This window comes from Dicentrarchus labrax, unplaced genomic scaffold (assembly GCF_905237075.1).
Source record: "Dicentrarchus labrax unplaced genomic scaffold, dlabrax2021, whole genome shotgun sequence".
NCBI classification, from domain to species: Eukaryota; Metazoa; Chordata; class Actinopteri; family Moronidae; genus Dicentrarchus; species Dicentrarchus labrax.
In genome coordinates this window covers 238,739-378,758 of record NW_026136717.1, presented here as the reverse complement: position 1 = coordinate 378,758, position 140,020 = coordinate 238,739, and the positions used below count along the sequence as shown (strand labels likewise).

The window sequence follows — 140,020 nt, the reverse complement described above, 5'->3', positions numbered from 1 at the left end:
CAATGTAATCAATGGGATCCCTAACAATACATTCATATTGGATCTTTCTCACAGGCTAATTTACAAAACAACTTTACAATTATGGCTCTACATTTGTAGGTGTCACATAAATGTGTAATTATATTCATGAAACCTCTTTGGTGTGTGTTGGGAAGCGTGTTTTCCAGACTTAAAAAGTTAGTTTGCATCAGAGCGCGAAAAAGTGGGTAAAAAGTCTACAACAGACAAACACACATTTCTTAAAATGTGTTCTCAGTGCTGCTGTCATAAATCATCATATGGGGACAGTTAGATTAAACTGGTTAAACTTTGCCCTTCTTACTTTGACCTAAAACGCTACCAATGTTCAGAGTGACTTTTTCAAATGTTGCAATTTCATCACATCACAATCTTTGTTAAAATATAATCTGAATGAACATTTCTTTCCATTTTACAGCTTTATTTCTGTTTCCAGTAATCCAGGATGCTGCATTCAGTGATGCTGTCCAATGATGTACCGTCCTTCAGAAACATTGTTTTAGTTTTCCATGAAGCTGTTATCTGTGTTCTTCTGCAGTCATTTGGAGGTAATTTACACACTAAACACTTAAAACAACCTCAGTACAGTCCAATGCAGCCCAATGAGGCCAGTTGGTGGTGATGTTAATGTGTGCTTGCTGTGTGGAACCAAAAACACAATCTAAAATATGTTATCTCTGGTGCTTGAAGAGAATTGCATTAGTGCATATATGTTGATCTGTTTGATTTTTTCTTTTTACTACTTAGATGAGGAATTTATATGTGCTGTTATTTGTTGTTGTTTTTTTGTTTTATTCAGTCCTCGCAGCAAACTCACAGTTGATTTGTCAACCAATCACAGCCCTGGCTGGTGATGATGTCATTCTACCATGTCACCTTGAACCTCCTATCAGTGTTTCTGATGAGACAGTGGAGTGGACCAGACCTGATTTAGACCCAAAGTACATCCACTTTCACCAGGATGGACGACTGATGTTTGACCATCAAAATCCATCTTATTATCTCCGCACGAGACTGTTTATGGATGGACTGATGACAGGAAACGTCTCCATGAAAATCTTCAAAGTGAAAGTTTCTGATACAGGAAGATACCAATGTGCCCTTCCCTCATTTCAGAAGGAAGCTTCCATCCAGCTCATTGTTGGTAAGTTAGACTGGGTTTTATAAAGGCAGAACATTGACTGAATTAACATATATTTTAATAAAATAATTAAAGGTAAGAAGTGATGTATTTTCTTTGATTTGGAATTCCCCCTTTCTTCGCATCAGGTGTCGTCTCCACTCCCATCATAGAGGATGTCTCCAATAAAAGTAGAAAAGTAGTTCTACAGTGTGAGTCTAAAGGCTGGTATCCAGAGCCTGAGGTGGTCTGGCTGGACGGTGAGGGAAACCTCCTCTCTGCTGGACCTACAGAGACAGTCAGAGGTCCTGATGACCTCTATACTGTCAGCAGCAGAGTGACTGTGGAGAAGAGACACAGCAACAACTTCACCTGTAGAGTCCAACAGAAGGACATCAACCAGACCAGAGAGACACACATCTATGTTCCAGGTTATAAAGAGCTCTAAATATATTAAACATATTGTCACTGTTTGGTTGGTCTGTGTAGCTGAATTAAATTTGTCTGTTCTGTGTTGTATCGTTTCAGCTGATTTCGTTGTGGGTCAGTCGTTCTTATATGTGATCTGTGGCACCATCCTAATCTTCATCGTCATCATTATTATTGGTGTTGCTGCCCTGTTGTACATCATTATCAGACTGAAAAATCACTGTAAGTCACATCTTCATTTCCCAATTTTTTGTCAAGTTACATTCAGAGTTTTAGTTGTTTATAGTTTATTGGCTGTAGTCATACGTAGCAATGAACACATTGCATTATATCACGATGTTCATTATTTGATATCAAAACATACTGTGAAATAATGAAGGCAAAATGTAAATCAGAATAGGAAATACAAAGTTTTAGCGAGGTGTTGCAGAGGTTTAGGCACTCTAGCACATACATAGGATGAACAAAGGGATTATATCTCATATAAACACAATTAAAACACTAAGGTAGTTTTAATTGATCTTAATGGAAAGTAAATGTTTCATGTTCTTCAGTAGTTCCCTCATTTTCACAAACTGTCTGTTCTATGGAAACAACTACATGCACTTTTAACAGATGTCTCTGCTGCCACACCAGTACAAAATGGAACTGAAGGTCGTTGGGGTGCGCAGTTTTTGGAACTGGAACCACACAGGAAGTTTTCCACAGGACCTGAACTCTCTCAAGACTGAGGCTGATGCCATTCTGGCCTGTGGCCTTTCTTGCCTTGATCTGAATGAATGTAAATTAATGATTAATCCTTCAATAAAAGCCTGATTGTATGCATGATCCATAATGATACTATATAATACACACACAATCAGTGCTGGGCTAGTTTCTTAAATCAAAGTAATGTGAATATTTAAGTAGAGGGTGACAACAAGAGTAATATATAATAGCTGACTGTAGGATGTTGCAATAGACCAATCAGAATCTAGTGTTATATGTGTGTTATAACATTTTAGGTGAGCAAATATATCTTTTACATCACAGATATAAAATGGCCTGCCAGATTGAGTGACAGGAGTCCTGTTCTGTGTGGGACAAATTTCATACGCTATGCAGATATAATGATAATATGAAAGTACCACAGAGAAAAATGAAATGCAGCCATATCAAAGATTGCAATATCTGTGGAAAATTGCAATAAAATTTCATTTAAGTCCTTCACATGCTAAAGGCCTGTAACCTGAATAGTGGCTGTGTGCTACTGAATCAACAAGCTAAGGGGCAGAAAAAAAGGGTTATTTTTTAAGTTAGAAATTTTAAAATTGACCTCACAGCATTGGTTATGTGTCCCACACTGTCCCACACAAACATACTCAGCACATACAAAACTATCTACAATCAAACCATAATCTTCACAGTCAGTATGGCACAGATAAGAGTGTATCAGCTTAACAACATTAACAGAACTGAACATGTAGCCTGTTTATGGTGAGGCACTAACATGTATGTTAAACTGTAGGACAGCAATCTTAGCGGTGTTGCTATGCCTATCAATTAATTCAGTATTTAACACTGACCTCTGATTATACTGCAACTATACTCATATTCATGAAGTGTAGGAAAAAGTCTTCACAGTTTCACAGGGCAAAAGAGTTTTGGTTAAAGAAAAGAGGAAGTCGGCTGTGGTACCTGCTGTCACGAGGTGAGTGTCACTCAACAGTTGTATCTGTTGTTCGTAAATGTTTGAAACATTGTCTCTATTGAGAATATAACCCACTACTGGCATCTTTGCTCTCTTTTACTCCTTTCTTCTCAACACATTTTCATCTCTTGTCCCTCTTCCTGTTCAACTGCTTTCTTCAGAGGTTTTCACATTTCATTCCGATTCTCTCCTTCATTCTTTTCACTTTTTCACTCTGGTGACACAAATGAACACGAAACACATGCAAGACAACAATCCCCCATGACAATGATGGTGTTGACCTATAATAGATGCCAATATTTCCCAGTAATAAAACTGGAACTGGCAGTCCATGAAGCCACACCCCCTGTAAGTTAATGACATCATTTTCTAGCTGTAGCCTATATCAAGTATAAGGACTTACTCAGTTCAACCATTTCATCTCAGATAGACAGCATTGGGCTCATGTCTGTGTTCTTCATACTGATGGTAGGATTTTATTCTTCTTTGTTAAACTTGTGAATTGTTGAGTTTGTGACTTTTTATGATGATAAACTTGATAAAAGCCACATTCTTTTAAAAGAGTGTGTGAATAGTGTGCACGTAAAAATGTATTCTGAATGACTAGAGTCTAAAATGTTTTACGTTTCACACAGTTGCAAACTTTGATTTCAGAATGTGAAGTGAAGCTAAAACAAGATTTTATTGTGACAACATTAATATTTTATTTAGATTTATCTGATTTCTTTAATGTATTTTATATTATATCAGTTTGTTTTTTTGTAATTTACAAAAAAAAAAGGTGAGATCAGTCTGGTGAAGAGAGCAGAGGAACTGAAACTGAAAATTTGTACCCCAGTATGTACCTTTTATGTATAGAACTTTCAACAAAAATTTTAAAGCAAAAATTGTAATAACATTTTATTATAGTTAATTTTCTGTGAAATTATTGATCCTGAGGAGATTGTACCTCAGACAGGAAGGAGGGTATGGGCGAGGTATATTTTGTGTTTGGCTTTTTGTTGGCTTTTGTCCACACATGCCTTCTTATTATATTTTTTATTGTGTCCTGTAGTCATTTGTCCTGGCAGGAAAGTTTGAAACGGATTCAGACAGCTTCTCTTAATGCTGCTTTCAACTAACACCAGCATTTCAACTGTGGTTTTGTCACAAGTGATGCAGCTGTTCAGTTTCACTACATCTTTTTACTCTGCATATTGTTCGGCTGACAAAACATCATGTGATGCTCTTAACATGTGATTTACTCTATTGCTAGTACATCATTAAGTGAATCATTTAAGAAAATACATTAAGTTAAATACATTTTATGAAAGGCTGTTGAAGTTCCTTTACTTAAAGTAAGTAAATGATTATTCTACAATATTATACTATTACTACTTTACTGTCATCACCATCACATCAAAAAGTCATATCTTAATCCAGAACTCAAATGCTTTTATGTAAGATAAGATAAAATAAGATGTACCTTTATTAATCCCCCATAGGAGAAATTCAATATATATATATATATGTATATATATATATATATATATATAGACTATAGTGACAAAAAAGAGTACAGTGTACATACAATCTTATCACAAATAATAATATTACAAAATATAATAGAAATCTAAAACTATAACTGACAAATATATACACTATATGCAATGGGCAAGTACAAAGGTGTGCAATTTAAATATATTTTAAGCAGCTTGACTAAAAAAACTTAACTGTACATGTGCAGAGAAAGTTATAATCCACAGCCTTTGCTGGTGATTTCTACAGTGATCTTCACAGGACTAATTCTAATAAAGCTTAATCTTTCTTTCCCATTGTCAGAAATCCAGGATGCTGCAGCACAGTGTTTTGCCTTTCTGTCTCACAGTTGTCGTCCTTCTCCTAGTGCAGTCATGTGAAGGTAATTTCTGAGCTGTCAGTTTAGTTTGAACTATGGCCTAATTGATCTGTGTCTTGGCTAATGATGAGTCAATATAAGAGTTTGTTGGAAATTGAGCTTCATTACTTTGTATCTCGTTTCTCTCTCTCTGACTTTTGTGGCTATGGTTAGACATAATGCCACATGATGACATAGTAAAATAAAGAAATAGAAAGAGAAACATGAAGACATCCCCATTTGAAACTAACAGCATTAAAACGACACACAGCTCTTCTCGGCTTGAATATGCAATAACGTCTACATTTAATGCAACATTTCTGAACAAAAGTTTAACAGTTTTAACACAGGCTTAAATTAATCATGAATAAATCAATCATTACTGTCTAACTGTAATTTGCTTTTTCTTAGGTTCCCTTTCAGCAAAGTCAAGGTTGATTGCAGATAAAGGCATCGTAGCCCTGGCTGGTGATGATGTCATTCTATCATGTTCCCTTGTACCTGCCAACAGTGCCAGCTCTCAGACAGTGGTGTGGACCAGACCGGATTTAGACCCAAAGTACATCCATGTTCAGAAAGATGGACAGCCGGTCTGTTCGTCACAAAATCTACTTTATTTTAACCGAACAGCTCTGTTTGAGGAAGAGCTGAAACATGGAAACGTCTCCCTGAAACTCTCCAGAGTGAAAATCTCTGATGGAGGAAAATACTTTTGCTTTGTTCAATCAGTAGTGTGGGCGGTTTCAATCAAACTCACTGTTGGTAAGTCCGCTGTGAGCTGTTTTTAAGACTAATATTATTATTATTCATATTTAAATACTTTATTAGTATCATATGTCTTACTATATGGCATAAACAGGATGATGAATTACACATTTCATCCAAAGGCAATGCAACTTTGTATTAAAAGTAAGGAGCCACGATGAAACATGAAGTCAGAGTAAAATCAACTCTGACTGGAAAAAAAAACAGGTATAGGTATAGTCATGATAACGGTACTATAGTCTTCTTCCTGCCTTTGCTGGTCCATCACTGTGTTTCTTGGCACATTGCAATGTGCAATCATTGTTTTGTCGTGTCACCAGATAAAGCAAACATAAAGCAAACAGAGACCTACTGATAAAAACATTGCTTTACAGCACTAAGAGGTTAAAAAAAACAACAACAAAAAACTCAATAGGTTGCATTTAAATTCCATGTAACAGTTTATGGTGATGATTGCAAATGTTTGATGAAATACATTCAACATGTTTGCAAGGGTTTAAAATATATTGGTGGAAAAAGTCTCTTCTGATATAGTTTAAAATGATCCAAAAAAGAGGATGCTCTTATTTTCTGAACATGATGGATACTCACTCACCCAGGCACACATACACTCATTCTCCATCCGATGATGTTGATATGCAGAGTAGGTATCCCCCATTATTCAATTTAACAGTGTAGTAGTTGTACCTAACTCTTACCACATTTTATCATTGTTGAGTGACCTTTGTGTGTGTGTGTCCAGTCAGCTATTAGTAGTTTCAATCAATATGCAAACATAAATGTAGTTGAACTTACCAGCAAGCCACCACTTAATACCTTTAACTACATAATTCAATACTCCAAAACGCTGTCTTTCTCTCTTCCCATCAGGTGCTGCTTCCACTCCCATCATAGAGGTTGTCTCCAGTAACAGTGAAAATGTAGTTCTACAGTGTGAGTCTAAAGGCTGGTATCCAGAGCCTGAGGTGGTCTGGCTGGACGGTGAGGGAAACCTCCTCTCTGCTGGACCTACAGAGACAGTCAGAGGTCCTGATGACCTCTATACTGTCAGCAGCAGAGTGACTGTGGAGAAGAGACACAGCAACAACTTCACCTGTAGAGTCCAACAGAAGGACATCAACCAGACCAGAGAGACACACATCTATGTTCCAGGTTATAAGGAGTTACATTATTGTCTCTTTGTTAGTTGTTGAGGTATTATGATTAAAAATGTCCTTCTGTTGTATCATTTCAGCACTGGTTCAGTCCTCTTCTTATTGGATTTGGATCATCCCTGGTGTTTTGTTATTGGTGCTATTGGTCATTACTATCTCACTGATAAAATGTAAGTCACATAATAATTTTCCTTTTCTTATTTCAAGTTACTCAGTGCTTTATTTGCCGTGGTGATACATTAACACTTAACTTCCAAAGGATCAATAGATCATATATGTTGATGAGTTAATATTAAATAATACTTGTAAAACAGTGTAAAACAGAATGGGATGTGTGGTACAGGCAGTACAAATGTGACACTACCACAAGTGTGAGCGGAAGAGTATATATTGGAATAAATTGTTGTTAGCATGTATAACCAAATTTGATTAGACTATTCAATGCAATTGTTAGTATTCTCACTGCAGTGCGGGAAAAACTACACGAACACAACAAATTTGAACAGATCTCTTTTTCTGTTGGCACACAGGCGTCAGGAGAAACCGGGAAGATGAAAGGCAGAGAATAATTCAACCACCAATGCTGATGCATTTACTGCAGCAGGGGCGATAGAAATATAAAGGCACCAGCAACCAGTTGTTGAAAAACCAGGGTTGACAAGGATGCAAGGGTGACACCCAAAACATTTCTGTATGTTTATGAATGGACTTGTGACTTGTGAACAACGCTCCATGTCCCAACCAAATATTCCTCCAGCCATGAGTCCTAAGAAAAGCAACCCAATGCTCTGGGCACTCTGCTTACAGAGCAGAGTATTTGACCCAGCAGGCAGGCTGTGGGACATATTGGGAATTCAACATTAAACATTTCTGACATGAGGGATATCGCTTTCGTCCATAGTGTTTTGACAGCTGGACAATCCTAAAGTTGATGGAGTAATGTGCCTTGTTAACCACAATTATGCCAAGATGAACCTTGGTGCTTGTCATCCATCTTTGATATTCTAACAATGGTGATACATGCTCTATTCAGAATCTTGTATTGTATAATCCTATATCTCACGCATTTAGATGAGCTCAGAGCTGACTTTCAAATTACATTCCACGGGGAGATGGTTAAGGAAATGTTGAGATCATGCTACTGAGCTGAACAGACATTGACACTGAACATTTTTGAGTTAATTTTTTTACACAATTTTATTGCTGAAGATCTGACCAGCTGTTAGAATACTAGGAGACTGCCACACTTTGTCACTTAAAGTGCGTCCTCCCTCTGATAAGGCCATATGGGGCAAGATCGGAGAGCAAAGCTTGCCATGTTAAGTCTCCTATGGAGCTGACTAGCAATAGAGCATGAAAAACTATGGAAATATCCAATAAGGGTGGGGGTCTTGGACTATACCATAGTGATGCCAAGGATATGTTTCCTATTACCAGATATAGTTGACTTTTCCAACCACTCCCAGCTACCTACCGGAAAGTCAGATTTGTAAACCCAAAACAGTGGATATTTTTCATATATGTGAGATAATACTAAAATATTATTGATTGCTATCTGATTGAGTTAAATTCCAGTGCTCATTAACACTGCATTGAGTTATTAAAGCTGCAGCAGGAAAAACCTACTAAGCCTCAACCCTCTAGGGCTTTCTCTCCATGGCATGAGCCTCGTCAAGACTCTGGTCCCTCACGCTGAGACTTGTCTCCTTGACTCTTCTGTGAGAGTATCTCTCTTGCTTTCATTTTTTAAATTAGTATTTTTTAATCATGACCTTGTTTTGCTGATATTGTATGGACCAATGTAAAGTGTCTTTACATTTTGTAAATGTATCATTGACAAGAATATATATATTCATAATGGATGACATTCTATTGAATGAACAAATAAAACACAGGCATTAAAAAACGAATTAATTTTTTATATCAGTAGGCACAGTAAAATCAATTTATTGTTGGAATTGGTTTTCATCACATATTTCTAAACACAGACACAAATAAAGCAGGACATTGGAAAATGACTGCTGAAACATTTATGGCAGTACATTTAAAAGCTTGTGTTTTTACAGTGTCATCACACAGACTGGTCAGATGATTAGTTCACTACATCGATACTGATTGAAAATGTCAGCTGCTGATGATCACATATTCTTGACACACACGAACATAATGCATCAATCCAAAATCCCCACTCTGGAAAAAAATACACCCCAGAATACATCACATGCAGTGGCATCAGGAGTAACAGTGGTTTATTAAACCCAATGTCAGCATTCAACATAATATTCTTGTGGTTTCACACTTCTTGGTTTGGTCTTGTTCAGACATAATAGGCCTCATGCAGACACATTCCTCATTTCAACTTTATGACCTGGCCACCTGTTCAGGAGTATGTGTGCGTTCACGAGCAATCTTTAGCATAATCAACTATTGCTAACTCAATGTATTGCTATATGTGTGACTATAATCTCCCTCATTAGTAAAAAACACATTAAGTCCTGCTGACATCTGAGTCTCCCGGTGAAAACAAAACAAATTTAGCAGTGTCAGGGGTAGGGAACATGTATAGATTAATAATATAACTGTCAAGGTCATGACTGGTCAAATCAGGAGGACAGTCATGGAAATGGACTGTATAATCAGTTACATTACACTATCAGCTGTTATAAGAGATGATGTTCACCTGGACAGCGACCTGCATAGAAGCCCTTCGCCAGCTGTCAGAGTGTGCCGCAGTGTGGTCACCGGAGGTTGGTCAATGCACTGGGTTTTTTTTTTCACAGATTTTGGACACGGCATAAGTTAAGTGACCACACTGAAATTTTCATGTAAACTAAATCCTAGTTGTCATACGATGCTTACTTCCTGTTCCCAGTAGGTGGCGTCGTGACTTTGACTGTATATTGGACTGTTCTCATACAATTGGGGCAGATTTGACCATGTATACACACAACTTCCTGTGTTATGGCGAAACATCAAACTTGCTATATGTACGATTCAGAAGCATATATTTATTTATTAATCACAATAAATGAATGGGTTGTAATGTAACTTAAAATAATGAGATCTTCCCCAACTTTATTGGTTGCCTGTGCACTGATATATGTGCTTCTGTGTAGGAATGTGGGTTGTATGTGACATTCATGCACAGATCACAGTCACTTCCTTGGAGTAAAATAATAAATACATTTGTGCTAAAATCATTCCTTTTATAAGTTTTCATGCAATGAAATATCATTCAGTGTTATAGTCAGAGCCCTTTGAGATGCAATATATTTAACCACACTGTAATAAAATATTTATGACAGACCAACTTGTTCCAATGCCTTTTATTGTTGCATAAAGAAATATCAGTTCACTCTGCAGAATATATGTAAGGTTGTGCTTAAAGCATTCTTTTCATAACACAATCTGCTCTCATTAAAGACACAAGAGACAGTCCAGCTCCAGTTTATGTTGCTTGTCGCTTCGTTCCTTAAACAGTGTTACAGCGTTAAAGCTATGAAAGTAAATAAAGAAACATCAGCTCGATGTGAGACTGATGGTACAAAGACAGATGTCTTCGTGGCTCTGTGTCAGCACAGGAATCCTCAGATTTTTTTGGCACAGACAAATGGTCTTTTATAGGAGCACTGACAGTCATCCCAGCACTTTTGACCTGGAAATCCGTAAAAAAAGTAAAAAAAAGGGAGTCAATGGACACAAAACCTCATTCTCATGTGTCCACTTTATCTTGACGGATATAGTTAGGTGAAACAACATAGTGGACCGATAATCAGATATGAATCACAAATACACCAGTACTTCCTAAAAATCATCAGGGTTTGTGGGACTGACACATAGTTTATCCAATGTTTGACACTGAAAGTTCATTCAGTCTCACCACACAATCCTGTAGTAGCAGTTGATCTTAATCTTCCTCACTAGATGGAGTTTGCAGAGTTATCAAAGAAATGTTGGTGTTTAAATTTCCTGAATGACATCCTTAAGTTGTTCTTACGTACAGTAGTCAGAAAAATCGAAATTTGAACACCTACAATTCCATGACAACTGTCTATACATAATGCTCTCCATGCAAACAGTATGTTGTGATTTACCTCCATAATTCATTTGCAAACAGTGCTGCTTGCCTCCCCAGTTATCAAACCCTCCGCAGTGCCGATAGTTGAAAGATGAACCATCACTCCACAACCAAACACCCTCCTAGACGACACATCAAAATATTCAATCAATGAACTAATTTAAGAACTGGCAGACCTTGTGTAATGATAAATGTACCTCTTGTGCATCAGATCCTCCAATCCATGTTTCTCGATATGCATGAGTGATTGACACTATCATCCTTTGGAGTTCATGATACTCCTCAGCGCTGTGCACTGAGGCAAGGTTTGCCCCCATGGACTGACAGTTTTTCTACAGATACCAAAGAAAGCAGATGACCAGTGAGAGAGGAGACACTAAATCAGGAAATAAAACAATAAGAACTTGTGTAGAAGCATTCTGCGCTGAATCTAATCACCCTGATTACCTCAGCTCTAGCCCAAGTCATGGCAGTTGGAATATAGTGGAAACAGCTGCCTTTGTAACCAGTCCAACCACTGGGACAGGAAGTGAGCCTTTGGACCACGGGGCTCTTTCCTGAAGATACATTTTACAAAAAAGGGGCATATTTCTGGGATTCATCAGTGTGCTAACATACTCATAATGAAAATGCTAACATGTTGGTGTTCGGCAGAATATGTCTATCATTGTCACCATCTTACTTTGGTTTGTTAGCATGCTGACATTTTCTAGCTAGCACTGAACCCAAGTACAGCTGAGACTGATGGAAGTCATGGACAAAGTATTGGACAAATTTAAAATCATAAAAGTAGAAAGAAAGTTATGATTTCTGTGCCATTTATGGAAGATCTACTTGTCCAACTTTTAGGTCCGTGTCATGCCGGTCCATGCACAAATTATTTTTCACTTTTGTTAACACTGCGTGATCGGTCAATTGTAAACCCTGTGTCTATTGTAAAATAAGCAGGAATTGTTGCACATGCACAAACAAATCGTGTTTAAAGTGAATAGTGACCCTGACTTAACATACTCAAACATCTCCATAGAAACCATGGTGGACCTTGGTGGAGGTTTGCACTCTCTGTGTACCCTCTTTTAAAAATCTAAGACTAAAACAATGAACTCACCCTCTTGAATTACAGGTGCAATCACATTTCCAGCCTCTGCTTCTGGACGAGCTGGACAGTTTGAAACACATTTTTATAGCCGTTTGTTAGTGACACATTTGCTGTTGTTCAAATGAATTCCTATAATTACCAGACAAAAACAATGATATTGGACAATTCTGCAAAACAGATTCTGTTTCTTTCTTTAATATCTGAACGTGGAAACTGCGGTGTGATTAATAATGAGCTTAATGATAAACTCAAGTAAGAACCTTTCAAAACAAGGTTAAAAAGGGCATTACAAAATCACACAGTGAACAAGTAAGGTCCAAGAGCAAATTATAATACAATGACAACCAAAAAGACAAACAAAAAACAGCGAGTTAAGAGACAGTAAATAAAAGACAGGTTAGGGAGAGATCCTGGTTATGACGGTTATTAATATAAGGTAATAAAAAGTATTTTCACAGACCACACCATTAATACTCACCAGCAGCTTCACTCAGCGCCATCATGGAACAAACTAGCACGGTCACAGCCAGCATCTTCAAGGCAGAGATGATGCAGATGTTGAAGATGATTACCTTTAATAAAAAGACACAGACATTTTTTAATATCACTACTGAACAGAATTTAAATGGAAAGAGATGAGCCTGAGAGGCTCCAGTCAATTAGAGGAAGATGAGAAAATAGCATACATACAAAACCTACAGGAGGATTTTCTTCTTCTCTTCTTCTTTTTCACTAGTCTGAAAGTCCAGCTCTTATATAGAGTGAGTTAAACAAATACTTTGTTTTAAACAAATACATGAACCCTTTCCAAGTTATTGGTGAATTATAAAACATATGGCTAGCCCTCTATAAAAGCTTATCAAATTATGGTCGGTACATCAAATTGCACAATTTAATGTTTGCTTTAAAGGTGTATCCCTCTTGGCAGCAAAAGAGTGAAGGATGTCAGCCTGCCACCTGTTAGTCTGAAAGGACCAGACAGTAATGAGGATTGATGGATGGATGGAGTAGCCAAAACATATTAGATATTAAATGATTACATTCAGCTTAATTTGAAAGATTTTTCTGACAGTGTTTTTTGCATTTGCAAGAGAAAATGAATTCTATATTAAAATTATATAACAGAAGAATTAAGCATTCTGAACTGTATCTTATGCAGTGGATAAGTCAGTCCCCAACAGGGTCTCATTCATATGTTCTCCAGGTCCTATGTTCCCTAGCTCTAAATTCACTTAATATAACACATGACACACTTTACACAATAGTGTTTTAAGCTGCAGGTGGGTCATATATTTATATATATTTTATCGAGCCAGGTTGACATACATAGAACATTTACCCTACAGGTAAAAAACAGAGGACTACTATATAAAACCATTTGAAAGGTCTCCTTAAAGATTCATATAAGGAGGGCACTGATCTGGGGAACATACAACCCTGGGAACATAGACTGTCAGCTAGCTCTACATTACAGGTATTAAAGCAAAACAACAAGAGTTTGATTATTCTGGAGTGTAGTAGTAGTAATGTAGTGATTCTTGGACATACCACTACACTGTGGTGTTATGGTGTCAATGATGTCCATCTATTATTAACAACTCTGTTGACTTGTAGCTTTTTGGATGTGTTCTCTAGTTTTACAGCTCTGTTAACATTTACAGAGAAGGGTTGGGTTTATTAATAGGAATCATATGATAACAGGCCAGGTGGGTAATTCTTTCAATCTTTTTTTACTTATGGTACGATTTACTGAGCATGAACAGACATGATACATTTATGACAGACCAGCTTTTTCCAATGCTTAAGCCTTTTATTGTTCCATAGAGAAAAATCAGTTCATTCTGCAGAATATATGTAATATTGTGCTTAAAGCATTCTTTACATAAAACATTCATGTATGAAAAAGGTCAGCAGAGGGCACTCTGAGCTTAGCTATGTCAGTGTGAGTCGCTTTCTCAAGACACAGCCCAGTTCACAGCTGGACGAGAGAGCAAAACCGATGATATGAACAGTGTTAAATATGTTTTGCACAAACTTGCAGAAAGATCCTCTCCTGTTCTTTCTAGTGCCTCAAAAAAACCTGAGACTCAAGCCCATCAAATGCAGTTTAAGAAAACATTTTCTGCCATCTTGCCATCGAGTCAGTGTGTGCACATTATACAAAGCTTTGAATTCTTTGTTTCAACATCTTTTTAACAAAACACAGTGCCACTGTACGCTGACGACAATGAGCTGTACTCATTCTCAGATTACAAGTGTATTCTATCCATGGCTTAAGCAGAGAACTGATGCCTTTGTTTAATTCAGACTAAATTATTCTCATATTTTGTTGTCTGGTCTGACGTATACTCATAAAAGTCTTAACTAAAACAGGAAATCCTGATCATATTATACCACTCTTAGCTTCACTTCAACGTCTCCCTATTCATGTCAGATCAGTTCAGTACTTCTTCCATTCTTCTTTCTGTAGGTTTCAGATATGGACATTGAGTATGGGATTGGTCTCTGTACAGGTGTGATGGTACAAAGCCAGAAAAGCATTGTAAAAGGAATATGCTGTTAATGTTGTGAACACAACTTGTAGACATACTCATGACTATCAATTAACCAACGACCTTTGCATTTCAGTGTCCCACACCATTTTGAGGAAGTATAAACTAGAAGCTGAGGAAGTATTTCATCAGCATTATCGTTTATCTCTTCCACAAACCTAAATACAGAAACGTCTTCTGTGAGAAACTTTTGGTCTCTGAATATACTCATGGGTATCAATTAACCAGTAATGTTAATATCTAGTAGAGTATCTTAGTAAATTAACCAGTAAAACAATTTAGCAAATGAATTCAGAACAGAAGCTATGTTATCTCTGCTCCATGAGATATGCTTAGTCACCGTGTGAAGAAGGTTTTGCATATTGCAAGTCATCCTTGAAGGCCTTCTGTTCCTTGGTTTTATGCTGAACAATAGAGTATAAAAAAACTATGAAGAGCCTTTCTAAACACAGTTAGTGAACTAGTTTGTGAATGGGATTTTTTTAAATTATAACAAAAACCACCATCAACAGCTGAGTATTTTATTTTAGATATTGGGCTCCACTGCAGCACATATGCAGTCAGTTTGCCTTTTACAAGGATGCACGTTTTCTTTATTTGTGTTTCTTGTTTGTTTTTCTCTCTCTCCCATTTTACCTTTATTTCCGGAGTTTCACGGTTTATTTCCTTTCTCTTCTCGACTGCTAGTGTCTAAAAAAGTCTATAAAAAATTATCTTTGAAAGAATTTTTTTAATTTCTGACCATACATGTGTGCATTTTTAAGCCAGCCTAATTTTAAGAAAGACTAAAATAGGAAAATAAAATGAAACATACATGGCGGGGCTGAAGCAATATGATTAAATCAATATTGTGAAATAATCTGACTCATACAGCCATGACTCTCTTACATGACATGGTTGAAATATACCTTGTCCTCCTTGTTCCACTACAGGTTAAAAAAGGGTTGACTGACAGAATATCTCAATAGTTAAACAATCACAGTGTTAAAGAGATTAAAATAATCTGTCAGGCAGCTGAAGGGAAATAGAAAGGCTCACAGTTGAGTTTTTATAAGCAATGATGGTCTATAACAAGAAAGGATTACTTTTTCACGATTATTACAAATAATATCGAAACTGTAGAATAATTAAATTCACTAGTGAACTAAAACTCCTACAGCTTGCCAGTATAGTTTGACCTAGTATGTCTTCACTGAGCATAAGTGTGACAATGTTGTTTCTGAGCAGGTTAGTTCTTAGTTCTTAGTTCCCTGTTTTTTTAGAGATGACAACATAAGTAGCTGTATATAAGAGCTGGTGTCTCTTCTATTCAGTGCTTCCACGCTGAAGTGAAGGCGAGACAAAGGTAATTCTACAGCAGGTTTGCAACAAACTCTCCTGTCATCTCCTGACTTTCCTTTACTGGACTGACAGTCAGTACGGGTCGTCTGTTCCTTACAGAAGTATCAGTAACATTTCTGTCTCTCTGTATTAAAGGTAATCATCATCTCATCCATTCCACCATGAAGATTCTGACTGTGTCTGCACTTGTTTGTGCTGTGATGGCTCTGACTGCTGGTGAGTATTATACATATTAAGTGTTACAGATTAAGATATTGTACAGTCCAGTTCAATAACTGCACTGTCAAACTTTCCAGCTCTTCCAGAGGCATCACCAGAGAGTGATCAAACAGGTCAGTGTACGTTATGATGCTCTGCTGTGATAACTACGCCTACAAGCTGTGTAAATTTCAAGTTTTTCCCTTTAAAAAAACACATTTTTGTCATTTTTCAAATGCTAATGTATATATGCTATATTGTGTTTTTCTATGTTTTTTGTCCTATATAATGTGGTGTTGTGTTGTTACTTGCATTATGTCATGTTTTAAATCGTGTTATGAGTAATATTATGCATTTTATGTTAAATAGTCTTATATTGTTTAATGTTATGTTATATTTTCTTGTGTTATTTTCAATAATTCTATGTTACGGTCAATCATGCTATGAATTAAATTTCATGCTTAAATGTTGAAATGTTGTTATATTAAGTTATATCATCTTTCAGTAATCATACCATCAAAATTAAGTGATTTAATATAGTAATATAATAATTACATATATAGAGACTTTAATTAGAGACTCCACATTAACCACCAAACTCTATTTGTTCTCAGCCAAGAGTCACCTGGTCAAGAGGTCAACATCCTGTACCGGTAGATGGTCTGAGTTCAACGGTCGCTGTTTCCACTACGTTCCAAGACCCATGACTTGGGCCAAAGCTGAGGTAATGAGTCAGTGCAGGATGCCGCTACAGTACGTTTATTCTGTCTGCATATACATGGACATTTGGTTTATTTCCTCTGTAGAAAAACTGCCTGTCCATGGGAGGAAACCTTGCATCCGTTCACACCGAACTGGAGTACCATGAGATTCAGCGGCTGATAATGAGCGCCAGTTATGAGTATAAAATAACATGGATCGGAGGCTCTGACGCACAAGAGGTATTTTATTCATCAGTGCACAACTTGCAATTATTCCACAAATAACAAATACAATATTTAGTTCTTAAATATCATAGTATACTATATTCACTTTATACTGTATTATACAATATTGCTCTACTAAACTACAATTTTACTGCCTTTTACCTTATATTGCATTTTATATTCCATACATTATGTTAATGTGATAATGTTTTATTGTTATGTACATTTATAACGTAGACCATATTTTCTTTAAATATTAATACAAACACCACCAAGTATGATTACTTTGAATATGTATTATTCTGATGTGCAATGTTATAGGAGATGATGGTATCATATTAGTCTTACATACTTTGCTGACTTTATTGCTACTAATAACATCAGTATGTTGCTTCAGATCAGACTCTTTAGACTGGTCCTGTGTAGAGGTTGCCTTGTCATTTTGACCTTAACTGTTTTAGTATAATTTTTGTTTTTATTTCTATTCTTACTTTTGATTTATATACACACAATTATAATTTACTTTTACTTTTCTCTATTTCCTTTACTTAACTCCTATCATAGGTTACTTCAATTCTATATATATATATATCATATTCAAATCTGTTCTGTCTCCTAGGAGAAGCAGTGGTTCTGGAGCGATGGTACACCCTTCAACTACGTGAACTGGTGTCCTGGAGAGCCTAATAACCTGGGCGGCAGGCAGAGTTGCTTGCAAATTAATCATGGAGGTAAAATGCCGTAGGGCTTAAAGAGAAGAATTCAATTATGAAATGATGAATATCGGAGGGAGAGCGCAATATGACAGACTCTCTCACTTCTCTATAGGAAAAAAAGCCATTTCTGAATCAGATAATCTGTATCTTATTATCAGTGACCACTGAGTGGTCTCACCTGACCATCCGTCAAGATAAACTGGAAACATCAACTTGAGGTTATGGTTTGTGTTGCATTGACTGATTCCTATCATTTTGTACTTGCAGACCAGAAGTGCTGGGATGACTGTCAGTGCTCCTATAAAAGACCGTTTGTCTGTGCCAAGAAAATCTGAGGCTTCCTGTGCTGACACAGAGGCACGAAGGCATCTGTCTTTGTACCATCAGTCTCACACCGAGCTGACGTTTCTTTATCTACTTTCATAGCTTTATCGCTGTAATGCTGTTTAAGGAACGAAACGACAAGCAACATAAACTGGAGCTGGACTGTCTCTTGTGTCTTTAATAAGAGCAGATTGAATGTGTTATGAAAAGAATGCTTTAAGCACAACCTAACCTATATTCTGCAGAGTGAGCTGATATTTCTGTATCTTTAACAATAAAAGGCATTGGAACAAGTTGGTCTGTCATATATGTTATATTACAGTGTGGGTATATAGCACTGAATAATATTATATGTTATATAATAATAATAATAATAATAATAATAATAATAATAATAATTACTAGTTTTTGGGTAATTAAAGGAATTTCTCTCCCACAAAATAATTTGTTACTCACATCTAAGTTCAAAATACTAGTAATATAGTTTATTTTATAATATTTTATTTATTAAAAGTATAAATAATTAAACAATAAAAGCTCAAAACAGAAATGGAAAAAGAAAAAATATAATAGTAAAGTGGTTGAACAAGATACCACAACATAACCTACACAATCTAAATGCATACTGTATCATTCTAAATGGACGCTGATCTTACTGTTTGCAAGTGTGTCACTGTTTAGTTTTGCTCTCTAGTGCCACCAACTGGTGCTGATCAACATTATATCTGACACAATGACACAACAAAATGTAAAGATAACAGGACACAGCACGCACAGAGATAACACACAGTAAAAGGGTTATGTGGGGGAATATTGTGTCAACATGTGATGGTCTGCTGCATGTATATGCGGAATAGGGTGGAGTGAAATGAAAGATAAATTATTTTATCTTCCTATTAATGGGGTAGTAAGACATCAAGTTATTTAGCTGCATGTAAACACACTATTAGGGGGGGGGTTATTTAATATATTTTCTATATGATTTTACTGATATTTATTCCAGCCAGTGAAGGTCCTTGAACATTACAGCATTATTGTTCTAGATCAGTTCCTCGGTTTTACAGGGGGATAACTTTGACACGGAGCAGACGGGACCATAAAGATAACACTGACAGCAATTATTATATGAAGAGCATAACGACTCTTTCTAATCAACACCCTGCTCCACAGTACGACTTTAATCCACTATTGTGATGCATTTATTTGAACAAACAGCAAATATATTCTTATAATTGTTCTGCGCTCTCAAACATTTTCTACCTCCCTTAAGACAGGAACCACTGTCAAACTGCTCCCTTTCAAATGTCCTCTTTGTCACATTAAGACTAGTCCAATACAAACTGGCTCTATTAGGCAGAGACTTCTGGAGGAATCAAAGATTCCCTTGATCCGCACCAGTTGGTGGCCCGAGTGATCTGTGTAAATTTAGGATGGTGTAGCATGCAGGCTACGTGTGCATGTTCAGACGTATATACATTACGTTGTTTTATCACTTTATTGTTTTGCTGTTATATTTATTATTGCTAATTAATAATGTTTTTACTTTTGGTTCATGTATCTAGCTTTTATTGTCTTAGAACTTTGTAACATTTGTTTTATAGAAGTGCTGCATAAATAAATACACCATTATTAGTATTTTGACCTGAAAGGTAACACATCACACACGTTACTTTGTGGCATAGACATCACAATAATTACTCCAGACCGTAGTGTACAGTATTATATAGTGTTATAGTTATATTTCTTTGAGATGCAATATATTTACCCACACTGTAATAAAATATATATGACAGACCAACTTGTTCTAATGCCTTTTATTGTTGCATAAAGAAATATCAGTTCACTCTGCAGAATATAGGTTAGGTTGTGCTTAAAGCATTCTTTTCATAACACAATCTGCTCTTATTAAAGACACAAGAGACAGTCCAGCTCCAGTTTATGTGGCTTGTCGTTTCGTTCCTTAAACAGCGTCACAGCGATAAAGATATGAAAGTAGATAAAGAAATGTCTGCTCGATGTGAGACTGATGGTACAAAGACAGATGCCTTCGTGCCTCTGTGTCAGCACAGGAAGCCTCAGATTTTCTTGACACAGACCGATGGTTTTTTAAAGTGGCAATGATAGTCATCCCAGCACTTTTGAGCTGCAAGAACCAAAAAGAAGGAGTCAGTAAATGCAACACAAACCAAAACCTCAAGCCGATGTTTCTAATTTATCTTGATGGATACACTGTGGTCACTGAACCTGTAAAATCATTTAATAAAATCAAAAACTATCTGATTCAGAACAACCTTCTTTGCTAGACCACAGTCTGTTTTATCTGATCTGTTTGTCTGACATTCATCATTTTGAATTTTAACAATAAAATAGACATTCGTTATTTGGAAAATTTCAACCAAGTATCATTGTCATTATGCTGTCTTACCTCCATGGTTTATTTGTAAGCAACTCTGCCTGCCGCTGTGGTTATTAGGCTCTCCAGGACACCAGTTCATGTAGTCGAAAGGTGTACCATCGCTCCAGAACCACTGGTTCTCCTAGGACACAGACAAAATTGAATATAACATGAAATTAAAAGATTTTAAGTAGATATCAGTAAATTTACATAAAAGGAGAAAACTAGACGAGAGAAATTAAATAAGAAATGACAAGAAAAGCTATTTACGCACAGTACCCTCCACCCACTGGGTGAAATGACAGAGTGATGTAATTACTGGCAGCAAAGTATGAGTGACATGAAACCATCTTCTATAACAGCGTCCACCAGAATAATGTATAATATAATATAATATATGATCATAAGTAATAATAATTAGTGCTGTTCATATTAATATGGAAATATAATAGAAATGTAATATGGATTATAAAATAGAATATAAGGTGAAATGTAATGACATAGTGTAACACAATAGTATATACAGTACAGCAATAAAGTAAAGAAAATATAATATAATAATTTTAGTGTGAGTAATACATAATACATAAATGTATTATAATTTTTCGTGGCATTGTATTAATATTTTTGGTATTTGGTGTGAAGTATTTGCACTCATAACTAAAATACCTCTTGTGCGTCAGAGCCTCCAATCCATGTTTCTTTATACTCATAACTGGCGCTCATTATCAGCCTCTGAAGCTCATGGTACTCCAGTTCGTTGTGAACGGATGCAAGGTTTCCACCCATGGTCAGGCAGTTTTTCTACAGAGGAAATAAACCAAATGTCCATGTATATGCAGACAGAATAAACGTACTGTAGCGGCATCCTGCACTGACTCATTACCTCAGCTTTGGCCCAAGTCATGGGTCTTGGAACGTAGTGGAAACAGCGACCGCTGAACTCAGACCATCTACCGGTACAGGATGTTGACCTCTTGACCAGGTGACTCTTGGCTGAGAACAAATAGAGTTTGGTGGTTAATGTGGAGTCTCTAATTAAAGTCTCTATATATGTAATTATTATATTACTATATTAAATCACTTTATTTTGATGCCATGATAACTGAAAGATGATATAACTTAATATAACAACATTTCAACATTTAAGCATAAAATACAATTCATAGCATGATTGACCGTAACATAGAATTATTGAAAATAACACAAGAAAATATAATTGTCTGCAGTTAGTCTATATATGTAGAATTATTATATTACTATTATATTATTATATATGTTAAATAATTATTATATACTAAAGTAATTTATTTTGATGTTATGATTTATATATATTAAACACTATAATATAATAAAATAAAAGAAGTTACATTAGCATTTAACACGAAGCAGCTTTGATCAGGAACTTCATAACTGACCTGTTTGATCATTTTCCGGCGATGCCTCTGGAAGAGCTGGAAAGTGTAACAGTGCAGTTATTGACCTGTGACTGTACAATACATTAATATGTAACACTTCCCATGCATGATACTCACCAGCCGCTCTAGTCAGGGCCATCATGGCACAAACAAGTGCGGACACAGTCAGCATCTTCATGTTGGAGCTGATGCAGATGCTAAAGATGATGATTCGCTAGAATACAAAGAGAGACAGGCGTGTTACTGACAGGGAGCGTGCTGAGAAAGGTCAGAGGGGGATCAGAGAGTTTATAGCAAACCTGCTGCAGAATTAACTTCTCTTCTTCCGTCCCAGTGTGTGTCGCTTCAGCTGACCTGAGTGGAGGCATCGAAGAAGATGAAAACCACTCCTTATATACAGCTAATCGTCTTGTCATCTCTCAAAAAACAGGGAACTAAGCTCTGGCCATACGCAAGAGCGCATTATTATCAGCCACGATTGGTAAAAACATATGCAGAGGTCATATACATACCAGTGCCATTTCTTCTTCTGTGTCTACTGACATGCTAATGATATGATAAAAGGTTGTATATAAGTATTTGATATATTTAACAGTGTCATTGAAAAGCATGCAGCAGCTGTAGGGAGTCATTCAGGTGCAGATACATATAGAGAGCAAAAGAGGTCCCACTGTTTTCTGTCATTCATATGCAAATCATCTGCATCTACGGATTCATTTATCCTTGTGAAGTGCACATGAGATGTGGAGAATGGAAGACTCGACAGGCCTATCGATGGGGAGCGGGGATTGGGGAATGGTCAGCTGTTTTTTTTTACCACAATGTGAGTTGGAAACATGTATTACATACACAAAACAGGGATGGTGCACAGGCTAATGACGGCTCTGCAGCAACTTTACAGATCTGGCGAATAGCAAAAATAACTGCCTTTCTCCTGGAGGTGGAGACAGGCATGTTGGATTTATTTATTTGTTAATTTACCAGGGACCATGCACATTAATCGACACTGTGTTTACCTTGTTTTGTGTGAAATTGGCTGCTGTGAAAAGGTAGAGATTTAAAACCGTGTGCAACCAATTGTTCACTGACACTGACTGATTGCTCATATAGTTGACCATATAGTGTGGTTTGTCTGTTTTGACTGGAAACATGAGTCTGTTTGCACAATAAAAAGTATGTGTATTAATCAGTGTGCTCCCTGCATGTGAACTGCTGCAGAGCACATTATCTTCCTCTTTTTTTCTCAAATGATTTTGCAATATGTAAACCCTTCTTCAGACAGTGACACAGCAGCGGAGACCGCATGATAACAGCAATAATTCTCATCCTCTGTTCTTAATCCACTTCATCTCATCTGACTCTGCACATATAGAACGAGGCTTGCTCCAATGAATAACTCTTGGTTTAAGTGTAAAGGACTAAAATATCAAAATAAATCATTCTCCAGTGATAGTTAATAAAAACGTCACCATCATTATTTTACAGTGAAACAATCTAAGAGTCATTTTCTATTGCTCACATGTAGATCTGCTTCATTAGAGAGAACAGTCCATTATTGAGCAGCGGTGGCATTGAAGTTTGTCACCAGGATTTTTGATCATGTAAAGTAAAAGACGCTTTAATAAAACGTTATGGTTCTATTTATTTGCAGAAGATATGTGCATGCTCCTTGTTTTACTCATTAAGATGTGATGCTGATGGAGACAGATCCGTCCAGATTTATGTGTAATAGCAGGATATGGGTGCTTTATTGATCAGATATCAAGGCGATGATATAATCATGTAGAGCTATTGCAGTACACAGGGTTTAGTTATGGTTCCATGTTAGCATTGTTGAGTCTTATGGTGTGTGTGTGTGTGTGTGTGTGTGTGTGCGTCATTTGTTGACTGAGCTTTATATAACATGTCACACTGACCCAATCATACACTAATGGCAGAGGCAAGGTGCCGACTTAAAAAATAAATAAAAACCCAGGCAGATTAAATCATAATAATAATAATAATAATAATAATAATAATAATAATAATAAATGCTTTGTTTTTGGATAGGGACAGTGCACAAATGACAGTGAGGAACATGAGCACCGCAGTAATTAAACAAGAATGAATAAGAACAAATGTGGAGACCAAAACATCCTGAACATCAGATGTCGCAGCGTGATCTGCCTGCTGGTTGTTCAGGACGAAATGCAGAGACAGAGACAGAGACAGAGACAGAGACAGAGACAGTGACAGCCTCCTGACATGAATTGGCTTTTTTTTTTATCAGTACAAATGATGTAGCACAGATAAAACGATAACTGATGCAATCCTCAACTTCTCTTTTTTGAAGTTGCTACTTCTTTAAAATATTCGTTGGGGCAGTGAAGGTCACAGCGAGGCTCGGTACCGTTGTACCCGAAAGAGACCAAAACCTGAGCTCAACGTCCGTGCCTGCAGTGTGAAAGATAACTGAGAGAAATATTCTACTAAAAGTATTTTTACACGATAATTCTTCAGTTGACTCTTTATTTTCTGTCCTGTTGTCCTGCTACAGCTCACAGCTTTATCACAATCAGATTAGTGTGTCCAGCAGTTTCTACAGCAATGTGAACAGACATTTAATGTGAAAGCCCTGAAACCACAGGCCCCGAATGATGTCAGACGTCAGGTTAGGCTTCAATCTAGTGGTTGTTCATTGATCTCTTTTTGGAAGTGCTCTAGTTTAGAGCTTGGAGCACTTTTACTTTATCTTTTATCTTTTTGTCTCTTGAGCTGTTTGTTGTTTTTATATTTTCTGTCCAGAGGAATGCTTCGTCTTGTACTGTAAACCAAATCTACCTCCGGGTACAAATACAGTGACCTTGAACCTTGAGGCTTCTATACTGTGAATCATAATATGACAGTGCCACCTGCTGGACAAAGAGGAGACCCATTGTTCTGCTTTGTGCTCTTTAAATGTAGAAGTCTTCTTGGGTTGGGGGTGGGATGTGACGCTGCCTCATAATTTTGGGGGCTGTCATTGATTTTTCACAGATCTTTAGGGGTTTCAAAGAGACAGAATTACTGGCTAACCCTGATATAATGTATGAATTTGACTGACAGTAAAGTGACTGCACATGTAATTTATTCAATCATATAATATTTAATGTCAGGTTACTATTTAAAGATCCCTCCAAACATGTTTTAGGACATTTTAATATACTCATACAAACAAAAAGGTCAATTATCCAGTAAAAAAAAAGAGTTTAAACATGAAACGAAATGAAAAAGTAAAAAAAAAAAACTAAATTTAATATTAATAATAAATAAAATTAAATAAAATAATTTTCCAGTCAAAGAGGACAAAGTACAGATCCACATGGACGTAATGATGGATTCATCTTCAAGTTCTTTTTAAGTTAGGACTGCTGGAACCTCTTGTATATATTCATACTATGAATGTGACCACAGATTGACTGAAGGCCATTCAGTGGAGAATGAACAGGTTTTGTGAAGCTTCACATTGTTCTGGGTTTAAACCGGATGGAACTGTATCTACAGGTGAAGCAGGTTAGCTCTTGTTGTTGCCTCTTCCTCTTCCTCTTCCTTTTCTGCCCTTATTCATCTCAGCCTCATTTTTCAAATACTAAAGCATTTATGAAAGGCCAACTCTGCCCCCTGCTGGATATAACCCAAACCAGCATGTCAGGAATACTTCCTTTACCAGGAGCAATATTATAATTAACAACAGCAAAATAATAAAGACATACATTTATACTTACATTCAACAGCTGAAATAAGATTTTTTAAATAGATTTTCATTAATGTGATATTCCAGATGACGGGAAACAGCAGCCCCTCCCCCCTGGGCGGACTTTGACCGGTCTGTGCCCGCCAGGAATACCCGGACAACAGGTATGGAGGCTTTTAGATACATAATTGTGTGTACCGTGTGCGTGTCTCTGGCTTCATGTCATATATGTAATATTATTGTTTGATGTAAAAACTAAAGCTCAGCCTTCGTGTGGTCTCCTCTGTGTCAGAAACAGTCAGTACACCTGGGGAGGGACGGGCCCCACCTGGACGCCTTCAGAATGAGAGCCTGAGGTTAGACAGTGAATGTAGATTCAAATGGATTTTAATAAATCCGCATCCCGACCCCGTCTGTAAGAGCCTGCAGCTTATTTAGAGGTTGTTTTCAAACCAGTGGACATCAGGATCAGCTGAGTCCTTTATGAACCTATAAACACATGTAGACATCCGTTATTGAAAGGGTCATACTGAGCCCCCACTGCTGTAAACAATCGCTTTTATTCACTGTAACTCTTTAAATAAAGTCAGTTTCAGTGGATCTACAAACGTTTTTATTCTCATTGTCGCTCTTTTTGCTTCAGGTGAAAGTGAAACTAAACTCTCAGACACTCAGAGTGAACAGTGAAGGGCTCAGGGTGCATGCTGGGTTTCATATGGTTGTATGTGTGTTATAAAGTCATTTATAATCTGGACTCAGATTAACAGATTAATCAGATTAACAATCAGATTCACAATCAAACCCTGAACACACGTTCATTGATCCGCCCGCGTGGATGTGAAATATACCTGAACGAGCAGCAGAGAGCGCCACTGAGCTGTCTGCTGTCACCTTACAGTCAGGGTGGTTATTAATATTAATATCATAAATCTACAGTTCATGAAGAGAAAGCTCCTCTCTGACAGCTGTTCCTCTGCTGCACATTCAGATGTGTCTGTCTGAGGCTTCTTCGACATCACAATGAAAAGGGTCTGATACCATTCAACTGTTGTGTTTTGTTGAAATTTACTTTTTACAATTTGTACACTCTTTTACACACCCTGTATAAAATAGTTATACAATCGGAAGTTTTCCGTTTTGTCTGACCTCATTAAAACCCAATATGTATAACCCATCTCTTTTCCACAAACTGGACTGACACATGTGATCATGAGACAACACAGACATCAACATGAAGAATTGTTATTAAACCAAAAAGGACATTTTTTTATGTTTTATGTCTTATTATGCATGGACACATTTACATTCATTGTTTGTAAAAACAGCATTCACAGGCAAGGACAGTTACAGTATGTTATCCTATTTAATGACTTATATTATTTGTTCAGGGTCAGACCTCAGAAAGGCTGATTTCTATCACTGATGAGCAAAATGAATCAAATATTTTGGATTTTGGAGGGGTAGTGCTTCAGAGGACGTTCTGTTATTACCTATCACAGATATATAGCAGGTACAAATTCATTGAATTTAAGCTTGTTCTACAGCTGAAGTCTCTGAAACACCAAGCAGAAGTAGCCTAATGTCAGTCATCAGATCAAAATCATACACTTCTCATGAAAGTAGGGAAAGTTATGAAGGAACAACCTAATGCAGTAAAACAATGTTAATGAAGCTGTTTAAAAATACAGAACATTAGTGTGAAGTGTGTTTCTGTATCGTTATTCTCCTAAAGTGTTCCTGTTGTTTTATTTCCAGGTTCAGAGCTCCAGGATGCTTCCTGTGAGGGTCAGTCAGTCCTTTAACCTTCAGTCTGGGGTGTTCACTGTCCTGGTTTTCCACAGTGTTGTCTTCCTCAGCCTGATACACTCATGTAGAGGTAAATTAAACACATCACTAACAGTCTGATGAGGCTGTTTTAAACAAGTGTTCTCTGCCTTTGCGGTAGAAATTAACATTAAAAGCTGTTTCTTTTCAGGTCAGCCTAAGGTGGTTGGTCCGTCTCAGCCAATAGTAGCAATGGTTGGTGAGGACGTCATTTTGCCGTGTTACCTGCACCCTGTCATGGATGCTTTTGGTCTGACTCTGGAGTGGAGGAGACCTGACCTGAACCCCATATATGTCCTTGTGTGGCGTGATGGTGTGGAACTAGAGAGTAAAAAACATCCGTCCTTTGAGGGAAGAACATCTCTGTTCACTGATCAACTGGAGCAGGGAAACATTTCACTGAAACTCTCCAAAGTGAAACTATCTGATGAGGGAAGATACAGATTCTTCAGTCCACAACTGGGAGAGACTGCTGTTCAGCTGGTTGTAGGTAAGTCAGTATATTTTGTGTTTTTAACTCTAATTGTTAAAGTTATGGTGAGAACAACTCTGATTCACGCTTGCACAGTGTCATACTAGGAATTTACTCGTACCATTTAGCTCTCTACTGTTGTTAAATCAACTATTTGAGAGCTGCAGATTGATGGTAGTTGCAGAAGCAGCTCTTCTGGCTGGATTGGTCCTCTGACCCATGCAGTTCTCTGTAGCCGCAGACTCTCCACTGAAACTTCATGCTCATGACAACATGATGTACAATTTGAGTAATTTCAGATATTTAACGTACATGAAGTTCATTCAGGGAAGAATATTGAATATAAACATTCTTCCTCATCAGAGTGAACTCCTGAACACAGAGAATAAAGAAGAGGCAATTCTTTTGCCATCCAATATTTCACATCCTGGAGGCATTTTAGGATGAATGTGATGGAGTTGGAATATCCCAGATTTAGTGGAAGGTATATTTGCATATCATCACATTGTGGAAGATGGAGCTTAAATGGAGAATATACAGAGCAAATCAAAATGTCACTCCCAAAATAATATAGTTAAGTAAAGGTCTGCTACCTTGGGCCACAGAAGAAGGTTACGGCAGTAATGTGAGCAGGCGAACTGTAAAACTAAAAACTTCTCAATTGTCTCCTCTTTAGGTTCTGTCTCCTCACCTGATATCCAGAAGACCATAATCAGCAGCAGCGTGGTTCTACAGTGTGAGTCTAAAGGCTGGTATCCAGAGCCTGAGGTGGTCTGGCTGGACGGTGAGGGAAACCTCCTCTCTGCTGGACCTACAGAGACAGTCAGAGGTCCTGATGACCTCTATACTGTCAGCAGCAGAGTGACTGTGGAGAAGAGACACAGCAACAACTTCACCTGTAGAGTCCAACAGAAGGACATCAACCAGACCAGAGAGACACACATCTATGTTCCAGGTAGAAATACTATTAAAATGAAGATACAAATGTTCTTTGCTATAAACTGTTATATCGTATATAAATACATATATTATAGATAAATAAACATATATGTGTGTCTGTATATATATTCTGATCTTTATTCTTTCATTTCAGATGAATTCTTTGAAGGCCCGTCTGGTTCCAGTTCATCTGCTCCTATCATCATTGGTTCGGTTGTTGTCATCCTGTTAGTTCTTGCAGTTGTCTTTGTTGTGTGGAAATGGAGACAGAACAAAATCAGTAAGTCAGTAACTTTATAAAATAATAAACTGTCACAGCTCCTTCATGTGGAGACATTACTTTCAGTTTTTAACATATTGAACTACACAACTGAAGTCTGTGGCGATTGCTTTTAGTCTTGAAACGTCAGATGACAGTTCAGCATTTTCAGAGAATTGTAATGTTGAAATGACCTTCTGACATGAGTTACAGGTCCAGTGTGTAACATTTAGGAGGATCTGTTGGTAAAAATTGGAGCTGCACAATTAATCGAAATATTACCAAAATTGCAATATGGCCAAGTGCAATATCCAAATCGCAAAAGCTACAAATTTTGGTAAAATATGTGACAAAACAGCATCATAGTGAAGAACTGTAGTCCTGTAGAGCTGCCCTGGCCTACAAATACTGTCCTCCAGATGTAAGAAAACACATTGTAGTAGGGTTTTCAGTGAAAATGAAAATTGCGATGCAAAAATGATCATTCCCACTGTCTGTACAGGAGCACAGAAAGGACAAACAATACACTTGTAACCCTTTAGAGATGGGAACAGAAATGGATTACTCGATATAATGATTATTTATGGCCAGTGGGATCAGAAGTTCTATGTTCGACTACGGAGCCCAGGATTAACCACAATGCAATACACAATACACCAGGAACGACTCAGACACAGTTGTACTTTCTTCTTTTAATACATGGATGGGAAGGATCAAACACATAAATATTCACACTCTTCAAATGACACAAATCTTACCCGGTAAGTAGAAAAATAAAAACAAAACTCACAGCTGCAATTTAAAGTTCAGAATTTCCCCGTTTTCAGTCACTTCAAATCAGTTTCAGTTTTAATTCTGTTCGGTCCACTGAGGAAGAGGAGAGAGTTTGTCCTACTGCACAGTTGGTGGTGTAAGTATGTGTATGTGTATGTAATGAAGTCTGCAGTGGCTCGCCATCAACGTCTCGATCCAGGCTCCAACATCCAGGTAGATCAAAGGTCCAACAAAAAAAACCTGACCTACAGTGAGTAAGGTCAGAACATTCGTTTAGCTTTTTTAGCTTTCGATCATGAACTATAGAAAATAAATCATGTTAAATCCTCATCTCATTATACTGAACAATCATTGTAATATGACATCACAATATCAGTAACAAACATTCTCAAAATATTCTCAAAGTATCAGATAATTATTGAGAAACCTCTTCAATATAATAATAGGAGAATATCCTGTTCACATAGCGATTAGAATACAAACTAACATAGATACCAGTAAGCACACACATGTTGGACCCTCTGCTGTGTGATGGGACGTTTAGATCTCAAATAAAATGTAACATTCAAAGATAATTAAAATATGGCTTAATGTGCCTAAAATGTACAGATACAAGTGCTAAATCAACACATTCCACAGTTCAGTGTGTAACAATTATACAAACCAACATATTACACAGCATTGGATTAAGTTTGCAGCTTTAAAATATCAAGCTAATGGTTTTAGCATTAGTGAATGGCGTCTGCCATTGTGCTAGTTAGCATCTCAGCTAGCGCTTTGTGTCAGCAAAAGTTAGCGGCTAGCGCTTAGCCTGATAAAAGTGAGGGAGACGTCAGGTCTCTCCGACTGCACTCTCACAGGTTCAGGGCTCCACACTGGATCATTTCAATCAGTTTTTAATCAGTTTCAACAACTTCTATTGCTTTATCTTCACGAGGTAGGAATCGTTCTCAGCGCGGGGTTTTCTCGCTGTTCTTCCAGCAGCTCAAGGTGACGTGAACTTAGCTCCTGATTGGCTGACAGCACGTCTCCTTAAAAATAAACTTCCTATTTATCTTCTCTCTATCACAGTTGAATTGCTTTTTAGACAGATATCAGTTTTTAACATTAATAACGTACTTCATGAATTGACTTTTTAATATGAATTTAGCTCTTTTTAATATAGATTTTTAACCTTGATTACACACTCTTACACGCATGGAAGACTGAGCTGTATTCACATGGTTACAAACTGCAACATTAATGGCTATATGACACAAAATCCACACTGGTCCTTTAAGTTTTTCTTTTTAAACGCAACAAAATCTCTTCTTCTTCAACACCTCTGCTGTGCTTTTACAACTCATTCCTCTTCAGCTTCAGACATTTATGGAAAATCAGAATGAGCCCAGAAAAATGTGATGTAAGATCTGTTCATTGTTTGTGCACGCAGGGAACAAGAAGCACCACGAGGATGAAGAAACACTGAGAGTGAGAGAGAAGAAGAGCAACTCTATAAGTAACAATTCAGAACTGGAGTCACTGATGGGAAGAGAAACAGACAGAGGACAACTAACAGCAGAGAGAGAGACAACTAACAATGTGGACGAAGAACAAACAGGTCTTCAAAGTCAAACAGTCGAGGAGACACACCAAAGAGAATCAGACAGAGCTCAGTGTGCTGTCAGTGAAGGGACAGAGCTTCAGTTTTCAGTGGAGGGAGAAAGACAGACTGACCAACCCCTGGCAGAAGGAGACGAGGGTCAAGAAGAGACAGAGACGAAACCAATCAATGAAAGAAGAGATCCTCCGAATCCAACTGAGAGACAGACAGAAAATAATCTGCAGACAGAAGAAGAGGAGAAAATAAAGTCTACAGATGAAGTTCAGTGTTTGATGGAGGAAGAAAAACATGAAGAACGGCTGACAGCAGAAAGAGAGACAACTAACAATGTGGACGAAGAACAAACAGGTCTTCAAAGTCAAACAGTCGAGGAGACACACCAAAGAGAATCAGACAGAGCTCAGTGTGCTGTCAGTGAAGGGACAGAGACAGCAGTCGATGAAGAAAGAGACGCTCCAAATCCAGCTGAAAGTGATCAGAGGAACAAAGAAGATGAGACTAAACCTGTAAGGAACAACTCAGAGCAGCTGATGGAAGGAGGACAGACAGAAAATAATCTGCAGACAGAAGGAGAAGAAGAGAAAATACAGTCTGCAGACAATGAAACAGAAGAAAGAGAGACACTGAATGACAAAGAGAAGGAAAACCTTCTGAAAAAGCTAAAGGCAAAAGAAAGAGAAGTGGAGAAATTTGAAGAAAGACTTTCTAGATATAAGACACAGATAAAGGATAAGGAGGAGCAGATAAATGAAGTGAAAGAGCAGCTGGAAGAGGTAGAGAGACAGAGAGAGCAGACTGAGAGGAAGCTACAGTCAGTGAACAGAGAGGAAGACCAGATGGACCCTGAAACACAGAAAGAAGCAGCAGAGGAAGATGAAGCAGTCCTGAAAGATCTGGAGAGGAAGAAGGCAGAACTCCAGAAAGAGCTGGAGAAGAACCAGAGACTACTGGAGGGAATGAAGAGTAGTGAAAGTGTGGTGACACAGAAGATAATGAAAGCAACAAAAGAAAAGGAGGAAATTATTAAAACATTGAGTCCAGAAGAATCAGAGAGTCAGAGTGATTCAGATGAAGACCTTTGATGAAGATGATAGGTAAAGTAGATTTTCTTTGTTTGTTTGATCATTCTTCAGTACTTTTATTTTTATGACTTATTAATAAACTTTACTGTAAATATCTTTGGTATATATTTTTTGTTTATGAGTTATTAATGAACTACAACCTGCATTTGATTGTGAAACCCTGTGTTGTAAAATCACAAATAAAAGACCTTGTATATGACAAACACATACGTATGTACACACATTGAATCAAATATGTATAAAATAAACAATAATAATAATAAAAACAGAAACAGAATAAAACTGGTACGATCAATATAACAGCTGAGTTCACTGAGGCAGACTTCAAGTTCATGTCACCAGAACAGAAAAGTTGAATTAATGATATAAAACTTTGTTCATCTCATATTTGACTCTACTGGACTGAATGTGATTGTCTTTGAGTTGTTAATAAATCATCCTGTCTCTATAACAGTGCTGTTATTATCATTTTAACTTAATTTAGTTAACAAATATTTAAATGTATTTTATTTCATTGTATTTGTAAAGTTTTATATTATTTATTTATTAATCTGTCATATGAAATTACCACACCATCATCATCATCATCATCATCATCATCATCTTCTTCTCATTTCTTCTCCCTCTTCTTCCCCAGAGTGATCAGAGTCAGTCTGTATGAAGCTATGAATGAAAGGTCCTAAACTTCCACACAATCACTGTGTGTGTTCAGTGTGTATGAATGGGACTAGTTGTGTGCGACTGACACAAATGTACACTCTCCACTGACTTTAATACATTTTATTTTGTCAACATTTATCATTTCCTTTATTCACCAATGGTCAGAAAATAAACCAATACAGTAACATTTCTGGCACCCTCAGCGTTATGCAGATGAACTGACAAAACATTAACTGCCCACTACTTACATTTCTCAATCGTTTGAAAAGGCGGTTCCAGTTTCTTACATGTGAATATTTTCTGGGTTCTGTAGTTATGTATGTCAGTACACTAAATATATTTGGGTTGTGGTCTGTCGACATATGAATCAACAATGGAAACAATCACTAGTTGCAGCCCTACATAAAATAAACCATACCATCATTAAACCAACACAAACAACAAAACATCAGTTTATTTGTCAGAATTATGGTCTATAGCTGTAACTGACAATTGTCTTTACTGATTCATCTGTTGATCATTTTCTTGAATATTCAGATTTTCTCAAATATTCAGATTACTGTCATAGAGGACCACAGAAACCAGAACATATTCACATAAGCTTAAATCAGAGAATTTAGACATTTTTAAATAATGAATCAATCATCACAAAATAGCTGTATACTGTATCAATAGAACAGCTGACAACTAATCGATTCCACTAATTGAATTGTTGCTCTATTATAGTCTAACAATACAACAGATTTGAAGTTTTCCATTTTTTCTGGAACAAGTCTAACCATCTAACAACACATGCTGCTGTCAACACTGATTTTGTGGGGCGGGGGGCACAAAAAATGTGTCAACTTGTGTTGTATAATTGTCTTCAAGTATTTGTAGTAGTAGTAGTAGTTTGGGGTATATGGAAGACAGTCTGACAGTCCATCTTCTTTGCATTTGTTTTTGGTGCGGCTTGAAAAGTCTGAAAAATATCCATCACAATTGAGCATTTGTACCTTGGTTGAGAGTCTGAGAATCCACTTGAAGGAAGAAGTTTCTGAAGCACTTGAAAGAAGGCTTTTAGTTCCTGAGGAGAACAGGTTCAGTGCATATATTACACCCATTAAGAGTGCACATGCAGAGGTGATGAACTTCAACACCCTCGATCACAATTCCAACATTGACTGAAGGAGTCATCTGATGCTGTAGGTACCAAGGATGACTTGTCGAAGGTCCTTCTAAACAGACATAGCATCTGAATCAGCTACATATTAAGAAAGAAAGAACAAAACCAAACTATGAATTAACAAACAGATTTTGCTTAATTCCAAAAAGTAACTTGCATTTCCAGTTTCTCTTACATAATTTAATGACAATAGCATGATACTTCAAACAGTGCTGTGTGTATAAAAGTGTATACACATAAGTAGTGCGGGAACATTTTATCAAAATTATAAAAGATATCATTTTATATTATTAATTATACACTCTCCAAGCACTTTATGTGTAATCTAATGCAATCCAATTCATTTTTTCTTTCACTAAACTTAGAAAATGTTCAGTTTTTGTTTACATTGTGTCAACAAGTAAATAGTTACAAAATACAAAATATTAACTTGTTGGGGTAGACACAATATTAGGAACACATTCAGTACAATACACATTCAGTACACCACCAGCACACACTACGACCTCAGTAATAAACTAACTAAGTAACAAGAGTAGTAGTACGTTCAGGTCTTCAACAGTTTCATTCTAAAGAGAGACAGAAAGAAAATACAGAAATACTTTAGGACTGCAAACATATAGACCTCACATTGCTATAAGGATGTGAAATGGATGACATTTCAACTGTAGAGATAGACGTGTACACAATGACCAACCAACATTCACATGGACATTAATGGTCACACAAGGTAACAACCACTTGAACTAGTTAAGCACATTGCTTCTTTGTTTCAATATCTCTATAGTCATTAGGTTGCATTCACAGATGTGATTAGTTTCTAACTGTTTGCTAGTCCCTATACCTGTCAAAGTAGAACAGTCAACGTCAACTTGTAATGTTTTCTACCAATAGCAGAACCTACCTGCAGAGCCTCCATTCTCTGATGAGCTGGGCAGACTCAACTCAAACTCTGAGAGAAGAGGAGCAGTAGTAAGCCTCACACATTCTGTTTCCACCTGAAAACACAATATCCGCAAACACAACATATTATTGTTATGGTACCTACTAAGAACTTCTACTTACAGTAAGACCAGGAACACACATTAGGCAGAAGTGCCCCGAGGCGCTGCCTGCTTCCTTTCAGTGCCCATTGTTACATGTTACACAGAATGATAAACATTCCCATATGCAACTGGAGTTCTGTGAGCTATTACAACTCTTCCACATACACTGGTATGCATCTAATGACTAAAAAACTGATTATAGCCAAGCATTTCGTACCTCTGCCACAGTGAACAGTCCTGGCAAGATGATCTTGAACTTGTGATCGTAGGATTGTCTCTGATGTTGTCTCTCTTGTATGCAAAGGTTCCGGCCATCTTCTTATCATTATGTCTCTTCTTGATCCCAAATAACAACGCCATGGTCTCTGGACTGCAACCTTTACAGTGCAACATTCAAATCTGGAAAAAACAACAACAACAAAGGGATATTAGGAAAGGAAACATAACTTTTTTCAATAGAAAAGTCTGACTTATTATTATACCACAGGCAAGTTCAGCAGTGCTGCCTACATCACATTAAAGAAGATGGGAGCAAATAAAGGATATCTCAACCTGGATCTGAAATTCAACATGTTAACGGAACAAATTAAATAACACAATCCATTACTTGCTTTTAAGAGAACTGGAGATCTACTAATAATCTATTCAGAACGAGAACAAGAGCATCAACCAATCATCTAATACATGTTTCTGAAACAAAAACACTGATACCCAATATCAGTGAATCGTCATGAACCATCTTTTAGGACCTGAAATATTCCAACATGATGGTTAAAAAAGAGATAATAAGAAATAAGCAGACAGTTATTGGTAGAATTTTCCCGGGTCCTTACAATGACTGCATGCACTCAACCGAAACAAACATTACATAAAATAAATAAATAAACCTGCAAAGTACATTTTCTAATTCACCACAATAGGTGGATGTTCCTGCCCTACTGCTTTGAAATAGCAGAAGAGTCACAGTTAAGCACATTGCAGTTTTTAATATGTAGCATTACATTAGCTTTAACCCATATCTGCTCTAACATAAGACAGGTCTTTATATAATAATAATAATAGTTACTGAAAGGCTAGAATCTGCACACAATCAGATGATTTATGGGATTTTCTCTTTTTATTCAGACATAAATAATGACTTGTAGCTACAAACGTAAAGTATTGGTCAAATATAAGCAAACTTAATTATAAGACGTGAACACAATGTGAGTTAGTAATGTTATATTAAGCCTACAGGTACTTACCGGGGCTTTATTTCAGTACCGGTAACGTTAACGTTACACTGACGGTCCGATAACCGACCGGTTTTTACTCACATGCAAACACCTGAGTTACCTAAGCATTTCCTGTATCTGCTTCACAATAAAAGCCTCCCGCTAGTTCGCCAATGGAAAAGCTTTTATTGTGAAGCAGCAGCAGGAAGGTGATATCTCAAAGTAACGTTAAAGTAAACACAGACATACAGAGCTGTTTCTGTGGTCACCATGACAACACACCATGATGTTTTACTAAAAAGAAAAGAAAAAACAAGAAGCAAACAGATGTTACATCCAATAATAATATAAAGCTGAACCCAGTGGTTCGTCCAGGTGACCGGAAGAAGCAGCTCCTCCTCCTCTTCTTCCTTCTGCACACTTCCACAGACAGGTATTCAGATGGTTAAATAAAGGTTTGTATCCTGTGTGACTTTATATCACATAGAAAATACCATTTTTTTATTGTTATTTTAGATAAAAGATCATCCACTACATCTGTTCCATAAAATAATTTTACACCTGGGGAGTGACGTACCACAGCTGGATGTCTTTCACAATAATAGCATGAAATTAATCAGAACATGTAGATTCAAATGGATTTCATCAGTCCACTTTAAGAGAGGTTGTATTAAAACCAGTGGACATCAGGGTCAGCTGAGTCCTTTATGAAACTCACACAGTGTTCAGTTATTGAAAGGTTATCGGGACACTTTGTTCACTTTCAGTGGATCTACTGATGTGTTTGTTCATGTTATCAGTCTTTGTGTTACAAATGAACATTTCCAAGTGTACAGGTGGAGTCTGCCTTTATACCTCAGCCTCATTATTCACACACTAGAAGCCCAACCCTGCCCCCTGCTGGAAATATTTCAAACTAGCATGTCAGGAATACTCTTCCAGGAGAAATGTTATAATTGTTTCATTCAGAAGAAAAGACGGAAGAGAAGATGCTCACAGATGTAACGTAAACTAACAGGAAAAAAAACAAATAATCTTTCTGTACATTAAAGTGATCTCACACTTTTATTGTAAGATCATCTTTTTATTCTAATATTTGTATATAATTTACATGAATACTATATTACATATGCACACTGTGCAGCATTGGGTTTACTGAATGGTTCAATAGTCACCAGGCTGAACAGTGAACCCAGTGGTTCGTCCAGGTGAGCGGAACGAGCAGCCCCTCCTCCTCCCTCTGTGGTTTCAGACTTTGGCCGTTGGATCCCTGTATGTACAGTCAGTGGCTGTCCGTCCTGCAGACTTCCACAGACAAACGGACGACAGGTATGCAGACGTTTCTATCAGTGTTACTGTGTCCTCTGACTTTATATGACCTCTGCAATATTATGACTATAATATTGTTATTTGATGTAGAAACAGATCACTCTCCTCCTCTGTGTCATAAACACCTGTTACACCTGGGCAGTGAGACAGGCTGCTGCAGCTGGAGCATGTTATTATAGTAAATTAAGACTGGATTCCATAGTTTCATATTCCAGCTGCTGACTTTAAGAGCCTGCAGGTTATTTAGAGGTTATTTTATTTTAAGATCAGTGGACGTCCGGATCAACTGAGTCCTTTATGAAAATCACAGAGTGTTCAAATCTAGTTATAAAAAACAGTGTCTTCATTCAATGTGCCTCTTTAAATGAAGTCAGTCTCAGAAGATCTGTTACAAATTTGTGTTCACATTATTGCTCTTTTTGTTCTAAGTGAAAGTGAAACTAAACTCTGAGACAAAGTCAAAGTCAACAGTGAAGGACTCAGAGTGCACTCTTTAGTTTAACATTGGCTTCACTTCCTCATTGTTTGGGCTCCCACACACCCCTCTGCTGTGTGTGTGAGTGCTGTTCATACAGATCAACTGTATTTAACAGTTTTACAGTCTCTGAGATGTCAAACTGACTAAATGTGTCATTTTATGAAGTATACTTCAAAGCCAATCTGTACTTCAAAGCCAACAATGTAAAATCTGTTCTTTGCTGCTGAAGAGGACCCAGGATCTACAGGACCCTAAACAGAACATTACAGTTCTTCACTATTTCTATACTGTCAATGGTACCATCCTACAGTGTTCCTGTTTCTAGTTTCAGAGCTCCAGGATGCTTCCTGTGAGGGTCAGTCAGTCCTTTAACCTTCAGTCTGGGGCGTTCACTGTCCTGGTCTTCCACACCGTTGTCTTCCTCAGCCTGATACACTCATGTAGAGGTAAATGAAACACATCACTTGTTGATGTAAAAACATGTACAGCTGTATGTATGTTCTTGATAAACTGCTTGTCATCCAGATTTGGAGTATATGTACGACTGTACTGTGCCTTTACTGTAGAAATTCAGATTAAAAGCTCTTTTTCTTTTCAGGTCAGCATAAGGTGGTTTGTCTTACAGAGACAATAGTAGCAATGGTTGATGAGGACGTCATTTTTCCGTGTCACCTGGACCCTGTCATGGATGCTTTCGGTCTGACTCTGGAGTGGGGTAGACCTGACCTGAACCCCAGATTTGTCCTTGTGCGGCGTGACGGTAAGGAAATAGAGAGTATGAAGCATCCGTCCTATGAGGGAAGAACATCTCTGTTCACTGATCAACTGAAGCAGGGAAACATTTCACTGAAACTCTCCAAAGTGAAACTATCTGATGAGGGAAGATACAGATTCTTCAGTCCACAACTGGGAGAGACTGCTGTTCAGCTGGTTGTAGGTAAGTGGGAACATTTTGTCTTAAAAGTGATTTATATTTAATTTATAAAGGTGATGGTGAGAACAACTCTGATTCACTCTTACATACTGGGATATGACGAGTGCAACTTCAGCCGTCTGCTGTTGGAAGATTAATTATCTGTCCCAGTTTCATTAAACTGGAAGTTTACAGAAGTCTCCAGTGAGCTTGCTCTATGGGCCTCACTATGAGGAGGGTCCAGGTAAAGTTTAACCTTTATTGTGCCACTGAGCAGCTTCCATAAGAATGAACGGTGGCCTGCCTCCGACGTTAAGAGGAAGTTAATCAGAGTGAGTAGTGACTGTGCAGGGTGTTTGAATGGTGCAATAAATAGCAGTTAAACAGATGTCCTGGACTGTGTATCTTTGTGACAGGGGCAGATCTAGAGGGGTGGCATAAAAACACCCAGCCACTCCAGCTGCCACCCCATGGTTGGTGTCAAATGCTGTCCAATAAAATTCATTTAGATTAATTACAAAAAAGATCTCTTATGGCCACGTTTTAGACTATATTTTTTATTTCTAAGTCCACCCTTAATGTGCCACAGTGATGTTTTTGAGTTCAAAAATCTTCATTTGAGGGCTTTCCCAAGTAAATATTGATATATGGGATTATTTGGAATTAAATCAGCATATATTGCTGCCAGACTTAAAGTCTCTCCTCTTGCCTCGGACGATAATAGAGACATACAGAGCTGGGGAAACAATCGAAGGGATAACACACAGGCTAGAGGATGATGAGGAAGAAGAGAGAGTGGAGCCATGTAGACAATATTGGTAGTGAATGGACATGATATTGAGTTTGAAATAAACACTGGTTTAGACATTAGACATTCTGAATGAGGAAACACACAAGGAGACAGGAACACTCAGGGACGGCTGGTATATATGAGCTTACAGGGCTAAGCCCCCCCTATCTTTTACAGTAAAGCTGAAAAACTATTATTAAAAACCTTAGAACATATTGTTTTGAATTTTGGTAGAACCTAGAGCAGCAACAGCACCAAAAAGTGACAGAAACAACCCAGGATATATGATATATGTTGGGTTTTTTCCTGTGAATGGGGTAAATGTATTCAGCCCAAGCACAGTAGAGTAAGCTTCCATTCGATTGTGATTGACAGGTGTCGTGCCCATTCATAAGGCTGACCTCTGACCAATCACAGCGCAGTAGCTACAGTACAGTGAGGATAGTTCGTAGTATGGCGGGCGTTAGCATGAACATGAATGAGGTGGATTATTTACTTTCTAATCAGTTTTCTTTAAAGTCTTTGGAGGAAAAATTGTAAGTACAGAGATTGTGAACACATCATCCAAACGATGTTCAAATAACACAAAAGAACAAACGACAAAATCGTAGTTTTGTGTTACGTGGTTTCAGCTAACGGACTGGCTAACAGCAAGTGTAGCTAGGAATTCACTTTTCTGTTTCCATGTTTGCTGTTTGGAGGACACTCGGTTTGGACCCAACAAGGAATTGTGGATTTAAAATATTTATCTGACAAAATTAGGAAACATGAATGCAGCACGAGCCACATTGGAAATAGTGTAAAGTTGTGATTGCTGGGTAAAGTGAACATCTGTCAGCTTAATGAGGGTCACTGCATCCTGTACAGAGACACAACGAGCTGGTAAAGAAACACAGACATTCACTATCACGGACTGTGGACTGTATTATATTTTATGGGGACACCAGCTCGCCCTGTGGGGGTCCAATTAATCTCCCACTTCACTCCAGCGGCGACCAGTTCTCTTTTTTAGACAGTCAATCAGCAGATCACCTGTCAAACACACAGGTCTCAAAACGAGAGACAGGACCTGGAGAATGTTTCCTGCTTCATATCTGAACTGCTGACCACAGACGTCAATCAGCCACATCCAGATGCAGACACAGCTGCAGCCGCTGTAACGTCGCGCAGGATGAGGCGCTCTGATAATGTGTCAGTAGCCACACAGTGCGCTTTGAGAAAGCCAGGCACTTGTTGTCTTTGCATGTGCACATTAGCCAATGATCTGCAGGGAGAAACTGAAAGGTGAGCTGATGGTGAGGTACAGCAGGGTGGAGTGACATGGTGATTAACCTGTTTGTGTCACAGAAAGGAGGTTGATGTGAGCGGCGTTTTAAATAAGGTCTGCCCAAGCTCTGAAACAACTCTCTTCTACAAATAATCATTTTTTCTTTGGTTTTGTAGATTTATGGTACTTTTCTATAATGTTGTTGTAGTGCAATTGGCATGTGCTGATGTGTACAGAGGAGAGAGAGAGAGAGAGAGAGAGAGAGAGAGAGAGAGAGAGAGGAGATTTTTTTGGCATCAGGTATTTCTTTTGGGTTTGTCTCCCCAGTGTTGCCGTAGAGCCCTTTGCTATAACAAAGTATACAATGTTGTTGCTGTAACTTGATGTGCTGCTACTGTTGCTGCTGTTGCTGCTGTGTGGAGTATTAATGAGTGTAATGCATTTGTTAGCCCACCCACCCAAAATCTCCACCAGCCGTCACTGGGAACACTAATATGCTCACAATGCTAACATGCTGATGTTAGTCAGGAATGCTAATGTTAGCGGGCAAACTGTTAAACCACTTTGGACAAAACCTCTTTTCCATCTCCTCTTTAGGTTCTGTCTCCTCACCTGATATCCAGAAGACCAAAAACAGCAGCAGCGTGGTTCTACAGTGTGACTCTAACAGCTGGTATCCAGAGCCTGAGGTGGTCTGGCTGGACGGTGAGGGAAACCTCCTCTCTGCTGGACCTACAGAGACAGTCAGAGGTCCTGATGACCTCTATACTGTCAGCAGCAGAGTGACTGTGGAGAAGAGACACAGCAACAACTTCACCTGTAGAGTCCAACAGAAGGACATCAACCAGACCAGAGAGACACACATCTATGTTCCAGGTAGAAATACTATTAAAATGAACAAACTCACTTTGTTTCAGACTGATTATATCTTATATAAATACTTTTCTGTTGTGTGTTTTATTATTTCAGGTGAATTCTTTGAAGACCCGTCTGGTTCCAGTTCATCTGCTCCTATCATCATTGGTTCGGTTGTTGGCATCATCATGTTAGTTCTTGCAGTTGTCTTTGTTGTGTGGAAATGGAGACAGAACAAAATCAGTAAGTCAGTAACTTTATAAAATACCAAACTGTCACAGCTCCTTCACGTGGAGACATTTTAAGCTCTGTTCATTGTTTGTGCACACAGGGAACAAGAAGCACCAAGAGGATGAAGAAACACAGAGAGCGAGAGAGAAGAAGAGCAACTCTATAAGTAACAATTCAGAACAGGAGTCACTGATGGGAAGAGAAACAGACAGAGGACAACTAACAGCAGAGAGAGAGACAACTAACAATGTGGACGAAGAACAAACAGGTCTTCAAAGTCAAACAGTCGAGGAGACACACCAAAGAGAATCAGACAGAGCTCAGTGTGCTGTCAGTGAAGGGACAGAGCTTCAGTCTTCAGTGGAGGGAGAAAGACAGACTGACCAACCCCTGGCAGAAGGAGACAAGGGTCAAGAAGAGACAGAGACAAAACCAATCAATGAAAGAAGAGATCCTCTGAATCCAAGAGAGAGACAGACAGAAAATAATCTGCAGACAGAAGAAGAAGAGAAAATAAAGTCTACAGATGAAGTTCAGTGTTTGATGGAGGAAGAAAAACATGAAGAACGGCTGACGGCAGAAAGAGAGACAACTAACAATGTGGACGAAGAACAAACAGTCGAGGAGACACACCAAAGAGAATCAGACAGAGCTCAGTGTGCTGTCAGTGAAGGGACAGAGACAGCAGTCGATGAAGAAAGAGACGCTCCAAATCCAGCTGAAAGTGATCAGAGGAACAAAGAAGATGAGACTAAACCTGTAAGGGACAACTCAGAGCACCTGATGGAAGGAGGACAGACAGAAAATAATCTGCAGACAGAAGGAGAAGAAGAAGAAGAAGAAGAAGAGAAAATACAGTCTGCAGACAATGAAACAGAAGAAAGAGAGACACTGAATGACAAAGAGAAGGAAAACCTTCTGAAAAAGCTAAAGGCAAAAGAAAGAGAAGTGGAGAAATTTGAAGAAAGACTTTCTAGACTTAAGACACAGATAAAGGATAAGGAGGAGCAGATAAATGAAGTGAAAGAGCAGCTGGAAGAGGTAGAGAGACAGAGAGAGCAGACTGAGAGGAAGCTACAGTCAGTGAACAGAGAGGAAGACCAGATGGACCCTGAAACACAGAAAGAAGCAGCAGAGGAAGATGAAGCAGTCCTGAAAGATCTGGAGAGGAAGAAGGCAGAACTCCAGAAACAGCTGGAGAAGAACCAGAGACTACTGGAGGGAATAAAGAGTAGTGAAAGTGTGATGGCACAGAGGAAAATGAAAGCAACAAAAGAAAAGGAGGAAATTATTAAAACATTGAGTCCAGAAAAAGCAGAGAGTCAGAGTGATTCAGATGAAGACCTTTGATGAAGATGATAGGTAAAGTAGATTTTCTTTTTTAGTTTGAACATTCTTCAGTACTTTTATTTTTGACTTATTAATAAACTTTACTGTAAATATCTTTGGTATATATTTTTTGTTTATGAGTTATTAATGAACTACAACCTGCATTTGATTGTGAAACCCTGTGTTGTAAAATCACAAATAAAAGACCTTGCATATGACAAACACATACGTATGTACACACATTGAATCAAATATGTATAAAATAAACAATAATAATAATAAAAACAGAAACAGAATAAAACTGGTACGATCAATATAACAGCTGAGTTCACTGAGGCAGACTTCAAGTTCATGTCACCAGAACAGAAAAGTTGAATTAATGACATCAAACTTTGTTCATATCATATTTGACTCTACTGGACTGAATGTGATTGTCTTTGAATTGTTAATAAATAATATTGTCTCTCTAACAGTGCTGTTATTGTGCTGTTGATTAATGTTTTAGTGAAAGCAGAAATATCAGAGTGCTGCCTTCAGTTTCTGATTTAAATGTATTTTATTTCATTGTATTTGTAAAGTTTTATATTATTTATGTTTAAGAATTGACACTGATCCCTTTTAATGTGGAGTCAGTAGTTTATGAATGAATGAATGAATGAATGAATGAGTGAGTGAATGAATATGGGAATCATACAGGTCCCCAAAAGGAAATATTTTTATCTTATGCGCACAAGTTATTATCGTATGTCTTTATAGGCATATGTTTGCTGATTTCTCCACTATGTTTGAAACATTGCTGTGTCCACTGCTTTATTCAAGCAGTCCCTTTGCTATGATATTGGTGGCTGAGCTGGTTGATAAGCAGTGACGTGCGGTGAGGTTCATGGCTGGTGAGGCAGTGACTTCATCAGAATCAGATTTACAAATATATGAACACAACAGAGTAGATTATTCACCATTTGATCGGCAGCAGTTAACGCTCTCTCTCTAATAGTAACCACGGACTGTAAGATGCCAGCTCGCTGTCACTCTGCTGCTGCGGTGTCACATAAGAGCACCATGAGGCAAGAGAACTGCCTGCCTCACCTAGTGCCTCTTCACTGCTGTTGTAAGATCGCTGAGCACACCAAACAAGTTACACACACATATACACCAGCTAAACTATGGAAAGTCAGGGGGGCATATATTAAAAGTGTACGAAACATTTGATTGGCGACATACAGACAGACAGTAACACGCTCTCATTGCATGGCAGAGCACAGTTTGGGAGGGATTGTGCAATCCAAGGTGAGACTCAGCTTGCTGCTGCCTCACTGTGCGTCTCTTTCCTGTATCTAAACCAGAAATGCGAAAAATCAGCGAGTTTTAATGAAAATAATCAAAATTGTTTAAGTTAAATGGAAATTTAGTTTATAGTTCAAAGCATTTGATAAATATAACCATTTAATTTATTTTATATTTTATATTTTATTGTTTCCATCCTGACCACACGTCACTGGAGTGGAGAATGACCAGGTTTCACTGACAGCGACCAAACCACTGTCAGCAGATTCAGAGTCAGTAATAGCTGAATCCTGATAGGTGCATCAGGAGTACGTGACATTGCCTTTTTTCCAACCAACAAGGAAGAAAAGCTTTTATGTGAAATAACCAAAACTGCTGATTTATCAGTGAGGGAGAAGGAGTAAGTGTCATTTTAAGATTTTTTAACAAAGTAAGTAGTTGAACATATTTGTGGAAAAACAATATTAAAGTGAAGTTATTATTCAAAGCAGAGTATCTTTATATGTGGTTAAATATCTTGAGGGGATCTCTGCTGGTAGCCAAACCTTAATGTCAATCAGTTCTTCCTTTTCCAGGAGAAATTGTGATTATTTTATAATAAAAAGAAGAATAATAAAAAGAGGAAACAAACAGATGTTACATAAAATATTTAACAAAAAAAACATATTTTAGATTTTTGGTTTTCTTTTTCCACATCGGTGTGATCTCCCCTTTGGAAATGTTCTCTGATGTTCTGTTCCCCTCTTCTTCTTTGTCTCTGTCTGCCTTTATATCTCAGCCTTCACATAGGCCTATAAGAGAAGTCTAACCCTGCCCCCTGCTGGACATAATCCAAACTAGTATGTCAGGAAAACTTCCATATGTACTTTAACATCCTATATGTAACATAAAAAAACATTTTTTTTTCTTTCTGAACATAATAAATTAGATTTTAAATAATAAAACATTTTAATTCAAATATATATTTTTAAAAATATATTGATAATAGTCACCAGGCTGAACAGTGAACCCAGTGGTTCGTCCAGGTGAGCGGAACGAGCAGCTCCTCCTCCTCCCTCTGTGGTTTCGGACTTTGGCCGTTGGATCCCTGTATGTACAGTCAGTGGCTGTCCGTCCTGCAGACTTCCACAGACAAACGGACGACAGGTAAGCAGACGTTTCTATAAGTGTTACTGTGTTAGTGTGTCCTCTGACTTTATATGACCTCTGCAACATTATGACTATAATATTATTATTTTATTTAAAAACAGATCATTCTCCTCCTCTGTGTCATAAACACCTGTTACACCTGGGCAGTGAGACAGGCTGCTGCAGCTGGAGCATGTTATTACAGTAAATGTAGATTAAAATGGATTCCATAGGTTCATATTCCAGCTGCTGACTTTAAGAGCCTGCAGGTTATTTAGAGGTTCTTTTATTTTAAGATCAGTGGACGTCTGGATCAACTGAGTCCTTTATGAAAATCACAGACTGTTGAAATCTAGTTATCTAGTCTAGTTATGAAAAACACTGTCTTTATTGAATGTGCCTCTTTAAATGAAGTCAGTCTCAAAAGGTCTGTTACAAGTTTGTGTTCACATTATCAAAATAAGGTTGAAACTGACACTCAGACCTCGATCAGACTTTAATTAATCTGCGCATGTGTAATGAAATGCAGCCGAACGAGCAGCAGAGAGCGCCACTGAACAGGTCTGCTGTCACACAGTCAGGATGGTAGTGAATATTAATATTTGAAGTTCATAAAGTGGAACCTCTCTCTGCCAGCTGTTCTGCTGCTGCACATTCAGGTTTGTGTTAAACTCTTGTGTTCTGTTGAACTGGCTTCACCTCCTCATTGTTTGGGCTCCCACACACCCCTCTTCTGTGTGTGTGAGTGCTGTTCATACAGATCACAGCTTAAACAATTATTTAAGTAGTAAGTATGAGTATCTGAGACCTTTAAACAAAAATGTCATTTTCTGTCGCAGACTTCACACAAGTAATGAAGTATCAATCTGTTAAAACAATGTTAATTATGTTTTTGGAGCAGTTGCAGGATCTGAAGGACCCCAAACAGAACATTCAAGTTAAGCACATTTCTCTGTAATATCCTAAAGTTTTGTCGTTGTTTTACTTCCAGGTTCAGAGCTCCAGGATGCTTCCTGTGAGGGTCAGTCAGTCCCTTAACCTTCAGTATGGGGCGTTCACTGTCCTGGTTTTCCACACTGCTGTCTTCCTCAGCCTGATACACTCATGTAGAGGTAAATGAAACACATCACTAACAGTCTTCCTGATGTAAAAAACATGTACAGCTGTACGTTGTTCTTGATAAACTGCTTTTATTCATCCAGATATGGCGTTAATGTACGAGTGTACTGTGCCTTTGCTGTAGAAATTAAGATTAAAGTTGTTTCTTTTCAGGTCAGCATAAGGTGGTTGGTCCGTCTCAGCCAATAGTAGCAATGGTTGGTGAGGATGTCATTTTGCCGTGTCACCTGCACCCTGTCATGGATGCTTTTAACATGGTGCTGGAGTGGGGGAGACCTGACCTGGACCCCAGATATGTCCTTGTCAGACGTGATGGTAAGGAACTAGAGAGTATGAAGCATCCGTCCTATGAGGGAAGAACATCTCTGTTCATTGATCAACTGAAGCAGGGAAACATTTCACTGAAACTCTCCAAAGTGAAACTATCTGATGAGGGAAGATACAGATTCTTCAGTCCACAACTGGGAGAGACTGCTGTTCAGCTGGTTGTAAGTAAGTGAGAACATTTTGTGTTAAAAGTGATTTATATTTAATTTAAAAAGGTGATGGTGACCACAACTCTGATTTCTCTCTTACACAATGCCCTACTGGCAATGACTTTTAACTCAGACCGCCCCAGCAAATCAACATGAAAAATTAAATATCTTTCAACCAAAGGCACTCAATATAGGTAGAGTAGCCAGCCCACAGAGGGGAAGCCCCAACAACCCATAGTCAGGCTGCATGTGGCATTTGCCCAGTTTCCAGATTGCCGATGCGTCTAAACTGCAAAACTATCCCGGGTAAAATGTCTGACAAAGTAAGTCATGATGTTTCATGATCAATTTTATTCTGATAACAACTTTATTTCTTTAACACACACAGTGCCTGGAAGGTGCATTTGCATATTAAAGGTATATTTGTTGTGTTTTACAACCAAACCACATTAAAACACTACTTTAATTATGTAATGTGGACTGGGAGAGGACAAATAATAAATGATTCCACCAAAATGCCAAACTTTTTTTTTTTTTTTTTTGTAATTTTCTTCTAGTTTGAAGCAAAAGAAAATTGTCACGCCTCTAAAGGTTTTGTCAACATTTACAAACTATTTTGTGGCAAGTGAACAGAACATAAACCAGATCAGAGAGACACATCCATCTTCCAGAAATAAAATGAAAATGATCAACACTCTTTACTTTAGACAACCCTGATCGTATGTTGTTGATTTCTTTGAAGGCCCGTCTGGTTCCAGTTCATCTGCTCCTATCATCATTGGTTCGGTTGTTGGCATCATCATGTTAGTTCTTGCAGTTGTCTTTGTTGTGTGGAAATGGAGACAGAACAAAATCAGTAAGTCAGTAACTTTATAAAATACCAAACTGTCACAGCTCCTTCACATGGAGACATTTTAAGCTCTGTTCATTGTTTGTGCACGCAGGGAACAAGAAGCACCACGAGGATGAAGAAAGCAACTCTATAAGTAACAATTCAGAACAGGAGTCACTGATGGGAAGAGAAACAGACAGAGGACAACTAACAGCAGAGAGGGAGACAACTAACAATGTGGACGAAGAACAAACAGGTCTTCAAAGTCAAACAGTCGAGGAGACACACCAAAGAGAATCAGACAGAGCTCAGTGTGCTGTCAGTGAAGGGACAGAGCTTCAGTTTTCAGTGGAGGGAGAAAGACAGACTGACCAACCCCTGGCAGAAGGAGACGAGGGTCAAGAAGAGACAGAGACAAAACCAATCAATGAAAGAAGAGATCCTCCGAATCCAACTGAGAGACAGACAGAAAATAATCTGCAGACAGAAGAAGAAGAAGAAGAAGAAGAAGAAGAAGAAGAAGAAGAAGAAGAAGAAAATAAAGTCTACAGATGAAGTTCAGTGTTTGATGAAGGAAGAAAAACACGAAGAACAGCTGAAGGCAGAAAGAGAGACAACTAACAATGTGGACGAAGAACAAACAGGTCTTCAAAGTCAAACAGTCGAGGAGACACACCAAAGAGAATCAGACAGAGCTCAGTGTGCTGTCAGTGAAGGGACAGAGACAGCAGTCGATGAAGAAAGAGACGCTCCAAATCCAGCTGAAAGTGATCAGAGGAACAAAGAAGATGAGACCAAACCTGTAAGGGACAACTCAGAGCACCTGATGGAAGGAGGACAGACAGAAAATAATCTGCAGACAGAGGAAAAAGAAGAAGAAGAAAAAGAAGAAGAAGAAGAAGAAGAAGAAGAAGAAGAAGGAAAAGAGGAGAAAATACAGTCTGCAGACAATGAAACAGAAGAAAGAGAGACACTGAATGACAAAGAGAAGGAAAACCTTCTGAAAAAGCTAAAGGCAAAAGAAAGAGAAGTGGAGAAATTTGAAAAAAACCCTACACTTACAAATTGGATGAAGGATAAGGGGGAGCAGATAAATCAAGTTAAAAAGCAGCTGGAACTTTTTGAAAAACAAATGTCTAGACTTAAGACACAGATGAAGGATAAGGAGGAGCAGATAAATGAAGTCAAAGAGCAGCTGGAAGAGGTAGAGAGACAGAGAGAGCAGACTGAGAGGAAGCTACAGTCAGTGAACAGAGAGGAAGACCAGATGGACCCTGAAACACAGAAAGAAGCAGCAGAGGAAGATGAAGCAGAACTGAAAGATTTGGAGAGGAAGAAGGCAGAACTCCAGAAACAGCTGGAGAAGTTCCAGAAACAACTGGAGGGAATAAAGAGTAGTGAAAGTGTGGTGGCACAGAGGAAAATGAAAGCAACAAAAGAAATGGAGGAAATTATTAAAACATTGAGACCAGAAGAATCAGAGAGTCAGAGTGATTCAGAGAAGGAGCTTTGATGAAAGATGATAGGTAAAGAATATTTTCTTTTTTAGTTTGAACATTCTTCAGGACTTTTATTTTTATGACTTATTAATAAACTTTACTGTATATATTTTTTGTTTATGAGTTATTAATGAACTACAACCTGCATTTGATTGTGAAACCCTGTGTTGTAAAATCACAAATAAAAGACCTTGTATATGACAAACACATACGTATGTACACACATTGAATCAAATATGTATAAAATAAACAATAATAATAATAAAAACAGAAACAGAATAAAACTGGTACGATCAATATAACAGCTGAGTTCACTGAGGCAGACTTCAAGTTCATGTCACCAGAACAGAAAAGTTGAATTAATGACATCAAACTTTGTTCTTATCATATTTGACTCTACTGGACTGAATGTGATTGTCTTTGAATTGTTAATAAATCATCCTGTCTCTATAACAGTGCTGTTTTTGTCATTTTAATTTTATTTAGTTAATAAATATTTAAATGTATTTTATTTCATTGTATTTGTAAAGTTTTATATTATTTATTTATTAATCTGTCATATGAAATTACCACACCATCATCATCATCATCATCATCATCATCATCATCATCATCATCATCATCTTCTTCTTCTCATTTCTTCTCCCTCTTCTTCCCCAGAGTGATCAGAGTGAGTCTGTGTGAAGCTATGAACTAAAGGTCTTAAACTTCCACACTAACACTGTGTGTGTTCAGTGTGTGTGATTGGGACTAGTTGTGTGCGACTGACACAAATGTAGAAACAGACACAGAGTATTGAGTTTCAGTGGAATGAGACAGCTTGTGTCTAATGACAGAATATTGAATATTTACCCTTGATTATCAGTGAGGGAGAAGTAGTAGATGTGGTTTTAAGAATTTTTAACAAAATAATTGAACATATTTGTGGAAAAAATACAAAATAACAAAATATTATATAAAGCAGTATATCTTCATTTGTGGTTAAACATCATTAGGGGATCTCTGCTGGGAGCTGAACTATCATGTTCTTCCTTTTCCTTTTGTTTTATTAAAAAGAAAAGAAAAAACAAGAAACAAACAGATGTTACAAAAGACTGAACCCAGTTGTTCGTCCAGGTGACCGGAAGGAGCAGCTCCTCCTCCTCCTTCCTCCTGCAGACCTCCACTGACAGGTATTCAGACATTTAAATAAATGTTTGTATCCTGTGTGACTTTATATCACATAGAAAATATTATTTTTCATTTTAAATAAAAAACATCCTCCACTTCTTCTCTAAAAAAAAAATTTTTCCCCGGGGAGGGACGTACCAAAGCTGGAGTCTTTCACAATAGCATTAATAGACATGGTCAAAGTTCACAGTCCACTTTAAGAGAGGTTGTATTAAACAGCCTGTTCACCCCACTGCTTCCTTCCTCAGGCTGAGAGCTTGATTCATCCTCAGCACTAAAATAATGTTATTTCTATGACTTATTATTTACTCACCCATCATATTAAATTTTACAATGTCTATTTTTATGAGTAGCATAAAAAAAAATTGCAGAATAGGGTTTATTTTAACCCTCTCTGCTCCTTAACGTTACCCCTGAAAGCATCATTCCATCAGATAGATTTGTAATAACCTTTTGTTTAATAGCCTTTCCTCTGATGTATGAGAGCTGATTCTGATTCTAACAGTGTCTTCAGATGTTGCTGCAGCGTTCCAGTGAAACAGGAAAGTGATCAAATCTTCAGCTGAAGAAATGAAGCAGTACCTGTTCAACATTCAAGTTTTACCACAGTTCAAGGGAATTATTCTGCAGAGAAACAAACAAACACAGACACTGAGCTTACAGTTTCATTATCCAAGTGTATGATATAGACCTGGGTATGTGTGTTTGTCAACCAATACCACAATGAACAAAATACTCCATTACAAGTACAAGTCTGGCATTCAAATTCTTACTTTAGTCAAAGAACAAAGCAAATTGAACTGAAAATACTTTTGCCACTTTTATAATCTCATATATTTTATTATCAGATTATTATTATGGGTGCATTATTGTGTTGGTCAAGGCCAGGATTTAAATGCAGTGGAGTAAAAAGTACAATATACAGGTATGAAGGAGCATGAAATGGAAATATCAGTTTACATTCCACCAGTGAAGTGTTTAGGTTTAGTTTATTTCTGCAGTCCATGTATTAAAATAAGTTCCAGTCCTTTGTCTCTGAGCTTATTGAGATGGGCCTACCCTTTGGTTTCTACTTACATCATAGATACGGACTGTGTCTCTGTCTCTACTGAACACCTTTCCTTCCTTTCTTTTGATCAGATGAACATTAAGGCTTTGAACACTAACACAGGGTTAGCTGAGTGATCAGTAAAGGGATATTTGAACAAAAAGAGCATGTCATGTGGTTCCAGTGAAAGAGGAAACTGATTTGATCTCAAACTGCAGGATTGAAGTCATACCTGTTACAAACAGAAAATGTACAAACACTAAAGAATGTCCTACATTTTTCCCCTGCAGACAAACATGGTGACGTGATGAAGCTGTTTCCTTATTAAGTGGAGGTATCATGTTTTTATCTCAGCATGCAATATGAGATAACCGAGTCTCTTCAAGAATGACAACAGTCCTCCTGATTCATCTCCGACCTATGACAGTACACATGCAGAATGTTTTCTTGGGTATTTTTTTGTATTTATTTTAATTTTTTGTATGTCAATAATTGACAGAAAGATTCTCTTATTCGATTAGTAGTCGTTAGTTCAAGCTATTAGTCAACTAGTCGTCATTTATTATGATATTAACAGCAAACACGGTAATCATTCTGGCCCGACTCCGGCTTTGGTCCTCATTATGGCGCCGGGCCTGAAAACCCCCTCCGACCAGCAGCCCCGTTATTTTCTGTTTTTGCACTAAGCTAACAGGCTTCATGTTTAGCATTCAGACATGACAGTGATATTGATCTCTAAACACAAACAACCACAACAAATATGTCAAACTAGTCCTTTAAATGTGTAACTGCAGTTACCCAAGATTACAGTTCGATTAGAAGATACACCACAAGCATGCATGAGAAGCATACGTTGTAAGCTTACGTCAGAAGAAGCCTATATGAACACAAAAACAGATTTTTTTTGGTTCTGAAGAAATCATTCAGAGCTAATTCTGAAGAAGTCACACCTCCAGGTATTCAGTAGGTGTTGCTTTTCTGTTGAACAACAGGTATAAAGAGCTGGGATCCAACCACACTCACCTGGAGAGGATCAGTGGATCAACTTAATTCTTCAGGTAAATAAAGCTTTTTATTGTTGTCGGTAATATGTTCATACAAATACCTCTTTCATAACAGTCATAATAATATCTTTAGTAAGTAAGATTAAATAGAAATAAAAACCTTGTGTCATCAGTGAAGCAGCAGATGGTGATTACCAGCCAGAACATCCATAAAATGAATTAATTTAACAACTAAATCTTACTGATGCAATGCTGTGGGATTCTAACAATGCAGAGTATATTTATGGTTAATATCCCCCTACAATGTGCACTACTTTTAAAGCTTTACTGTCACATATTATGCACAGTAAAAGTAAAAATGAACAAAGGAGAACACAAAAAGACAGATAAAGAGGTCTTAGATTATTAGAATAAATAAATAATCAAAACGAGAAAATGCAAAAAAGTTATTCTAAATGTTTTATGTACTATTTACATGTTATGTTCCTCTAACTCTATTTTATTTGTGTTGATTAATATTTTTTGTACTTTTTTTAGGGCACAGGATTGGGACATTGTTTAAAAGGTACATTTTGGTCATTTCATTTTAGTTTACCTTATCTTATTTTATTATAACTATACCTCATTTAATTATATCTAGTCTTTTATATTATATTATCTAGTACATCAGTGCCAAGCCTTTAAATGTCTGTGTACTGTGACATATTGTGCAGAACTATCATACTTACAAGTAGCCGATTGTTTTAACTTTATATGCTTTGTTCAACGTGAATTGAAAGTGATTGTGGATGATGTGGTTCACAGAGTACAATGAGTCTGTGTAGCTGCTTTGGATTCTTGCTGTTTGTCCTCCACAATCTCCCAGGCACCACAGGTAAACTGACACACAATATATTGTATAAGAGTCAAATCAAATTTAAATCAAAACCCCGTAGAGAGTGGAACTTGAATGGATAGTGGAGATCTGATCATTTGGCCTATTGACATCATATCTAGTCAAGTTTTTAATGTTCATCCACACAGTAAAATCTTCACAGCTTCTCAACATTTGCAAATATGCAACCTGCCTTTCACCATTTTATATGGCCTAACATAGCTGACTTTCTTTTAAAAGCAATAATTTCACATATGGGGAAATGTGCTCACTGTTTTTTTTTTTGCAGAGGTTAGATAAGAATGTGTCTGCGCGGTTTATACGTGGATACAGCCAGCAGCCTGTTAGCTAAGCTTAGCAACACCTTCACCTGTAGAGTCCAACGGAACAGGACTAAACTAACCAAAGAGGCAAAAGTTAAAGGGAGAATTTATGTCTGAACTGTGCAGATTAAACAGTGGAAGACTAGTTTTCAAAAGAAAACGTCCTGTGTTTTATCATTTCAGAGGATTTCTTCCTAGATTCGTCTCATTCTGCTTTTCCCATCACCTTCGGTTTGGGAGTCATCTTCATGTCTGTTATTTTAGTCGTTTTTGCTGCATATAAATGGAAACAAAACAAAAACAGTAGGTCATACATTAATTGTAAACCTGTCACAGATTTAAAATGAAAAAGTAGAATAAAAGTGTTTAATTTCTCAAATTGCATTTAATGACGTATTTCAATATGGAGTGAGTAACTAGTAATAGGCTTTTACAAAAACATCTTTAATCACAAGAATGAAACTGAAAAACCAAATACCAACATGGAAATTGTGTTTCTGACTGAAGGAAACAAAGAGAGGGAGCACCTTAAGACAACTGAGAAGAATTCAATCAAGGCTTTCCATACAGGACAAAGAGACAATGAGACCAAGAATGTAAGTAAAGAAAGAGGACATTATTCCAAAACTGCATTGCTCTGTCCCTGAACCCTCTTCTGTGACACCAATTCTTAACACCCACAACACTAAAGTCACATCAGAACTGGTTGACAGTCATAGTCACTATCCTACTGATCGGTGGCCAGCCACTCTTAGATGTGCAAAGTGGGTGACTATGATGCTGGTAAGACCCTCACTCCCAGATCACATGAGAATGGTATACTGGTGGGGTCGCAATATACTAAAATGCTGCAGTGCTAAACTTGGGGAAAGACATACTGGTCTGCACAGATCTTTAATATCCTGCACAAAAAGAAAACCTGTAAGTACTGCTGCACACTCTTCCTCTGCCCTTTGAGACAGAAGATAATCTGTCAATAAGTCAATTACTCAAATGTTTAAAGGTTAGTACTACTATGAGTTTGTGACGTCCTGCAATAAAACACTCCTCAAAGATCAACATTTCTCATTTATGAGTCCAAAGGTCTCCATAAAACCTGTACAGTGAGACACAGATGTCAGCAACAGTGTGTACAAAAAAGTCCATCAGACGACAAGTAACAAAAATAGGCCCAGCATTGGTACTCTCATATATAAAGTAACAGATCCAGGGAAGGCCACAACTCAAAGTGAGTCCATATATCAGAACACCTGGTGTTATATTAATACTTACAGAAACCTTCCAGCCAGTTGATTGTTAATGAGGACAAATGCTAAGACAGACTGGATTCTTGCTACCCATTACAGTAATGAGGTTTCTACACTTATAGATAGAAATGTGACTCGTGCTCCACCCGGTGGTGAAACTAGAGGACTGCAAGGATTTTTCTTTCCTACATGTGATTTAAAAGGAAAATATTTATCACTTAAATGGCTTGAAGAAAAACAATTTCCCTATCTGATCTATCTTTTATCTTCTCTCTCCTCTCAGTTGGAGGATGAAATTGATGAAATTCAGCCTCTCCGAGACCAGAATCAGAGCATGGAGAACGAGCTGCAGACCTTGAAGAGAGAGCTGGAGACCAACAAAAAACAGGTTCATCTCTTCACTAAAATCTGCATTTTTTCACTGAGACACCACAACATCTCTCCCTCTTTATTTCTTCTCCATAAGATATGGTTTTCTTTCCAAACACCTCCTTACTGGTTGTCCGTTTCACCTTCAAAATTGTCCCACAAATGTATGTGATTATTCTTCAACTACTATTGCACATTATATTCTCGCTCTTATGTCGGCACATCGTGTCCATCTCAGTCAAGAATTGTGTTAAATGTCATATAGAACTGCAAGGTCTTCCTTAAATGTGATTTCTTTGTAACGTAATACTTCAGTTTAAAAAAATCCCCATTTGATCTATCTTCATCTTCTCTCTCCTCTCAGTTGGAGGATAAAATAGATGAAATGCAGCATCTCCGAGACCAGAATCAGAGCATGGAGAATGAGCTGCAGACCTTGACGAGAGAGCTGGAGACCAACAAAAAACAGGTTCATCTCTTCACTAAAATCTGCATTTCATCTCTCCCTCTTTATTTCTTCTCTACAAGATATGGTTTTGTTTCCAGATATCTCCTTACTGGTTGTCAGTTTCTCCTTCAAAATTGTCCCACAAATGTTTTTGACTACAACACTACTGCAACTACTAGCACTACCTTTTTGACTGCTACAGCTTTGCAAACAACGCTAAACTTCTCTTTTTGTTTAAAGCTTTGTGAGTCCAAGCTTCAGTTTGAATCTCTCATGAAGTAGAAGCAGGAGTTTACTTACTAAATTGTCCCATAAATGTATGTGACTACTACAACTACAGCTGCTATTGCTGCAACTACTAGCACTACCTTTTTGACTGCTACTGTTGCTCCTGCTAACTCATTTTTATTACTTTCTACTTTTGTCAGTCTTAAAGTTTTACTTTTAAGTTTTTTTTTCTTTTTTTTGATTGTTTAACTTTATCATGAGCCTGATCTGTGGGAGTGATAAAACAAAGGAAGCTTCCTAAAGCACCGAATGAATATGAAGCAATTGTGCTGAACGTGGTTCATTATTTCAGTGGACTTGTTGCAGTCAGAATGGTGGCATCTCACACAGGCTGGTGAGAGAGAACACTGTAAAATACAGCTAAAAGATTCACATATGTCTGTCTGTCTGTCTGTCTTTTAGCTGGAGAAACCTAAGAGTATAAGAGACACCATTGAAGGAATGCGGGACTCTTTTTCACAACTGAAGTTCCACCTTGCCAATCTCAGGATGCGGAAAGTAATACACACATATACTCATTTCTTGTTATTGTATATACGTGCACATTGTGTCTATCTCAGTCAAGCATTGTGCTGGATGTCATGCTGATTTCAGTGACTGGTGTCAGAATAACAATTAGTGTGATAATCTGTGATATGCCTGAATCTGTTCACTTAAAAAAATCAACAACCAACAGTCCAAACCAGAGAATGAAGGATACAATCTTACTTTTAAAACCTCTGACTGTTAATTTGACAAATTTTCCACTGAAAGTGTAAGTAGTGTAAAGTACATTTTTAATACATCTATCATTTGAGGCTCATAATGGGCCTCGTGACACCCTTTTTATTCACCACAAAGGTTCACACATATACATCTTTACAAGTTCAGCCTTAACTAAAGGATCAATAATTGTCTTCCACTGAGTTGTAAGTATGGCAAAGGTCTATTTATCACCAATGACTATTTGACACAAAATCAATACATGACATTGCAAAGCATTATTCACAAGTTCACCCAAATGAAATCAAGTTTATTTATATAACGTGTTTAAAACAACCAGAGTTGACCAAAGTGCTGAACACATGATAATGAAAAAAACAATATAAATATAAAAAAGAACAAATGTGTGCCCAAATGTAAAAACAGAGACAGAACAAGACTTGTAAAACAACAAAATGTAAAATAAAAGATGATAAAATACTAAAACCCACTAAGAGCAGCCAAAAGCCGTTTGAATTTAATCTTGAAAGTGTCAAAGGAGGGGCAGATTTTGAGTGAAACTGGAAGACTATTCTACTTTTGAACAGAAGTGAGACCTTGTGCCACCTATAGGTCAAAGTAGAAGCAAGTTCTAGGATTTTCATTTTTTCCTTAATGTGATGAAAACAACAACAACAACAAAAACTTAGATACTTCAGTACAAAACAATATCTCTCTTACATCTTCTCTCTCCTCTCAGTTGGAAGATGAAAAAGATGAAATGCATCTCCGAAACAAGAATCAGAGCATGCAGAAAGAGCTGCAGACACTGAGGACAGAGCTGGAGACCAACAAAAAACAGGTTCATCTCTTCACTTAAATCTTTATTTATTCACTGAGACACCAAGTCATCTCTCCCTCTTTATTTATTTCCTACAAGATATGATTCCAGTCACCTCCTTACATGTTTCAGTTTCTCCTACCCCACAAATGTGCCTACAACTACTGTTGCTACTGCTGAAAAATTCACATATGTCTGCCTGTCTGTCTGTCTGCCTGCCTATCTGTCTGTCTGTCTGTTTGCCTATCTGTCTGTCTGTCTGTCTGTTTGTCTGTCTGCTAGCTGGAGAGTATAAGAGACACCATTGAAGGATTTCGGGACTCTTTTCCACAACTGAAGTTCACCCTTGCCAATCTCAGGATGCGGAAAGTAATACACACAATGTTCACTCCGTCATACGTGCACAAGTTGCATTATATATGATACTGCATCATGTGTTCTCCATTTTAAATGCACTAGGGTATTTTATCATGTTGAGACCACTAGTGCATTACAGTCATGACTTTTATAAACTTTTCGACAGAAGTGTGACTTTGCTCCACCCATCGGTCAAACTAGAGAAATGCAAATTCTTGGATTTTTTTACCCCCTTAAATGTGATGTTTTTCTTGAATTAGATACTTCAGTTTAAAACAGTCTCACCTCATCTTTTATCTTCTCTCAGTTGGAGGATGAAGTAGATGAAATTCAACATCTCCGAGACCAGAATCAGGGCATGGAGAACAAGCTGCAGACCCCGAGGAGAGAGCTGGTGCATGACAAAAAACAGGTCAAACTCTTCACTTTCTTTATTTACTGAGACACCACGTTAGCTCTCCCTCTTTATTTCTCTCTACAAAATAGGATTTTATTTCCAAACACCTCCTTACTTGTTGTCAGTTTCTCTTTCAAAATCGTCCCACAAATATATGTGATTATTCTTCAACTACTATATATTATATTCACCCTCTTATGTGGGCACATCGTTTCCATCTCAGTCAAGAATTGTGTAAAATGTCATATAGAAGTGCAAGGTCTTGGATATTTTTTCCCCTAAATATGATTTCTTTGTAACTTAGATACTTAAGTTTTAAAAAAAATCCCCATTTGATCTATCTTCATCTTCTCTCTCCTCTCAGTTGGAGGATGAAATCGATGAAATTCAGCATCTCCGAGACCAGAATCAGAGCATGGGGAACGAGCTGCAGACCTTGAAGAGAGAGCTGGAGACCAACAAAAAACAGGTTCATCTCTTCACTAAAATCTGCATTTTTTCACTGAGACACCACAACCTCTCTCCCTCTTTATTTCTTCTCCATAAGATATGGTTTTCTTTCCAAACACCTCCTTACTGGTTGTCCGTTTCTCCTACAAAATTGTCCCACAAATGTATGTGATTATTCTTCAACTACTATTGCACATTATATTCTCGCTCTTATGTCGGCACATCGTGTCCATCTCAGTCAAGAATTGTGTTAAATGTCATATAGAACAGCAAGGTCTTCCTTAAATGTGATTTCTTTGTAACGTAATACTTCAGTTTAAAAAAATCCCCATTTGATCTATCTTCATCTTCTCTCTCCTCTCAGTTGGAGGATAAAATAGATGAAATGCAGCATCTCCGAGACCAGAATCAGAGCATGGAGAATGAGCTGCAGACCTTGACGAGAGAGCTGGAGAGCAACAAAAAACAGGTTCATCTCTTCACTTAATTCTGCATTTCATCTCTCCCTCTTTATTTCTTCTCTACAAGATATGGTTTTGTTTCCAGACATCTTCTTATTGGTTGTCAGTTTCTCCTTCAAAATTGTCCCACAAATGTTTTTGACTACAACACTACTGCAACTACTAGCACTACCTTTTTGACTGCTACAGCTTTGCAAACAACGCTAAACTTCTCTTTTTGTGTAAAGCTTTGTGAGTCCAAGCTTCAGTTTGAATCTCTCATGAAGCAGAAGCAGGAGTTTAAGAGACAGCTGACAGAACTGACAGACAAGCACAAGCGGGAGAAGTTAAAGTTGTAAAATGTTGATACAGACTCAAGGATTGTATTGTTATTAACTGCTGGGAACATTCAGACATCTTATTCACATATTGTAGATCATCTGCACATTCAGTTTGACTCCCTGATGTAAATAAATTATGATTATTCTCAGAAGTTTAACTTACTTGGTCTACTGTGACGATTAATGTATGTACAGTCAGCTGACAAGGCCAGGGGGCAGACCTTTGAGGAGCTTAAGAACACCCAGTTTGAACTGGAGAAAAAGACTGCGGAGATCAGGAACCTGCGGAGAGAGGTACCCAATGTGTCCCTGGGTTACATACAGTCTTTGCTTTCCTTAACTTTCATAATTTCCTTAGCTGACTTTCACATCTCTCTCCTCGCAGTTTGATGACAGACTCAGGGAAGAGAATCAGAGTAAAGAGAAATGCCTGCAGACCCTGAAGGAGGAGCTGGAGAGCAAGAACAAGGAGGTTCATATCTTCAGCTTAATCTCATTGTATTTATTGAGACCCTACTTGTTGGCAGCTTTTTATTAAATTATGTTTTTATTTTTGTTTATTACTTTAAGGCACACAAAAGTAAAATATTACAGTAAAACTGAAATATTTATATATATGTCCCATCAAAAAGAAAAGCCAAGTCTCATTCACTACGCATTACCCTCTTTGCTTTTGCTTTTTAGCTTTGTGAGTCCAAGCTTCAGTTCGAATCTCTCATGAAGAAGAATCAGGAGTTTGAGAGAAAGCTGACTGAACTTAGAGAGCTGCACAAGCAGGTGGTAAGGTTTACATCAACACAGTTGGAAGTTTTGTATTTTTATTAATTATTATTATTATTATTATTATTATTATTATTATTATTATTGTTGTTGTTGTTGTTGTTGTTGTTAAGCTTAAACTGACCACAATAGCTTTGTCTACAAAATGATTAATCTCACTTCGCAGTTAAAGAAGATGGTCGAGGATGAGCAGCAGAGGACGGAGGAAGTACAAAAGGAAGTGGAGACCCTGAAGATGGAGCTGGAGAAGAAGAAGGACGAGGTTAATCTTTTTACCTAAATCTGCATTTTTTAAAGTTATCTTTTCAGGCAGTTTTCATTTTTCCCACAATACCAGTTTGTCACTTTGATCAAGATGACACAAACTAAACCTCACTTCCTTTATCTTCAGCAGAAAAGCCAAGCAGGGGAGTCAGATGTTCAGAAATCTCTGATAGTATGTGACAGCTCTGGAGAAGAACATTTAGTGTCAGAGGAACAGAGTAAAGCAGCGGAGATGGCTGAAGAATTACCAAATGTTGCAAAAGAAGTTGTGAACTGACAATCTGTACAACAAGCAGAATCCAGTGATTTGTTTGATTTGGAGCTATTATGTACATATTCAGTGCAAAAGAAGTAGTGTGATGCAGTTTGGGAAGTTTAAATTGTTTGATGACTGACTGCACTAAAAGTACATAAACAATTCTGAAAAAAAAATAAAAACATACTTGTATTTATACCTTAAACAGCCTTTTAATATATATGACTATAATATAATATTCATCACTGCTATTTTTAATTGCCTTACTCTATGTTGTTACTGTAACAGTTTAATAAAATAATTACTTCTGTGTATTCAGATCCTTTACTTGCACTCAATTTAAAAAAAAATTCACTGTTCAGTTGAACCTGTCAGTGTTTTATTTTTAGATCTTTTGATTGCACTGCACTTCTCACATCCCATTTTGTTTTTAGACGTCCTCTGTTTTTCACTTCTTAGTAACGTGAAACATCTTAAAACAGAAGTGTGCACAGGGAGGTCTTTAATATATTTAAGTACGGTAGTCTGGACGGGATGAAGGTAATATTGTATGTTTCTCTTCTGTTAGTTAACTGATGTAAAGCTTGTACCGAGCGACTGTTACCTTACATCATTATTTATGTATTATTGTTCTCTAAGGGATATCGGAGTAGTCTATAAATACAAAAAGTAAAAGTAGCATTTGTACAAGAAGTACTATGTCCTGCTGTTTATGGAAGATTTGTTTTTATTCCTTTATCCCACAGTCACACACAACATCTGTTTCATTGTGATTAACATTACATTGATCATGAGATTGATATCAGATGGAGAAACTACCCTTTCATATTTATTACCTTGTTTATATCTGTTTTTTATTGCTGCTGCTGGTGATGAAGTTTCAAGCTGCTGACATAATGGTAATTGTGTATTTTGTTTGTCATCTGTTACAGAGGAGCTCTAGGACCCCAAACAGAACATTAGAGTCTATGAAGTATTTCTTCTTCTTCTTCTGAACTTTTCTTTTCCAGGTTCCAGAGCTCCAGGATGCTTCCTGTGAGGGTCAGTCAGTACCTTAACCTTCAGTTTGGGGCATTCACTGTCCTGGTTTTACACACTGTTGTCTTCCTCAGCCTGATACACCCATGTGCTGCACAAATAACATCATCCTACCACAAGGCATATGACTCTAATATGTCCATTTCAGCGTTAAGCCCAGTTCAGACCAAAATGATTACTGAAATATTACTCAATTGTGACTGAAAGTACTGGTCTTAAAAAAAGTACAAAGTTTTCTTCTCAAAAACGACTTTTACTTTTTAGCCGTTGTTGTTTAATGCATTATCTTTATTGCTCTCAAATGTTGGATTTTACCAAAAACATCTGTGCTGAATCTTGTTACCACAAACCAAGTGCTACTTAAAAACTAAAGACAGACATAACTTTTCCCTGTACAAACATGTCTCTACAGAATCTGTTACTCTTGAATGAAAGTAACAGTGATGGTGTATATATATTGATGGATGAGATTATGACATGTTGGGATGTGCCACTTAATGACGAAACTCCTCTGTGGACAGTCTATTTTGGATCATCATTATCTGATGAAGCAACTGCACGCTACCTACAGCAACAGCAGAGTGGAACAGAAACAGAAACTACTTTTTTCTCTGGAGTTGGTGCAAATCAGAGCTAAAGGGAAGGTAAATACTGAACACAAACACAACTCCAATGTTGCTCTGCCTGCTGGGTGAGTAAATTAGCCAAGTTTTTGCTAACCTGTCAGTCACAATAACTTGATTAGGTGATAATATGCTTTCAGTTTGATCAGCCTCCAACCACAGGCATATGACATTAATCTGTCTGTTGAAGCGTTGAGTCCAGTTCAGGCCAAAGATTCACAATGAGACAACAGTTTTAGAACACTGCATGTAAAAGTTGCTGTGGTGTGAACTGGTTGTCTCAGCCCGACTCATGCCGGCAGGTGGCTGGATTTCGAACATAAGGCACGTGTTTCGACCAAGCGGCTCGTTGCAAAGTCATCCTGTCAAAATGGCAATTTTGGATAGACGAAAGAGAGAATCAGATCATCAATTAAAATGTGCTGTATCCATGCGCCCATGGACGGCTCCAAATACTCACATTATTGAGCATTTTATTGTTTCATCAATAAAATGCAGCCGTCGCAATCACTCGATCACGAAACCCTTATTTTATATTTTAAGATGCTATAAATTATTTTACAAACAGTTACAAAAACGCTTGAAATTGTTGCAGTTAGAACAGAAATACAGATAATGATTGTGATGGAGATAATATACTGATGATATAGTTGCATTGGCTTGACCTGGCAAGATTTCAGAAAACTGCTGAAAATGTGTTGAAGCAGCCAGAGACAAACAGACTGCATTCCTATTGAACAGATTACCCTTCCTTTCTTTCGATCAGATGAGCACATTAAGGCACTGAACACTAACACAGGGTTAACTGAGGACTCAGTAAGGTGAAACACCAAGGAATGCCCCACTTTTTCCATGGCAGAGAAACTGAGTAATGTGACTGATGTGACTGATGATATATCTTGCTGAATACATCCAAGTCAATTGTTTCCCATTGATGTCAGTCTTTGTGCTTTGCATTGTAGGTAGAATTTAGCATATGTTTTATTTAAACACACACACATTTTCCATGAAACTCATTCAAAGCTCATTCTGAAGACATCATACCTCCAGTTGGTGCGTGTTGCTTCTCTCAGAAACTCAAGACTGTATACCATCCACCCACCCCACCCCCCCCACTTGTGGTTGTCTATCACGTGCTTCCTCTTTCTGTTCAGTCTGTGGTGGTTAATATATCTCAGCCAATAGTGGCAATAGTAGGTGAAGACACCATCCTTCCCTGCCACCTGGATCCTGCCGTAGATCCTGCCTCCACGACTCTAGAGTGGTCCAGACCTGACCAGGGACACAGATTTGTCCATGTGAGGCATGAAGGCGAGGACGCACTGACTGATCAAAACCCGTCTTACAAAGGAAGAACGTCAGTGTCCAACAACACACTGAAGCAGGGAGACGTCTCACTGAAACTCTTCAGAGTGGAACTCTCTGATAACGGGACATACAGACGCTATATTCCAAAACTGAACAAAGAGTCTTTCATCAGTCTTGCTGTTGGTAAGTGAAATGCTCATTGTTAGGGAAAATGGATGATCACATAGTGGAGCTTTAAAGAATGACAAACAAGAACAAGGTGTTCACTTCTACATAAACACATTGCTGTTCTGTGTTTTATCGTTTCAGGTGACATGTCGCTTCCACCTCATAAGATTGTTCTGGTGGTGGCAATACCCATCATGATCCTTTGTTTGATAGTTTTCTGTCTGGCCTGTGACAAAAGAGCAGATGATGCTGAAGGTTCTGGTTCTAGTGGAAGTGACGAGAGTTTTGCTGAGATTTGTTATAGTGTACATTGGTTTCCTGATCTTTATTGTGCTGTGTAATCGCCTGAATGTAGGAATCTTTGTGTTTTTGTTGGCTTAGAATGAGCTGTTTTTATCAACAGAGGGAGCGGGTTCTCTTCTACTGAAATCATTTTGTTGTTGAATAAATACAGAAAAAAGTACAACATGCCATAATGAAGCACTGTACCCACCCTCACATTGTGCCTCAGTTACTTTCTCTTCCTGTCAGTGGTTTCTTTGTTTCTGCTCTGAATGTCTCACACTGTGTTCAGATTACAAACTTTCAGTCGTGCTGACAAGCTCAACAGGAAGTGCATAAAGAACGCCAGCTCGTAATGGTCTGAACACACAAAACAAGTCATGGTAAATTTTTTGTAGCTTTAATTTTATGCTCCAGTCAGAAGTCGGAATTTAATTTTGGCCAGACTTGATTTTGATATTTAATGTGTCCAATTTGTGTGACCAGGAACTTTCTGACTTCTTCATGTCTTACACTTAATAAACTTGCATGCAGTAAATACACATGGGTGATTCTGCTACATGAGTTTTTCAAAAGGCTGAATGCACACAGTGAAACTCGCTGGGACAGCACTTGAGGATCCCCCATTTTTTAAGATTTCTTCAGTATCAAACTAATTCACTGACAGTTGTCAGTAAATCCAGTGGTACACAGCAAAAATCAACTGTTAATGGTTCATTTTTGGGGAACTTCATTTTTTCAAAATGTATACAAATATAAAACGGGGCTCATGTTGCTGCTCAGTCTACACATTGTGACTGTAACCATTGTAACATTAAACTCCCTGTTTAGTTGTTTATCTGGTCACACCAGTGACATTTTAACATAACTCATATTAACGTTCAAGTTTATATTTGTAACATTAAGAAATCTGTAACCTCCTGACCTAACCCTACATTCCTAGTCACACACACATTGGACACAATGCATTTTTATTTTTTAAAAAAAATTTTGTGTTGGATTCATGAATGAATAACAAAATAACTACTTTTTTTTTTTCATTTTTCCAACATTGAATTCTTTATTAAACGTGACAAGAACAACTAATACATGGATCAGACAGCCTTCAAATGCTATTTTTGAATTTGAATTTTTACATGAATTAAAAAAACAGATCCGTTTTTTTTCCCCCAGGTTGGCATCTAGTGGCTCATATGGCAACACCAACTGTTGCCATATGAGAAGATATTATTTTACCATGCCACCTGGAACCAGCCATGGATGCTTCAGACATGACTGTAGTGACTGTGATGTGGTTATATAGTGTGAGTCTAAAGATAGATAGATAGATAGATAGATAGATAGATAGATAGATAGATAGATAGATAGATAGATAGATAGATACTTTATTTATGAAAATTAATAGAAAAAAAAAAATACACATAAAAACACATACATTAGCCATACATTAAATTGGATAGATTAAACTTTTGCAGAAGAATAAAAATATGTGCCGAGAGAGAAAATAAACTAGAAAAATAGAAATGAAACATGTGCAGGTAAATTAAGTGTTTAGAGTTTAATGTAAACTATGTACAATTAAAATTAGGCTGTGGACCAATGAATGAAAGTCACAGCATTTAGCAGAGGTCGTGCAGATGGAGTCTGTTGTACAGTCTGATGGGGGACGAAAGAGTTTTTGAGTCTGTTGGTGGAGCTGGACTGGGACAGCAGTCTGCCACTGAACACACTCCTCTGCCTGGTGAAGGTGTTGTGCAGAGGGTGGTGGGTGTTGTCTAGTATGGACAGCAGTTTGTCCAGGGTCCGTCTTTCTGCCACTGTCACCAGAGAGTCCAGCTCTGTGCCCACCACTGAGCCAGCTCTCCTCACCAGTCTGTCCAGTTGAGCGGTGTCTCTCTTCTTGCTGCTTCCTCCCCAGCAAACCACAGCATAAAAGAGCACGCTGGCCACCACAGCAGTTTTTTAAAGGCTGGTATCCAGAGCCTGAGGTGGTCTGGCTGGACGGTGAGGGAAACCTCCTCTCTGCTGGACCTACAGAGACAGTCAGAGGTCCTGATGACCTCTATACTGTCAGCAGCAGAGTGACTGTGGAGAAGAGACACAGCAACAACTGATGTTGTTAGGTAATTACTGATTAGTGGTACTTCTGATGTTGTGCTGCCATCTTGAGGACAAACTTTGACAAAAAATTACACCAATATCACAGTGACTCTTATTTGTCCTCAGTGAACAATGAAATAAACAATACATTTGATAAACCTCATTAGTGGGAGCCCTCTCATTCTGTGGAGCATTATATTTAAAAAAAAATGAAGGGCAGCTCTGCTGTCGGAGCAGGGATCACAGGGCAGATGACCATCCTTGCAGTATCCAAGTCTGATGAAGGCCTCTACATGTGCGTGATCACTGAAGTCAGCGCGTCAGCAGAGAGCTGGCTCACTGTCAGAGGTGAGAGAAAGTCATAAGTGGTTGCACAAGCACAATATAGTGACTACTTCAGTGGAAAATCATCAAATTTACTAAAACTTTATTCATCCCAAAGAAGCATTTAGACAACTTGTTTATGCTTATTATAGCATTTTATAGTATTAAGGCCCATTACAGTGACTAGATTAGAAGTTTTAAGAATTCTAGCCAAGAAAAACTGTCTTACCCCATTGGCACCCTTTTTTTTGCTGAATACAAGAAAATGTTTTGTTTATAGAAGGGTTGTTGTTGCAGTGTAATTACACAATTTAAACTTGACCCCTCTTCCCACGCCCAACTAGTGAGAGCAAAGCAGTGAATCAGAGAAATGAAATGTAATTTATGTGATTGTTTCTACCGCGGTTACATTGTAGTGGTGAACATTATCTGTGTGCAGAAGAGCCAGTGTGAAACCAAACTGCATGGTGCAAAGATGGAACTCATGGAGCACAGATGGGTCTTACACATATTGCCAAGTTGGGCCCACCCTAACACCTTGTGCTATTCATGATGGAGTGTGTTGCACTTTAGATTTTTGTGTTTATGGTTACACTGTCAAACATTATAATTATATGGACACTTTTATTTACAAATCCATGTCTGCTGGCAAATAGCTTCATCCTACAACAAGGCATATGACAGTAATCTGTCCATTTCAGCATTAAGCCCAGTTCAGACAAAAATTTTAATGTATCCATGCACCCATGGTTTTCATTGTTTCATCAATACAACGCACCTGTAAACTCACTTTTACTTTAAATATATCCAGCTCCAAATAAAGCCTGAAAAACTGGCAGTTAGAACGGAAGAGTTGCTGTTGTGGAGATGATGTGCAGGGCGGGGCGGCAGGATTTCATAACGGCAGCAGCTGTGCCGAGTTGCAAGTCTCAACTTGTCTCGTTATATCATACATATCATACTGTAACTCTCACCAAAAAAAAAAAAATAAAATTTTCAAGAAATGTCAAACTGTTCCTTTAAATATGCAACCGCAGTCACACTATATATATATATATATATATATATATACATGTATATATATATATATATATAATATGAACACACACACACATAATAATTTATTTGGTTTTGTAGACACACAAATGCTAAGCTACATGAAACACAGCAGTTGAACCACCTTTTGAAGTATTCAGTGGTTGTTGCTTTTCTCTACTGGATGTTCCCACTTGTGGTTGTTTATCACATACTTTCTCTTTCTGTTCTGAGAGGTGACTACTGTCAGGGCTCACATGTTAACCTCACCTGGACGGTCGAGGGATCGTCTCACTTCTTGAGGTAAACTTTAGTAATATCTGTGGTCAGAATAATAATACTAAATATTACTAATATCTTAAATTACAGCTATAATAATAATATGTTTACACAGTTGACTTTATGACTGAACAATATTAAAACCCTAATTGAGTTTTTGGCAGTGATATCAGTGATGCAGCTGATGATGATTACTAAGAATATCAAGGTTAAAATTAAGGTTATTCAAATCTGTATAAAATCTGTAACTCTCTATAGATGATTCATTCGCAACATCATACACACATACATATGTTGTATCATTCACATTATATATAGTGTGTCTCACTGTAGTGTTTCCTAATGTTTTTGTTCTCTTTCTTAGGGCACAGGATTGTGACTGTTACGGCCCTGGCCGTATTATTAGTATAATGTTATGGTATTGGTTCCGTCTGTGGTGTGTGTTGGTGTTTGTTTGTCCCTGTTCCTCTGCAGGAGTGTGCAGCCTGTCGATTGTAGATCTTTGACGGCAACCCGTGGGTCAGCGCTGACTGGTCCATGCCGTGGGCTCGGCTGGTGGAGTGTCGCCTGATGGTTGGTTCTCCCAGCCGCAACATCCGCGGGGGTTTATGTGGCGCTCCTTCCCCCTAGACAGGGGCGTAACAGTGACATTGTTTAAAAGGTACATTTTGGTCACTTATACAATATAGTGCAAAACCAACATCCTGGACTTATTATTAGCCTATTTATTTACTATAAATACGGAATACATTTGTATTGTGGTGTGTCAGCCACTGGTGCAAAGACTTTCACACAACATGAATCATGTTTCTATCACAGGTCATTCTGCAATGGTTAATATATCTCAGCCAATAGTGGCCGTAGATCCTGCCTCCACGACTCTGGAGTGGTCCACACCTGACCAGGAACTCAGATTAAGAGTCTTTCATCAGTCTTGCTGTTGGTAAGTAGAAATATCACAATGTGATGAAATGCTCATTGTTAGGGAAAATGGATGATAACATAGTGGAGTTTTAAAGAATGACAAACAAGAACAAGGTGTTCACTTCTACATAAACACATTGCTGTTCTGTGTTTTATCGTTTCAGGTGACATGTCGCTCCCTCCTAATATGATTGTTCTGGTGGCAATACTCATCATGATCCTTTGTTTGATAGTTTTCTGTCTGGCCTGTGACCAAAGAGCAGATGATGCTGAATGTTCTGATTCTAGTGGCAGTGGAACATTTTTTTCCTGCTGTGTTGACATTTGTTGTGGTGTACACTGTCGTCCTGAACTTTGTTGTGCTGTGTAATCGCCTGAATGCAGGAACCTTTCTGTTTTTGTTGGCTTAGAAAGAGCTGTTTTTATCTACAGAGGGAGCGGGTCCTCTTCTACTGAAATCCATTATGTTGAACATGTTTCTACCTGCACGCTTGGAAGGGAGGGTGATGCGAGTTGTATTTAGTTTGTAGCAATATGCAACCTCACCACTAGGTGCCACTTAATGTTTCACCCTTGTCTTTTAATATGTCATTTCACATGCTTTTATTATGTCAATTATCTTGTATTGCATGCATACATACCATTTTTATATATATCTAAAGACTCTTTTGGTGCTTCTTCTTTGCTCTCCACACTTAATTGAGGTTTACATATGTTACAACACTGACACATGTACTGTCTGTAATGTCATCCATATGCACCACTGACTCTTCCATACCTCCACACCTCTTATTTTTTGTATTCACCAAATAAACTATTTTTGGTTTTTGTGACTTTGTGCGTGGCCTTTCTCTTGTTACGGCCCTGAGCCAAGTTTGTAACCCCTGTTTGACAATACGACATACCTTTTGAGACAATAAGTCTCAAAATCACCTCCTTCTAAAGTAAGAACTATGAAAACTATAAAATATAGAAACATGTAATTAGAAAAATAGAGAATAAAATAATGAATTTCATGAATAAAATTAAAAAGGAAGCACATAGCCGACCACATCTCGCTCTCTATGTCACATAAATCTGTTTCAGAATGAAACAAAAAGGAACGTTAATTTTATGAGTCAGCACTGAGTCATCTAGGGATTTAGAAATGATTAAAAAAACATTCACTGTCAACGTATAAAGGGCTGAGCCTCTACAGACTGGTGTATGAGCGGACATACAAACTGAACTCCCCCATACATACATACATACATACTTACATACATACATACATACATACATACATGGAGGATTCAAAAAAAGTATAAAGCAAAATGTCAATACATGTTTTCAATGTTAAACTCTACGACAGCAAATAAAATAAAAAAGATTTTCACTCTTTTAAATTGTTCATTTTTTTTTTTTTTATCCAGGGAAATGGTTAAATAAGTCCCGCAATATTGTTGTTGTATTAATTACAGCTCACTTATAACATTTCAATCAGAAGAGACTTCCTTTTAAAATAATGAATGCATGTAATGGATATATGCACAAGAATATTGAAAAGAATAACTCAATCAATCTAAAGCTTTTAATATTTATTTAACTGTGATGATTAAATCATTTTATTATACCCTATAATCCCTATATCATCATAAGCTAGCACATGGTCTCTCTTACTGAGTCATTTCCTTCTTTCAGAAATAAGTGGAAGAAGCTAGCTGTTCAATTGTGTTCTGTCTTGGTTCATGAAGACTCAGAGGAAGGTTGTGGAGACGGTTTTAAGAAGACCATCGCTGTTCTAGCTTACCTTCTTTTCAGGTAGGAACTCAGAATCAGTGTCAGCTTAGTGTCAATATGCTTAGGAGGTGGTGTATGGACTGATCTCAGATCAACAATAAATGATGGCTTTTAAAATCCATCCCTCACTTTAACAGTAACCACAATATTAGTAACCACAATGTGTACTGCAGTTGCCATGTGCAGATATTTTTGGATTATATATACTTTACTATAAAGCTTGAGATTTAAATGTAATCAGTGATTATTACACAAACTTGACTAGCTTAGTTTTGCTGTTGAAGATGTCTCTTGAACAAATCTCATTAGTTTCAAATATTGATGTATCACACATTTTCTTTTCAGAGTCTGTTTGAAAATGGAGATTTAGCTGATGTTGAATTCAAGATCTGTGATGGACTATACTGAAAAACTGTCACAAAATGCATTTCATTAGAATTGTGAAGGTGTCAAATATGAAAGCTCTTCACAGAACATTAATCCTAAACCTCAACTGTGACATGTGATGGTGGTTTATGGTGTAACATCAGCCTCATAACGGTAACCTTTTTTTATTTGTCATTAAAGATTTTAATAAGTTTTACTCAAAATCAAAACATGTAACTGACCTTCCTGACTTATAGTGGTCAGAGGTCCACAATGTGAATCATCTACAAAGCAACATACCCAATAGGTAACAGAGGCAACCATTCAGTGAACTCATTACAGCCTCTTCCTCCATTAAGTAGGAACACAAACGTTGATGGTTACATGTTGATTGGATTGCCCTAATAACACATAAGAGGGTGTTACAATCAATCATGGCAGCTAATTTTGCTGAGGACTATGGGTACTGATGTGTTGATTCACAGTGAGATAGACCATGTGTTCACACCTTGCTTAAACAGTGGGCAGGACATATTACACTGGAGGACAGTATGTCAGTTTATTTTCACCTCTTCAGCCAGGTGTAAGTAATCAGTGTTAAGTTATAGTGGATTGTGCCAGAGAGATCTGGGAAACTGATTCATTTGATAAACCTTCAACAGAAATCTGCTGATTTACAAGATGTCATGCTTTTTTTTCTCGGTTCCTGTCTCTAAGTTTAACTGAGGTGACAGAGTGAATAACATCAAGAAAGCACTGACTGTTGATAACTGCTGCTGTTATGACTCATTTCTGAACTACTAAGTACATTTTTTAACTGAAGGCGTTTCTGTGATCTGCTTTCATCTTTTCATTTTTCTAGAACACTAGAATGATTCACCTAACTGATGGTCTGACCTTCAGAGCCTTCAGAGCTTTGCTTTTCCATCGTACTGTTATCTCCCTTCTTCTAATACAGTCCTCTGCAGGTAATACATGTTCAAACCGAGTGTAACTTTACGTTAATTTACTTCTGTTGATATTTGATATTGTATGAAGGGAAGCAGACTTTGACACAAGACTGGCACTGAGAGCAAAGGCAACATGTATTCAAGTGAAGTGGAAAAGACTTTACTCTTCATTTTAATAGTGTGACATCGCTTCTCCTCAATACGGCTGATCCGATCACCGTGACCCAAAACATCTCCCATTCACTCATATTGAGCCTGAACAACTCACAAATTCAAGCATGTGTTCCCTGTTTCACTGTGCTCTCTGGTGGATTCCCTGCTCAGAGTTCACCTTTGCTCAGCTCTGACCATGTGATGTGCTGAGCCGGTCAATAGAAACACTTCTGCACTGTGTTTGGGAATGGAGAAGTTGTTATATATAGACAGAAAGTCAAAGGACTATGTAAATAATAGTTTACAATACCAATACTTTTTTATAACCTGCATCAGAAATGTCCTTTTTTGTAATGTGGCCATCTATTAAAGGAGCAGTATGTAGGATTGAGAGGGTTCTAGTAATAACTAATAACTGAACAGCCTGGGAATGACAGGGAGGCCGCAGATCTAGCCGCGATCTATAGCCAGTATTTGATTTGTCCTCTCTGGGCTACTGTAGGAACTTCCACATGCTGGACTCCATAGAAGTTGACCCACAGTGTCTGTAGATGAAACTGCGTCATTCTGAGGCAATGAAAACACAATAATTCCGATATTAAAGTGATTATAAAACCTACATTTGAATATTAGATTCCATTTCTGTCAATAGGTCCTCCTAAATGTTACACAGTGGACCTTCAAGTCAAAAGAGAATTGAGGATAGAGACACAGCACAACTTTTTACAGGAATTAAAAAAACAGATGTTTCTTCCTCAGATTTACCTGCGGCAGTTGGTCAGTCTCATCCCATTGTGGCAATAGTAGGTGGTGACATCATTTTACCATGCCACCTAAAATCTGCCACGAATGCCTCGGACAAGACTGTAGAGTGGGCGAGACCAGACCTGGACCCCAGATTTGTTTATGTGTGGCGCGACGGTGTGGAACTGGAGGGTAAAAAACATCCATCCTACAAAGGAAGAACATCTTTGTTCATCGACAAACTGAAGCTTGGAGACATTTCACTGAGTCTCTCCAAAGTGAAACGCTCTGATGAGGGGACGTACAAATGCTTCAGTCCAGGACTGTATGAGTCTTTTATTGACCTTGTTGTTGGTAAGTAGATAAAGATAATCTTTATCTATCAAACAAGATTGACTAATTCTGAATTCTTTTGTTTGTTTTTTATTTCCTGCCCCATATATTATAAATTGTGAAGGATTTAGTTTCAGATCACAACTCCCTTTCCTTTCCCTCCTCTTCCAAGCACAAAGGTGGACTTATGGTGGATGTGAAATGCCCCCATCCCGAGTTAGTCTTTAGTTTATCCCTTCTGGGCTACTGTACAAACATGGTGGTTCAACATGGTGGACTCCATGAACCCCCAACCCACGATGTCTGTAGATAAAAACTAAATTCACTACAAACATTATACTTACTACAGTATACATTTCTGGTAATAGATCCTATCTAAATCTAAATTTGTCAAGGTAAAATAAAAAAATGCATCTGGGATCAGATAACAGGAAATGCTATTTTGTTGTGTTTTTTAGTTTAGGTGTGTTCACCAAATGTTTCTCCTCTATTTCAGGCGCTGTCTCCTCACCTTTCATAGTGAGTATTAACCAAACTAGAAGTGGAATGGTTTTAGACTGTGGTTCTAAAGGCTGGTATCCAGAGCCTGAGGTGGTCTGGCTGGACGGTGAGGGAAACCTCCTCTCTGCTGGACCTACAGAGACAGTCAGAGGTCCTGATGACCTCTATACTGTCAGCAGCAGAGTGACTGTGGAGAAGAGACACAGCAACAGCTTCACCTGTAGAGTCCAACAGAAGAAGACCAACCAGACCAGAGAGACACACATTCAGATTACAGGTATACATGTGTATAAATGAAAAATTCCTGATCTGCTTACTTTGTTGTTATTTATATAAATGCAGTGCTGTTTTATGTTTTATTGTTTCAGTTGAAGACACCGAGGAGTCAACTGAGTTTCGTTCTCACTGGATCACTCTCTTTGTTCACATCGTTTTTGTGATTACACTTACAGTTATCTGTATTCTAAAAAATTAACAACGTCAGTTGATTCAATTTGTGAGTGAGGATTTAAGTTTGAATCTTGAAAGCTGCTATAATCATGTAGTGGAGAACCTAAAAGAACCTCTGCAGGCTCTGCACCTACACAGCACTATAAACCTCTGCATCCTGTTCACACACTTGATTCTCACTACATTACATTACCTTGCTGCCACTGAGGAAATTACGCTATATAAAATATTTAACAATAATAATCGTATAATAGTCAGAATTTCACCTTTATTGGTTAAATGATGTGCTATAGCCTGTAAATATCTGTATTCATTCAAAAGATTCCAGGCTTTATGATGACTGACAGCTGCTGATTGATTGTGTTGTGTGATTGGCTGATTGATTTGACGACCTCCAGCACTCTGGTGCTGTGGATGTAGTCCTTCCATGCTACCCCCCAGTCCAGCTCTGTGTCCATGTTTTTAGTCAAATGAATGATCAGAGACACTTTATTTCAGTCTAATGACTATGATGTTTAGAATGTTTACTCTGCTCACTGTCAACCACCGGACGGCTGCTGTGGATTCTGACATACTATTAAGCCAGCTGCTATTCAATTTGTAATGCCTCTAACATTTACAGTAATGCTGCTAGACTTCTTGCACAAATACTATGTACTAATACTACACTATTTTACTGTGTAGTTTATAAGTAATAATGATAATAATAATTAACTATTATTCCATCTGAAAGGCACACAGTTCTATTGTCCTAATGAGTGTTTGCACTTAATAACAGAATCTGATTGGTCTGAACCACTGATTCTAGTACATAGGATGGGTGAAATGCACAACTTTGACTCTGCATTGTACTATGTGTATGATTGTATATGTTAAATTCAAATTATGGCACCAGGTAAAATGTGAAAATCAATTTGATTGAATTAAACGAAATTGACATCAAATATGATGGTTGAATGTGTTCTTGAATAAGTGATTTGTTATTTCATTAATACTGACCCACATGTGAAATGTCCCTATGTGCTGTTGGAGGAAAATACTGTGGATGCAGCAATTGACGGGGTCCAAGCAAACTGTGAACATCTGTTTGTATGTTTTATTTAATTTTAATTGACAAGAAGCACTTGAAAACACATAACATGCACATACAAGAATGGCTGCATTGGTAGAAAGTAGGAATTGAACGGCTGGGAATTTGAATCCTGGACTTTTGTAAACTTAGAAAGGGGTTAAAACTGGGCAGACACGGTATTTACAGACACTTTCTCACAAGCTGAGGCAATGATATATGTGCAAAACAACAGTCGGATTGTTGGTGAGATGCAGCACAATCCACTTTCTAAACACAAAAAGAAATGAAATTTCAATTAAATATATATATATATATATATATATATATATATAATTATACATATGGGTATGTGAGTAGAATAGAAAATGTCCCACGCTGATGACGACATACTATCTGTACCTCGTGTGGGTGGGTTGACAAAGTTTTGATCATAGATGTAGTTTCCATTTTTGACCACAGGTGGGCGGTATCACCATTCAAAACATCTGTGATTCCACCATCTTATTTCAAATCAGAAACCTCACCACTAATACAGCATCATCAGAGTCAATGTAGTATGGGTATTGATTGTATTCTGCTGTAATAATGAATTTAACATTATGATATCAGAATACAAAGGATATTACATCAAAATACAGGAAAAAAATATGATAATGAACAGATGCCACTGATGAAAATAATAATAAATTGCACATTCTTTTTCTGTCAAATCAACAATAATATTATTAATAACGGTAAACTAAGATAATAAAAATGTATTATAAATGTGCGTGTAAGCTCTGTGTGTCTGCTTGAGGTCAAACTGCTGTTAACAGCATCACCTTAGTTGCTGACCAGTGAGTATACTTAGACAGCTGTTCTTAGAAACTGCATCTTCAGACGTGTGAACAGATCAGATAGAACAATGTGGTTTAACTGTTCCACTCTTTTAACCGGCTCACCTTTTAAAATACACACTGATGACGTGACTGAGACAGAGACCCCAGACTGAGAACCACCCGATGAGTTTTAAATAAGCAGCTTGACTACCATATGTTGTTGAACTGAAAATCCAGGTCACCTGCGATTACATCCACCTGTTTTTATTTAAATTCACACATTAAAATGACCAGAATAAGTGTAACCAGCTGTTCATCTGCATGCCTCAACTTCTTATATGCACATAACAGTAGTGGATGGAAATACACATTCATTTGCTTTTGTTCTTTTTGCAGATTTTTTAGCAATTCAGTTATTTTAATGATTTTGCCATCTTCTCATCTCTTAACCTCACCAAAGAAATAGAAAAGACAGGCTAAGTTAAATGTGTGGTAGTTCCTGTAATGTCTTAACAAAGTTCAGGTGACAGTGCCGCTAAACCGTGGAGCTCAGTGCCTCTGGATATTAGAGTGGCAAGTTATCTCTGCATTAAAAAACAAACAGAAAAAGTAATTAAAGAGAAAAGATCTTTTTAATCGGGCTTTTAATTTGGAGTAATTCTATAAACTTAGACTTTTAAGTTTGAATCATTATTATTATTATTATTATTATTATTATTATTATTATTATTATTATTATCAATAACCCTGGTTACCTTGCATAATTGCATTTATTGTTGCTTTTTGTAAGCACTCTGGGCTTCATGTTTATATGGAAGGTGCTATATAAATAAAGTTGAGTTGAGTTGTACAATCATCTGTGGCTGTACAGAGAAGAACTTCATTCTTTGACCTGGAGGAACTGACACTAAAATCTGACATTTATTTATTATTAGGGAAACATTTTCTGCTATCAAACTGTCTTGATGGGATTTCCTGTCATCTGTATTTGAGAAACACGGGACAAAACAATGACATGGACTCACGTTACAGCATGTCTTTGCTCTTATGCACTGCTGACATTTACTGATACTGTATGTGGCTTTATAAATCATGAAACTAAAAAAAAAATAATAATTTACATCTTGACTCATTTCATTAAAAATACTGCATCTCTTTAAAGTGATGCAAAATAACATGTTTAGATTAAAACTTTTTTATAACAATATGAAAAGATACAAACACACTCGGTCACAGTAACATCACCGTGGCTGCTTCTTTCCTTCAGTCCGATGTCTCTGCTCTCAGTGGTCTATAAGACACATTTCCTGCAAGGATTTACAAATAAAAAAAACATAAACTGCAAAAGATGTTCATGTTAATAAGTTATTTGACCTCTTACCTTTATTAATATTTAGTTTTACTCACACAATATAATCAATAATTTACTCATAGACTAATTCGTATACATAACATAACATCCAGGAAGCTAAGCTGACAAAGCATGTGTCTTTATAAGGCTTCTCAATGTATGTAACCTGTTCAGACCTCATAAAATAAAATAAAAAAAAAAAAAATAAAAAAAATAAATCAGCTGTATCAGGTAAACCTAAAAGTAGCTGTGTTCAACTTGTTTAGACCTCCAAACAGACGCTGATGGCGTGTCTAAAGCAAATTTTTCCTACTGTACTGGACTCTGCTGTGCTTCCAGTCTTGCAAGTTACTCCTTCATTGCTGCAGCAATGCCATTGATACAGTGATTAAAACAGAGGCTATATCAGCCATAGCCTTACCTGCAGTATAGTAGACTGAAGAATAGACTTCTGGTAGAAATGTCTTGATTCTTGCTTTGGACAGTTCTGATTCTGTTTTGGAAACAAAGAAAATTATATCTTGCTGAGAATTGTTCATTTACCTGAAAAATAAAATGTCAACTGAATATGTCAGTAGAAGTCTTTGGGGTCCCTCATTGCAGTCGGTTGGTACTGTAGCTATGAACGAACATCACTTATTAGAACTCGCACTGCAATCTCTCTGTAGGTCATGTTAAGTTCAGTCAGGTTTTCTTCATTATAAACTATGGAAATGTTGACTTTGTTGGATCTTTGTATATTGTTCAAACCTCAGTTAAACCAGGTTTAACCTCAGATACCTTAGAATACAGTTACCTTTGGCGGTGCTTCCTTCAGTTTTGTCCTCTGTGCCTTTGTGTTTCCTGCAGTGGATTACCCCCAACACCAACAGCAGCAGGGGCAGCAGTAAAAGCAGGATGAGGAGATTAAGGGAGTGACTATGAGTTCCCCATTGTCTTCATGAGGTTCTTCATGAGGTTCTGAAAAGACTAAAGAAGTACAGACTTACAAATCAGTAACAAAATACACGCAGATTTTGCAAAAAACAATTCAGGGACCTAGCTCAGTTTTGAAACTCTGTTATGTCTGACCTCTGACAAGCAGTCGGCTCTCTGGTGATTGTCCAGCTCCAACGATGTTACACTTGTAGAGTCCTTCGTCTGATGTAGAAACATTGTAGAGGGTCATGCTTCCTTTATAGCCAGTCTTGATGCGGAGGCCATCTTTATGGAAATCAGCTAAGAGGTCAGAGGAACTTTTCTTCTTCTGACAGTGCAGAGTCACATTGTCTCCCTCCTCCACAGGCAGGACAGGGCTCTCCAAGATTACTGAACCAGCTCAACAATGATAAGAAATATTATACTGTAAGCATTTATGTTATCTATTATTTCATGGAGACTTGAGACTTGAGGCTTGACAAAGCCTGTAGCTGTGGGTCGGCCATGTTGAGTTTATTGTTCAGATTCCTAAACTTGCTCAACTGTACTTTTGAAATGTGTAATATCTGTTTATTTATGATTTTTTGAATCCTAACATATACTGGAATATGCATAGATTGAGTTACCAGCTAAACATACCAGTGACGGTGATGTTGACAGCATTGCTCTTCAGTCCATCTCCATCTTCACACCAGTATTCTCCACTGTCTGATGAAAATGCAGGTTTAATGGTCCCAGATCCTGCTGATGTCACCCAATTAGAAAAGTTTGTTGGGATAATGTCCTGGAGTGTCCTCATCACTCTCCATTCAGCTGAGTCATCAAACTCACAGTTCAAAGTGATAGACTCATATTCAAAAAACTGCAGTCTGTTTGGAAGAATATGAGGAAAAGCTGCACCTGAGACACAGAATGTAAGAGGTCAACTCTGATGGTTCTGAAACATAATTAAATGGAAATAAAACATACGATTTGACATCCGTCCTTGACATTAACATAGACATGTACAAAATTCTACATGTACACTATTAGAAAATACATATGACCTGCAACTCCTTCTGTTTCAAACATGATTAATCTCTAGTGAGAGACAGAAGTTAAGCAACTGAGCTTAAATTGAGTTTAAATAGAGCCTGCTTGATTTAGAGTAGCAGTTCTACAGCTTTATCAGGGTTTAGCGGTGCAGCAGTGCAGCAGCAGATTCAGTGCTCCATCTGTGTCTACACAGGACATGTTAAGGCACAGTACTGAATGTAGCCAACAGTGTTTTGGCAGCACTTAGAGCCTAAAGTGCACATACTCGTGCATGAAAAAAAAAACCCTTGACGCTTCAACGTTTCAGGTCGTGTTTACTTGCTAACGTCTGAGTAAAACATGAACAGCCGTATGATCATAATATGTGCATATCTGTTCTATAGACACGCATTAGACCTGAAAATTTGTCATATACATTTCTTTAATGTTTCCTGCTCTGTAAATGAGAGTAGCCAGTCTGGTGCTATTAAATCAGTTTGTTTTAATTTTGCATTATTAATAATGTCCTTGATAGAAATATGTAGATATTTATTTTAAGAATAAAGCCCTGCAGCTTACCATCTTTTTGAGCACAATGAACTTGTGCAACCTGCCCCATCAACACATTCATCACTGGAGAGACGAAGGAAGACAGCAGTGCATCTGATGAGTTTACATGAATTCATTGCTGTTGCAAAACTATACATTTTGCTGTTGTGTTAATTTATCTGACAGTCTCAGCCAAATTACAAAGTATCTCCATGTTCTAACTTTACAATAACCTTTCAATGCAAATCACAAATGTATGTTAAGTTAGTAAATGTATTAAGACATCAATGAAACATTTTAAACAGAGTAAAGGTAACACTTAGTCTTGTTTCTATCACTGCCAGAATGTCTGTTCTGTTGCTAAGAAAAGAAAACATAATGCTTAAATAGCTGCCAAATTCAGATGTATGTATTTATGTGTTATTAAAGTCAGTCAGTACTCACACAGTCTGATGCAGAGAGCTGTGACCTCCATGTTTTCTTGCTGCTGACTGTCTGAACATCAGACTGAAATACAAAGCGAAATGTAGATGAGAACGTCCTCTTCCTGTGGAGCTTTTTTTTTTTTTTGCTTGATGCGATGTCAGGTTCGGGTAATTTCTACAAACGTGACGCAGACAGACAGAAATATAGGTGTGAAGCCAAAAAAGAAACACGGCCTTTCAGTGCACAGTTAAGTATAGCCTCACAGACCTGCTAGAGTAGACTCTTATTCTGGTTGCAACGCTGAAGTTAGCGGGAGTTGTGTGAACTTGGAGGTCTGTGGGTTGTTCAAAGTAACATAGCACATTTCTTTTATAGACAGACATCTCAAAACCAGGCCAAATAAAACCAAACTTGCGTGACTAGATGGAACAAGAGGTTAGTGAAATATTTTCTTCCTCTAACCTTTATGCAGTTTGTGTCATATTGACACATAGTTACTTACATTTATACCTGGGAGCTGCCTAGTTCTACTGGCCACTGAGCCACCCCACTGGAGCAGTTTAGAGCCTTTCTTAATTTTCAAATGGATAACATTTCTGTTAAACATTAGACAGACAGGAAATCTTGACGTGAACACACCTTATCTCATTACGTTTGGCCTGGGTCAAAGTACTTTAATGGAGGATTTTGACTGTGTCGCTTTGGTGAGCTTCTCCTTGAGGCACACAACAGGTAGGTTCAGTTCGAATCTTAATTTCTAACATTACTGTAGCTCCCACTAACTTCTCTATTTAAGGATAATGTTCATGTACAGTATGACAGTAAATTAATGTTTAAGTATGCAGCTATTTGATGCTTTACCAGCTTTACCGCTGCTTAGAGAGTAGGCTTGCATTTCACAGTTGCCAATTTAGGGGAGAGACACTCACACATATATTTGCACTAGATGACACAAGATGGACACCTGAGGAATGGAAGACACCCGTTTGGCTATACATGCATATGGGGAAGTACCAGAAGTAAATAAGTCTCCATTACTGCGGTGGTGTTTCCCTACAGTATGTTTGAATGCAAGGTGTCCTAGGAAGTATATTAGTATATAAGTATATTTTATACATATATTTTATATTATTTACTGTTACAAGTAAAGTGTGATGTTTTGTTTAGCCTCTGCCCTATTCTGTGTGGAAATCATGAAGAACCTGTACAGTTATCAGCAGATCTAACAGTAGTAGCGGACTTAAGCTTTGTAAAAAATCTGAATGTGAAACACACAGGCCGTTACTTCATGAGTGCCTCTGTATGTAATGTAATGTATTTTCTTCTTGTTCTAAAAGACAAGCTAGAGACTTGTCAATGAAATGTCTTTCAGTGAAATAAAGACAAGTCTCTTACTCTGAAATATAATTCCTTACTTGTTTTAAACTTGAACAAGTGTGTGTGTGTATATGCTGTTGAATATTGGAGGCCCGAGTATCAAACCCCTGCACCTGCTTGTATTTATGTCTTAAAAACATAGCTCCAGACAATCTGTCCCAATTTACCACTTTTTTAGTTTGTCTTTAGGAATAACTGTTTTGTAGCTGGTTTATTTGAATTTTATTTGTCATTTATTTGTTTTAATTTTACAGAACTGCATGATGCTTTACTTGAAGAAGAGGCTGTCTAAATCTGGGCTCACTCCTTTCAGTGTTTTGATTTTTTATCACATTGCTGTTCTACTTCTCCTAACACACTGCTGTGGAGGTAACTCACACACAGACACAACAGAAACAACATGGTGTGAGTCGAGTGTGGCAAGATACTGAAACTGGTACATGCTTATTGTATGGTGTTACTGAGGAAGGTTGATCTGCATCAGATTGTCTGGTCTCATATTCTGATTGACACCAATAAGGTAAAGCACATGCGAATGTAAACAGTTAGCAGACGCAAAAAGCCCCTCATTGAAGTGAATATTCAACATTACAGATATGAAAATGTCTGACTGCAGGATGTTTATTTCCAGGTCAGTTTCAGGTAGTTGGTCCATTACAGCCAGTAATTGTAAAGCTTGGTGAAGACGTTATTTTGCCATGCCATCTGAAGCCGGCTGAAGATGCTGCTGGTATGACGTTTGAGTGGGCGAGACCTGACCTGAACCCCAGATTTGTTCATGTGTGGCATGAACGTCAAGACCTTCATGTTAACCAGCATCCGTCCTACAAAGGAAGAACATCAGTGTCCATCAACGGACTGAAGCAGGGAGACATTTCACTGGCACTCTCCAAAGTCAAAATCTCTGATAATGGAATATACAGATGTTACTTTCCAGATGTGGAAAAAGCCTCTACTGTTCATCTTATTATTGGTGAGCATGCATATTTCCTTTTAATTATTGTGCCCATTACTTACAGTGAAGAGTCTTATTGGCCATAACTACTGTAAATTTCATATTCTTACAATTAAAGCTGCTTACACTCATCAGTAAAAAGTCCACCTTAAACTACTGTTGTTAGCTGTACTGTTACTGATGTCTTACTCTGCTCATCAGGGACTGCTTCCTTTCCGGCCATCGGTTTAGCAGGGATTGACAGATCCTCCAGTGGAGTAGTTTTACAGTGTGAGTCTAAAGGCTGGTATCCAGAGCCTGAGGTGGTCTGGCTGGACGGTGAGGGAAACCTCCTCTCTGCTGGACCTACAGAGACAGTCAGAGGTCCTGATGACCTCTATACTGTCAGCAGCAGAGTGACTGTGGAGAAGAGACACAGCAACAGCTTCACCTGTAGAGTCCAACAGAAGAAGACCAACCAGACCAAAGAGACACACATTGATGTTCCAGGTAGAAATATTTTCTAAATGTTTGATGTGATCACTGTTTCAACTTCAAACTGCTGGTTTGTAATTTTATTTAAATAAAGTTGACATTTTTTGTTTATTATTTCAGATGATTTCTTCGTGGCCCCGGCCAGTTCTGCTGCTTGTATCAGCATCAGTTTGGTTGCTTGCTTCACATGTGTTCTTGCAGTTGTCTTTGCTGTATGGAAATGGAGGCAAAACAAAACCAGTAAGTCATAAATTAAGTAATTTTAACTTCTGTCCAAGATAATATCTCTCTAGTGACTGAATTCCTTTGCAGAGTTTAAATGGTTTTGAATGAATAGTTTTTTAATTGTAATTGGACCATACAAGTCAAGTAATTAGTGCTTTAGTTTCATTGTCACATTTCACTTCATCTGTCCTGTTCAATAACACTCATGCATAACCAGCACTGCATTAAACAAATAGAAAATGTAACTGTTTCCCTCTGTTTGCTAACAGAAACCTGTATGACTGCACTAAGAGAAAAGGAGCAGCTTATGGCAGAGAGTAAGAAAGTAAAGGACACTGAGAAGAAAATGAAAGAAGAATTAAGGAGGAAAGAGGAACAACATAAAGACATGGTTGCTACACTGATGACACAGAAGAAGGAACTGGAGAAACAGAGAGATCGACTGAAGGAGCAAAAGGTGAAGGTAGAGGAACAGGTGGAGGAAAACGAGAAGAAACTTCAGTCAATGGAGAAAGATACAGAGAAGGATGAAAATAAAAGACTCACCAGTGCACCAGCATACCGAAATCTGAAAGAATTAACTATTAAATACAAATGGGAGCTGAATGGCTCACTGAAGGTATTTGAGGAACTGTTACTGGACACAGAGAAACTATTAGAGAAGACAGAGAGTGTGATTGGTAGAACAACGGAAAATAAGAAGGAAGCAGAGAACCACATGGATGAACACTAATGTGAAGCTGAAGGAGGTAGCATCACACTGAATTCTCAGGTTTAAGATGTCTATATATATAAACAAGAATAAACACAAAGCAACAAGACTGACATAAATCAACTAATAATTATTCTATTATTTAGTAAAAGCAGTCACCTGCTTTCAGTTTCTTATTTTGAATTTTTTACCTTTTTTAACTTGTCTATTCTGAAATTACTCTACCATATTATAGCAATAAAATGTCCCATAATCCCTCATTGTATCACAGCAGTACAGATTAACAGTGCCCTCTGGAGTTTTCCTGCAAACAAACAACATTCAGTGTTACACTTTTGTGCTTAAACAAACATGTTGAACTTTATTATATATTTACTTTATCAATGTTACTAGCATATGATGCTATTCTTCCTTGGTTTAGATCGATATGAGAACTAAAATGGAGAAAAAAGGTTGTGGCAGTACACATAGTAGAGCATAAGCGCACAATTTTCACTTGGGGAACTTCAGTTTCCTGTTTTGCATATAATAAAATAACCTTTACATATATATATATACATAACTACATACATAACTATGAATATTGGAACAGAAACAGACGCACGTTCAGCACTGCTTTTTCTACATCAGTCTTTCCAGCTGTGTTTTTCCATGTGATTAACTAATCGGGGGTTAATCCCCTCTTCTCTTCCCCTTTCATTATAGAAAAGGCCACAGACTACATGTACCAGAGCAAAAGCAATACCTTATTGGTCATAGATTCTTTATTTCTGGGATTTTATATTTTGCCTTGTTGCTTTTTGGAATGTTTCCGACCATGTAAGGCATTGTGTAACTTTGTATTGAGAAGTGCTGTATATATATTATTATTATTAAAACATATCTTATATATAAATTAAGGTCAATGCTATCATTGTTGAAGGAAGCTGACTATAAAGGCTGTCATACTATGTCAACCCCTGTATAATATACTGCATAAGGCATGCCAATAACATTAAAACATTAGAGGGCAGCACTGATGTTACGACCTCAGTTGTGAGGTCCAGGGGAAGAGAGGCGCAAAAATGAATAATTAACTGGGTGTTAAAGAAAGAGAGAAAACTGAATTTTTTGTACTGGCAAACTGTTTATTTAAACGTAAATAGTTCAATATTAACATAAAACAACTTCCTGAAAAAAGAAAGGAAGTGACAACCATTTAAAGTAAACAAACCAACCACTGGTCTAACAAATACATATAAATAATGCTTTCCCTCCACTGAGGGAGTACTGAGACAATAGTACACACACAAACGACACACAGCTCTGCTTCACAACCGTCTGAGCTTCTCGTCCCAGGCCTCCTCTGCTTTTAAGGCAATCGGCATGACTGTTAAAACTACTGCAGGTGTACCCGACCAGTCAGAGGGGAGGGCGGTACCTGGAACAGGACACAGGACAGAGCAGAGGCAAAACACACTATACACATAACAACTGAACTATCAATAATCCTTCATTTAACGTCTTGGAAGTGTGTATTCAGACACACAATGTAACAATTTTAATTTTTTTTTTTAAAAAATTTTTTAAAATTAATTTAAAAATTTTTTTTTAAAAAAAAAAAAAAAAAGTTTTTTTTTAATAATTATAATATTTATTTTAATTTATTTTTATTTTTATAAAATAAATTTTTTTTTTTTTTTTTTTTTTTTTTTTTGGGTGTTTTTTAAAAAATATATTTTTTTTTTTTTAATTTATTTTTTTTTTTATTATAATTTTATTAAAAAAAATTTTTTTTAATTGTTTTTTTTTTTTTTTTAATGGAATTTTTTTTTTTTTTTTTAAATTTTTTTTTTTTTTATAAAAAATTTTTTTTTTACCTTTAAAAAAAAAAATAAAAATTTAATTTTTTAAAAAAAATTTTTTATTTTTTTTTTAAATGTTTTTTAATAAATAAATTTTTTTTTTTTAAATTATGGGGGTGGGGGGAGGGAAAGTTTTTTTTTTGAAAAAAAGGAAAAAATTATGAAAAGAAAAAAATTTTGAAACACAAAATCCAAACAAAGTAATATTTTATTTCAAAACTTCATTTAAAACAATATCAGGGAATTCCCAAAACCTTAAAAAAAATAAACACCTTTATTTAAAACTGTAATAATGAGAGTGATTAATCCATGTATGGCTTTAGTGCAGTAATACTCTCCATGACCTGTAAACAAACCATAATGTGTAAAATCTGTGTTCCTACTTTAAACTGTTTTATATGCCTTTAGTGACAGGCTGTAATAATCCAGTGAACAGACAGTATTCTTGTTTACATCAGATAAACAAATTATTGAGCACAGTATTAATACATTTAACATTATAAGTAAAGCCCAAAATGTTCACAGGCAGTTTGAAACTGTCAACTTAATGTTTTTTAGTGTAATGTAAACCCTGCCTATAATCATCAGTGTAAATCTTTAACCTGGCAAATTCTGGTCAGAGTGAGGGCTTCTAATGAACTGAGCTGCTGTGACGGGGCCCCAGAGGTAGTGTCAGCGAGGAACCATGTGAAGGATGTCAGTGGTTTGATATGATAATGGAAACGTATTGTCAGTGTGTCTCTTTCAAGCCAAACCGCTGTTAACTGAATCGTGTGGTTGTCGACCACAGTGAGCGTATTTAAAAGCAGCAGCGTTTTCAGACGTGTGAACAGAGCAGGCAGAACATTGTGGTTTAACTGTTCCACTCTAATAAGCTGCTCGCTCTTAAAAATAGACACTGAGGACGTGACCAAGCCGAAGACCCCAGATACAGACTGAGGAGGACGATGAACCACATGACCATTTTCAAATACTGGAAACAGCTTGACTACTTCAAATTGTTCCATCAATGCACAGTTCAATTTGCACATAAAAACGTTGTAGAAGTAAAAAAAAATATCCAAATCCAAATATTTTGGAGTAATGCTTAAACTTGGCTCAGGTGGAAAAGGTTGGTACAAATTTTCTACATTTACATGTGAACTAGGCTTGTGATTATGAATGTTTACAGCCTTCTTAATTGTACAGAAACTGCTGTTGATTATAGTATGTAAAAGGCTCTGTCATTATGAATGTATATAGAGTCTAAATGACGCAGTGAAATGTACAAGATCTGCAAACAGCTTAGTTCATTTTCTGGTTTCTGTTCCTAAGGCAATACAAGTACAAACATGTTTGCATTCAGTGAGTGGGTCTGGTACTGAATAGAATAATCTATAAACTATGAACTTAAACATAAACTAAAAATGATTTTACAACATCAACAGAGCTTTATAGAAAATACAACAGTATTTATGACTTAGAGTGAAGAATATTTGCCGAAATGTTCGTTAAAAGAAAAATCAATCCTCTGTAGGTGTAGACATGTCTCTGTGCTTCCTCTTGCCCAGTGGATGTATCCTCATTCGGCTGCTTTAGAAAGAAGATCTCATTCTTTGACCACAAGGAACTGACACTAAAACCCAACTGTACGTGTTGACTTTTAAGAGAAGTGAAACATTTCCTGCATTAGGTGTCTAAGGAACACATTGTATCAAAAGCCAAGTCTGGTTTTAACTTCATGATTTTACTTTATGATTATTATTGTTTGTTTGAAAAAAAGTTACATAAAAGTCACATGAAAGACATTTATCTCATTGAGAGGAACAATAATGGAGTGGCAGGTTATGTACTGTCACTGTTAAGTCCCACCACTGCACATAAACACTGGTTAATACTTAATATCAGTGAATGCATGTGAATGTGAGTTACCTCACTAGTACTCAACCAAACCTGTGCTTTTCAACGGATGTCAAACATTAACAAAATACGACTTTTGTACATTTTTACATAATATCTTTAAACAGTTTTTACAAATTTACATTATTAAAGATTATTTATATATAAAAAAGTTCCCTTGCTAACTAAAATACAAAAGTAGAGGTTTGAACAGACCATCTCCTCAGTCCTTCAGTCAGTTGCAAGTGGCCTGTAAAACACAGAAGATGTTCAAGAAGGAAAATAGCATGCATGCACTTTTGTTTGGACCTAATGTTGTTAGGTTTGTCAGAAAGGGTACAGGACGAAGAGTCTACAGCTGCGCTAGAGGCTCTGTTAGGCTGCATGCACGGCCGGTAAGGGCAGTGAGTTCCCAGTGACAAGTTTAGACAGTGACAGTGACAGTGACTTAGTTTAGCATGTTAGCATGTTAAAATTAATTTGTAATATTAGAGGAAAGTCTCAGACTTACCTATAGTTGATACAAGCGTAGGTGACAGACTCATCTGGTAAATGTGGCTTGGTACCACCCGGCTCTGTTTAGGAAACAAATAAACTGATCTCTCTAATCCACAATATTCAAAAATATGTATTATTTATTTTATATTATATATATATGTGTTGAGCATTTAATTTTCCATACTATAATTTTTTCTATGTAGCATTTGTGTGATTTGATACACCTTAGGTTGGGAAGAACAAAGAAAAAGATGAAATGTGAGAGAAAAACTAAATGATGCAAAAGTGAATCATTAGACAGTTCAACATTTCAAACTGTTCTATATGGTCATGTTAAATGTTTTTTTTTTTTTACTTTCCATCTCATATTGACCTCACAACAACCTTTACTGAGACGCCCTTTGTTTCAGTCTGTGGTTACCTCGCGTGGTTTCTAACCACACGAAGACAAAATTATTACCAGCACCTACAAGACAGAGGAGTGTATCACCCCTTCACACTGTTGGTAAAAGAAGGTTGCTGGTAAATGTTGCCTTTTCTATATATAAGACAAAACATGTTGCACTGCAGACTTCTTCTGCAAGGAAGTAACAGCAGTTAACAGTGAAGTAGAGGTAATATAATAGAAACTACCTTTCTTCTTCTTTTGCTTTGTAACAACAGCATATGTCACGTTGTCTTGATCAACTGCATTGTCTCCAGCTGACACTAAATAAAAAAATAAAAATCAGACAGTTGTTTACATTGTTCATTGTCGAGCTGTCTTAATAAAGGGGTTAAATGTGTGCACACGCAGCTATAGCATTATATATGACTACAAATATTACTTAAAACCACATTTCTAATTGGAAGTAGAAACATTTAATGATGTACCTTTCTTCTTCCTTTGTTTTTTGACAACTGCATATGTTGCAGGGGGTGGATCAACGTCATTTTCCTCTCCTGAGACTGAAACATAAAAAAAAAAGAAACAGACATCTGCTGTCATGCTGTATTTTATCAGAAAAAGCATCATAGCAAACAGAGGCAGATTGGTATGCAGTAATTGCACACACACATTGTTTTTTTCCAGAGCTGAGTTCAGTTGGCTGGAGGTAGAGGAAACTCCAGCTATGCATTGCACAGTTTGCCGCATCTTTGAGAGCAAAGCAGATAAAATAAGGGTACTGATCGTGGAAAAGGACGGCTAATCATTAGTCTACGTTCCTAGAATAACTTGCATAATAACATTAATATATCAGTGCAATGGTACGTAGTTGGTGTTACTCACCGGGTTGACCTTCATGTGGCTGTGATCCTGGTGTTTGTTTTCCACATGAACAAAAGACCAATACTGGAGAGAAAGAAAAAATGTCATATCATAAAAAATTGAAAAGAAGAGGAACTTGTGCTGGTGGTTTTAGAAGCAACACTGACGATAATACAGGATGAAGAGCAGAGGAGGTTTGGAAGCACACCACTATAAATTAATTTACTGATGGGTTATTGTCTGAATTCAACCATGTCTCCTAGAAATTACATTCATATAATACTAATTTGCAAACCCGCAAATTTGTTTTGAAGGAAATGTTATGTGGTAATTGTGTTTTCTATTACCGTGAGGAAGTTAATTAACATAGCAACAAGTAAAAGACTAATGATTTCAGTAAAATGTTCATGGGCAACATATTTGGTTTTCCACCAAAATATCCGATGTACTTATACTTTTATGTTATGTTTAGGTACTCAAACACTTGTTTTATTTGTTTTATCTATTAATTACCATTTAAACAAAACAACTATTTTACCTATAATCTAACCATAGACTTCAGTGCACAAACATTGCTTATGGACGTAAGTCAGCCAGAGTTTACATTTTCCACAACGACATGATCAACAGAACACTCAACAAATACTATGTAAATGTAATTTCTATTGTGGCAGCGTTGCTGTACCTCTGTGTTTTCTGCAGAGAAGTAGTCCCACCACCAACAGCACCAGAGCCACCGATAAAACACTGCCTACAATCCATAGCAGGGAGGGAAGATGAAGGGAGGGAAGATGAAGAGAGTCACTGTCAGAAGGACGAGTCTCTTCGTAAGCTGTTTCATTTTGATTTAAAACAGACAGCCAACTCTCTGGTGATTCTCCAGCTCCAGAGATTCTGCACTTGTACAGTCCTTCATCAGACTTGGAAACATTGTGGATAGTCATGTTGTTTTCATACCAGGTCCCTAATTTGACACCATCTTTGTAGAAATCTGCAATGTGTTTTGCTTGAGTTTTCTCTTTCCTGCAGTGCAGAATCACATCATATCCCGCAACCACAGGACGGGTAGGAACGTCCAGGATCACAGAACCATCTGAAAAATGAAAAAATAAATAAAATAAATATATTTATGTTGAACATCATTTATATTTTCGTGGCCCTATTTTAGCTGCAGAATTGGTCTAATTTCCGGTCCAACTGGCCTAATTTCTGACAGTGCAGTTTGAGGGGGTCATGGCTGTTCTGTTGTTGAACTACAGACGTCTTCCAACAAGTTAAGCTAACTGTGTCACTGCATCAAACAAACCTGAAAACTTTTGATTTATTATTTGCTAAACATACCAGTGATGGAGATGTTGAGGACATCACTCTGGTTTCCCTGTGCATCTTCACACCAGTATTCTCCGCTGTGTCTTTTAAAGGTAGGATGAATGGTGCAGGAGGCTGCTGATGAGTTCCAGTTGTAAGACTCTGTTGGAGTTGTTTTGTTGAGCTTCCTCATCACTCTCCATTCACTCAAGCCTCCAAACTCTTCACAACTTATAGTGAGAGTCTCATATTCAAAGAACTGCAGTCTGTCTGGAGAAATCCGAGGAAACGCTGCATCTGAGACTGAAATCAAATTAAAGATGTCCAAATGAAATTCAACAAAAACACAAAAAACAGACAAATACTTCAAAAATGTGTCAATACTTATAAGTTTAAGTTATATACAAACTGTTGATAGTTTTGATGGTCTCTTTTTTTAAACTCATTTGTTGGTAAGGTATACACATTGCAAAGATGATCAAGGATATCACGTGGCCAAACACGAGAGTGTTACAGATTTTATCCTGACAGCTGATTAAAGGAATCTAACTTACCAGCTCTCTGAGCAAAGTAACTGTGGTCAGCATGTGCAACCAGCAAGACAAACACATCCATCACTGCAGAGACAAACAAAGAGGGTTGTTTATTAAATATAATGCATAGATATCTGTCTACTGACTAAAAAGACACATGAATAATAGAATAGTCTGAGTACTCACACAGTCTGATGCAGGGAGCTGTAATGTCCATGCTGTCTCGCTGCTGACTGTCACAGCATCAGACTGAAATACAGGGTAATGTAGAACCTCCTCTTCCTGTTTTAATGATACAGCAGCACGTTCCAAATGCTGATCTATGAATATCTATGTGAGACAGAAGTACTGTGGTGGAAACCTCACTGGTTTAATCCCCAAAGAGACAACATGTGTGAGTGCTAAAGATAAAAGCTAGGTGATCAACCTTTAAAAGTATAAGCAGCAGTTCTCACAGTATAAAAAGGTGGCCCACCATTAGAGCTGTTAGTGTCAACCACTTCCTTTCTCAAAGCCATACATATACATATTATATTAAGCCATAGCATATGAAGCTGAACCACTGGCTGCTTTAAAGGACAGCCCACTTTGTCTATTTTGAAATATTGTTGGTTTTGTAAGTGTTAAATGGCCAAATTATTTTATCTTTTAAAACAAAAACCTGATATCCTCAATCTAAATGAATGAATAAAGAAGCAAATAGATACAGAAATAAATTACAAAACTACATTTGAATGAGAATAATATATTTATATATATAGAGTTGAAACATTTGCAAAAAGACTGCGTGGCTTAATAAAGGTTTTCACAATTCTGAAGGAGTTTCCCAAACTAAATAGCAAACTAAATATATTTCATCATGGCTGATTTAGGGAACGATCACGGTCTGTTTGTTGGTAGGAAATGGGAAATGAAAAGTCGCCTCCTGTATCGAAGGCTTGACACCTTTTTGACCCCTCCATCCACATACATACATACTTCCTCACTAAAATGATATGGAGGCTCTGTAACAATTTCACCCTACTTGTCTTGTTCAAGGACAGTTAGACAGACCACAGTACTATAGATTGTTGAGAGGACTGAGACTGTAATCGTTTGTATATGGAATGATCTCTGTATTTCAGTACACCCAGAATTGATCCTACAGGACTCTGAAAGGGTAATGTTTTCCACAATATCTAAAACTAGTCCTGTTCTGCCCTCGGCAGTCAGTCAGCCACTTTCATCTCTGCCTGCCAAATGGCAAACCTCGTCAGAGCATATTTTTTATTGTCTCAATGGACTTTCCTCCTCATAAAAGACAGGTGTGATAGTGATATAAATTCCACCAGTAGACTGATATTTTATATGACTGTAACTCAACAGAAACTTAAAATCATTGGCTATCAGAAAACTTGAATGAAAGTTTAAATACAATAGAATAGAATCAACTTTATTGTCTAATACAACCACACACAATACAATGTATTGTGACATTTGTCCTCCACATTTAATCAGTCTTATAGGAGTAGTGGGCAGCTGCTGTATACAACTCCAGATCTAAGCTGGTGTCTTGGTCAAGGGAAGTTAATGGGGAGAACATGCAGACCCTGCACAAGGCACACCTGCCCCTGCCAGGACCTTCATGCTGTGAGGCGACAGTAACCACTGAGCCGTGTTGCTGAGTGTGTAACATTTAGGGGGATCTCTTGGCAGAGTATATTATTATTCAATGAAGAAATTTGAAGAGGAGGGGTTTAGCAGTGAATAGTATACAAGACCCCCGATGGAGTCTAGACATTGGTGGTGGTGATTAAAGAGGAAGTGACTGAGACTATAGTAAAGTGATTATATAGTAAATGTTAATAGAATTGGACACACCATTGTCCATGCAGTGAAAACTCTAACAGACAGAGCGGCAGCAGACGGAAACCCAAGGTGAACACACATTATCTGATTACAGCTGATCAATGTCCAAATCATTTTATTTTCAGACTTTGTCACAGAGAAGAACTGACTTGTTGACCCACACGACAGGTAAGCTGTTAGAAAACTACATTTTTAGTGTTAGTTTTAAGAGGTTTTAAGATTCAGCAGCTATTTGTGAAACAAAATCATGTCTTCATTCACTATTCCCTGAATTACTATTTTTTAAATAGTTTTGAGTAGCATGGAATAATTCAAACTACATTAAAAGGTATAGTGAATATTTTACACAAACAGCTGTTTGTTGTTGGTTTACAGAATATCATTTTTCAGAACTCTAGTATGCTTCAACTGACAGATGACCTGATGAGCGGTGAGTACTTTATTCGACTCAGAGCAATGTTAGCAATGATATAATTGTTGACTAACACACACATCAGTACAACCATGGTGCATGTCACAACTTTTTTGATTTTGTGCAGCAGTACAGTTTCATTTTTCATCTTAGGTGATTTAATGTGATTTTAGCATTTTAATATCCAGTTGTTGTAGCACAAGTCTTACTTTATGAATTACACAGTCTAAGAGATTTCCTTGCTTCTTCTTTCAAGTAAAAGTTGCCGGCCTGGTCGTTGGTGGTTTGATAGTCGCCGCCGTCTTGTATAAATGTAGACGTAAGTTACAGCTTGTTGATTGTTACAGTAATTGCATATTTCACCACAAAATCCAAAACTAGTCTTACTTCTAATGGTATTAATGAGTATTTTATTGATGTTGTGTACAGTGGGCACACTGAATACTACATCAGGATTTTTCTTTCATCATTCAATCCATCCAAAACATACAGTACAAATGCTATGAGGAAAGGAACTGTTACTCTAATTTACTTAAATGTAGTTTGCTGTGTAATAAGACTTTCTTTGTGTTTCTGTGTTGTTCAATATCACATCTTTTTTTTTTTACTAAAGGTGCCAAAGCTGATTTGCAGAGGAAATTTGAACTGCTTCAAATTGAGATACAAAAGAAGGAGAAAGAACAAGATGACATGGTTACCACACTAAAGGCGGTAAAGACTGAGGTAGAGGAACAGGTTGATCAACTCAGAAGAGAACTTGAGGAAGTCGAGACAAACAGGGAGGAGAATAAGAAGAAGCTTCAGACAGTGGAGAGAAAAATAAAAGAGAAAGAAATGACTTTTGACAAACCAGAGAACTTACTAAGAGAAAAAGAAAACCTGTTAAGGGTTCAGTGGCAACTGGACGAGAAAAAGAAAAATTATGAGCGACAGAAACTGAACATAGAGAAATTGCTGGAGTCCCTAGAGAATCAGTTATCTAGAATTAACAGGAAGGGGGGTGTTCGAATCTGCATGTATTAGCCATTTAAATAAAATGTAGTGTAAAGTGTTTCAGTGCAAGTTTGTCTTTTTTTTCCACTTACCATTGGATCACACTACTTTTAAAGCTATGTTCTGGGAAATATTTTCAGTCCACAAGGAAGTTACAAAGCGCTTCACAGGAGTATGAACAATGATAGACGAGATGAACTCGCAGTTGAAAAAAGCCAATGAAGTGGCTTTTAAAATGGTGCTTCCAGAGACTTTGGGATGTGGTCCAGATTCAAGGATCCCTGCTTGGAAGACCTGAGGAAGTGTCTGATTTACATGACTATTTTTTTATCTGACACAACTCTGGTTAAAGTTTAGTTCATTAAAATTTGTTTAGGTTAAGATCCTGTGAATGTTTAAGGTTAGGGAAACGTGCTGACCCACCCATCTACCCAGATTTTCAGTTTTAGTTCATTTGGGTTTGGAAGAAGGATGTTTCAATCTGAATCAGTTCACAGCTAATCAAAGTCACTAGAATTAAAACAGGAGAACAAATAAAGTTCACAAAAATGTTATTAGCACAGCAGGGAACTAGCTTAAATGTAAAAATACATATGAATTGATTAATGCCTGCTGGGAATGTTATAATGGAAACAAAACAACAGGAAAATGAAGTGTAATTTGAGATAGTGTAAAATATGGATAATAGATAATAGAGTATATGGGGGGGGGAGCTCAGTGAAAACAAGGACAAAATGGATAAAAAAAAATGCTTTGTGTTCAGTTGTGATTGACACTGTCTGCACTGTCTGATTCAAATTATCTGATGATTGTAAATATTTTTGAAAAATGAAATAAAAAAGGTTTTGTGGAAATTTTTCTTCCCACTCTGACTTTTCATCACTGCTTGGTATGACCAATCTATTATCTGACACCTGGTTAAGTATGTTTAGGCACCAGACCTCCCTGCAGGGTTTTAAAGTATACTGTATATTGAGTCCTAATTAAAAGGAGCCATAATTTGCTATCATATATTATATATTATGTAGAGTCATGTTCCATGCAAGCACGTACGACCTACAGTAATTCAGTATTGCCAGAATTGTTCCTCCATCCTGCAGGACTTTAAAAGGAGCATGTTTTCCTTGAATCTGTTAAAGTTGTCCTAGTCTGCCCTCTGCAGTCTTTCAGACACTTTTCCTTCTGGGTGATATTGTGTTTCTTTATATAAAAAAGATTATCTCTAATAAGCGAGAGGTAACTGAGAAATTGAGAGAATTCATTTTATTGTAGACATATTGCCTGACGTGTAAATATTTATAAAAGGTTTCAATAATCTTTTCAGCATAACACTTTACAAAGTGCTTTACAGGAGGGAGAACAGAAACAACTTATTATAAAACGAATAAAATCCAAAGAAAGTGAGTGAGTCTGTTCAGAAGAGAAAAAGTTTGAAATCTGTTCGGGTCCAAGTGATAGGGAGCCAGTGGAGGGAAGCTCAAACTGGAGTACATTGTGATCTATGTTTAATTTTCATTAAAGCTATTTTCATGCTGTCTAATATACATCTATGTAAAAGCTGCAGCAGGCGGGAACAATCAGGACACACCTTATCTGATTACAGATGTATTCGCAATTCACATTCCTTACATGTTTTTCTTACCTTGACTTTTTCAAAATTGGCAAAAATATCCTTGAAAAACCACTTGTGGGTGTCTGATTGTAAACATCAGGTTTTTCAGGAAAGAAATATCACACTGATGATGTAGAGGTCTCAAAAACTCATGTATTAAATATAATACACTTGGTGTCTACCCAGATTTTCAGAGTTTTAAGTGTCTAAATTGAGTCTTAATTGTACAGAGTCAACTTGCAACCCCCGGAGGTTTGAATCACATCAATGTAAATATACATTATTTTTAAGCATTTGTAGAAACATTTTTTTCTCTTTGGAAGATAGCATGGGATCATAATGTTATTCCCAGTTCCAAACCTGGTATAGAAGGACATGCAGACAGACCATAGAAGGACGGATTGTTAAGGGGATTGAACCTGTGGTCCTTCGATATGAAATGCCCTCTGGAGTGATGATGGTATATTTTGATTACATGGAAACAGTGTGCTCTGTAGCAATCTAGCCCGAATTGATCCTCCATCTTGCAGGACTGAAAAGTCATTCAGCCACTTCCTCTTCTGGCCTGCTAAAGTTGACACAGAGAAAACCTTTGTACTGCTCAGTTTTTATTGTCTCAGTGGACCTCTTATAAAATAAAAATGTGACGGCGATACAATTGTAGGCTGATATGTTATATGATTGCAACTGCCCTGTCATGCAGCTGGTGATAAACACACAAAGGTCAATTTAATCTCCTGAATAAGAAGTTGTTCAGAAACCTGAATTATTTGGAATATTTATCTGGAAAAAGATTGGACAAACTTTTACTTTGCACACTGAGCTGAGTTTGGCAGGTGAATATAAACAGTAACTGTAAGTGTCCAATGAGATTTACTGTCCCATGATAAGATAAAGCACCGAAGCAATAATTCATGCATGCACACTGAAAACTCTAACCAACAGAGCTGCAGCAGACAGAAAACAAGGTGTACACACATCATCTGATTACAGCTGTCCAATGGAAGGGCTAAATCATTTTATTTCAAGACTTTGACCCGGACACTTACTGCAGACTGAGGAGAGCTGACTTTCTGACACACACAACAGGTAAGCTGTTTCTATTTTTGTGTTTGGAGTTTTAACAACAAAATATATGAAATTTAAATAAAAGTTAATCACCATTGTGTATTTGTGAAATAAAATAAGATCTGAGATGAGATTTGATCATTTTAATATTTAATTGTTGAATTGCAAAAACCTAATTTAATAAATTCTGAATTATCTGACTGACTGAATTTTGTACATCCGTCATCCACCTCAAACACCCCCTTGAGACCCCGGCACATTACATAAACAAATTGTAACATACAAACGTAATTTTGATAAGACAGGGTTGTATGTGTATTATCCACCAATGTAAGTGCATCTTACTATCTGAAAAAGAAAGAAATAGGGGTAAATCAGTGTCAGCCTCTACTCAAGAGGACAAACCTGACCTATACAATTCATATACAATAACCTTATTGAATCACATATTTCTGACATCTGTCACTGTTTCTGTCGTTTGTCGGCTGTCCAATGTGACGTTACTGTAAATGGATCACACCGCTGAAAGCGACCTTTTACAGCCCAGACAAGTAGAAAACAGGTTTAATAATGAACCTTGTAAACAACATAAAGCAACATAGTGAAAATGTTGCTATATGCTGTGCAGTGCATTGTGCTGTGCACTGCTTTGCACCTGGTGTAAGATAGGGCCCTTAATGGCTGCTGATGTTGCCAGATGAGACATTTTCCACTGAAGCCAAAATTTAAAAATGTCTTCTCTTCCTCTTAGGTGCTGCATCCTCAGCTAAAATGTTTTTTTCTGTTGCCTGTGTTCCAATGGCTGTGGTCTTTGGCTTGGTTGTTCTGGTTGTTAGTCTTGCAGTCTGCGCTGTCATGTATAAACGTAGAAGTAAGTCACAGCTTGTTTATTGTTACAGTAATCACACATTTCACAAAATCCAACAGCATTACTTCTGGTGATATTAATGTTTGTGTATATAAACAATCATTCAATTATGTGTTGTTCAATGACACATTTTCTTCACAAAAAGGTGACAAGAAGAAAAATGCATTGCTTCGAAATGAATCACAAAGGAGTGTGGAAAAACAATATGAGGTGGCACAGGAGGCTACTCAACTCAGAAGACAATTTGAGGAAGTCAAGAAAAAGGAGGAGGATGACAAGAAGAAGCTTCAGTCAGTGGTTAACATACTGAAGGGACAGAAGAAGAAAAGTGAGGAACAGAAAGATAAACTCAAAGAACAACTTGAGGAGAACAAGAAGAATCTTCAATCAGTGGAGACAGAAATAAAAGAGAAAGAAAAGACACATGACAAACCCGAGAGTTTATTAAAACAAAAGGAGGACCTATTACAGGCTCAGTGGAAATTGGACGAGAAAAAGAAAAACTGTGAGCAGCACATACTGAACATAGATCAACTGCTGGAGCTCCTAGAGATTCTGGTTACTTAAACAGGAAGAAGGGTGTTTCAATCTGGTTGGATTAGCAGATTAACAGACAGAAAGGAACTAACAATCAGAGCATATCAAAGTCACTAGAAGTAAAACAGGAGAACAAATAAAGTTCACAAACATTTCAGTGAAAATATAATATAATAATAATATGAAATAATAATAAGAAAAGATAATATAATATAATGGAAAATTGCTTTGTGATTAGTTTTGTTTGAAATTTAAAACTCTGGCTGCTTTTTGTTGATGATGATTGTAAATATTTTTGAAAAATAAAAAATAAAAAGCTTATGTGGAAATCTTTTTCCCACTGTGAGAGCTTCTACTGCTGGATTCTACGTTGATCTTGAGAAGCCACAGATCCCTGCTCTAAAGACTTCAGTCCTGTGCCTTCGGAAACTGTTATAAATCGCTTTTTCATCAGTAGTTGATATGACCAATCTATTATCTGACACCTGGTTAGGGTCTGGTTACGCACCAGACCTCCCAACAGGGTTTTAAGGTATATATTTAGTCCTAATTAAAAAGAGCCATAATGTGCTATCACATATTACATATCATGTAGAGTCATATTTCATGCAAGCACGTACGACCTACAGTAATTCAGTATTGCCAGAATTGTTCCTCCATCCTGCAGGACTTTGAAAGGAGCATGTTTTCCTTGAATATGTTAAAGTAGTCCCAGTCTGCCCTCTGCAGTCTTTCAGACACTTTTCCTTCTGGGCTGTGAGAGACGACAAAGATAAAACCTGTGGTCCCTGCTCAGTTTTTATTGTCTCAATGGACTTCACCATATTTAAATAGAGGTGTGGTAGAGATACAATAACACCTGTAGGCAAAATGACAGTTTGGAAATTTTCTTCACTGTGCACATGCACCAAAATTAAGATAAATTGATTGATTGTTTTTTTGTGTAGATCCAGAGAGTCCTATATACTAAGCTTAACAGTGGGCTTCTTCCAAAAAAATAAATAAAAATGTGCACTCTCAAAGACAATATAACCTCGTTCCAGTAGTTACTTTGCATTTGTAAAAGACTAGATTGTCTTTCTCTCTCTATTGCATGTTGATATTCTGTTTCTTTATCTATTGCCACTTTACGCAGTGAACACCAAGAGGCACAAAAAACGATTCTCTCTGATAAGCAAGTAAATATTTATAAAAGGTTTCAATAATCTTTTCAGCATAACACTTTACAAAGTGCTTTACAGGAGGGAGAACAGAAACAACGTATTATAAAATGAATAAAATCCAAAGAAAGTGAGTGAGTCTGTTCAGAAGAGAAAAAGTTTGAAATCTGTTCAGGTCCAAGTGATAGGGAGCCAGTGGAGGGAAGCTCAAACTGGAGTACATTGTAATCTTTGTTTAGTTTTCATTAAAAGCTATTTTCATGCTGTATAATATACATCTATGTAAAAGCTGCAGCAGGCGGGAACAATCAGAACACTTATCTGATTACAGCTGTGTTCACAGTACAAGTTGTTTTATTTAAGGACTTTGACCGGGCAACACGCAGCATGTTACACTGAGAGGAGGCGGCTTTGACACAAACAGCGGGTATGTAAGCTTAAGATAGACATTGTTACATGATTGAATATGTATTGGAATACATAACTCTATTTCTTTATAACTCAAGCTTTAGGTTTTTGTCTCCACAATGTTTGCGTAGACCCAAGACTCCAAACAAAATGTAATTTAAGTCAGATTTTGAACAGCGTGCCGTCTGCTGCAGGAAACACTTTCAGTTTTGTGATTCTGAATCCAAAAATGACTCTCAACCCTTTGCTACACTGGAATTTTTTAGCATAAAGAATTTTCTATAAGAGCCATATACAATGACTGTAATTGTTTCATTGTTTTGTGTGTTTTTTCCTTCCAGCTGATTCTGTCTCATTCAGTTCTACCTCCATTGTTCTATCATCGTCATGCGTTCTTTCCTCTTTCCTGCTCTTGTGATTGTCTTGGCTGTTCCATCATGGAAATGTAAGTCACAGCTCTTGATGATAATGCTGATGTTCATAAAAACAATAAAGAAATTTGCAGACATGTTCATTGTTAAAAATATTTTTTAATGTCTGGTTTTGAACATCCTATTCAATCATGTTTTATTATCACAATTCTGTTGTGTCTTGTTTGATTTTAGACTATTTCCAAAATGATGAGAAAATAAACCATTGCAAGACAAATTTACTGGAGGAAGAGAAAGAAGGGGAAATAATGAATTCTATGGATCAACCTGCAAAGGTCAGAGTGAGAATGTGTTGCATGCTCCACAGACACTGAAGCAGAAAAATACAGTAAAACTGTAACAGCACATGAACATGTTGCCAAGCTCAGAAAGAAATTCTGAAAATACACTTTCAGTTTTCAGCCCATTAACTAGAGATAAAAGCTATAACCACATGTTTGTGTTGCAGACGTGTCACACTAATTTCTGAGGACTTGCACAACTTGTAGTGTTGTTAAAAGCAAGTACAACATATATCTGGGTCAAGCGTGTAACATTGAAGAGAAATTGTCAGAAATTGAATAATGATATTAACATATTATGTGTATGACTTTAGTGTCTTTGCAGTTCTGTAAGTTTTATTATGAGTTTTTTTATCCATATGCTCCTTTTTTATGGGATTTATGTCTTTATGTTGTTTAATTTTTCAGAATGACACAAATCAGAACCCGCAGGACAGATTGTTCATCAAACCCACATTCTTTATCTTCAGCCATGACACTGTTTTGGTTCTTCTCCTTATTCACACGATTGGAGGTAAATTACATACTAGCTTTACTGCAATGTTCAGTTGTTGTATATATAGAAACTTTCTGTCTTAAGTATTAAGTAATGGCCTAATGATTTTTAGAAGATTTTGGCATTTGTAAAGCATGTTTCTGTCCAGTATTTGAGAAAATGTATACAGCAGTAGTTTCTCCTATAACTAGCTTTCTAATAAATATAGCAATCAACCCATATTAATTTCAGGCTCGAATGAACAACTTTTGAATAACATTGCACACTTCAAATTTAAGCGCCACAGTTTCATTGTTAACTGATTTGTGGTTCTGCTTTCATTTCAGCTGAGCGGATTGGATACATTTGCACAGTGGGTTGTCACATGAGCTCGGCTGGTGGACTACTTGAACTGGCCATTAGTTTTATTGCCGTTGGTTGTGCCACGTATAAATTGAAACGTAAGTCACAGTTCATCCACTTATATTGATATGCAGTGTGTTTCATCTACAGTAATGAATGAATACTAACTCAGTGTTCATCACTGAAAATACCATTTGTCATATATCTTAACATAAGAAGCTGCTATCAAAGAAGAGTTATTTTCTATTGAGCAGATATTTTATTTTAGACTGGGATTATTAAAGTATTTCTGATTCTGATTCTGATACATTACGTCTGTACATTAAGTGCTCCTTTCGCGGCTCCTTTCACGGTTCGTACAATTGTGGCATTGCAGTCATTAGGAAATCAGATAATAGACAGATACCTAAATAAAATGACACATAGATTAAATAGAGAACTATCTAAATACCAAAAGTCAAAAGGGTTAAAATTTAAAAATAAATTATTGTGGTAATAAAATAAAAATAGTTGACCAGAGACCCTCCAACTTCCCTCACCTTCACCAATTACTGTCTTTTTTTTCTCCCCTCTTCTCCAGGCACTACAGAGTTCAATTAGCTCATAGCTAACTCTGGTGCAGCTAAGTCTCTGTTCACAGTGAAAAAACAAACAAACAAACAAACAAATAAGAAAAAGCTAAATGAATTACATTTAGTTTAAAGTAGTATTTCTGTCTCTTATGTTGAATTTTCACATTTTTTCTCCACAAAAGGCGAGAAAGCAGAGTTGGTGAAAGAAAACATACAGCTTAAGGAGTCACTGGACAGAGAGAAAGACCGGGAAGATTTTGTTCCAATACTGAATGAGGTGAAGACCAAACTGGACAACCAGAGGCATCAACTCACACTGCGACTGGAGGAGGTGGAGAGGGAGAGGGAAGAGAACAAACTGAAGCTTCGGGCAGTGGAGGAGGAAATAACAGAGAAAGAGAGGACATCTGACAAACCGGAGGAATTATTAAGAGAAAAGGAACGTTTATTGCGCGAGCAATGGAAACTGGACGAGACAAAGAACAATACTCAGGGACAGCTACTGAACATTGAGAGACTGCGGGAGCCAATAGAGGTTAAGTTTACCTGAATATATTGAAAGAAAGAAATGACTATGCAATTCTGACTTTTTGTAGAGTAGAGGATGGAAAAAGGAAAACAAATATTTATTTTGTGGCACTTAAATACACCAATAATCCAAAAGGAGTAAAAATTCTAAACTATTACCAGTAATACACCAGGGAACTTAATTGTTCTCTGACTCAGTGCTTTCTAGAGATACTGAATGAAAAAATAACTATAATCTTATATGTTATAACAGGCTTTACAACTGTATTCATGGTTCTACAATATTAGATCTTACACATTAGAAATCCACACATACAAAGTTCAACATTTATAGAAGAGAACAAAAATACAAAATAATTTGTAACCACATTGGTAGAAGTAGTGCAGGTTTGACTGTAAGGATATCTGGGCAATAAGTTAGAGCTGAATAAGACTTAAAGTGTTACTTGACAAAGTATGTACAATGGTGTGAATGTGTTACTTGTTTGTTTTTTTACTTTTGTAAGGTATCTTGGAATATGCAAACATTTACAAAGTCAAAGCATTCTGAGGATCTTGTGATATTCCTTTAAGAAGATTTTGTAGAAACATTTTCTATATAAAAATGCTTTTTGCAATAAATGTCTGCTGTTTCTGTTTCTGTACTGTCTGCTCTTTGGCCAATTTATTAACTGTCTTTGCTGGTGTTCTTTACTTGCTTTCCCCCTCTTGAACGCAAGATGAACAGATCGGTTAACCCTCATAATACCTTACCATTGACTATGCAGTTGTGTTCCTCCATCATGAATTTGACCCCAGTCTGGTTTGGCTTATTTAAAAAACATAGGGTATGAATTATGATCCAATACAGTGTGTCACCTTATTAGTCAACTCAATGCCAACTCATTAACACCAAGCTTGACCCAAATTTCTATAATTTAGGGTCAGTAAACTTCATTTATGCGAAATTATATTCATATATATTGTATTTTTTTGTTTTAAAAAAAGCTAAAAATCTGAATAATTTTGACTATAGTTAATATAATAGGAATATATGTTTATTGATAATCACAGTCTGGTACATGTCAAAGTTTAGTCAGGACACTGTTTTGAAAGCATTTAATTTTTTTCAATGGTGACAAATAATGACACCTGTTGTCCTTTGGGGTGTGTGTATGTCTGTGTGTGTGTGTATTTGTGGTGTGTGTGTGTGTGTGTATGTTATATGCGTGTATGTGTGCGTTATATGCACTATGTGTGTGTGTCTGTGTGTGTGTTTGCACAGTGTAACCTAATGGCCATTCTGGGGTCAAATTACGGTAGGGAAGAACACAAGTGTTCTAAAGTTCCCCAAAACACCCAAAATTCAGTGAAAGTGGTCAAAATTGATTTTATTTGGAGCTATGGAACAATCCATGTTATTTTGGTGAAATTCTATTTAAAAAGTGCCATATTTCTGACATAAAGAACATTGAAATGGGGTGAAAAATGACCCTGAGACATTATGAGGGTTAAAGACTGCAGCTTGAATAGGTGGTGGGCGTTTTTTGATGCAGCCTAACTAACTCTTGAATAGAAAACTAATTTGAATCAGTATGGCAAGGTGTTGCGTGCTAAAAGGAAGCAGATGTCGAACTCCATTTTATATGGCTGATTAAATATTAACCAGTGTTATTGTCTCTAAAAAAACAACCAGCAGCCTCAAAATCCTCACATTAAATCTGATGTTCAAACCTTGATGTTCAACCTTGAGGATTTCCCTAAACTGTGAGTAAGGTTCAGTTATTTGCAAGCGAACATACATTCTCAGAATTTGTGATTCCTAACTTGATCTAAATAGGTTTTTATACACACCTTGTGAACACACCTCTTCTAATCATACCAGGTCATGTTCAAAGTACAAATCCTTTTATTTGAGGACGTTGATCGTGCAACTTAGAGTGAGTGAGCTGAAACACACAACAGGTATGTGAGATTTTCAAATTTAAATTTCATCATAGGACATGTCCAGAGCATACTTGTGGGTAGTTTGTCATCAGCTTCCCAGTAATAATTACAGCCTTATTACCTACTTTTTTTAGGGGGAACTAGCTGGTCCTCCCATGATTCAATTCTTGTTCAGATTGACGTCCATTTTAGGTGGACTTTCTTTGCGTTAAGAGCTACTTTCCTTGTACTTAAATAAAAGTTCATTGTAAGTTGATATATTTGCCAACCAGATAGACAGAAAAGCTTCAGATACCTTTTTTTTACTAATTAATATTTCTTAACTGTGTATTTGAATTTTTAGCACTCCAGGATGATTAACATTAAGGATGGACTTCTCAGAACCGTCTTTCTCCTAACGCTCTTTTGTGGAGGTACCGTACACATTTCACATATGTATTTCTTTTTTTTCTCTGCGCTCTTCTCACTGGTTCGAAGTGCCCCGGACTTGCCTACGTTGCTCGGCCCCTGTCAGTCGAATGTGATCTAACCACACAGTACTGGCAGATTTTGAGGGTTTCTCCCCATTGACGAGTTGGTTTGAATTATTGTTTAAAATAGAGTACAACTGTTTATCTTAAAACCTGCCTGTGCCTGGAGGGGTTCTTTGACTTTGATTGTTGCATATGTATTTATTGGGGGCATTCATTAATTTTATTTAATTAGAGAGTAGTGACCTAACTCTACCTGGGTTGTTATAAGTTAATTGTCAGCATCTCAAACCACAACTGTTGCATATTAAGTTTAATTATGAAATGTTGCAGATAAATACTTAAGATACTGAAGAAAAAATCATGACCAGTTCATGTTTATGCTCAACTTTACTGAGGTTCTAATACCATTGAACCTATACTTTTTTCCAGGTCAGGTGCAGCAGATTGGTCCACTACAGCCAGTCGTAGTGATGGTCGACGATGACATTGTTTTGCCGTGTCAGCTGGAACCTCCTGTTAATGCTGTTTCCATGACGATGGAGTGGGGGAGACCTGACCTGGAGCCCAGATTTGTCTATGTGTGGCATGATGGTCAAGAACTTCTGGCTGACCAAAACCAGGCGTATAAGGGAAGAGCGTCATTGTCCATTGATAGACTGAAGCTTGGAGACCTTTCACTGAACCTCTACAAAGTGACCATCTCTGATAACGGGAGATACAGATGCTTCATTCCAAAACTAAATAAAGAATATTTTGTTGAACTTCTTGTCGGTAAGTACATTAACTGTGCAATTTTTCTACTTTGGTGAAAGTGCTTTAAATATCAGTCATATCGGGAGCAATTTAGGGTTCACTGTCTTGAGAAGATGTTGCATCATTCAAGGATTGAACAAATAATTTGTGTTTCCACTGTCTCCTCTCTTATCATCAGGTGCTGTCTCCTCACCTGGCATCAGCTTAGCAGGCATCCATAAGGCCAACAGTGCAGTGATGTTAGACTGTAGGTCTAAAGGCTGGTATCCAGAGCCTGAGGTGGTCTGGCTGGACAGTGAGGGAAACCTCCTCTCTGCTGGACCTACAGAGACAGTCAGAGGTCCTGATGACCTCTATACTGTCAGCAGCAGAGTGACTGTGGAGAAGAGACACAGCAACAACTTCACCTGTAGAGTCCAACAGAAGGACATCAACCAGACCAGAGAGACACACATCTATGTTCCAGGTAGAAATTGTTTCTCAAACCAGAAGTTTCAGCTTCAGTGAAACACACACAGACCTTCGGTTTTCTGTCAAACATGTTGTCTAGCTATAATTTGTTGTTCTCTTCTAATATTTCAGAGGATTTCTTCGTGGCCCAATCTAATTGTGCTGCTTCTATTACCTTCAGTGTGTTGTTTGGCTTCATGTTTGTTCTTGCAGTCGCTCTTTTTCTTTGGAAAAGGAGACAAAATGAAATCGGTGAGCCAAGAATGTATTTGACTTTTTTAAACAATGCATTTTCAAACTCTTATGCTGTGGTCATGATAAAATTAAGCCAGTCATCACAAAACGATATAAAAGTAAACCCAGTTTTCATTTATTAATATAAAAAAAAATTCTGACTTTCTTTATATAATGTAGTTTTAAAACTTGCCATGTAGAGTAAAAATGAAATGATGCGTCCTGAAATGTTTGTGTCTTATTTTAAGAGTAAGTACAAAAAAAAGTTAAATTACATGAATGAACCAATATTTCTTCTTTTAACATTTATGTTTTGCTTTTTTGTCTAATGTAGTTTCACATATGTTTTTCTAAAAAAAACTACACTGCCTCTGTTCACAGAGAGAAGCAGAGAGGAGCTCTTGGAAAATTTGGAAAATATGAAGTCAAGACTTACTGCAGAGTTGGAGAGCAGAGAGGAAGAACAGAAATGTATGGCACAGGTTATTGAGACACTGAAGGAACTGAACAATGGACTGAAGAAGCAGAAAGAGGAACTCATGGTCCAATCACAGGAGACAGGGAGACTGGTTGGGGAGAATGAAAGCAAGGTTAAATCAGTGGAGAAAGAAGTAACAGATAAGGAGGGAGATAAAACAGCTAACAAAGCACAGGGATACTTAAAAATCAAAGAAATCATTACACAGACCAACTGGAACCTGGAGGAGAGAAAGCGAGAACATCAACAACTGCACATTAACACAGAGAGACTGATGAAGAGCACAATGGATGAGGTTAAAATAATAACAGAAAGGAAGAAAGAAGTAGAGAAACAAATGAAGGATATAGAGAAACAGAGAGAGGAGATTGAGAGCAAACTTCAGTCAAAGAGAGGAGGGAGATTATTGTAACACTGTTATCTCTGTTAACATTTGTCAGTTTTTTATCTTAGTTATTTTTCAATATTGTGGTTTTGTTTTTTCCCCTCTTTAATATATATATATTCTTCACCTCTTTAGCCAGAGGATAATTCTCTGATGGGTATTTGACTTTCCTGTGTGAGCCCTTTTTGTACGTGGCATTCTGTATATATTGTTAATATTTCTACTTCATTGCAATATTGTTGGACATAATTCAGGCATAGGCTGATTATCCATTAAAATTGTGAGAGGCTGCACCTGTTGTATTAAGATCCGTATGCAAGATTCACATTATTATGTCTATTATGTTTTTGCTAAACCAATCAATGCATGCATGCAAAAAATAAATACACTTTGCTGGTCATATTGTCTTTTTTAAATCATGTTACAGTTTAACCATCATGAATATATTCAAATAATAAACTGACCAAAATATTTTGCTGTACTTTCTAACCAAACATTAGATCATTAGATAGTGAGTGATGAGGGGGCTGCGGAGAGCCCAGAGGATACTAAAAGACAGCACTAAACCCGATCTGGCAAATGATAAAAATATATCTGCTGCGGTACAGACTGCAGATATATTCATCTATTTAATATTCAATATTTGAACATGCAGCTTTATTTCACAGTAAGCTCACTTCGAATTACACTCGAATCATAATTTTACACGGACACTCAGATGGTATTGAAATGATTGCACTTCGAGCTGATACTTTTATACAGTCTTTGTTGTTTTATACTGCCTAAACCAGTAGGAGTTAGAGAGAGAGGGGGATAGAGAAAGAGAAAGATACACAGCAACAATAATATAAACAATAACAATAAAAATAATAGCAATAAACAGCAATAATAACAAACATCCACACCGCGGCAGTAGGCACAACTATGATCCATGGGAACCTGCAACAAAAACTGGGAACAGGGTTGAAGCTAGGTTAGTAACACTAATGTACATTAATGTCTACGGATAGAGAGGGAGAGGAGGAGCTCAGTGCATAATGGAAAGGTAACAGGGTAATATGAGATCTTTAAGATGTGATGTTGCCTGACATGAGGAGCTTTGTAGATGAGGACGATGATTTCAAAGGTCCAGTGTATAACATTTAGGAGGAGGTATGTGCAGAAATGGAAAATAACATAAGGTTTTCATTAGTTTATAATCATCTGAATATAGGAATGTTTCTATATGTTTCTACAGTAGCCAAGAAGAGGCAAACCAAACGCTGGCTCAAGACAGAGCGAGGGTGAAGAGAGTGAGTTGTGATTATCAACTACACCGCTAGATGCCATGAATTCCTAAACACTAACCCCTAACCCCAACCCTTTTGAATTGTATTGTAAATTTTACAGGGATCCAGTGCAGAGAATAAGCTAATGCAGGAGAAATAGGATCTATTTTCCTGTCAGTACTTTTGCTGCACCATTTTGGATCAACTGGAGAGTTACTTTACAAACACATTTATTATATAATAATAATTTCATTCATAAAGAACTAAAAAACAAAACAATAAAGAAGTAAAAGAAATATGCAGAAATATAGAAAAGAAGAAAAAACAATGTCACTACAACATGTTTGGAAAACATGAACGGTATAATCATTAATTTCTTTAGTCATTCATTTTTATTTGTAGGTGGTTGACAAGTTTTTATCATAGATGTAGTTTCTATTTTTGACCACAGGTGGGCGCTATCATCGTTTAAAACATCTGTGTTTCCATAAACCATAAACCATTCATAAACCTCACCACAAAGACAGAATTTGCTAAGGTTATGGGTTGGGTATTGACTGTATTCTGCTATCATAAATTAAAACTAAAAGGAACAGAAACCACTGTGGTATCGTAATAATAATAAATTGCAGATTTTCTTCCATCAAATCTATTTTTTCTCCTTATTCAAACTCAATATGTACAAAAATATTAAATTGGTAACCCTTCACTTTGCCACAAATTGAACATTTGTACAATAATAATAATAATAATAATAATTATAATAATAATAATAATAATAATAATAATAATATCTGAAATAATAAATAATAATGTGTCTGTAAGCTCGGTGTGTCAAACTGCTGTTAACAGCATCATGTTGGTTGCTGACCACAGTGAGTACACTCAGGCAGCTGTTATTATAAACAGCGTCTTCAGACGTGTGAACAGATCAGATAGAACAATGTGGTTTCACTGTTCCACTCTTTTAACCTGCTCAACGTTGAAAATACACACTGATGACGTGACCAAGACAAAGACCCCAGATACAGACTGAGGAGGAAGATGAACCACACGATAAGTTTCAACCACGATAAACACACTGGACATGAACACTGTAGTTCATTTCTCAATTCAGGTCAACTGCAGTGTGTTTCCGTCCACCTGTTTTTATTTTTTAATTTGTGCATTAAAGTTGCCAGATATTTGATCAAAAAGGCTGAAGGACGGACAACAAAACAAAACTCTCCTTTAAATCAAAACTTTTTACAACAATGTGAAAAAATAGAAATGTACTGCGTTGCTGTAACATCACTCTGTGGCTGCCTCTTTCCTTCAGTCAGGTGTCCTCTCACTGGCCTGTAAGACACATTTCCTGCAAGAAGGTACAAATACTATGAACAATCTTGCAATTTGACCTCTTATCTTCTTTAGCTTTTTTTGCTCAGCAAAAAACATGAATTCCTATACAGGAAGTAATATAGGAAAATCTGTAGAAAAGGGCTGTCCATGAAGCTAAACTGACATAGTATATAGTATAAATCAGCTGCATCCAGGTAAAGGGATAAGGACCTGTAGGGAATACTGATCAACTTGTTTAGACCTCCAAACAACCACGAATGTAGCGTCTGAAGCTCATCTTTCCCACTGTACTGGACTCTGCTGTGCTATTTTTCTAATCTCTACAATGCTAAACATTTTGTTGAAAAACAGGAAGTTCAAGTTATTGCTTCCCTGGTGCAGGAACGCCATAAATACAACAATTTCTGTGAGCAAAGAGATGCCGTATCAGCCATAGCCTTACCTGCAGTATAGTAGACTGAAGAATACACAGCACTCTCTTCTGGTAGACATGGCTTGATTCTTGCTTTGGAGGCTTTTGATTCTGTTTTGGAAACAAATTAATTATTATTATTTATTTTATTTATTTCTAAATCACATTATTGTATTGTAGCTATACAAGATGTTATTAAGGGTATGCCGGGTCAAAGTTGACTGCAATGACAACAAAGGTAGTGAAGACAACAACTCCCATGATCGCACACTACTGTATTATATATACATATATATATATATATATATATATATATATATTTAAGAGGCCCCCTAGTGGCAGAAATTACATATTGTACCTTTAAGTTGCAGACTGCTACCAAATGAAACCCATTCACTCAACCTAGTGTGAAGGAGAAACTATGGTGGCCACAAAACCTGCAAACTGTGAAAGGCCCCGCTAATCTTTTTTTTTGCACACCTTTAAACCAATAGTGCATCAGTGAACCATTACCTCTGGCGGTGCTTCCTTCAGTTTTGTCCTCTGTGCCTTTGTGTTTCCTGCAGTGGATTACTCCCAACACCAACAGCAGCAGGGGCAGCAGTAAAAGCAGAATGAGGAGATTAAGGGAGTGACTATGAGTTTCATCCTCACTATGAGAATCAGTTTCTTCACGAGGTTCTGAAAAGACTAAAGAAGTGCAGACTTACAAATCAGTAACAAAATACATGCAGATTTTGCAAAAAAATAATTCAGGGACCTAGCTCAGTTTTGAAACTCTGTTATGTCTGACCTCTGACAAGCAGTCGGCTCTCTGGTGATTGTCCAGCTCCAGAGATGTTACACTTGTAGAGTCCTTCGTCTGATGAAGAAACATTGTAGAGGGTCATGCTTCCTTTATAGCCAGTCTTGATGCGGAGGCCATCTTTATAGAAATCAGCTATGAGGTCAGACGGACTTTTCTTCTTTTGACAGTGCAGAGTCACATTGTCTCCCTCCTCCACAGGCAGGACAGGGCTCTCCAAGATTACTGAACCAGCTGAACAATGATAACAAATATTATACTGTAAGCATTTATGTTGCCTGTAGCTGTGGGTCGGCCATGTTGAGTTTATTGTTCAGATTTCTAAACTGTCCATACTAACATCCTTGTCTCAAATCCTAAAATACATTGGAATATATCTTGAGTTATCAGCTAAACATACCAGTGACGGTGATGTTGACAGCATTGCTCTTCAGTCCACCTCCATCTTCACACCAGTATTCTCCACTGTCTGATGAAAATGCAGGTTTAATGGTCCCAGATCCTGCTGATGTCACCCAATTGGAAATGTTTGTGGGGGTTTCTTTGAGTGTCCTCATCACTCTCCATTCAGCTGAGTCATCAAACTCACAGTTAAAAGTGATAGACTCATATTCAAAAAACTGCAGTCTGTTTGGAAGAATATGAAGAAAAGCTGCACCTGAGACACAGAACACAAGAGGTTAATTTAAACAGGAGTGAATAGAAGTAATACATACAATCTGACATCGCTCAAAGTCTCTTTTTACCGGAGCAGTGGCATTCACCATGGAAATCAAGTTTTTATTGTTTATTGATGGTCCTTGACAATAACATTACAAAATTCTACATGCACGAAATTTTGCCCTGCAACACCTTCTGTTTCAAACATGAATAATTTCTACTGAGAGACAAAAGCGGAGCTGTCCCAAGCCCTGTGTTGACAGCTGCATGGATTAAAATAGGAGCGGATATGTTCGGTAGACACCTGTGAGATGGGCGAACGAAAAACGCAGCACATACATTAAAAATTCTGTTTGTTGCAGCTGTAGAGTAGCAAGCCTGTGGTTAACATTGTGTACACTTTGTTGGCTTTTATAAATTAAGAAGTGCATTCGAATTAATTTTGTAATATTATTGTGGTTTTTAAACAGTGGTATTGGGTTTAAGAACAAATCCTAACTAGTAACTAACAGCAGCTTACCATCTTTTTGAGCACAATAGCTGTTCTGAACTTGTGCAACAAGAACCATCAAGACACTGATCACTGGAGAGAAAAAGGAAGACAGCTGTGTGTCAGACAGATGTATTTGATTCTGTTGGAAAATACTATGCATTTACCTGTTTTCTTTATCATCTCCATTTTAGTATATAACTAAATATTATCAGGCTCTCACGTCTGGGTGTCCGTTACAGTCAGCAAAACACAAATTACCTAGATAACAGTGTTCTGTTACAGTAACTGACATGGAAAGATCAAGAGATACTTGGTCTTGATCACTGCCAGAATTATTGTTGCAAATAAAACCTAGTTTGATTTGTTCATTTTGAAATCTTACACGGGAACGGGGAAACAGACTCAGTGATACTCACGCAGTCTGAAGCAGAGAGCTGTGACCTCCATGTTGTCTTGCTGCTGAATGAACGTCAGCCTGAAATACAGATGAAGTTGAATGTAGGTGAGAACCTCCTCTTCCTGTGGAACTTGGTGTTGATGCAATACGTTTATGGAAGCGTATTGCATTCACTTGAGAAAAAAAACACATATATTTCCCCTGTTTTTATTGCATTAACAAGATTATTATCTCAGAATTCAGAGAAAGGTTTGGTGGTTGTAAAACTGACAGTAACATTAATCTCAATGATCACACCACTCCAACACAAATTAGTAGTGATCTGAACTCTAAACCACAGGGCAGAAATGATCATTAACTTTTTTTAATCAACCATTTTCTTCATTGATTGTTTCATTCATCTCACAAAGTCTGTAAAAAAAAAAAAAAAAAACATTTTAAAAGTTTCCAGCTTGTGAAATGGGCGCTTGTCTTCATTCCTTCTTCATTTTTCTTCCTCTTGTACATTACTTTGTAACCTGTGTTCTGAAAAGTGCTGAAAATATTTTCTATAGCATTACTTGTGTCCTTGATAAAGAACAATGAAGGCCATTCAGTTGAGATTGATGTTGTTTACAGTGGAATCCCATAGTAGCGGTGAGTAGTAAAATAGTAGTTTTTTTAAAAGTAGGAATACTATAAGTACTCCAAAAGATTTAGAGAGAGAGACAAAATAAAAAAAGAAGAAAAAGTTAAAATTAAATAAAATACCATACAACCCAAGTTATAAATCATCAAGAAATAGAAATAGAATTTAAAAAATGAAGGGGTTAAAAAAGTGTCAACTTCAACAAGGTCATGTTCAACCATGACCACAATCGTTCTTTAAATGAATCAAGTGGTTATTCTTTTAATCGTGATGAGGCAGGCTGTCAAACCTCAACGAAGCAGTTTCCCAGGGTAGTTTCTGTGCACATACCCTGTGTGGTTGTGTAAGATCAAATAATGCACGCACACTTGTTGTCTATTTTTGGATAAAACCAGTGAGATTATTTCCACACTAACACTTCAGCCTCACATAGATATATAGATAGATAGATATTTGTAGATATACAATTCAAACCTGCTGCTGCCTCAACACCAGACAGGAAGAGGAGGTTCTGACCTACATCATGTCTTAGCTGTATTTCAGTCTGATGCTGTGACAGTCAGCAGCAAGACATCATGGCTGTTACAGCTCTCTGCATCAGACTGCGTGAGTACTTTTGACTTTGTGTAACTCTATTACTCAACAGTCTTTTTAGCCAGTAGACACATATCTGCACACTATAATTACTATTCATTTGGATCCTCATTAGCTGGTTGGTTGGGAGCATATAACGTAACAATTAATTTTTTCATAGACTTGGTAGCACCAGATGACCAGTCCTCACTTGACGTGTATTACCCATTACAAAAAACAGTATGCACAAATTTTTCATTAAGGAATATTGGATAAACAGTTCTCTTTGTTTGTCTCTGCAGTGATGGATGTGTTTGTCTTGCTGGTTGCACAAGCTGACCACAGTTACTTTGCTCATAGAGCTGGTAAGTTTATTTTATTTAATCAACTCCCTAACACTGCTGATCATTATCTTTACTGCTGACATGTCTTTATTTAAACCGTTTTTTCAAATTAGTAAAAAAAAAGAATTAAGTTGTAATCATGTGACCTGTGCAAACTGTGACAGACAATATAAGTACACTTCAAGAGCCCACTAACCAGGTTACCCAGATATATTTGTGTTAATGTTATACTATTAATACTTTAACATCAACATCTCTTCTTTCTCTGTCTCAGATGCAGCGTTTCCTCGTATTTCTCCAGACAGACTGCAGTTCTTTGAATATGAGACTCTCACTATAAGTTGTGAAGAGTTTGGAGGCTTGAGTGAATGGAGAGTGATGAGGAAGCTCAAAATAACTCCAACAGAGTCTTACAACTGGAAGTCATCAGCAGCCTCCTGCACCATTCATCCTACCTTTATAAGACACAGTGGAGAATACTGGTGTGAAGATGCAGAGGGAAACCAGAGTGATGTCCTCAACATCTCCATCACTGGTATGTTTAGCAAATAATAAATCAAAAGTTTTCAAATTGTTTGATGCAGTGACACAATGCGCTCAATGTAGCATATTGGAAAAGATCTACATTTCAACAAAAAAACATTTGGATTTTGTATCTAAATTTTATGACAAAGTATAGTTACACTATGTGATGCCTGTCTCGCTTGGCAAGAGTAGAAGGCGGCAATGTGGGAGATTGGATTATGTAACGGGACAGAGCCAGTGAGAGATGATCAGGCAATGTATCCGGCGTTGCAATCTTCCGTAAACTGCACATCAAACAGCAATTGATTATAAATTGAAATGAGTCTGAAATGAGTAAGGTGCAAACTGAAGGAGTTGGAGAAAGCCGCACACTCATAAGTCAAATAAAGTTTTATTTTAAAACATATGAATTTAATATTGATTTCAAGAAAACACTTCTGAGTGACTTACACAGGGCATTTCACAAAGTCTTCAACATTCCTATGCTCAGATTCTAAAAACTATGAAAAACACATAATATACTAATAATATTTAAAGTGTAGAAAATGAAAAGAAAACTGGATGCATAAATTCAAATTAAAGAATGCATCCACCACATATTGCACACAGCCCAGCAAAGAAAGAACAAATATTGATATTTTTGTATAAAAAAATAAAATATAAAAAGTAGTATAAGCACTTTCTGAAATAAAAGTCCTGCACAAATAAAGTAGTAGTAGTAGTTACTTACTGTTAAACCCATGTTGTCCCACATCAAACAAAAATCTGATATATGGCCACATTTATAGTATAATGCATGTCTCACACATATATGGGAACTGTTGGGTCTCTGTAGATAATGTTATAAGCAGTACGGTCAGACCTGCTCTGAAAATTGTCCTGAGATAACTTCTGTTATTATTTGGCGCTATACAAATAAATTTTTTACTGAAAATTGAATTGAAATATATGTGTAAAGATGTACATATAATTAATGTTAAGTTACTAAGGCTGCTTTAAAATAAGTCCCATATATTATTCCAGATATACACATATATATTGAATAAATGTCTAATGCATTAATGTAAATATTTGACATTTATATACTTTTGTATACATTTGTAACTATATTTCTACTGCATAAATGTTAATGCATGGTTTAATTATAAGTTCTTACACTCTTATTAAAACGGATATGCATTTGATTGATTCTTCTAATAAACATACATAGAAATAATATTTTTATCACATTTTTCAGATGGTTCTGTGATCCTGGACGTTCCTGCCCGTCCTGTGGTGGCGGGATATGATGTGATTCTGCACTGCAGGAAAGAGAAAACTCAGGCAAAACACATTGCAGATTTCTACAAAGATGGTGTCAAATTAGGGACCTGGTATGAAAACAACATGACCATCCACAATGTTTCCAAGTCTGATGAAGGACTGTACAAGTGCAGAATCTCTGGAGCTGGAGAATCACCAGAGAGTTGGCTGTCTGTTTTAAATCAAAATGAAACAGCTTACGAAGAGACTCGTCCTTCCAACAGTGACTCTCTTAATCTTTCCTCCCTGCTGTGGACTGCTGTGTTTGCGGCTTTGGGGCTGTTGGTGATGGGACTACATGTCTGCAGGAAACACAGAGGTACACCCACACTGTCTCCTAGAAGTATCATTTACATTTTGTTTTTTTCAATCATGTTGTAATGGCAAATGTAATCATTGGCAGACTGTTCACAGGAAATGAGTTCAATTGAGTGAATGAAGTGCACTGAAGACATAGGGATGATGAGAATACAAAGCACAGGACCCTGACACTAGAGTCCAGGATTCACATCCACACACCCATCCGTGGTTGGGTTTAGGGAGCAGATGAAAAAATCCTCACATATTTGTTCATGAGGCAGGTGTGTAGGAGTGAGATGAGCATCAGAAAGTAGCAAAGATAAATTCCTACATGCTGCCTAAGTTGCACTGAACAAAAGCATTTTGGTAATGTTTAGGTAAAGCAGTGCATGAACTATAGGCCTGTATTTATTATATTATATATATATTATATGTATTATAGGCCTGTATTTATGATATTAGGAATGAAATGTGTGTTATTTGGAAGAAAGTCGAGGTGTGACTGACATACAGTGGATGCCCCGTTTCCCCCCTTGTCTGTTCCATAGGGAGACCCAGAGGTGAACTGTCCCCCGCCCCCTCCCCCTTCCCACACAGCTTCTGTGTACGGCACCTTCTCAGCAAGCAGGGGCTCTTGCAGCTGTAGGGGTCGCCAATTTGCCAATTCCCCATACAGTGATATGATAGAACAGATAGATCATAGAAAAACGCTTCGCGGCGCAGAGGATTATTATTTTTTTATTTAAGTGCTCGTGCTGCCCCCCGTGTGTCATGAAAAAATGCTGCCCTGGGCTGCTGCCCGCTTCACCTATGCCCAAAACCACTACTGAGTTAAAGATTGTGTTTTTGGTTGGATGTAATGTTGGTATTAGGCCCATTTACTTACCTGTCCTTCAGTAAAACTAGTGAGTGCCAGTGTTTTGTCAATACTCAAAACTTCCCTTCTCAGAAAGGCCAGAGCTACTATATAAAAACATCATCATATAAAAATACTAATAAAATCTGTCAAAGATCCAGTTTGTAATCTTCTTCATACAGACAGTGTCCGTACATCTGTCCATATATCTGTCTGCATACAAAGATATCACCGGTTTGGTTACCACTTACCATATTTATGTGCATTTATTCCAGTGTAAATGTAATATAATGTAAATTAGTGTCACATTAGTGTTGCAATGTGTTATATTTTAATTACTAAACCGTCACTGACAACATATTTTCAGATATGTCTGCAGAATACAGTTTCCTTATACATAGCAGGTGCATGTGATAGCCTTGTCCTCTCAGTTTCAAACCACACGTAAAAACCACAAACTGAAACAATGGGCCCCTCAGTAGCTTTAATATACTTGTCTAAGAGGTTGTGAGGTTTTTTTTTACATCTACAGCTGCATTAAACACACAAAAAGACAATGCAACGTTCTTAACCACTTTAAGAAACAGTATTAAATTACAAAAATGCTACATAATTTATTTATGATATGTATGACAAATTGTGAATTCCAGAGATACATTTTGTTTCCCAATTAGAGCCAGACGTGTCTGGAGCAGATACCAAGCCACAATTACCAGATGAGAGTGTTTATTCTACAGTCTACTACAGGTAAGACTGAGGCTGATACAGAACCTCTCTCTTTATATTATTTTGTTTGTATTAGTTTACGTGTTCAACCATGTTACAACAAGTTTAGCAAAACGCCTATGACTGTATTAGATTACAAAAACAAGTGTTGCACTAGAAAAAGCTTTACAGTGAGTTCAGTGGTCTGGAAATAAACTCAGAATCACTTATTTGGAGGTTTAAATAAAGATAAACCATGACACAACAATTATAGTGGACTTACTGTTCCTGATGATCTATAATATTTTCATTCATACTGCTGTTTTATTCGCAGTGAACTTGAAGTGTAATTGCTCACATTATTGTGAATTCTTACTGAGAAAAGTCATGTTGACTTTATCATTTTTAACTTTTTGACAAATCTTTTATTCTTTGTCCATCCTGTGTGTTTTACAGGCCGATGACACCTGACTGAAGGACTGAGGAGATGGTCTGTTGTATTTTTCTTAGCAAGAAAGGAAGTCATACTGTAAACTCACAGTACCATCTTTATTATTTTCAACTATTATTGCAAAATGTTAATTTTTGTTTGGATTTATGTTCACCTGGTAACAGTTTTCCCTGTCCAAGAAGTGTACAGTAATCTTGTACCACACAGAAGTTGTAGGGTGATGGTTGGGGTAGATGATGGGGTTTGTACCAGACATTCATACCAAAGACCAGGGTTCTAGGTAGTAACCAGTCTGATGTGTCTAATGTTTCAATTCTTTAAAGAGTTTTAATGACAGTTCTTCAGTCAAAGAACATAGAACCCTTCCATTATACTGTGAATATCAGAAGGTCAACAGCCAGTGACGCTTATTCTCCAACTGCTGCCATGAAAACATTGCAGAAGAAGAGAGAAGAAAATGATGAAACAATAATAAAAAATGTGAAACTTGACATTTGTGTTTGTGTTATATATTCACTTGAGGAACGTTACAGTCCAACTTTTCTACTACAAAACTTCTTGTGATATTTAAAGGTTGTTTTAATTGCATTTATGTTGCTTTGAATGTGCAAATATAAAGTAAAAACTAAAATAGGTGGATAAAGATGCACTCACTAGCATTTGACCTGAATTGCCATTAAGCCATTTAAAGTAGTCATGCAGTCACGCATTTGAAAAGGCTTGTGTGGTTCATCGTCCTCCTCAGTCTATATCTGGGGTCTTCGGCTGGGTCACGTATTTTCAAGAGTGAGCACTTTATATGAGTGACAGTTAAACCACATTGTTCTATCTTATCTGTTCACACGTCTGAAGATACAGCTTCTAAGAACAGCTGCAGCGTTTAAATACACTCACTGTGGTCAACAACCAATATGATGTTTTTACCTGAAGTCGACACACTCAGTTTACAGACACGCGTATAACAAGTTCCTATTAACATACTAAACCTCTGACATCTGTTCCATTCACAAAATGTGTCTGTCCTGTTCTGAGCAATGTGATAAGCCGTGGGCGCCCATTTTGTTTGTATTGTGCATTCACAGCAACACAATAACACAATAGTCGGGGCTGGTAATGCACAACGAAGCACAGAAATTGTTACAAAGAAAGTAAACATTAATATAAAAAAGTACATTCAAATAAGTTATCAGAAAGTTCAACAGTTTATTATACTTCAAGCATGTACACTAAACAGAACTGTTGTTGTTTAAAAGAAGCTGTTATTGTGACATACGGTGAAGGAATATAGTAAATAATATAAGAAATATATGACACAGTACTTTTAAAAAAGACTAGATAAAACATACAGAAATATGAAACTGACACAGGTTCTTACTTTCACAAACAAATGGAATACTGCACTTAGTTGCAGTTCTATGCTGATCATCTTTCTTTCTTTCGTTTATGTTTTTACTTAGCATTTTAAAATGGAGTATTTAGTGTTAAAACTTCACATTAGTGTTCATCCATGTGGTTCTCTGCTTCCTTCTTATTTTCCGTTGTTCTACCAATCACACTCTCTGTCTTCTCTAATAGTTTCTCTGTGTCCAGTAACAGTTCATCAAATACCTTCAGTGAGCCATTCAGCTCCCATTTGTATTTAATAGTTAATTCTTTCAGATTTCGGTATGCTGGTGCACTGGTGAGTCTTTTATTTTCATCCTTCTCTGTTATATCTTTCTCCATTGACTGAAGTTTCTTCTCGTTTTCCTCCACCTGTTCTTCTACCTTCACCTTTTGCTCCTTCAGTTGATCTCTCTGTTTCTTCAGGTTCTCCTTTTGTGTCATCAGTGTAGCAACCATGTCTTTATGTTGTTCCTCTTTCCTCTTTAATTCTTCTTCCATTTTCTTCTCAATGTCCTTCCCTTTCTTACTCTCTGCCATAAGCTGCTCCTTTTCTCTTAGTGCAGTCATACTGGTTTCTGTTAGCAAACAGAGAAAAAAAACTAACATTACTATTTGTTTAATGCAGTGCTGGTTATGAACGTGTGTTATTGAACAGGACAGATGAGCTAAAATGTTGCAATGAAACTAAAGCACTAATTACTTCACCTGTATGGTCCAATTACAATAATAAAAAAAAACTATTAATTCAAAACAATTTAAACCCTGCCGATTAATACAGCCACTAGAGAGAAGTTATAATTTTTAATTTGTAACTCACTGGTTTTGTTTTGCCTCCATTTCCATACAGCAAAGACAACTGCAAGAACACATGTGAAGCAAGCAACCAAACTGATGCTGATACAAGCAGCAGAGCTGGCCGGGGCCACGAAGAAATCATCTGAAATAATGACAAAAGAAAAAATGTTAACTATATATAAACAAAATTACAAACCAGCAGTTTGAAGCCGTGATTATATCAAACATTAAGCAAATCATTCTACCTGGAACATAGATGTGTGTCTCTCTGGTCTGGTTGATGTCCTTCTGTTGGACTCTACAGGTGAAGTTGTTGCTGTGTCTCTTCTCCACAGTCACTCTGCTGCTGACAGTATAGAGGTCATCAGGACCTCTGACTGTCTCTGTAGGTCCAGCAGAGAGGAGGTTTCCCTCACCGTCCAGCCAGACCACCTCAGGCTCTGGATACCAGCCTTTAGACTCACACTGCAGAACCACTCCACTGGAGGATCTGTCGAGCCCTGCTAAACTGATGATCGCTGAGGAATCAATCCCTGGTGAGCAGAGTAACACATTTCAACAGTAGCTTTGATAAATCTAATACCATGATAAAAAATATGATGATATATCGCAAACAACACAAGTAATTATATTATAACTAATGTTAACTAGGTTGTTGGTTAGCTAACTGTTGGTAAAGTTGCAGCTGAGTGTGTACTGTATGGATTATGTCTGTGCATCTCTGGAACGCATCCTCCAGACAGACTCCAAAAAGAAGTATAAACCTAACTACTGCACATAGTTATATGCACTGCGCATATAAAGCATGCAGTAATAATGGCTAGTAAAATCATTTTTTTCTAAGAAATGGAAAAAAAAAAGATTAGCAAAATAATCATAATCATAATAATTGATACATGCTTACCAACAACAAGCTGAACAGTAGAGGCTTTATCTACATCTGGAAAGTAACATCTGTATATTCCATTATCAGAGATTTTGACTTTGGAGAGTGCCAGTGAAACGTCTCCCTGCTTCAGTCCATTGATGGACACTGATGTTCTTCCTTTGTAGGACGGATGCTGGTTAACATGAAGGTCTTGACGTTCATGCCACACATGAACAAATCTGGGGTTCAGGTCAGGTCTCGCCCACTCAAATGTCATACCAGCAGCATCTCCAGGCGGTTTCAGATGGCACGGCAAAATAACGTCTTCACCAAGCTTTACAATTACTGGCTGCAATGGACCAACTACCTGAAACTGACCTGGAAACAAAACATCCTGCAGTCAGAACTTTGCTTCTTGTGTCTGCTAACCACAGCAATTGAACCAGTTCCAGTGTGTTGTGATACAAATGTAATATATTAGTGTTGTGGTGCAAGATGTTGCACTAATTTAAATGTTTTACTTTAAATGCAAACTGTGTTGTTTCTGTTGTGTCTGTGTGTGAGTTACCTCCACAGCAGTGTGTTAGAAGAAGTAGAACAGCAATGTGATAAAAAATCAAAACACTGAAAGGAGTGAGCCCAGTTTTAGACAGCCTCTTCTTCAGGTGAAGCATCCTGGAATTCTGTAAAATTAAAATAAAGGAATGAATAATCAAGGTTGAGAAAGAAAATCAGCTACACAATATTAATTTAGAAATATGTTTTTCTGGTATGACATGTAATTGCGTCCAGCAAAAAAACATCTGACACAATATTTATAATTCAGCAGGTTAGTGAGTCCAATAAGCCAAAGGACCATTAGAATATAGTTTAAGGACATTTAAATGTAATGTCATATACAGTCATTATGGATAACTGCACGAGTTTGCATAACATACTGAATATATTGAGAGAGAAACTCAATTTGAGCGAGCTCAACAAGTAAATCACAGTCAAATAGGTGTCTACAATTCCTTAAGGTGTCCATCTTGTGTGGTCTACTGCAAATACTTGTGAAGGTGTTTTTCCTAACATGGCTGCCTGAAACCGTCGGTAACTACTGTTGAAAGACTAGCGCACACTCTGAGCGGCAGTAAAGCCGGTAAAACATTAACTGCATATAAAAGTTCTACAGTGATCAGGTTATCCAATGATACAATGCCAACAGGTTGAATAAATCATACATGAAGATGAATCAATCATCGTTTTATACATAAAAATTGTAGGATTTCAATACATTCCTTAATGTTGGGATTGTAAAGCCTCTATAACATTAGAATTAGTTCCTATGACATTTGTCCAAAGAGTTTAAAAACCCAACATTGCCCCACGTTGCTGTATTTGTTCTAGGACCTATAAGTAACACTGAAGTCAACACAGTTACTATTAGGTAAACTGGGAACAGTTATATATTAAAATACACTGATTGTTTCACCATTTCACCATCACCATTTTAATACAATTTTCTTTGTTAACACTTAAGATGAAGATGGTTAGTTGTGAGAACAGACCTGCCTTTCTGCAGACACGTACACAATTATTATTGTAAAGTGAAAAGTCATTATAATATATTAGAACATATTAGAAATGAACAGATAGGAATTGATATAAAAATGTAAATCTGTTACCTGTTCTGTGCCTCAACGATCGCCTCACTGCAGTAAAGTACGCTGCACGGTCAAAGTCCTCAATAAAAATACTTTGACCCTGGCTACCTGAGATAAGGTGTGTTCAGCTACAGCCGTGTTAAGCTGAACTGAAAACGATCATGTCCTCAACTTTCAACTGCTCCAGTTGGCTAGATCAGACTGGGTCACAGCTTAAGGCTGTAAATGTGTGTAACTGTGAGAGTCAACAGGGCGTTGCTTTCAGTTACGCTTTTGTGTTTACTTTAACATACATGAAAAAATGGCTCAAACTAACATTACAGACTGTTGTTACAGTTTGTAAATTGTTTTAATTATTTTCCTTGCCCCACACTGATGCATAAATAGGTTACATTTGCTAGTGATTTATCCTGATTATCTTAACTGCATATTACTCCAGTGATGAAATAAATCAATGTCATAACCACTTAAGTTTCAAGTTAAGTATTAAAGTAAAAATACTGATTCTTAAGTTCACACATATATGATTAAATTAAAACACTGTTTTGCACCAAACCTTGAATTTGAGGTTCAGTGTTTTTTCTGGTCTGGCTGTTTGATCGGTCAGTGATGTAGACATTATTAATTATGAAATATGCCACTATCATCATTATTCATATTATTCCAATGGGCTTTAAGTATATTGAGATAAGTGAATAACGTATTTAAACATTAACAAAACAACTTTTGACATTTAGTAAATTCACTTGGTAAATTCATTGTTAAAATAATTGACTTGATTAGGTGAACCCTTTTTGGGAAGCAATGTTGGATTATGGGAGTTGTTTTCTTCATTGTTAAACAACCATGATGCTGATGAACAAATATCGGATGTGACTCAGGGAAAGATCTACGAGGTAATGTGTTAAAGTCTCTTACACATTACGTTTAGTCATGTTTGCTGACTCTTACATATGCACGTATTCCATGTTTACCTGGAAGTTATAGCAACTAGAGACAAGCAAGGAAACTTATCTTTACATGAATAATTATGTTTTTTTTTTTCCAAATTAAAGTTAAATTTTAGCCAATGACCAGTGGTTTAATTCAACAGGTTAACATAACTTCCTATAAGCCGTGTCAATAGTAATGGTTATAGTCTGTTCCTACAAATATTAGACTGGTTATTCTCGTCATAATCTCATTTCACACATCACGTTTCATATTACCGAAACAGTAAAGGTTTAAATAATTGATATTACTCTGTTTTTCTTCCAAAGCTGATCAGTGGTATTTATTAGAAAAAGATAAAAAAAAAAAAAAACAATATTCAGTACATGTTTTTCATTGACCAAAACTATTTGATGTAATAATTGAAAAACAACAAAAAAAAAAACGTTTTGAATGAGAATACTGAAACTTGAATATGCAGCACTGAATATTAGTTACACCGTCAGTTGAAATGTACGTATAAAGCTTAGAACTGTGAAACCTGAGACCAGGGTCCTATCTATTAGGTTTGGTTTTTCAGTATCCTTAACCGTGACATCTGTAATTCTTAAGCACCAGTATGCAAAAAACCACAATATGTATAGATATGTAGTATAAATAGTGCCTACATCCAACAAGGAAGAAAGTGGTGGTAGATTAATTAGTTAAGCACAGGCCAAGCGCCTTGGAAGAGAGCACGAAAAGGACTTAAGAAAGGTCCTTGCGATCCTATACATCTACTTATTCACGTCTACACAACTAATTATAGTTTCTATTGCCTGCAATAACTTCTCCACATTCTGTTCCATTTGTTCCAAGTGTTTCTTTTTTTCATCGAGTTTCCATTTGTCATCTAATAGGTTTTCTTTTTCTTTTAATAATCCAGATTTTTCATCCGTCTTTTCTCTCTCACTGTTGGTTATTTTCTCCTCCACTGACAGAAGCGTCTTCTTGTTCTTGTTCTTCTCTTGCTCCACCTCTTCAAGCTGTGATTTCAGTTGACGGCTCTGCAACTCAAGTTCCTTCTTTTGTTCTTCCAGTTGATGTCTCTTCAACTCAAGTTCTGTCTTTTGTTCTTCCAGTTGACGTTTCTGCAACTCAAGTTCCTTCTTTTGTTCTTCCAGTGAATCAATGTTGGGGCCATGATTCCCTAAATCTGTAATAGATCTGCATTAGAAGCAGTTTTGGTATGACAAGAAGGCATGTAAAATTTAACATGCAATGCTCCTTTTTTTAACGCTCCCCATTTTAATAATATATACACAATTTTTGTTTTCTAAATCTGTCTTTTAGTTCTATATTCACAAGAAATTACACAAATTTGCATCAAGTAACCATAAACACACTGACATGACCGTTGTGTAGAAAGATGTTTACGTCCTGCAGTCCAGAACTTGCATCTATTCTGAATATATTGCTTCTTATTTATTTATTAAAGCCGTAACATCAATTCAACAGGTTATAAAAAGCTGTTACTTACATCTCCATGCACAAAAAGAAAGGGTCACTAAACCCACCCCAGTCAAGACAAAAGTTTTATTTTGAAAAAACACAGAGAGAACTGGCATGTCAGTGATGATTCTGAAAGTAGAGCTGGATGGGGCCATATCAGCTGAAATGATAGAGCACAGAAAACATTTCAAGTACGTTTTTTCTTCACCTCTCAGTCCTGTTTTTTTTAGATCTTAGAATCTTATTATCAATCTTGGCAAACACCAAGGTATCAAGGTCATTATTACAGGGTTGTGCAATGAAATTAAAGTTGTAGTCCCTTCATGCTACACACACGTGTCATACAAACATATAAATAATTAAAACACTAAAATGTACCTATCCAAAAAACCTGCTGTTATTTTTGACAGTGACAGTTAGGGCCAATGTTATTATGATAATATGATTATTATGAATGGTGAATGAACATTATCTCTTTAGGTAACGCATCATACCCCATCCTGCAGCACTCTGCATAGACATAGACGTTAACTATTTATAGATTTATAGAAGTATAATTCTCATTCAGCTTTCCACATAGACAGATTGTTCTACAGAAATGTGAATATCAAACAAACCGTCTGGCTGTGGCCATTTACAGTTGGGCAAAATATGATCAGTACAATAATTCAAAGCATGTTCTTTCACTCTCAACTCAACTTATACACGTAATCATCAGTTTATAAAATGAAAAAAAGGATCCAAATAAGCTTTGCTAAAAACCAGAACTTACCAAATTGTGTGTGTGCCACAGCCGTCTCCTTCTCTCCTCAGTGAGCAGTGGACTTTAACCACGTAAAAAACATTGATTAACTTGTGTTTTGATAAGGTGTGCAGTTTGACTTATCAACAGTCTCCTACACACTTGACTGCTACTTACGCTGTATACACACACATTATGGCATAATGGAATTATTGAATGAATATATGGAACATAAGTCTAAATATACTGAATGCAATCAGACATCATGAAGGCACAGGTGCCATCTTATGTTTTAATGTGTAATATTATACCGTACAGATGTTGCTTCAAGACAGTTGAGTCATGCCCATTCAAGCTGGAAGGGCACATGCCCCACCAGATTTTTGATATCTTTATTTTATTTTTTATTTCATTGCTATTATTTTTGCAAAAGGTGCAAAAGCATGCATTACACCCTGAGTTTAATAATTTTCATGAAAAGCAGAATATCGTTATATGCGACCAGTGTAATGTTTGTAGAGGTCTGTATGGTCATATTGTTGCAGCCTGCTGTCGTTTTCAGGCGATTAAATTTAGGCAAACTTATTATTTATTTAAAGTTAAAGACACTTTGCAAACACACTTGTGGGCATCAGGTCAGTGTCTTGCGATCTTTTCAACATTGCTTTCTGCACACAGTGGTCCACTGTTTTGAGGGGCAGGGTGAAAAAACTAAAAAGGGCACAGGCGCACAGAAAGTTGTGAAGCATTTACGGTGAACCATGTTAGGATTAGTACCTTAAAGGGCACTTTACATATTTTTTTTTTTTTTCACAGGAAGGAAACACTAGTGGGTACTTTATCATTCACCAGTCTCCTGAGGCAGCATTGTGATACTCATGCTCCAATTTGTTTCAAAATTATTATTATATATCACAAAAATAAAGTGCTACTTTACAGTGAACCTCACATACAGCTTTTAACCCGTGACAATAAATGTAAATAAACTTGGTAACACTTTATAATGAGTAGACACTATTAAGCATTAGTTAAGCATGAATAAATACTGAATTCATCATTTATAACGCAAGAATACACATTAGTATGTAGTTTATAAACACAGTTAAAAATGTTTTATTCATCATTGATAAGCACATTAGTTATGGATTAGTAAATACTGAATTCATCATTTATAAAGCATGATTCTGCTGTAAATAGTCATTACTATGTGGTTTATAATCACAGTTATAAATGTTTTACTCTTCATTGAACTGTACATTTCTGCATGCACTTGCACATCCACTATTCAGACATAAATGATTAGTGACTAGTTAGTGACTAAACTTTTCTGCTTTACTTATAGTATAAGTCCCCTTTTGACTAAACCCCTGGCTAAATGACATATTTTATAGATATTTGATATTATAATAAATGCAGAAGAATAACAGCAATGATCAGCTGATAAACTGTACCATTAAAACAAACAGTGAAGACTAACTGCAGGACATTTGTGTAAAACAAGTGATTTGGATGCATTTTAAGCAGGTTATTTCCTGTGAATATTGATCAGAGATGAGTTTCATGATATTTTAGGAAGCTTTTATACAATTATCTATCTGTATTTTGTACATACATAAAATACTTTTTACAAATTCAGTGTTTTCTTCATGGTGCTTGTCATAGCTCTTTGGTTGTTATAACCATGTATTATAACAACGGCCCTGCATGCTGATACCCAACAACAATCTTAGACATTAAGACTGTTTTTGCGTGTAGTCATTGGTATATTTACAGTATCTATTGTTTGCAGTAGTTTGTCTGTTTGCAGTATGACTTTCTCCTGTTCTGTTTTCATCTGATCCAGTTTCCATTTAGACTCTAAGAGACGTTCTTTTTCTATTAACAATCCATGTAGTTTGCCAACTGTCTTTTCTGTCTCACTCTTTGTCATTTTTTCCTCCAACAATTGAAGCTGCTCCTTGTTCTTCTCCTTCTCTCTTTCCACATCCTCTAGTTGGAGAATATATTCATCTCTTTGGGTCTCCAGTTCGGCCTTCTGCTCCATCAATGCAGTGAACCTGCCCTTATTCTTCTTTAAGTCCTTTTCAAGCTGTGCATTTGTTGAGTTCAAATCCTTTACTTTCTTGCCTTTTGGAAAGAAATAGTATACAATTGATCCGTAAATGGCACTAAGATGCAAAAATATGATATTAGTTGTACAAAAGTTACATACAACAGGAAGTTATTAAAGCATATGCTTTTTAGAATCATACAAACATACACACATAACAAAAATTATAAACCACGGGTATTTCAGAATAATTATCACTGGATTTTTATTAATGATTGATGAGTTAAGCAGTATGTGCAGTATATAAAAGAGGACCATTAAAAACATGTGACTTACTTGTATGTTTGTAACAAACAAACAAGATAATTACAATAATCATGATGACGGCAGTCAAGGTATCAGGGGTGAAACAGAGAGACATGTTTGGTATCAAATAAGCTGAAATGATAAATGAGAGAACAACTTGGCACGTAGATATGTGTAGTGAAGATAAGATGATGTCCTCCCCCCACCATGCACACCCATATATTTTTAAATGAACTTGTATTCACTTCTATTCTTCCCCATATCATCTTATCATATCATATTATGAAATGGTGCTAGGCTGATTTCTATAGTTTTATTTAGTAATTAAAGCCTTAACATCACTGTAACAGGTTAAAAATCTCTGTTACTTACCTCTCAACACATAACAAAAAAGGGTCACTACAAGAACACCAGCCAAGACAGGTGTCCTAACATCTCTCAAACACACAGAGAGAGCCATTCCACTGTTGGCAAAAGTAGACCTGGATGGGCTGGATGCAAACCAGTTAATTAATACACATACGACTACCTTTTCCTCTTACAAATATAGATGCAGTCTGAATGACTACATACGTGGTACGTTCAGATTTGTTTGTGTAATTGTTGAGAAATTAATAAATGCAGTGTTAAAAAATATATATATATATTTTGGAGAACCAATATTTTCCCCAAAGCATAATTCTATATAAATACTTTACGTATTAGGCATTTGAAAGAACTTAAGTAAATGAAACACATGACAATATAGATAATAAACAAACCTGCTGTTATTTCAGAAATTGCTCATTTATCGTAATGAAAACACATACGTACCTTCTGCGTGCATCATGCCTGAGCAAAGAGATAAAGTGGAAAGTACTCTCATAAAATGATTTGGACTTTCACCCTTGGTATCTGCAATCAGATAGTGACAATTCATCTGTATGTGAATTAGGTTTTAGTCCACATGAGCAACACTGTGACAAATAATGGTGGTGTGGTATTTGCATGTGATCTAACAGTGTGCATACATGTTATTTATAATAGGGTGAAACTAGCTGGAAAATTAGCTCTTCATTTTTGGGCAGAGGGCTCATAAATTTGCTCATTACAACCGACGAAGACAACCAGAATCATAAACCAGACACCAATTGTGTAACCATGTGAAGCCTGACACATCAAATAATAGCCAGAAAATACAAATTATTATTTTATAATTATTATTATTATTGGACCTATTGACAAAAAAGCCATTCAGACAAATCAGACAAAAACAAACTGCAATTGGAACATTTTAATTTATTCCCTTCAAAAGGGATTCTTGAAATCATCTTTTTATTTTGCCTTATGGCAAAAAACAAAACAAAAAAAAAATATTTGGTCAATATATAATTGGTGAATGAAACATAAACATTCATATAATAAATCAATGAATTGTTATAGTTGAATTTGAAAACAAATGACAAAGACATTCTAGTGATTATTGGGAGAGCAGGTTGCATATCTAAAAAACAAACATAGCTCTAAATAAAAAAAATCAGTATTTAAATATTTAATTAGTTTAAACATGGTTTAAGTAGCACTCCAGCAGGCATATATATACAGGCTATACCTCTTATAGCTGCAGATCATATTTGATACACACATTTTTACAATTAAATAATAAAATTAAAATAATTTTCAAGATGATCATTTCAGTTACTGCCAGCAGTGGTTGGTTCATTCCCATAAAGCAGCAACATAACTGTTCTATGAGATGGTGACAATGATCATCTTGCATGTTTTTCTGCTAATGTTTGTTGCTAGGCGATACAGCCAGTAATCCATCCTGAGCACATGAACTGCTTAAACACTTACCTGCAAATGTCAAGAGCTGCCAGTTTAGATACTCATTGTGTGGTTTTGAACCAGCCTGACACTTCTTATTGTTCCATAGCTACTGTATACACTGTTTGTCTGCGACTTGTAAGCAGTGTAAGATTGTTGACTTTGTGCCTTAGTGGCACGGCCAGCTCGGTTGTCAACCAAATACATACATCATCCCATCAGCTGAGTGGCTTATTATCAATATCCTTTTTTCCCCTTTCAGTAATAAGAGAAAACAAGTGATCACCAAGAAATGAGAAAATCCCTTTGACTTGTTTTTAACTGTAAAAGCAAATGTTGAAGTTGGACTTTAAAACCCTGATGATGGATAATAATGTTGATGCACTGTGCACTTTGTTGTAAATCTATAAACCGGTGTTTGCAATTGTATGTCATATTAGTGATAAAGTTCTGTGTAAAATGTTTCATTATCAGTTTGTATGCTGACCAAATTACATCTACAGCATCTTTGTGAGGCTGCACTGCAGTACAGGTACAACAGTGCACTGAGCTAAATGCTTACTGAGACTTATAGAATAATAGAAATAAAGTTCGAACTCACACTGTGACACAGGTTTTTATTTCTATAACTGCAAAAAGAAACTGTTGAGCATCGGTCTTACACACAACCCAAATCACCCAAGTCACATAAAAATTGCACAGAATATAAATCAGATTCATTTAAATCAGCATTTTTATAAAAATCTCAGATGCTAGGTTTCGACTTCAATTATTATTAGGAAAATGTACAAAAGATTCAGGTAGCAGCGTTTTTTTTTTTCTTTTTTCAAATTTAGTAGCTTTAGAACAGCTGTTGCATCTCTAATTGTTACAGTAATTTTAGAAAATAGTATAATCCTGTCCCACTTACTAAACTATCACCAAACCTAAAATTGGTTTTGTTATATTTAACCCTTATTCTTATTTACTTATTATTAACTCACTTGCAGATGTAATGACTTGAGTAACTGTAAATGGATCAGGGCCCTGTTCTAATAACGGTCAACCTGAGACACTAGACTGTTTTTCGTCCCTTCATTTTGTTAATCGCAGCATGATTGAAGCTTCTCCCTGTGCTCCACCTTTTCTCTGTTGACTTCTGTTCCCTGTGATTGGAGATTATCCAACTGTCTGCAGCAGCACCTTCTCCTTGTCTGTCTTCTTCTCTTCAAGTTTCAATTTGGACTTCTTTTTCCCTTAATCTCTCCTGTCTATTGTGGACTGTCTCATTCTCAAGTTCATTCTCCACTAACTGAAGCTTCTCCTTGTTCTCCACCTTTTAACTGTCGACTTCCAAACATGGTGAGTGGAGTTCATTCTTTGGTTTCACAATGTCTTTCTTCTGTTCCATCAGTTTAGAAACAATGTAGTGATCCTCTTCTCCAGTCGCAGCATCTATAGTCTGCAGTAGTTCCGTCGCCACTGATTGAAGCTTCTCCCTGTGCTCCACCTTTTCTCTGTCAACTTCCACCCCGTGACTGGAGTTTATCCTCTTCTCCAGTCGCATCATCTATTGCCTGCAGTAGTCTCTCTGTCTGCAGCAGCACCTTCTCCTTGTTTGTCTTCTTCTCTTCAAGTTTCCATTTGGACTTTAAAAGATTTTCTTTTTCTTTTAATAACTCCTGTCTGTTGTGGACTGTCTCATTCTCGAGTTCCTTCTCCACTAACTGAAGCTTCTTCTTGTTCTCCATGTTTTCTCTGTCGACTTCCAAACATTGTGACTGGAGTTCCTTCATTAGATTTACAATGTCTTTCTTCTGTTCCAACAGTTTAGAAACAATGTAGTGATCCTCTTCTCCAGTCACATCATCTATTATCTGCAGTAGTTTCTCTGTCTGCAGCAGCACCTTCTCCTTGTTTGTCTTCTTCTCTTCAAGTTTCCATTTGGACTCTAAAAGATTTTCTTTTTCCCTTAATAACTCCTGTCTGTTGTCGACTGTCTCATTCTCGAGTTCCTTCTCCACTAACTGAAGCTTCTCCTTGTTCTCCACCTTTTCTCTGTCTACTTCCAAACACTGTGACTGGAGATCCTCCATTAGTTTCACAACGTCTTTCTTCTGTTCCATCAGTTTAGAAACAATCTTCTTTTTCTCTTTTTTTGAAGAATGTACTAATACTGAATGAGAAAGAGAAGCATAACAGAAATGTCATTGTGAAACTCTTAAAATAGTTATTTCTCCTTTAACTGCATCCATACCCAGAATGTACCAATAGGTCTGTATTCTTGTAACTACATTTACAGTTAAAATTACACCAGACAATTAGTTAATAGTAAAAGGCAAATCAATAAAACAAAGTTCCAGTTCATCTGTCAGAAACTCTTTACATCCCTCTCTTGGTTCCCTTCTTTTTTTCTCTAGTCCTTACCATGTTCTTTTCACCTCTATTACATTTTCTTACTCAATCTCTGGCCCAATAATATCATACAAGTCTTTTACATTTGTCAAACTGTATAATGCTTTATAGGCTTTATTGAAACAGAGTATGTAATTGTAGTATTCTCCTTTCAGTGGAAACTGCTATAAAAAGCAGTCTGAAATCACTTGTAGAAAGCACTCTGTGTACTCACCTTCTGTCGGACTATCAAGAGGAGATTGTTGGGATTCTGCTGATGGATTCTCTGTGACTCCTGAAACAGAGGGTGTGCAGCTTAATTTATCAGCAACTCAACTATTATATTGTTACCCAGTGGTTCAGGCTGAATAACATTTGAACTACTAAGAGTTATCATCATTTAATTTCATAAAATTGACACAGTTCACAACACTGTAACTATCAAACAGTTGTCTCTTACCTGTACTCTTGTTACAAAAGGAACATATTGTTAGAAGGATTGCAAAAACTGCAAGCACACCAAAACCCAACAGGATGGGATGTTCAGAAAGATAACTGGGTAGAGGAGCTGAAATAATAAAATACAGAACAACATTAAGAACACCAGGAGGACCGAGGTCCATCATATTTGCTGTCCCCTCAGAAGGTCAGGAAAGGTACTTTCGGGCAGCTAGTGGTAGCCTCTACCACCCCTTTCGTGTTACATACAACATTGGTGGCAATTTGGTGGCTGCCACACTTACATATTGTTCTGAAAGCACCTTTACAATTATATAAAGTATCAGCAAGACTGAGGATGAATTCAATTGATGTTTTTGAAGCTTCACAATTTATATTTTAATTTTAAAATATTGTTTTTTAAGACTATATATTTTTTGTTGAAATATTCTAAATTGAATGTAAATTTCTAAAGTTACTTTTTAGAAAGTAAATTTGTGAAGTAATTAGTTGGAATATAGTTCATATACAATATTGAAATATTGAATATACATTTTGAAAATGTTTTTACGGTATACACACAAATACTCTCACACACTGACTTTTTGGAATTAAGAAATTAATATATGTACATGTTTATAGAGTAATGTGTGGATGATGATTAACTCAGTGGGCCTAAGCTCTGCTCCACACACTGCAGGTTAAGAAAACATACAGAGACAAAACACAAGCAGACTAAGAAAACATCTTTATCAGTTTTCAGAAAGGCTTACTGTTTAATTTTTCTTTGTTTTGTCTATTGGATGTGTTTTCTCAAGTTGTTGTTGAGCTTGAAAGCCGGCTCTTCTGGTGACTTTATAGTCATATCAAATGTATGGTGGGAGTTGTGGGAGCTTTACTAACACTTCTGTAATTGGTTACTTCAGTGTATAACTCATAAACAGTACCTCATAATGAGCTCATGTACAGCTGATCGGTTGATAATGTGTGCACTATAAAAGCATTTTTAAATTTGACTAGAGATTTTCCTGTTTACAATGGCAGATAAATAAATACAACAGCAGTGTGCTTTTATCACTAACTTAATATACTTGAATATTGTGGAGTATTGTGGATTTTGGAATTAGGGTCCAAATAGAATTACTGTTAGCCGACCTGTACTCATTTACCTTTTGGTTCTGTGTCAACCTTCATATATGGCCATTCATGGGAAGTCTCCTCAGCCCCTTTAAAGCAGCAGACAGAATAAAAGGAAGCAGCGTGACGTACATGTTTCAGTAAAAACAGAAATTCAATACACTTATTGTGCAGTGTGAGAACAAATACAGTAATGTGAATACAACGGGCACCAAAATAATATTTATATACAGATAATTAATTGTAGAATTGCTAGAAATATATTTTACATTCATGTCAATATGCAGCTGTGTTAAAAAAAAAAAAACAGTTTGTAATAAAATAGTTATTTCTACCAGACATAAGCCTGGAGGAGATCATGCATTTGCTCGTGCATGTGTCTGTGTGTGTATACTAGTTAACGCATCAGCCTCATATTTTTTGGGTCCACTTGGACTGTATGTGTAAGGACCTCTTTGATGTTATGCAGCTATTGACTGCTAACTCACTCGTTTTAATCTAATTTCAACAATAACATTTGCTGCAATATTTTCTCCCCTTCAGTGAACTACTCTCATGTTTACACGCTGGGGCTCAGACATAGGCAGCAGAGACCTGCACTCTGCTGAGTGCACTCTTCTGCTATATGTACTCTACTGCTGCGGTTCTCAAAGTGTGGGGCGCGCCCCACTGGTGGGCAATAGAGAAGTGACAGGTGGGGCGCGTCAAACGGAAGGAAATTTTCCTTTTTATGCCTTTATATCTTTATCCAGACATCCCAACTTTCCCGGAAGTTCCGAGAGTCTCCCTCATATTGTTAGCGGCTCCTTGACGCCCGCAAATGAGATCCAATCTCCCGGAATCTGGGGCAAGACAGCGCACTAGACTAGAGAGTGACTGCGTGTGTGTGTGTGTGTGTGTGTGTGTGTGTGTGTGTGTTTGTGTGTTTGTGTGATTATAAATGCAGCGCGTGTGAGAGCAAACCGTCCTTATAGCTGTGTGTTGCCGCTTATTAGACCGATCACCCCCGGGGACGACACCAAGTGTAACAGGAATTCCCCACCCCCCGGAGAACGAACATCCCTGAAATGACTTTTTGCAGATTGGGATGTCTGCTTTATCAACGCCTTTCTTTAATGACAACAAAGATCATACATTAAAAACAAAACACCCACAAACAAAGTAATCATTACTAGCCTACATGCAGTCTAAATTAAAAGAACATTAGATATGAGACCCCGAGAAAAATGTAACCTGGAACCGAAGTGCCAAAATAAGGATTGACGTGACGTCGGCATATTAATTGTAGTGGAACAAACTCTTTTTTTTAACAGATTGCAAAGTGGCACTTTTATTTCTTTTCTATTTTTGAACTTGATACAAATTTTGACACAGCTGCACTTTTATTTTCTTTATTTTTGAACTTGCTGTTATTTGATGTAGATAGTTTGTATTTAGATACAACTTGTTACTATACTGATACTACTTGTTACTTCAATAAATTGGAACATTTTAAGCTTGTTGCGTATTTCATTAGCATTGTGTTGGGGCGATGGGGGCAGGTGGGGCTTGAAAATTCCCCCTTGTCCAAAGTGGGGAATGACCGAAAAAGTTTGAGAACCACTGCGCTCCTCTCTACTGCATGCTATCTAATGAGGGAGAAGACAAGCACACGCAAAGTTGTAACTGGTCTATTTGTGTGTAACTTACCTCCACAAGTCTGTATAAGAAGAAACATGGTGAGGATGACGAGAGTGCGTGGGGGAAAGGATCCACTGACGGCACTGAGTACAGTAGGTGATAATCCATCCTTTACATACATCCTGGAGGTCTGAAAAATAAAACTAGCTGAAAAATCTAAAAAAACAGACAAATGAACAGATATGGTGTCTTTTGAGCTAAATATGTAGTTATATGTGACCTATATATAAAACCACATATAATCGTGTGTGTGTGTGTTGTCTTTCCCTTTTCCTACCTTCTCCAGTTGCAGGTTTTGACCCTTTTGTTTCTTCAGATCATTTGTTTGAGGCTGTATCACTGTCATGTTGTACTCTCCTTTTTGGAGGAAAAATTTACAAGTTACAGGCACTGCGTAGACCATACAAAACTATTACTTCTAAAGGACCAATAAAAAAAGAAAGAAAGAAATAAAAGAAAATGTTTTGAACAGTTCAATCACATTAAAGTAAACCTAAATTAGTTCCATTACAATACCACCATAATTTAATAGAGTAATCTTAAGGATTTTTTAATGTAACCATGATCAAAATACTGACTCACCATTATGTGTTAACAGAGCCATTAAACATGTCAATGTAAAACCCACACTTCGAACTTCCATGGTGGAGATTCAACAGATAGGAGTGAATGAGACCGAATCACCTGGAAGGAAAACCCAGAGAACAACATTGCTACAATGTCCTGGTACAGTAGAGCCACATTTTAATGCTTTTAACAATTATCGCAGTTATATTAGTTTTTAAGTCCTTTATGTGAGCGCGATACATCAGACAATATGTTACCATTTGGGACTGTAATGCACATCTGGTAGATATAAATTCAATCAAGAGAAAGTATCAAATTCACTCTTTGCTTCATTTTATTATTTGATAATGAAACATATATACAAGGCATTGTGTGAATACGTGCTTTATATAGTCTGTAATGACTCATTAAAAATACATCATTACTAATGTCAGAAAACTAAATCCATAAAAATGTGTTACTATTTTTTTATAAAAGAGAAAATACAGAATACAGAAATACAGGAAGCATTACAAGGCCACCCCTCTCACTCTTATCTTTATTTAAACAGAGAGAATGAGAGTCTAGTTGTGGACTAAAAACATGAACATAAGGCACTAAAAACAAGATGTCTTGTACCTGAGTGTGTTCTGTGTTGCAGTAATAGCAGTTTAAGAAGTACTTCTACTTAAAAGTTAGAACTGCAGCCAGGGATTGCTGTTCAATCTCTTTAAATCCTTTCACAAGTTACCTTTACATTTTGTAATAATAATCCACACATTCCACAGAGAAATGTTAAAATAAGAGAACAATTTCTGTACCTGTTAGGTGGTGTCAAAGCTTCAGATCACCTCAGGGTGCAGCAAAGTCCTCAAATAAAACATATGGTACATGCTCAACGGTAATCAAATAAGGTCCTTCATTTACACCCAGACTAAACAGTTAGTAGTAGAAATAGTAGACTGTAGGAAAAGTTATGATTAACAAAAAACAATAAATTAAAGAAGTTAAAGATAACACAAAGAAGTGCATTTGGTGTACAGACTGGACAGGTAAATTAGCAGTTGTATGTAGACTTGAACTTTGCACATGTGAGCTGTAATAGTGGTAATAGATGATGAATTGATGCAGTAACTGCAACTCCCTCCCCCTGTTGTATCAGAGGTATATGTTTTTTAGGTCAATAAACAGTTAGGGGTCACATCAGGTGACTTCCTTGTCAGACTGGCCACCTGGGAATAAAAGTCTTTGTGTTCTGATTGACTGCAGAGGGCAGACTGGGACCATTTTGACTTGATCATGAGAGAGAGAGAGAGAGAGAAGTGGCTGAGTGTATGAGATAAGAGAGGTGAGGCATAAAGAAAATAGTTTGCATGTTTATTATCAATGCAGAAACAATTCCACAAATTCAAATGCCCCACAACAGTTGTATACAGTCAGCTTTCCTTCTTGATCCTTGAGTTAGCATTTTCTTTCAAAACCAGTTATTTCAGCTATTCAATGAATCTACAATCCGTACTTATAGTTTACATTGTTAGTGGCAGGGTCCACCATTCCCATACTGGATTCACATTGCCATCTCACCACCGCTGGACTGGGCGATGGTGATTTTGGGCCGGGCCTTTTTTTTTTTTTTTTACTAATGGTACTTGTATTAGTAATAGTATTAGTCATGATACCTATTGGTACACAAAGCTGGTAGATCGGCCCATTAGTTATGATTGATTCTGGGCTGGACCGATTACAGCCGAGGGCCGATGCCCCCTCCCTCTTGGGCCTCAACTGTCAATCAATCAATCATACAGAGAGAGAGGAGATCACGAAAATGGAGAACAGCAAGAAGCGGAAAAGATTAGAGCTAAAAAGAGACAAGCCCTTCAGGCAGATGCTGACAAATGTGTTAAAATGTTTGCTGGTGGCTATGACGGAGCTTCATCTTCAGCAGCAGCAGTATCTTCAGCAGCCGCAGGTAATGATGGCAGAGGTGGCTGTCAGG

General features: G+C 37.0%; 14 protein-coding genes and 4 long non-coding RNA genes across 23 annotated transcripts in view; 9 read left to right on the top strand and 9 right to left on the bottom strand.

Annotated features, from left to right (window-relative positions):
* The window catches only part of LOC127349583 (uncharacterized), a 70,171-nt gene extending 19,339 nt beyond the window's left edge, over positions 1 to 50,832 (top strand). The window contains exons 15-17 of the mRNA XM_051375447.1: positions 42,981 to 44,059; positions 47,445 to 47,474; positions 49,095 to 50,832. Coding sequence (XP_051231407.1) covers positions 42,981 to 44,059; positions 47,445 to 47,474; positions 49,095 to 50,393 — 2,408 coding nt within the window. The 3' untranslated portion in view covers positions 50,394 to 50,832. The remainder of the gene's footprint in view (positions 1 to 42,980; positions 44,060 to 47,444; positions 47,475 to 49,094) is intronic.
* LOC127379604 (galactose-specific lectin nattectin-like) lies at positions 10,364 to 12,765 on the bottom strand. The gene is made up of 6 exons (XM_051429419.1): positions 12,708 to 12,765; positions 12,239 to 12,289; positions 11,578 to 11,687; positions 11,328 to 11,462; positions 11,147 to 11,252; positions 10,364 to 10,707 (listed from the first exon to the last, which is right to left on the bottom strand). Exons 1-6 carry the CDS (start codon positions 12,760 to 12,762, stop codon positions 10,640 to 10,642), a joined length of 525 nt encoding a protein of 174 aa, XP_051285379.1. The 5' UTR covers positions 12,763 to 12,765; the 3' UTR covers positions 10,364 to 10,639.
* Positions 15,982 to 18,579, top strand: LOC127379603 (ladderlectin-like). Of its 2 annotated transcripts, none has more exons than XM_051429416.1 (7): positions 15,982 to 16,126; positions 16,258 to 16,338; positions 16,419 to 16,454; positions 16,935 to 17,044; positions 17,127 to 17,261; positions 17,866 to 17,977; positions 18,230 to 18,579. In XM_051429416.1, the coding sequence occupies exons 2-7, from the start codon at positions 16,284 to 16,286 to the stop codon at positions 18,295 to 18,297; spliced, it is 516 nt and encodes a 171-aa protein (XP_051285376.1). In that variant the 5' UTR covers positions 15,982 to 16,126; positions 16,258 to 16,283; the 3' UTR covers positions 18,298 to 18,579. The 2 variants fall into 2 exon arrangements, with proteins under 2 accessions (XP_051285376.1, XP_051285377.1); XM_051429417.1 differs by having other exon boundaries at positions 16,120 to 16,141.
* On the bottom strand, positions 20,086 to 22,470 carry LOC127379601 (type-2 ice-structuring protein-like). The gene is made up of 7 exons (XM_051429414.1): positions 22,399 to 22,470; positions 22,217 to 22,313; positions 22,100 to 22,135; positions 21,568 to 21,677; positions 21,351 to 21,485; positions 20,712 to 20,823; positions 20,086 to 20,429 (listed from the first exon to the last, which is right to left on the bottom strand). Exons 1-7 carry the CDS (start codon positions 22,465 to 22,467, stop codon positions 20,362 to 20,364), a joined length of 627 nt encoding a protein of 208 aa, XP_051285374.1. The 5' UTR covers positions 22,468 to 22,470; the 3' UTR covers positions 20,086 to 20,361.
* Positions 50,833 to 55,280: 4,448 nt separating the features above from the next.
* On the top strand, positions 55,281 to 65,918 carry LOC127349582 (myosin heavy chain, clone 203-like). Its single transcript, XM_051375446.1, has 16 exons — positions 55,281 to 55,394; positions 56,329 to 56,433; positions 56,779 to 56,883; positions 58,592 to 58,693; positions 58,955 to 59,041; positions 59,337 to 59,441; positions 59,791 to 59,895; positions 60,241 to 60,345; positions 60,853 to 60,951; positions 61,043 to 61,129; positions 61,342 to 61,437; positions 61,604 to 61,699; positions 61,829 to 61,969; positions 62,968 to 63,006; positions 64,773 to 65,109; positions 65,236 to 65,918. The coding sequence occupies exons 1-16, from the start codon at positions 55,281 to 55,283 to the stop codon at positions 65,433 to 65,435; spliced, it is 1,923 nt and encodes a 640-aa protein (XP_051231406.1). The 3' UTR covers positions 65,436 to 65,918.
* Positions 65,919 to 68,724: 2,806 nt separating this feature from the next.
* Positions 68,725 to 70,871, top strand: LOC127379606 (uncharacterized). The gene is made up of 3 exons (XR_007888339.1): positions 68,725 to 69,775; positions 69,934 to 70,057; positions 70,203 to 70,871. It is a non-coding gene; the product is annotated as an uncharacterized LOC127379606 (long non-coding RNA).
* A 5,874-nt stretch (positions 70,872 to 76,745) lies between these two features.
* LOC127379612 (uncharacterized) lies at positions 76,746 to 79,484 on the bottom strand. The gene is made up of 3 exons (XR_007888346.1): positions 79,352 to 79,484; positions 78,977 to 79,048; positions 76,746 to 78,511 (listed from the first exon to the last, which is right to left on the bottom strand). It is a non-coding gene; the product is annotated as an uncharacterized LOC127379612 (long non-coding RNA).
* Positions 79,485 to 82,266: 2,782 nt separating this feature from the next.
* On the top strand, positions 82,267 to 86,126 carry LOC127379584 (butyrophilin subfamily 3 member A2-like). Its single transcript, XM_051429387.1, has 5 exons — positions 82,267 to 83,208; positions 83,471 to 83,812; positions 83,996 to 84,283; positions 84,389 to 84,508; positions 84,763 to 86,126. The coding sequence occupies exons 1-5, from the start codon at positions 83,100 to 83,102 to the stop codon at positions 85,224 to 85,226; spliced, it is 1,323 nt and encodes a 440-aa protein (XP_051285347.1). The 5' UTR covers positions 82,267 to 83,099; the 3' UTR covers positions 85,227 to 86,126.
* A 1,113-nt stretch (positions 86,127 to 87,239) lies between these two features.
* Positions 87,240 to 92,759, bottom strand: LOC127379590 (uncharacterized). The gene is made up of 9 exons (XM_051429402.1): positions 92,702 to 92,759; positions 92,537 to 92,599; positions 92,016 to 92,285; positions 91,360 to 91,767; positions 90,696 to 90,758; positions 90,299 to 90,373; positions 90,059 to 90,133; positions 89,439 to 89,502; positions 87,240 to 89,177 (listed from the first exon to the last, which is right to left on the bottom strand). Exons 1-9 carry the CDS (start codon positions 92,730 to 92,732, stop codon positions 89,159 to 89,161), a joined length of 1,068 nt encoding a protein of 355 aa, XP_051285362.1. The 5' UTR covers positions 92,733 to 92,759; the 3' UTR covers positions 87,240 to 89,158.
* A 1,666-nt stretch (positions 92,760 to 94,425) lies between these two features.
* Positions 94,426 to 95,826, top strand: LOC127379605 (trichoplein keratin filament-binding protein-like). 2 transcript variants are annotated; one of them, XM_051429420.1, is made up of 4 exons: positions 94,426 to 94,531; positions 94,739 to 94,793; positions 95,032 to 95,094; positions 95,389 to 95,826. In XM_051429420.1, the coding sequence occupies exons 2-4, from the start codon at positions 94,763 to 94,765 to the stop codon at positions 95,796 to 95,798; spliced, it is 504 nt and encodes a 167-aa protein (XP_051285380.1). In that variant the 5' UTR covers positions 94,426 to 94,531; positions 94,739 to 94,762; the 3' UTR covers positions 95,799 to 95,826. The 2 variants fall into 2 exon arrangements, with proteins under 2 accessions (XP_051285380.1, XP_051285381.1); XM_051429421.1 differs by having other exon boundaries at positions 94,512 to 94,531; positions 94,754 to 94,793.
* A 2,535-nt stretch (positions 95,827 to 98,361) lies between these two features.
* On the top strand, positions 98,362 to 104,686 carry LOC127379599 (putative uncharacterized protein DDB_G0271982). Of its 2 annotated transcripts, XM_051429413.1 has the most exons (8): positions 98,362 to 98,469; positions 99,200 to 99,319; positions 99,462 to 101,440; positions 101,763 to 101,866; positions 102,027 to 102,127; positions 102,542 to 102,647; positions 102,956 to 103,069; positions 103,726 to 104,686. In XM_051429413.1, exons 4-8 carry the CDS (start codon positions 101,809 to 101,811, stop codon positions 104,091 to 104,093), a joined length of 747 nt encoding a protein of 248 aa, XP_051285373.1. In that variant the 5' UTR covers positions 98,362 to 98,469; positions 99,200 to 99,319; positions 99,462 to 101,440; positions 101,763 to 101,808; the 3' UTR covers positions 104,094 to 104,686. The 2 variants fall into 2 exon arrangements, with proteins under 2 accessions (XP_051285373.1, XP_051285372.1); XM_051429412.1 differs by having other exon boundaries at positions 99,462 to 101,866.
* Positions 104,687 to 105,791: 1,105 nt separating this feature from the next.
* Positions 105,792 to 109,170, top strand: LOC127379582 (butyrophilin subfamily 3 member A2-like). Of its 2 annotated transcripts, XM_051429385.1 has the most exons (8): positions 105,792 to 105,817; positions 105,936 to 106,015; positions 106,132 to 106,189; positions 106,341 to 106,410; positions 106,900 to 107,241; positions 107,402 to 107,689; positions 107,806 to 107,925; positions 108,289 to 109,170. In XM_051429385.1, exons 4-8 carry the CDS (start codon positions 106,350 to 106,352, stop codon positions 108,795 to 108,797), a joined length of 1,320 nt encoding a protein of 439 aa, XP_051285345.1. In that variant the 5' UTR covers positions 105,792 to 105,817; positions 105,936 to 106,015; positions 106,132 to 106,189; positions 106,341 to 106,349; the 3' UTR covers positions 108,798 to 109,170. The 2 variants fall into 2 exon arrangements, with proteins under 2 accessions (XP_051285345.1, XP_051285344.1); XM_051429384.1 differs by lacking the exon at positions 106,132 to 106,189 and having other exon boundaries at positions 105,793 to 105,817.
* Positions 109,171 to 111,227: 2,057 nt separating this feature from the next.
* On the bottom strand, positions 111,228 to 114,196 carry LOC127349581 (Fc receptor-like protein 5). The gene is made up of 8 exons (XM_051375445.1): positions 114,166 to 114,196; positions 113,777 to 113,839; positions 112,997 to 113,254; positions 112,585 to 112,830; positions 112,305 to 112,481; positions 111,822 to 111,902; positions 111,322 to 111,392; positions 111,228 to 111,236 (listed from the first exon to the last, which is right to left on the bottom strand). Exons 1-8 carry the CDS (start codon positions 114,194 to 114,196, stop codon positions 111,228 to 111,230), a joined length of 936 nt encoding a protein of 311 aa, XP_051231405.1.
* Positions 114,197 to 115,301: 1,105 nt separating this feature from the next.
* Positions 115,302 to 119,920, top strand: LOC127379597 (high affinity immunoglobulin epsilon receptor subunit alpha-like). The gene is made up of 6 exons (XM_051429409.1): positions 115,302 to 115,380; positions 115,650 to 115,712; positions 115,966 to 116,226; positions 117,454 to 117,837; positions 119,349 to 119,421; positions 119,836 to 119,920. The coding sequence occupies exons 1-6, from the start codon at positions 115,350 to 115,352 to the stop codon at positions 119,852 to 119,854; spliced, it is 831 nt and encodes a 276-aa protein (XP_051285369.1). The 5' UTR covers positions 115,302 to 115,349; the 3' UTR covers positions 119,855 to 119,920.
* A 1,093-nt stretch (positions 119,921 to 121,013) lies between these two features.
* LOC127379583 (butyrophilin subfamily 3 member A2-like) lies at positions 121,014 to 124,995 on the bottom strand. The gene is made up of 6 exons (XM_051429386.1): positions 124,547 to 124,995; positions 123,448 to 123,562; positions 122,916 to 123,257; positions 122,257 to 122,544; positions 122,034 to 122,153; positions 121,014 to 121,791 (listed from the first exon to the last, which is right to left on the bottom strand). Exons 2-6 carry the CDS (start codon positions 123,551 to 123,553, stop codon positions 121,325 to 121,327), a joined length of 1,323 nt encoding a protein of 440 aa, XP_051285346.1. The 5' UTR covers positions 123,554 to 123,562; positions 124,547 to 124,995; the 3' UTR covers positions 121,014 to 121,324.
* A 1,547-nt stretch (positions 124,996 to 126,542) lies between these two features.
* LOC127379608 (uncharacterized) lies at positions 126,543 to 127,771 on the bottom strand. Its single transcript, XR_007888341.1, has 3 exons — positions 127,719 to 127,771; positions 126,975 to 127,106; positions 126,543 to 126,650 (listed from the first exon to the last, which is right to left on the bottom strand). It is a non-coding gene; the product is annotated as an uncharacterized LOC127379608 (long non-coding RNA).
* A 679-nt stretch (positions 127,772 to 128,450) lies between these two features.
* Positions 128,451 to 130,885, bottom strand: LOC127379607 (uncharacterized). Its single transcript, XR_007888340.1, has 4 exons — positions 130,858 to 130,885; positions 130,417 to 130,535; positions 130,075 to 130,176; positions 128,451 to 129,815 (listed from the first exon to the last, which is right to left on the bottom strand). It is a non-coding gene; the product is annotated as an uncharacterized LOC127379607 (long non-coding RNA).
* Positions 130,886 to 132,450: 1,565 nt separating this feature from the next.
* On the bottom strand, positions 132,451 to 139,096 carry LOC127379587 (uncharacterized). 2 transcript variants are annotated; one of them, XM_051429393.1, is made up of 8 exons: positions 138,846 to 139,096; positions 138,061 to 138,162; positions 137,756 to 137,835; positions 137,488 to 137,634; positions 135,831 to 135,887; positions 134,684 to 134,791; positions 134,459 to 134,518; positions 132,451 to 134,005 (listed from the first exon to the last, which is right to left on the bottom strand). In XM_051429393.1, the coding sequence occupies exons 4-8, from the start codon at positions 137,597 to 137,599 to the stop codon at positions 133,350 to 133,352; spliced, it is 993 nt and encodes a 330-aa protein (XP_051285353.1). In that variant the 5' UTR covers positions 137,600 to 137,634; positions 137,756 to 137,835; positions 138,061 to 138,162; positions 138,846 to 139,096; the 3' UTR covers positions 132,451 to 133,349. The 2 variants fall into 2 exon arrangements, with proteins under 2 accessions (XP_051285353.1, XP_051285352.1); XM_051429392.1 differs by having other exon boundaries at positions 137,488 to 137,608.
* Positions 139,097 to 140,020: the final 924 nt, after the last annotated feature.

What these genes read in the sequence shown, in the direction of transcription:
- LOC127349582 (XM_051375446.1), top strand. Translation starts at nt 55,281, where the DNA reads ATGGAAATTGTGTTTCTGACTGAAGGAAACAAAGAGAGGGAGCACCTT. An exon ending in CCAATCTCAGGATGCGGAAA is followed by an intron (nt 59,042 to 59,336) that starts GTAATACACACA and finishes ATCTTCTCTCAG; the next exon opens with TTGGAGGATGAAGTAGATGA. An exon ending in TGGAGAAGAAGAAGGACGAG is followed by an intron (nt 61,700 to 61,828) that starts GTTAATCTTTTT and finishes CTTTATCTTCAG; the next exon opens with CAGAAAAGCCAAGCAGGGGA.
- LOC127379605 (XM_051429420.1), top strand. Translation starts at nt 94,763, where the DNA reads ATGCTTCAACTGACAGATGACCTGATGAGCG. An exon ending in GACAGATGACCTGATGAGCG is followed by an intron (nt 94,794 to 95,031) that starts GTGAGTACTTTA and finishes TCTTCTTTCAAG; the next exon opens with TAAAAGTTGCCGGCCTGGTC. An exon ending in CGTCTTGTATAAATGTAGAC is followed by an intron (nt 95,095 to 95,388) that starts GTAAGTTACAGC and finishes TTTTTACTAAAG; the next exon opens with GTGCCAAAGCTGATTTGCAG.
- LOC127379590 (XM_051429402.1), bottom strand. Translation starts at nt 92,732, where the DNA reads ATGGACATTACAGCTCCCTGCATCAGACTGT. An exon ending in CCTCAACATCTCCATCACTG is followed by an intron (nt 91,768 to 92,015) that starts GTATGTTTAGCA and finishes TTCATTTTTCAG; the next exon opens with ATGGTTCTGTGATCCTGGAC. An exon ending in TCTCTGCAGAAAACACAGAG is followed by an intron (nt 90,759 to 91,359) that starts GTACAGCAACGC and finishes CTTTCTCTCCAG; the next exon opens with TATTGGTCTTTTGTTCATGT.
- LOC127379587 (XM_051429392.1), bottom strand. Translation starts at nt 138,121, where the DNA reads ATGGAAGTTCGAAGTGTGGGTTTTACATTGACATGTTTAATGGCTCTG. An exon ending in GGCTCTGTTAACACATAATG is followed by an intron (nt 137,836 to 138,060) that starts GTGAGTCAGTAT and finishes TCCTCCAAAAAG; the next exon opens with GAGAGTACAACATGACAGTG. An exon ending in GGTTGACACAGAACCAAAAG is followed by an intron (nt 134,792 to 135,830) that starts GTAAATGAGTAC and finishes TTATTATTTCAG; the next exon opens with CTCCTCTACCCAGTTATCTT.
- LOC127379601 (XM_051429414.1), bottom strand. Translation starts at nt 22,467, where the DNA reads ATGCCTCCACTCAGGTCAGCTGAAGCGACACACACTGGGACGGAAGAA. An exon ending in GCCGGAAAATGATCAAACAG is followed by an intron (nt 21,678 to 22,099) that starts GTCAGTTATGAA and finishes ATTTGTTCTCAG; the next exon opens with CCAAGAGTCACCTGGTCAAG. An exon ending in TGACTTGGGCCAAAGCTGAG is followed by an intron (nt 21,486 to 21,567) that starts GTAATGAGTCAG and finishes TTTCCTCTGTAG; the next exon opens with AAAAACTGCCTGACCATGGG.
- LOC127379604 (XM_051429419.1), bottom strand. Translation starts at nt 12,762, where the DNA reads ATGCTGGCTGTGACCGTGCTAGTTTGTTCCATGATGGCGCTGAGTGAA. An exon ending in GGCGCTGAGTGAAGCTGCTG is followed by an intron (nt 12,290 to 12,707) that starts GTGAGTATTAAT and finishes CAAACTGTCCAG; the next exon opens with CTCGTCCAGAAGCAGAGGCT. An exon ending in TGACTTGGGCTAGAGCTGAG is followed by an intron (nt 11,463 to 11,577) that starts GTAATCAGGGTG and finishes TGGTATCTGTAG; the next exon opens with AAAAACTGTCAGTCCATGGG.
- LOC127379583 (XM_051429386.1), bottom strand. Translation starts at nt 123,553, where the DNA reads ATGCTTCACCTGAAGAAGAGGCTGTCTAAAACTGGGCTCACTCCTTTC. An exon ending in TCTAACACACTGCTGTGGAG is followed by an intron (nt 123,258 to 123,447) that starts GTAACTCACACA and finishes TTTTGTTTCCAG; the next exon opens with GTCAGTTTCAGGTAGTTGGT. An exon ending in ATGGAGGCAAAACAAAACCA is followed by an intron (nt 121,792 to 122,033) that starts GTGAGTTACAAA and finishes GTTTGCTAACAG; the next exon opens with AAACCAGTATGACTGCACTA.
- LOC127379584 (XM_051429387.1), top strand. Translation starts at nt 83,100, where the DNA reads ATGATGCTTTACTTGAAGAAGAGGCTGTCTAAATCTGGGCTCACTCCT. An exon ending in TACTGTTCATCTTATTATTG is followed by an intron (nt 83,813 to 83,995) that starts GTGAGCATGCAT and finishes TCTGCTCATCAG; the next exon opens with GGACTGCTTCCTTTCCGGCC. An exon ending in GACACACATTGATGTTCCAG is followed by an intron (nt 84,284 to 84,388) that starts GTAGAAATATTT and finishes TTATTATTTCAG; the next exon opens with ATGATTTCTTCGTGGCCCCG.
- LOC127379582 (XM_051429385.1), top strand. Translation starts at nt 106,350, where the DNA reads ATGATTAACATTAAGGATGGACTTCTCAGAACCGTCTTTCTCCTAACG. An exon ending in TTTTGTTGAACTTCTTGTCG is followed by an intron (nt 107,242 to 107,401) that starts GTAAGTACATTA and finishes TCTTATCATCAG; the next exon opens with GTGCTGTCTCCTCACCTGGC. An exon ending in GACACACATCTATGTTCCAG is followed by an intron (nt 107,690 to 107,805) that starts GTAGAAATTGTT and finishes CTAATATTTCAG; the next exon opens with AGGATTTCTTCGTGGCCCAA.
- LOC127379597 (XM_051429409.1), top strand. Translation starts at nt 115,350, where the DNA reads ATGGCTGTTACAGCTCTCTGCATCAGACTGC. An exon ending in AGCTCTCTGCATCAGACTGC is followed by an intron (nt 115,381 to 115,649) that starts GTGAGTACTTTT and finishes TTGTCTCTGCAG; the next exon opens with TGATGGATGTGTTTGTCTTG. An exon ending in TTACTTTGCTCATAGAGCTG is followed by an intron (nt 115,713 to 115,965) that starts GTAAGTTTATTT and finishes TCTCTGTCTCAG; the next exon opens with ATGCAGCGTTTCCTCGTATT.
- LOC127349581 (XM_051375445.1), bottom strand. Translation starts at nt 114,196, where the DNA reads ATGGAGGTCACAGCTCTCTGCTTCAGACTGC. An exon ending in AGCTCTCTGCTTCAGACTGC is followed by an intron (nt 113,840 to 114,165) that starts GTGAGTATCACT and finishes TTTTCTCTCCAG; the next exon opens with TGATCAGTGTCTTGATGGTT. An exon ending in TTCAGTCTACTATACTGCAG is followed by an intron (nt 111,393 to 111,821) that starts GTAAGGCTATGG and finishes ACCTTCTTGCAG; the next exon opens with GAAATGTGTCTTACAGGCCA.
- LOC127379599 (XM_051429413.1), top strand. Translation starts at nt 101,809, where the DNA reads ATGCGTTCTTTCCTCTTTCCTGCTCTTGTGATTGTCTTGGCTGTTCCA. An exon ending in CTATGGATCAACCTGCAAAG is followed by an intron (nt 102,128 to 102,541) that starts GTCAGAGTGAGA and finishes TTAATTTTTCAG; the next exon opens with AATGACACAAATCAGAACCC. An exon ending in TGCCACGTATAAATTGAAAC is followed by an intron (nt 103,070 to 103,725) that starts GTAAGTCACAGT and finishes TCTCCACAAAAG; the next exon opens with GCGAGAAAGCAGAGTTGGTG.
- LOC127379603 (XM_051429416.1), top strand. Translation starts at nt 16,284, where the DNA reads ATGAAGATTCTGACTGTGTCTGCACTTGTTTGTGCTGTGATGGCTCTG. An exon ending in ACCAGAGAGTGATCAAACAG is followed by an intron (nt 16,455 to 16,934) that starts GTCAGTGTACGT and finishes ATTTGTTCTCAG; the next exon opens with CCAAGAGTCACCTGGTCAAG. An exon ending in TGACTTGGGCCAAAGCTGAG is followed by an intron (nt 17,045 to 17,126) that starts GTAATGAGTCAG and finishes TTTCCTCTGTAG; the next exon opens with AAAAACTGCCTGTCCATGGG.